This window comes from Spodoptera frugiperda, chromosome 18, assembly GCF_023101765.2.
Source record: "Spodoptera frugiperda isolate SF20-4 chromosome 18, AGI-APGP_CSIRO_Sfru_2.0, whole genome shotgun sequence".
Taxonomy (NCBI): domain Eukaryota; kingdom Metazoa; phylum Arthropoda; class Insecta; order Lepidoptera; family Noctuidae; genus Spodoptera; species Spodoptera frugiperda.
The window spans coordinates 8042730-8180096 of record NC_064229.1 but is presented as its reverse complement, the minus strand read 5'-3'; the positions used below and the strand labels follow the sequence as shown (position 1 = coordinate 8180096).

The 137367-nt window shown below is 36.9% G+C and overlaps 6 protein-coding genes, 1 long non-coding RNA gene and 3 other non-coding genes across 55 annotated transcripts in view; 6 read left to right on the top strand and 4 right to left on the bottom strand.

Moving 5' to 3' along the window:
* The first annotated feature begins 16189 nt into the window (after positions 1–16189).
* Trnaa-ugc (transfer RNA alanine (anticodon UGC)) lies at positions 16190–16261 on the top strand. The gene has a single exon. It is a non-coding gene; the product is annotated as a tRNA-Ala (tRNA).
* A 1521-nt stretch (positions 16262–17782) lies between these two features.
* Positions 17783–17854, top strand: Trnaa-ugc (transfer RNA alanine (anticodon UGC)). The gene has a single exon. It is a non-coding gene; the product is annotated as a tRNA-Ala (tRNA).
* Positions 17855–22956: 5102 nt separating this feature from the next.
* On the top strand, positions 22957–24199 carry LOC118277787 (uncharacterized oxidoreductase TM_0325). Its single transcript, XM_035596712.2, has one exon. The coding sequence runs from the start codon at positions 23074–23076 to the stop codon at positions 23833–23835; it is 762 nt and encodes a 253-aa protein (XP_035452605.1). The 5' UTR covers positions 22957–23073; the 3' UTR covers positions 23836–24199.
* A 1847-nt stretch (positions 24200–26046) lies between these two features.
* On the top strand, positions 26047–26118 carry Trnaa-ugc (transfer RNA alanine (anticodon UGC)). Its single transcript has one exon. It is a non-coding gene; the product is annotated as a tRNA-Ala (tRNA).
* A 269-nt stretch (positions 26119–26387) lies between these two features.
* LOC118277784 (tubulin monoglutamylase TTLL4) lies at positions 26388–57071 on the bottom strand. Of its 14 annotated transcripts, XM_035596705.2 has the most exons (18): positions 56168–57070; positions 55606–55959; positions 53053–53305; positions 43619–43812; positions 41494–41699; positions 39379–39456; positions 38537–38785; positions 37916–38205; positions 36869–37076; positions 36469–36595; positions 35826–36045; positions 35333–35482; positions 34711–34770; positions 34109–34207; positions 33352–33559; positions 32889–32956; positions 32001–32021; positions 30932–31633 (listed from the first exon to the last, which is right to left on the bottom strand). In XM_035596705.2, exons 1-18 carry the CDS (start codon positions 56551–56553, stop codon positions 31505–31507), a joined length of 3300 nt encoding a protein of 1099 aa, XP_035452598.1. In that variant the 5' UTR covers positions 56554–57070; the 3' UTR covers positions 30932–31504. The 14 variants fall into 14 exon arrangements, with proteins under 14 accessions (XP_035452590.1, XP_035452601.1, XP_035452597.1 ...); XM_035596697.2 differs by lacking the exons at positions 30932–31633; positions 32001–32021 and adding an exon at positions 26388–28240 and having other exon boundaries at positions 56168–57071; XM_035596708.2 differs by lacking the exons at positions 30932–31633; positions 32001–32021 and adding an exon at positions 26388–28240 and having other exon boundaries at positions 56750–57071.
* Positions 57072–58533: 1462 nt separating this feature from the next.
* Positions 58534–86561, bottom strand: LOC118277789 (zinc finger MYM-type protein 3). 8 transcript variants are annotated; one of them, XM_050700404.1, is made up of 20 exons: positions 86403–86561; positions 85433–85831; positions 83477–83910; positions 82954–83128; positions 82490–82642; positions 82186–82344; positions 80767–82038; positions 80388–80664; positions 80021–80129; positions 79424–79532; positions 78552–79190; positions 78021–78188; positions 77635–77864; positions 77346–77556; positions 77073–77198; positions 76560–76681; positions 75629–75767; positions 75115–75214; positions 74445–74635; positions 58534–59152 (listed from the first exon to the last, which is right to left on the bottom strand). In XM_050700404.1, exons 2-19 carry the CDS (start codon positions 85779–85781, stop codon positions 74446–74448), a joined length of 4962 nt encoding a protein of 1653 aa, XP_050556361.1. In that variant the 5' UTR covers positions 85782–85831; positions 86403–86561; the 3' UTR covers positions 58534–59152; position 74445. The 8 variants fall into 8 exon arrangements, with proteins under 8 accessions (XP_050556361.1, XP_035452613.2, XP_050556363.1 ...); XM_035596720.2 differs by lacking the exon at positions 74445–74635 and adding an exon at positions 59233–59408; XM_050700406.1 differs by lacking the exons at positions 74445–74635; positions 75115–75214; positions 75629–75767; positions 76560–76681; positions 77073–77198 and adding exons at positions 59233–59408; positions 59516–59621; positions 59762–59891; positions 60275–60396; positions 61001–61126.
* On the bottom strand, positions 67206–72501 carry LOC118264429 (uncharacterized). 3 transcript variants are annotated; one of them, XM_050700408.1, is made up of 7 exons: positions 72078–72501; positions 71755–71935; positions 71598–71635; positions 71518–71546; positions 69559–69614; positions 67830–69290; positions 67206–67535 (listed from the first exon to the last, which is right to left on the bottom strand). In XM_050700408.1, exons 1-7 carry the CDS (start codon positions 72303–72305, stop codon positions 67393–67395), a joined length of 2136 nt encoding a protein of 711 aa, XP_050556365.1. In that variant the 5' UTR covers positions 72306–72501; the 3' UTR covers positions 67206–67392. The 3 variants fall into 3 exon arrangements, with proteins under 3 accessions (XP_050556365.1, XP_050556364.1, XP_050556366.1); XM_050700407.1 differs by having other exon boundaries at positions 71518–71635; XM_050700409.1 differs by lacking the exons at positions 71518–71546; positions 71598–71635; positions 71755–71935; positions 72078–72501 and adding an exon at positions 70229–70787.
* A 1495-nt stretch (positions 86562–88056) lies between the features above and the next one.
* LOC118278060 (chromatin-remodeling ATPase INO80) lies at positions 88057–110201 on the top strand. 2 transcript variants are annotated; one of them, XM_050700401.1, is made up of 28 exons: positions 88057–88273; positions 88483–88728; positions 89292–89497; positions 90206–90409; positions 90705–90799; positions 90975–91170; positions 91275–91412; positions 91840–92036; positions 92482–92725; positions 96328–96507; positions 97023–97278; positions 97691–97837; positions 98192–98332; positions 98764–98885; positions 99424–99728; positions 99982–100232; positions 100554–100654; positions 103321–103476; positions 103970–104129; positions 104496–104623; positions 104898–104987; positions 105309–105545; positions 105858–105960; positions 106138–106214; positions 106579–106705; positions 107126–107272; positions 108041–108296; positions 108711–110201. In XM_050700401.1, exons 2-27 carry the CDS (start codon positions 88494–88496, stop codon positions 108238–108240), a joined length of 4443 nt encoding a protein of 1480 aa, XP_050556358.1. In that variant the 5' UTR covers positions 88057–88273; positions 88483–88493; the 3' UTR covers positions 108241–108296; positions 108711–110201. The 2 variants fall into 2 exon arrangements, with proteins under 2 accessions (XP_050556358.1, XP_050556357.1); XM_050700400.1 differs by having other exon boundaries at positions 88058–88273; positions 106576–106705.
* A 15325-nt stretch (positions 110202–125526) lies between these two features.
* On the top strand, positions 125527–126467 carry LOC126911703 (uncharacterized). 23 transcript variants are annotated; one of them, XR_007706225.1, is made up of 4 exons: positions 125527–126002; positions 126036–126101; positions 126162–126216; positions 126250–126467. It is a non-coding gene; the product is annotated as an uncharacterized LOC126911703 (long non-coding RNA). The 23 variants fall into 23 exon arrangements; XR_007706222.1 differs by having other exon boundaries at positions 126151–126216; XR_007706220.1 differs by having other exon boundaries at positions 126140–126216.
* Positions 126468–132658: 6191 nt separating this feature from the next.
* Positions 132659–137367, bottom strand: part of LOC118278230 (uncharacterized) — a 10685-nt gene continuing 5976 nt past the window's right edge. The window contains exons 4-5 of the mRNA XM_050700226.1: positions 137200–137355; positions 132659–134626 (exon numbers count right to left, since the gene is read on the bottom strand). Of these exons, the coding sequence (XP_050556183.1) occupies positions 134439–134626; positions 137200–137355 (344 nt within the window). The 3' untranslated portion in view covers positions 132659–134438. The remainder of the gene's footprint in view (positions 134627–137199; positions 137356–137367) is intronic.

Sequence of the window (137367 nt, the reverse complement as noted above, 5' to 3'; positions counted from 1 at the left end):
ATGTATGTAGAAGAAATCACGTATGGATAAACCGATAGTACTTTTTGTTTTTTTACAGACGAAATAGCGGTTTTCATAGAATTAGGTATTTCAGTGATACAAGGGTAAGTACTAGTGCAGATGACCACAGCACTCTGATAAAGACTATTATCAAATAGCTCTTCCCTAATAAAATAGAATTAATGAAAAAATATCTTTAAATATGTAAGTACCTGGATAATAAAGCAAAAATATTTCATAATAAAAATGTCCATATAAATTAAATTCGCGAAATTATTATAAACATCCAGACACTTTAATAGTAGCAACTGACGTATTTTACTCGGTGCGCCGGCGCACATTTTATAGGTAGCGATCGATCGATCGATGTATCGATCGTTAGTTTGGCATTCCACCGACAGGTGGCGTCATTGTCCGCCCGTAATTATAATGTAATTAATGTAGGGTTTAATTAAAGCCATCAGATAACTGCCCACATCTTATTAATGCGCCAATTAAAAACCAATGCACTGGGTCTCAGTAGCTAAGGCTGAATTGATAGACAACTTTGTAGTTAGGTTCAGTCTGTTTAAAAAGTATTTTCGGTCTTTAAGTCTTTTTTTCTACAGCCATTAAAAAACTGTTGAAGGCAAATCCTCCACTAACGTAGGTCACCGGGTACACCTACATGGCAGTTAACGTGTTAAGAACCCTACGTTACACGTCTAGGCAAACGTAACAATGCGTTTAATTCTTTGCGGTAATTTCAGCCTCGTCCAGCCTAAGCAGTAGAAGGACGCAAAAAGTTTTCAATACTCCTTCATAAGAAAAGAAGTGACTTATAAAATGTCCACAATTTCTTTCCGGTTGCAAATGTGTATTTAAAATTAATTATATTTTAATTCATTTAGTTTCTGCCTGCGGCTTCGCCCGCTATTCGAAAATAATCCAAATCTAGGAACTCAATTACAAAAATAAGTACATTATGATCACTGTTTATAGAAGTCGTGCTGGCCCGGAGATTTTAAGACGCCCGCTTGATACATACATGAGAGTGCGAGTTCGAAATCTGCCAACGGCAAGTACCAATGTGGCGTTTTCCGAGTTACACGTAAGTACGTTTCTAAGATTATTTAGACACCACTGACAAACGGTGAAGGGAAACATCGTGAGGAAACCTGGACTTATAATTTCTAATTATAAGTTTGAAATCGCCAACCCGCATTAAGCAAGCGTGGTGATTAACGCTCAAACCTCAATGCGAGAAGAGGCCTTTGGTCAGCAATGACCAATTAATACGCTGTTGATGTAATGTGATCACTGTTTCGAAAACAATAATAATTCAAACGCTTAAAAAATATATAACAAAAACTAGCAAAATGCTTAGAGGAACTCTAAAAACTAAGTACGAAGAGTCGGCTTCAACAGAACTAACCAACAAATAAAATCTACAGCAAGTACTCGACTCCCATTGCCTTTATCTCCACAATCTTAAAGATAAGAGTATTAAATCAAACCGCATTACTTTTTCATTGTAATTGTTATTCATTAATACTTCAAATAAAATGGAAAACTTTTTAGAATGAGGTTTGACATAAACCGCGTGGAGACAAAAACTGAATTCCTTAACAAGTTACAAGTCCGTACAGAGTGCTGAGTTCAAGTTATTTTTACGTTAACGTCATCAAAACGTTTATGACGTTCGACGCTCTGATTGGTTGGTTAAGTTGGAGCGGGCCAATCATAGCGCTGAACGTCATAAACAAGTCGATTGCGTTGACGTAAAACAAGCTTGCACTAGGCAGTCAGACATTGTATGGCTTTGTGGTACCGTGTTTAGAAAAGTGTAAAAAGATTTGAAGATACGTCTTGATCTAAGATCTTAGGAAGCTTTATGGTGTTAAAATATTGCAAGGCTAGTCGATTTAAGACGGGAAAGGATTGTTTTTTGTGATTAGGAGATTGTAAGTTGTGGTATAGATTAGAGCGGGTAGTGAATTTAAATCAATGAATGCTGTTTATAATGTAACAATTTTAAAACGGGAGCATAAAAATTAAAAATGTATATCTGTGGTAATGGTAAAAGAAAAATGAAGGAAATTATGAAAGCGATCTTAAAAGCAGATATGTATATTTGCAACTTAACACGTTTGTTTAGGTTTTGGACGAGTGTTAAAGAAAAATCCTCAGGAAACGTTGGTTGACAATAACTACATTGGCTCTTAGACAGTAAATGTATTAAGGAACATTAAACAAGATATGTACTCCTTAACCAGACATAATATATGTAGGTATAGACCATAAAATTGAATAAACTGTCAAGATGGCGTTTCATAAACAGCTGATGGTATCCACCACACGACATGTAAGTACAAAATTTGTTCCCAAAAGCTTACTAATTCGCCACTTTCGCCGAAGAATTACGAATTAAAAACAAGACGAAACAAAACCGAACGATGCTATCAGATCAAAATTATCACTTTACACGGGAATTCACACAGAAACTGTTTTTGTGAACACATCGAAATAACCATCGGTACCATGTTCACTGACATTTCATACATCGATACAAAATAATCGATTCACGATCGCAAAACAATCGGCGTTTATCAAAGCCGGGCTTGCAATGAACTTGAGAAAAAAAAACAAACGCAATTATTTCAGTCAAGGAGTAATTTGGCATCATTGTTCTTAAGAAATACCAATTATATACAATTACAATGTATATGACAATGTGTTTTCATTCCAATGGGCCGATGTGGGATCGATGCAGGATCTTTTGGATGCTCTAAAGTCCGATTAATCGGTGCCTTTGTGCGGATAAAAAGTGGAACAATGAAGAGAAATGTCGCTAGTGTAGTGTATGGCTGCCCGCGGCGATAGGTGTCAAAAATCTCGTGTTATTCCGATATTTGTGCACCGTTTCTGTTAAATATTTTGACACTAAAAAGTTTAATAGTGGTGTGAAATATTTTTGTGGTTTAGGAATTTTATCGTGCTGTGCTCGTAATTAGATTTAGAATGAGAATTATATTTAATGAGGTGTCTGAGAGATATACTAAGAAATAAGTGTATTTTAAATCTCACTTCACCATCAACTAAATAATGGAAATTCTAAGCAATAAAGAATAATATAGGATACAACTTCTATGACAAATTGCCAAAAAAAGGAGTAAGTAGTCAACTCGGACCACATGCCTACGGCCCATTTGGGACGAGTTGCAGAAAATAAAATAAAATAATATTTTTAGTAGTCAACTCGTCCCACGTCACTACCACAATGAGATAAGGTACAGTCAGTAGCAAAAGGGTTAGTGGAGAAATAATAAAGTTCTATTACTTTGTTAAAAACAAAAGATTTACTAGGAACTTCATTCTATCTATGTTATCATTTACTTCATAAGTGACCGCCATGACCATTGTTTAAGCCACCCATGTTTACTATTCTTAGTAATTTTGGTTAAAACATGAATTTGTGCGATTGCTAAAAAAAATGTAGGTAATAAATTATTTAACCGACACTAAAAAAAGAGGTTCTTACTTCGTCAGGATTTTTTAATATGAAATAATCTATGAACAAAACGAAAGTAAAGAAAAAAACTATAAAAATATATTTTTAATCTTGTGTTGCTAACTGTACCAAACATTGATAAAGTTTAAAGATCCATACAAAAAAAAAGTGGGACGAGTTGACCACTAAAAACTTAATTTATTTTTAATTTCCCCAACTCGTCCCAAATGGGCCGTAGGCATGTGGTCCGAGTTGACTACTTACTCAAAAAAAGTATAGTTTTTATCCCTAGCCCTCTGTTGTATAGCAATTAGCCATCATAGGAATAATATTGAGTAGCTGCTATACCCGTCATGTCTATTAAGTAATGCACGAATAAGTATTATCTACTTACGGCTATACACTTCAATCTATCAATGGTAGTTTTTCTTTATTTTTTTACTCAACAACTACCAAGTGGATTCAAAAATTAATTAAATATGTATTAGCTCTTTACACAAATCCAAATTATATCTTATAGTACCAAAACGAATATACAGATATAGGTTAAAACACTTTTTCATAATGACTTTTTTCACATTTTCTATGTTTATAAGATTTTGTTATAAAGTCAAAGTCAAAGCATTTATTTCAATTAATCCTAAATAAGGCACTTTTGAAACGTCAAATAAGCCTTACCATTTAATAAATAAATAAATAAATAAACAATAAATAGACAACAAGCAATTTATAATAGTGATTATTTTGTTAGCAAATCTTTTTTTATGTACGCTCTTTTTACCAGTCATTGTACAGACACGCAGCGTATGAAACCACTCCAATCTGTCCCTGTAACTTTAATAGATTTCCGACCTTATTATTTCGAGATAAACTTGAAAATCGTTTAAAGAATTTCGATATTTTAGGGTAACTTGTTGTGCGTCTGTACTTAAGCCTTATAAGACTGACTAACGACAAGGCGTAAGACAAAAAGTAACGTTTTCTCGCCCGATTTATTTCAATCACTTTGCAAATGGACTGGTAATAAAAGTTTATTGTATGTTCTTACTAATTAGATGTGAATTATGTATGAAATAATCGTAAACAGCGTATATTTTTACGTAGATGTAGTATTTTATATGGGGAATAGTATTTCTTTATTCAGTAACTATTCATCAGTGGATATAAAAATGAGGATGATTTTACTTGTTAGGGAAGACGATCTACAATTTTTTTTGGTTAATTTGTGTTATATTTATGCAGGGCTAGTATAGTTTCAGGACCCTTGTTTCCATTTCTTCCTAATTAAACATTTAACATAGGTACCAAAATTTCTAAATTTTCCAATTTATAACCGGTTTTTAGTTTTCAGTTTTGTGTAGCATAATGCTATTAATTACTCTACACATAATTATGCATTTTTCAAAAAACATATTCGAAAACTAATTACCATCATTTGACATTAACATAAAAATGTGTCGGAAAATACCCTTACCGTTCGTAACTCCCTACATTTGTACATACCATCAACATTATTTTTATAAACTGTCAATTACTTTTGTTTGAGCCGCCCGTCTGCTCATCACTGTACCATAAAAGGCGTTATACCGTGAAAATATACAAAAACAGAATGTTCAATTAAAATATTTATCATTTTCTCACTTACGCCGCTTTGCGTTCCCGCGTACGAGTTATGTGGCGGGAAATATTGTGAAACATACTGGCGTTCTTATTTTGAATTTAAATAAAATGTTGAATGTTCATAGAGAATTGAACATACTTTTTTCTTAAATACTTATTAGAAATTGCTGCAGTCGCAACGTTCCTGTTCACAAAATGTGTTATAATATTTGATAGTTAGGTTGAGCTGCGGACTACCTAGCGGGTATACCAGGGCTAAGTCTCAAAAAGCAGGAGTAGGAACGGGGTGGTTTTTAGCCAGTTTTTAGTTAACGGAAGAAATCATTGGATGATATTCCCTCCTTAAAAAAAAGGTTGAAAATATCATTATTTATTGAGTATTCAAATTAACTACAACTTACTCTCAGTACTAATAGCCACTTAATTTATTAAGACACACAAAATAAAATAAATCCCATAACTGTCGAAAAATTGGCGTACACTACGACCACCTCTGCCTACCCCTCTAGGAAACATTATAAGTCCTAGTGTTTAAGCGATGGCGTCATAAGGCTGAGTGTCCAATAGATCACAAGTTAGTGAAGTTATGTCCGACACATGATGGATCCACTCACACAACGCAATGACAGCGGTATTACCTGCAGGGCTGCCACTGCTAACTAAAATTATAATTAATGTGAAAGTTTGTGAGCATGTTTTTAAGTGTGGGAGAGCCATGCTTCGGTTTAAATAGGCTGGCCCGACCGGAGTGATACAACGGCCTCACAGGAAACCGAAGTGAAACAACGCTTGCGTTGTGTAAGGTTACCAGGGGCCCAATTACCCAGTTTCCCAATCCCCGATTTCCCAACAACCCTTAGACTACTAAGCCCCAAAAGGCTTATAACCTTCTGGTGGGTATCTATGGGCGGTGATTGCTTACCATTAGGTGATCCGTCTGCTAGTTTACCGGATTATTCCATAAAAAATGTACAAAAGTATGCTCAGTACTGTTTAGCTAAGATTGTAATGGCACGGATCTATATTTTGGTTGAACATATTAATAATAGCAGTTAGCAAAGAGTTAATAAGGGTCTTTCAGCACAGCAGTTGTACTAATGTTATAGTTATCATGTAATTCCAGACACAGTTTAAGCTATTAGGATTAGAATGAATCATAGCCACATAACAAAGTGGAGGAAGGAAAAAACCAATATACCCATTTGGAATAAATTCAGAAAAAAATCAATCAAGCTAGCTAGTATTTTATAACAAAAATCGCACTAAAAAGTCCTTTGCCAGCCCTACATCGCGACGTAAGTTTTTACCGCCGAACCGCGAATTCACCGCATACATTGGCTTAGTATGGACAAAATAAGTGAGTCGGAACTACACGTAAGAAGCCGTCTCTCCACTCGTCAGCCCTTTGATCTGCACCCTACCCAACGAAAATCAACCATAGCATTATTAAAACAGAATTCATTCTACCTTGCTTCATTTTGAAATTTTCAGTCCTAAGTGTTTAAGGGAAATTGGACTTTTGCGAAGTTAAGTTAGAGTTTGTTTTTGATTGGGGTAATGGTACGTCTAAGTTATAAAAAACCTTGTGATGATGAACAGGTAAGTAGAAACTTATTAAGCCCGTTTGACGAACATGCCAATTGTCGAACGATCTCATTGTAACCATTTTTATTTATAGCCGATTTTCGCGATTGGATTTCGTTCGGTTTAGGGAATTTGATCGCAGTTTTTGTCTCTGTGACATTTTTAAGGATTATCCGTTCTCGGAATAATGGCGGGACGCGATTTGTTTTTGTGTTACGTTTGATTTTTGTTTTATGCAGTATTATTAGACTAGGTAGGTGGCTTGTATCCAAGACCCCTATATTTGTATTAATAGTAATTGACGATAACTGTTTTTACGTCAAAGAATTTTGAAAATAATATTCGAAATTGATAAACCAGCCAACAAAATTTTTAGCAACAACCTCCTCAAACAAAAGAGGTTGAATCCTTCTTAACAATGTTAAACCTGTACGATTTTCAGTAAAATACAACTTAGTTCTGACTGTCAGTTATACACACTAGGTTAATTTTTTAAAAATCTCTAACCCCCAAAAGATCAGCAACGCACTTGTAATTATAACGCCTCTTGTGTATCCTGTGTCCATGGGCGACACCGATTGCTTACCATCAGGCGACCCGCCATCTCGTTTCCCAGGCTATTCCACTAAAAAAACCATCATACAAAACCTACTACCATTATGACACCCACAACAAGAGTAGGGGTGGTGCAAACAGTATTGTACTTTAACAAGACTAACGGTGGTGATATAATGTATTGTACGCTGTCGTCAGGGACCATAATGCCACTAATAGTCGTTATCCCCGACAATCGATGCGGTTATTCATCTCACATTGCAGATTAGCGATGATTTACGATGTGAGCTCCTTGTGTACGACTGTGCACTCACCTCCCTGCCGCCGGACATTACGTGGGGCGCGGAAACCAGCGATGTTTTGTAGGGAAGTATAAGTTTGCGAGATTAAGACATGATCATACACACACAACGTCATCCTATTTATGATCATACGAAGGGGTAGGCAGATGTGCACAGTTGTCGGTCACATAATGCCGCTGATACAACTGTACACCCACTTTTCACCAAATTTGGTATCCGGACTAGGTAAAACTCACGTCCTATCACGTCAGTGATAGAACTTTTCTTGATCATACTAAGGTAAAGCCGCTGGCAGCATTTGTTTCTTGGATGTTTGTCAAATTAAGCAGATTAAAAATTGAGAGATGAAATTCTTACAATGAAAAATGGGTTCTTAAAACCTACTTAGAATTTCGGGGAATAAAGTCAAGTCATTAAATACATTAAATTAAAAATTGTCAAACAAAAATTCCAGATTATGCTGCACCTATCCACAACTTCTGAAAATTTATAGATCGCAAAATATTGATTGAATGATTCAAACGACATTTTTGGACAGTAGCAGTACAGAAAGAAAACTGCTTGGCTGCACTTTTGAAGGTTAATAACAATAATCTTCTTTTTTTATTTTGTAACACCATTAACCAATCGTATAAATGATATTTATTTCTGTAAATAAATAATCTATAAATATATAATCGCTATCACTCCCAATCCCGACCCGCTGACTGCGTAGCCCCCACGCATTGTCCACACACATGTCACCTCAATCTTATAACACTTACTGAGTCGCCTTTTTAATATCAATCCCAAAAAACTGCCCACTTTTGGGCAAAAACAATTTGTGGGCAGGCCTTAGTTACGCTGTTTTTTATAACTTATATGTATTGTATGGTAAATGGTAAAATACGACGGAATTTCTACTTTTGTGGTAAGATTACTATCTTACTGTAGTCTTACATTGTGTTGTGAGACGCTGTTTCTGGAAAGAGGTAAGCAGAGGTGTACCTGTGTAGTGTTTAATATTGAGAAGTAGGTAGTGTTATTTGCCAATAGCTAATATGATAGGTACATTTTATAATAATTATACAGAGCGACTATGAAATGGTTGCCGGAATCTATTTCCTGATGGGTAAAACCTGGGTGTCTTCAAGGTCCGAGTGAATTGGTTTGCTCATGGGTAGACATACTCCATCGTAGGCCGATCATCACTTACCACTAGATAGCGGCCAAACGTCGACCCATCAAATATAAAAAAACGCCTTTTTCTTTTAATATTCAGTAAAATAAACACACAAGACATACAAAAAATATGTAAACTATTGACATTTAAGAACAAATATTTATATTTAATTTCATGTACTTATAGTTTAGATTAAGATTAAATAAAATCTTCAACATTTTAAACAGAATACTATCAGCACCTACTTTGTAGAGGGTGGTAATGAAATAAAAAGTAGACCCCAGGCACCCCCTGATCACCCCCGAGGTAGACCCCATCGCCCCACGGTACCTGGGCACGTGGCTCGCATAGTAACACCCATATTATGGGACTTCCAACCTCCTACCAACTAAAAGCCTTAGGTTTTTGAAATTACTTTTAAAATATTGAGCTTGTGTATATTTGGTAGGTATTTAATTAGAAATTGGTTTACAATATTGTATTGGAAATAGGTAAATAGTTATTGTATGTTAGTAAAGTTATATTATGCGTAGACACTTTTATTTTGAGGGGAGAAAATCATCCAATCACTTCTCCTGTCTAGGGTGATGCAAAATAGTGACAGACTCTTACAGACTAAAACCCATCCCGTACCTACTCCTGCTCTTCGAGCCGGAGTCCCGGTAACCTGCTGGGTAGCCCGCACCTGCGGGTTAATTCGTAGATTCTTAAACATGTATAATTATGTTTTAAAGGTTGATCGTCGTTGGTCTAGGTACTAATTATATTGCGGTCTAGTCTAGTGAAGACTGTGACTGCCGAGCAAGAGGTTCAGTTTCAATTTCCTTAATAATTAAACATAAGATAAGTAGCTAACATCACGCCTCCTTTCTTATGGTTGTAAGCATGAAGTGTAGATATTAAATGCAACACGCAGGTTCCACATAGACGTAATAAAGAAGGTTTTAATATCTCTGTGAGGTTCACTTAATGTTAAATACATTTTGATGTAAATACACCATACCTTGACAGGCTTTATGACTGACAGGCGTGGTTTCTGACCGACTAAGAGGTAAGCAGATATGTTCCAGTAATAGTACCCAAAGTTTCTCATTACGTAATCCTGACAACCACTACCCTTTTTTTTAACGTGTGGAAATCCTCATAGATACCTTTTGTCTTACAATGTGTGTCAGACAGCAGGTTATGTCGGACTCTTACCGTCTTAAACCACACACTCCTTCCCTGTAAACAAGTGGGTCTCTGAGTAATAACCACTGACCTACCAAAGAACAAAATTAACCATTTATCGGACATCAAACTTGCATTTAACACGACGAAAATATAGGTTTTACAAAGAAATGAAGTTGAGATGTTGGTGAAGCCGTTGCCGTCCGCGCCGGCCACGTCTCGGGTCCGTCACGTACCCGGATCGATGCCGGGACGTGACGCCGTCCGACGCCGGTTTACGTCCCTTTAAGTACCGCGTAAACCCCATAAAGTTGTTTAAGTGCATACTGTATACTTGTTTATACTAAATATAGTTAGTTCATGGTGAAATAATGTATTTCTCAATAGGCATGTTTCCTACTAGTCATATTCAATACTTTTTTCGAAACGTCAAAAACTATATTTTCTATGAACTTTGTATGATATACTCTATTATGACGTCATAAGTTTTTGACGTCAAACTGCAGACCTATTTCTACAAAAATTTGCTAAAAAAAATCGAAAATTAAGTAGATTATCAACTGATCCGGAGCTGCGGACTACCTAGCGGGTTTACCGGAGCTCCGGGTCGAAAAGCAGGAGAAGGAACGGGGTGGTTTTTAGTCAGTAAGAGACTGACACTCCCTCTCGCCTTGCCCAAGGCGGGAGAAGTCATTGGATGATTTTCCCCCTCAAAAAAGAAAAAAAAAAAGTAGATTATCAAATGTTATCGGCTTTCTCACGTAACTGTTTGACGAGGAACTCGACTAGTTTCAATCCATGCTGGAGGCTCATATTCATGAGCAGCATCCCGCGACACACGACGTGGTGATTGTGTGTATATGTACTCCTATTGGCTGTAGTGTGATATTTTATGACTGCTGATAGAAGCTAGTAATCTAGATATAGACTAATAAATAAAATTGGAGTGTATGTTTGTAATACTGATATAATCGCTTTTTACTACATGCAAACTATTAAATATACTTGTGATACATACAACATTTTTCACAATTTTTGTCTGTCTGTTTGTTTGTTCCGGCTAATCTCTGAAATGGCTGGATCGATTTTGACGGAAATTAATTGGCAGGTAGCTGATGTACTAAGGAGTAACATGGACTACTTTCATTATAGAAAACGAAGTCACAAATTCCGTAATTCACGCGAGCGAAGCTGCGGGCATCAGCTAGTCACATCGTAAATTAAATCAACATATCAACTCAAAATCAACATGTCCTACTTCTGGACAAAGGCCACTTTCGATATAGGATGCGCAGGAGAGAGTAATGGTCTGATTGGCCATTTCCGACTTATAATTCTTTGGATTCTTCACACTGCAATTTATGATAATGGAGTTTAAATAAAGTTAGCAAGGGTATAAAAAGAAATCAACAAATTGTGGCACATGGTACCTAGTATTTGGTATATTGGTACTGGTTAGGTTTTGAACTATCTCTAGATGCGGGCACCGCAAAGGTGTCACCCTACCAATTGCTAGATCGTCGATTGATGTCCTCGATCGACATCGGTCAAAGCTAATCGTTTAGTGTAGTAGCTCTAATTGAATAACTGACACCAATTGACCAACCAATCACTCAATAGCCAAACGATTGGTCTGCTAAATGACAGAATCTGTCGATCGATGTCGACTATTCCATTCTGTATCGTTCAACCAGAGGTCGATTGATGTGGTAATTGGTAACACCCTGACCTCTGAGCCACTGCGACACTTTATCTATTCATTAGACAATACCTAGGAATACCTACCACGTTATTACAGAAAATCTACCTATAGGTAGGTAGGAAGGTAAGCAGTTTTTTATGGTATAAGCCCGTAAATGAGCAGACGGATCACCTGATGTTAAGCAATCGCTGCCGCCCATGGACACTTGAAACACCAGAGGCGTTACAAATGCGTTGCCGGCCTTTTGAGGGTTAGGAATTTAAGGGTTGTTTGGGAATCGGGGATTGAAAAGATTGGGAAAGGGGGTAATTGGGCCTCCGGTAACCTCACTCACACAACGAAACACAACGCAATTGCGGGTATTATTTGACTAAAAAGTAGATATAAATTACCTAATCCTGAAGTACCTACACTAATTGCCATCCTATTACATGTGCATAACCCAACACTTAATACTCACAACCACTTTTATTCAATCCAGAAATCAAACTCAGGACCTTTTGTCCGCATAAGTGACCATAGTCCTTGACCGATGGTCACCCCTATTAAGAAATAAGGTCAATAAATCCGATAGCAGCTGCATAATTCGCATTGAATGGACATGTCGAGGTGGCCCGTTTGTTAATGGGATCGTGTCCTGTGACTCAGGATGCGAGTTCGTACCCAGCGAGTACCTATGTGACCTCTGACGTCATACGTACTCTTCGAGTTTACCAGGACTTGGACGCCTCTGACTGACGGTGAAGGAAAACATCGTGAGGAAACCTGGACCCTAGTGGTCTGCAATCGCCAACCCGCATTGAGCAAGCGTGGTGATTAATGCTCAGAAAATCTTCTCAGATTGAGGAGATGCCTCATATATTACCTTGGGGTTTGTTCTTTTGTTTTCTGTTTAATGAGTAGAAAAAAGTTAGTGAAATTGTTGGAAAAATGTATGTGAGGTATCAGTTTCGCCTTTATTGGGGTTTTGGTGGTCCTTGCAAGGTATACGGAGTCAGGAAAATGGTTGCAAGAAATGTTACAAATTACAAAAAGTAGGAGCCATACTGCGGCCATACTATGTATGTTTCACCGATGCAACATTTATGCATGCGAAAAAAAATTTCTTAACTTATGCCACATTAATATTATTGGTCGTTAGTACGATTGACGAGCAAAAGCAAGGGGTCTCGGGTTCGATTTCCGGGTCGGGCAAAATAATATTCGATTATTTTTTTCGTTTTTAATTTTGAAAAATATTTCAGTAATAGCATAAGGTCTGGTTTAATGTACGATGTATTACCGTGCATGGGATTCATGACCTGATCACCTGACATGATCACACAACTCTGGTGATGAAAACTGGGTGTTACATTGTAAACCATATTAGATCACCTCTGCCTACGACTTCGGGGATTAAAAGGTTTAACAATATATATTAGCAACATGGCGGAAAATATTAAAATTTGTTATAAAACAAGATATTAAAGCCAGATATTACGTTGCAAACAGGCGTCTGAAAGTTTTTCATTACTAATCACGGAGCGCACCGCGCCTACTGCGGCCATCATTCCAGTCACGTCGCAGCTACGTGGCGCCATCTATACATCCCTCGCGTCGAGTTTACACGAAAATAATACGTTTTTCCTGCCTATTTCCGAGTTTTTCGTGTTACGTTTTTTTTTTTTCAAGTTGAAATAGCTTCATTGTAAAGTTGTTTTAATACGATTTTGTGGGACAATGAGAAAGTACCTAACATTCTGGCGTGCGGGATTATCAGACCAAATAAAATCAAAGTCAAAATCAAAGCATTTATTTCAATCAATCATTAATAAGTCACTTTTGAAACGTCAAATTGAATTGTCCGTCAGTCTGTTCAACAGTGAAGCTAGGTGCTCGTTCCAAAGTGTAGCTTCGAATGGAGATGAACGAGCAAGAAACTCCAATAGTGCCTATCAGTGCCATGAGTACCGTTTAATATTGTCGCATCTTAAAAATACTAAAGATATTATGTGTACTTATAGCAATAATCATAATCATAACATCACTCTTGGAACACCTAACCTTGGTTTCCAAACTACAATGACCTTCAAGAAAACATCGTACGCCTCCTCACAAGATTGACGACGCACTTGTGTTATGTTGGTTCAGTAGGCGGCACTGCTTGCTTACCATCAAGTCAAACATCTCGTTTATTTCCTATTCCATAAAAAATAAACTATATTAATTATGCAAGAACTTTACCCCTGTGTTTTTCAAATCATCCTATGTATTTTCCCGCCTTGGGCGAGGCGAAAGGGAATGTCAGACGTAACGAGCTGGAGCCCCGGTAAGCCCGCTAGGTAGTCCGCAGCTCCTGATCAGGAATCAGCCCAACTTGGCCCCATCTGTGGTGGTCTGATATTTTATTTTGTATTATGAAAACAGTTGCAATTGTAGAAAAGTAACACATATCTGAACTACATAATGTTCGATTTAACGATTTACAGCAAATCAGTACAGTACATACATATTGCATAAAATTGTATGCAGAAGGTTACTGACTGGCTTATTTTGAGTAGAAAATTCAAGCCTAAATCTTATTTTTACCCAAAACACAACAAAATTATTCCTTCAGCTCGCAATATTAAGATCAGTTCCTACGAAAATTTCGCTCGCTTCCGTTCAATATGTGCGGGGTACAGTGATCAACGCAAGTTGCCTAGTATGCCGGTCACGCGCGCCTACGTGCGAGTCTCGCACTGAATTACCGACTGTACACATCCATATATTTGAGTATAGACGCCGCAAGATTTAGCCGAATCTTTGCTATTATTACGTAAATCGGGAAATATTTAGTTCGTAATGAATTTATGGAGTTATTCTTAGTTATGATGGTGATATTGTTTTCTGAGTTTATGACGTACGAGTATGACTTTTTGATTTTGTATCCTGAAAGCACTGAAAGAGTATGTCTAGCCAGCTGCTGTGCAATGTATAGCGATTTCAATTCCGCAGGTGTGGTGCGCATGTGACATTGTGTGTTTATAAACGCACCGAGAGCATAGGACGAAGTGTGGAGCAACACTGTGTCATTCAGTGCTTACCTAGTACACCAGCTTAAAACCTAGTTTCAATTTGTAGAATCCATATTACGCTGGTACACACGGGTGATGCTAATCGCTTACCATCAGGTGAACCGTCTACTCTTTTTCCCTGTTCCATAAAAAAATAAATGCAAAACCAACCCTGGTCTTTAACAAAAATAACACACCAACAATTTGATTAAACTATGTAATACAAATACATTGTCACATTTAATTGATTTCAAGACTATTAGTGTTACCCAATATTAAAATAATTAAAAGCAATAAACATAGCCTGAGGGCCACAACTCCAAACGTTCTTATTATTTCAATCATTTATTCCAAATAAATTATAAATAGGATCATATTTATAATTTGACTCTGACTTTGACAATGAGAAAGACTGATCAAGAAAAAAAAACCTCGAGTTTTCTAAAACAAACGAAACGCATATTGATTAGTTCTTTTTTTGAATTAATTACTTATTGATAATAAGTACCACAAGATGAATAAAATACTTAATCTACCAAGTTCCCTAGAAATCTACTAAGAATTTTCTTTACTAAGATTTTCCTTTAACATTTAGCAAAACTTTATCCAGGAGTCGAATCTCGGATTTTTTTTTGTTCTCCCACTCGACTACTTTATATAATAAGATTATCGACCAACCAAATATCAAAATTTGATATTAACAGCAATAATTATAAGCAAGAACGCCAGTAAATCATTACCACGCCGTCAGGGGGTTAACTCATGGCATTCTTGTGTCGCCATAAAAATATCTTCACGCTTCAATGAGGGATTTAACCCTGGATATAGCTTTATGGTAATTTCCTATATTAAATATGTTATCTGCGTATTAAATAGACGATTTCAGTCGGTCATTGAACTTTTATTTTAAGATGGTTGGCCATTTACAACTGAAATAAGCAACCGATCTTAATCCAAAATGTCCTGTAAATTAACATTGATTTTTGACAAAAACTGAGATCTAATTTCGGTAAAACTACTGATTTTATTAATAGGGGGAATCAGGGTAATTATATCTGCGGACTGCCTAGTGGGTTACCAGGCCCAAAATGTGGTGGTTTTAATCAGTAAAAGTCTGACACTTCCTCTCGCCTCGTCTAAGGTGGGAGAAGTCATTGGATGATTTTCCAACAACAATTTTCTAAAAGAAAACTACATAAAGATTTTTATTTTCAAAATAGAATACTTTGGCTGTTATACATGTATATTTTTCTTATTACATTACATTTAGGTACACATATTTTAATATTGACTTTGCTAATGAGTATCAGGTGTTTTAATTCGTTTTCTTGTCACAGTACAATGACTTCATTAAATTATTTAAACAATACGAAACTATACGGCTTTGTTTACACATTAGAATCTACGAGAAGAAATCGGTAGATAAGACAGAGGTTTCATTAATCGATTTTGAATTTTATTACAAAAGGATATAAGGTCAGAATTGTATTAAATTTTTTAATGACTTAGCGATCGTGTTTTGTTTTTATTACTGTGTAATTGTAGAACTATTTCAGTTTATAAGTATATGGGGATGTAGCTCAGTGGTAGAGCGTTCGCTTTGCATGTGAAAGGCCCCGGGTTCGATCCCCGGCATCTCCAAATTCATTTATGTCTTTGTATTAACGTTAATTAGCTTGGAATCCACTTGACACTTTTAGTCCAAAATATAGTCTGTTTTGTTGTATAATGACTTAACAAATTTTAAATGAATCCGATATTTCATGTAGCATTTTCAATAAGCTTCTTATAACAAAATCTCTCTCGTCTTTGGTCTTTCCTAGATAAACGTAAGAATGACTTAATTATTGTTTTGGTATACTTCATCTTGTTCTATTATTGTACTGAGCTCTGAGCACAATGAGGCTGCTTAATGCAATTCTCTCAACCCCCCCTCCCCTCTCATATCTCCCTTAAAGACTGACAACGCACCTGTAACTCATTTACTATTGCGGATGTCCTTGGGTGGCGTTGATCACTTACCATTAGGTCATCAGTCTACTTTTTGCCCTACAAAACACGAACTTTGAATCCATGCAAATCCGTCCAGCCGGTCTCGATGTATCGATATCTAAATGGTGTAATGAGTTTAATTTGAAACAGTGATATAGATCTGTAGGTACATACATACATAGATAATTAAAAAAAATAATACTTACATGGTCATAGTACATTCTTTATCTGTGTAAAACTGGTATTGGAAGGCCAAGGTTCTTAAAACAGCCACCACGAGGTTGTGCGGCTGATGGATCCATTCTTCATCTAGGTGGGAAGCCACTTGAAGAAGTTACGCATTTTAGATATCTTGGGAGCAACATTGGACATGACAATACCTTGGCTACAGAGATACCCTCTCGTATTGCAAATGCTGCTGCAAATTTTGGGCGGCTCAATGCCCGTGTCTGGAGATCTCATGACTTAAGGCTAGAGACAAAGATTAGTGTCTATAAGGCACTAATCTTACCTGTACTTTTATACGGCGCAGAAACTTGGTGTCTCTATAAATCAGACATAAAGAAACTTGACACGTTTCACTTAAGATGTCTTAGATCCATTCTTAACATCAAATGGATGGATCGAATCCCTAATACCGAGGTTCTGCGTCGTGCCGCAATACATGGCATGGAAGCTTTACTCATGCGGCGCCAGCTCGGGTGGTGTGGGCACATCCTTCGCATGAAAGAAAACCGTTTGCCCAAAAAGGTCTTTTACTCTGAGATGTTGGAGGGCAAACGAAAGCATGGCGGTCAACATCTCCATTATAAGGATGTGCTGAAGAGGCATCTCAACGCATGCGAAGGAATGGGAGAGGCTTGCTATTCACCGACAGTCTTGGCGCATTGCTGTCTGTGAAAATGTTAAAGCGTACGAAAATAGCGGCTAGATACGTTAGACGTAAAGCGTCAACTGCGTAAAGACCGACCTAAGCCCTCCTATATTTACACATACAACTCTGCCGGCCAGCTTTACTGCTCTAATTGTGATCGAATTTTTAAAACTAAGTTCGGTCTGGCCAGTCATATCAGGGCCCACGACAGGAAATAGCTTATATAAGGTCACCGTTACCGAAATCGGTAAGAAGGACTATATATTGGAAGGCCATATTTGCGCGACAGTGTTCATGGGGATGTAGCTCAGTGGTAGAGCGTTCGCTTTGCATGTGAAAGGCCCCGGGTTCGATCCCCGGCATCTCCAAACTTTTTGCTATTGCTACAATTATTTCTTATACGAAAAAGGGAAATTATTAAGTCCAATTTAATTTAGCAGTAAATATTTTTAGTGTTATTATTTTACTGCACTATTTTTATGTTGACTGATTATTTCGCGATAACATACTAAACGCAAGGAGAACGCGTTACGTTATTATGTAACATAATTATAAATGTGTTTTTTTTTTCAAAGTACTTACCTACCAACTAGGTAATCAGAAACCTCCAGAGCTTCCCTTTATCACAGATTTAAAAATAAAAATGTTTTTTGTTTTTGCGCGGCGTATTATATACTACTTGCAACATAATTATTATTCTGTTACTATCAGACCTTAGTATTGTCAGAACAAAACCTTTTTCTTGGACGTAGCACGTCCTGTGCCATAATCAACTTTAAAAACAAATCTTGTAAGCAAATAAAAAGCTAATCAAAAGCCATAAACAGTTTGACAGTAAAACAAAGATGGCCGCTTGATGGCTGTTCATTTGTGGATAGATTGACAATGTCGGTGCGTGGCCGTAAAGTGTAGAATTAGTGTTGGAGCAACCCGAATTAGCTGTAAAAACTTTTTTACAATCGACACCGGGGGTCTAGTTTAGTGATGTGGGGAAACATGTGTCGATGTTTTTATACCTGTGTAAGACAAAAACTAAAACTATAAACTGTACTTTTCTAAAAGGATTTTATAAGTTTAATCGTGAAAAAATATGATGATTAATTTATTATAATCTAATTTTAAAATTATGAAATTACTAAAATAAACACTACTAAATTCGACAAGGTATTTTTCTTTTTTGCCAGCACATTGTTGAGCATAGTAAAACACAATATTTTAAAATTCTTTATTTTATTCACCAATATTTTATTAAGTATTCCCTAAACTCGGTCACAAACGAATGAGAATTACTTGACATGTAGCAGCAAAAAAAACAGACTATCGACATAAAACGTTATCGAGCGGCCCCATCACTACAAAGCAATAACTCTTGGCCGCACCTAATTTGCATTTCTTTATTGGATCGCGGCGGAATTGAGAAAAATTCTCTCGCGCTCTGTTTTAATTACAAATTGTATATTATTTACATTTAATTTAAGGACCCTCGACAATTTCGAATTTAACAAATTCCTTTTACAATTTACGTGTTTACTTACTATTTAAATGTTGGCAATTAAACGAAGAAATACTAATTATCTGCAATATTAAAAAAATAGTAGAAAGGCGCTTTCTGGCGTTATTTAGAGCCGTTTTAAGTTTTAAAAAATATTGAACTCATTAAAGGTGTAACTAATTTTATATAAAATGTGACAAAATTACCAACATAAACACTAACTACTTACTTTAAAGCAACTAACCGCCGTACTCAGAGTCATTTAATGTTTACTTAACCCAGTCTTTAGCAACTGTTTTCGGGACAAAATCGTTACTAAGGAATAGTTGAACTAGTCATTAAATGTCTCCGAGTATGGCGGTAAATGGATTACCTAAATATTCCTTAATTTTTTCACTAGATTTTACAAAAGAAATCATCAAAATATTTTCCTTTTTTATGTCTAACAGAAGAGACAACAAATACTAGCAAACTCAAATCACTTATACAAGAACCATTTACCTGCCCTCTTAAATATTCTTAACAATTAACACCCAAAACATTTTCAATACCCCAATATCCGTACTTACATTGGCCGGCAATTTTCTGATTACGCGATATATCAGCGGGACCATGCTATACATCGCGCTAACTGCGCCATGCTTTGCGAAGCCACATTAAGCTGAATGTTTTATACTAACGCCGCGGCTTGAAATAAAGTCTGCCTGTAAAGATCTATCGCTGTCAATCCGCTGAGAGATTGAGCCCATTTGAAGAAAATAGGGTGATAGTATTTTTATTTAGGTAGGTAGGTACTTATGTTTGAAATTTTAAAACCTTTTTTGGGTTGAAAATTATTAGATCGTTTGATTTTGTATAACAATCATAATAGGGTAGATGAAAGTCCGTCTTGTAGATTATTTTAAAACATTAGACACGTATTTTTTATTTTCTTACGGAAACAAATACTTTCGAAGATATATCGATTTGAAATATCGCGTGACGTGACTTCTATGTGCATTTTATACGTAGAAATGATTTATCTAAGTATTGTTATCTTATAGTCATACCTATATTTTGTCATAACCTAAGTGACGGACGAAATAAATTTTTAATTTTTATTCCCCGTCATCATCCCTATTACCTACGTAGTTAACTCCTAAAAGGTATAACTGTAACTGTAATACTAGTTACAGAAAGAAAACAAAAAACATTTCTCACTCGGGAAACTAAAATCCCAACCAATGTAACATTTTTCAAAGCAACAATATTTATGGGCGTCCAATTGAATTTCACACTTGATTTGATTTTGGAGCCGCTTGAAAAATCCTTTACGGTTACCAACCGAACGAAACACATCTGTCAAATAATGGCGGGAAAACAGACCGCGGTATTGCCAACCTAAACGAAGGGTCGCCGTGTGTCAAATAGAAAATAGTTATTTATGGCCACCATTCACAAATTGCATTTCGAGGCCGAATTGATATATTGGAATGTTTTATATGTAAATGTTGTCCTAAGACGAATGGCTTGGCCCAGAAACGGATATCGCATGATTTAGTTTCTACATTTAATGCAGGTTTAAATTGTTTTTCCTAGGCTCCTAGCTTAATAAATATGTAAACATAGGCAGTATCTACGGACATACTATTTATTTAGTTAAGATACTATTTGGGCTGTCGAATTTAGGTAATAGGAGAATAAATAATAGCGTATACTTTTTAAATCAATAAACAGGAGTAGAAAAAAATCTGGGTTAATTTAACAAGGCAATGACATAACTAATTAAAATCTTATCAAAACGTTGTTTTGTGAATTAAAGCCACATCTAGTTATTTTAGAGATTGACGTGTAAAAGTGTTATCTTGTTACCAATTTGCAAAAATAAATATAATTTCTCATTTATAAGATTCACTACAAATTAGAAAAAAATAACACGCTCAATGTAAACACTGTATTATCTATAGCTTGTTCCAAACACAAATACCGGAACAACAATTTAAAATATAATAAAAAAAGAGAAATAAACAATAGAACAACATTTAATTTTGCATAGAGCCGCGGTCACGTTTGTGGCCGATAGTTTAGTTTCTGTAAATCATTATGTCAACTGAGGTCAGCCTGGGGGCACACGAGCCAATCCGTTATTCACGATAAATGACAACATGGATTTATGTATCAATAGGAACCTGGATTAGTTGGGGAAATGTCCTTCGTGGAGGTCCTGTGAGTACGGTAAGGGGAATTGTAAGCTATGAGCTATGAATTTGATAATAAAATATTAAATCATGTATTATCATCTTATATTAAAATACATACCTACCTAATTGTTATATTTCAAGATTTTAAAAGAACAAGAGTACCTTAATAGTTAAGTATATTAAATAATGAATTGTAAACCAAAGTATCTAATATGACTATTTTCTCTCAGCATCTCACTAATATTATAACAATGAAAGTTTTGTTGTTTAGAAGTTTGTCCGTCAATCACGCTGAAACTACTGAATGAATTTTAATATATGTACAGACAAAGTATGAGCTGGTTTGGGTGATAGGATACTTTTTATCCCACGGGAACGCGGGCGAAGACGTTGGCAGAATCTAATGCCTAATATAGGATGCGGCACAGGTTTAAGATGCGCGCACAACGCACATAAAATTAAACGCCTTTTGTAAAAATTATAAAATATTTACCGTTTAAGAGACTTGCTGCGTACATCTTCAAAAGCCTCTAAATATGTATTAAAATCTAATTAACTAGGCATACCTATTACAGCACATAATAGTTTTCAATATATTGTATTGTTATTCGTGTTTCGAAGTGCATTCTTGTGTATTTTTTTATTATGGTAAATGGACCGACCTACTTAAGAAGGGTCTCCTTATTAAATAAATAAATATTCCTTTCTGTCTATTTCTATATAGGCACAACCACATACATATTTTTACTTTTTAAATGGGTAGTTGCTTCTTAAAATTTAATTAATTAGATACCTACCTATAATTTTATTCAATTGTTATTAATTTTGTTGTGCATCGTATTTAGGTACCTATAGAGACTATAGACTATTTCTTCCGTTTTCTGCTAATTGTAGATAGTCTAGGCCAATAAATAAAATAACTAAAACTATAATTATAACTTTCGTAAGACATACTAAATTAATTAAATAATTTTATTATATTTTATTTAATTTTTTTCTTATTGTATCGACCAAAATATTAACGTCGTCATTCCATTTGAATAGATGTGCACAAACATGGAGAGGACAAAACCGCGATTTATTTACATCAGCAGTCAGCATCACGTGATCACGTGGTGTCGGCGGCGTTCAATCTGCGCCTGCGCGGTGGCTGTCAGTTTACTTCTGTGTTGCCCGCTTATGGATAATTCTACTATTTTGGTATTAGCACATCTATTATTTTATTAAGTAACAGGTCTAGTAGCATATTAAATGAATTTAAACCGATGTCGTGCACGAATATATTGTAGGTAATTCATGGCATTTATTTAACCTTTGTTCCCTTAAATGTAAACAGGGTGCACATTTTCTTGTTGACACATTGATAATTATATTCCTGGCCCCATAAAATAGAGGCACCGTCTTTTGTCAATATTTTTTTTTAATTGAAGAATTGTTAATTTATGTAAAAGAGTTTGATGTTATTCTTTTTGAACTAGGTAAGTAATGCTTAAATCCTAAATAAACCTATATACTGGGTAAGTTGTGCCTGTACCTATCTGCATGATGTGAAAATAAAATATCACACATTTTTATTATACCTAAACTAAATTAACAAAGATACTTACATATTTTGCGCTTGCGTATTTTAATATTTAAGTAGGCAACTTCACTTCACCATCTTATTTTCTTAAAATTTTTAGATACATCTTTTAAGAACGGCATTAACAATTTATTAATATATTGTTACTAACGACAACAAACATTATCTAAACTTGTGAATACTTTTATAAGTAGTAGGTATTTACAAAATACCTACTAGCAACATTCCATATCAGTTTGGTTTACGCAAGCGCGTCAACTCGACGCTTGTCCGCGCACTCAAACAGCTGTTCGGCCTTGAGTTAATAAACACAATCCAAACAAACGAAACAACATGGACTTTAGCGACAAAGTGTTCCTAATTACCGGGGCCAGCTCCGGCCTTGGGGCCGCAACAGCCATTTATTTATCAAAACTGTCAGCAAAACTCGCCCTGGTCGGCCGCAAAGAAACAAACCTCAGAAGAATAGCTCTATACTGCGAGAAAAGTAAAGGAATAAAACCTCTTACAATTACCGCCGACGTCACAGAAGACCTTGATGCTGAAAGAATAATAAATGAAACAATAGAACACTTTGGAAAACTAGACGTTTTAGTGAACAACGCCGGAGTTATCGGAATGGGAGGCATCAAGAATTCGTCAATGGAAACTTATGATAAAGTTATGAACACAAACATGAGATCTGTGTACCATTTGACGATGCTCGCGACACCGCATCTCATTCAGAGCAAGGGTTGTATTGTAAACACTTCCTGCATTTCAAGTTCAAAGCCCAGTACGATGGCCTTAGCCTACAACATATCGAAGGCCGCATTAGATCACTTCACTAAATGTGTTGCGTTAGAGTTAGCGCCAGATGGCGTTAGGGTCAACTCAGTGAACCCAGGATTTGTGAAAACTAACCTGCTGAAAGGTATTGGATTGAGCGAGGAACAACTGGCTTTGTTTGTCGCCAATGTGGTCGGCAACATGCCTCTGAAGAAAGCAGTGGAAGGCGATGAAGTTGCCGCCCTGATTGCGTTCTTGGCCAGTGATAAAGCAAAGAGTATTACTGGTTCATCTTACATTATAGATGGCGGTAGCTTATTACGCTAGAAATGTAATTTAATTGAATCAATTTATACTGAAAACTTGTAATGTATTAATTTACTAGATTATTGGTAAATGCCGCATTTAATCATGTCTCGTATTTAAACCTATTTCTATTGTAACTAGGTTTATTTTGTAACCTATCTCGATGTCATAAGTAACTCCCAATTCATTATTAAAATAATGAACTCCAATGTAATCTCTGAGATTATTGCTTATGTTATAATGCCTAGTCAAAATGCCTATCGTTATACAAATCTATTTTAAGTATATTTAACTTAACATTGTATAAAAATATATTCTTGTTATGATTTATTAATAAATAAAAAAGTATTTTAGAAATGTTTAATAAAGTTTTAATTTCAACCCACCCTTGTATTTTATTTACTTGCAAAGTGCAATGACAAGCAAACATATCGTACCTATATACATTAAAAATAAAGTACCATTGCGTTATCTTAATCTGCAATAAGAATCAAGTTTTTATGAAAACAAATGTAATAAATATTCAGTATGTCGTATACCAGTATGATCATTTTCCCGTCAATCTGAATTCTGATCAATAAGTAAAGCTTCAGTGAGTTGACTAAAATGGCACGTGCTATTACCTAGTAATGGATCCTGAGAGATTTTAGATAAAGACCCTCTAGCGAGACTGCAAAACATTACGTCAAAAACCACTACCACGAGTTTCTCATTTACAATAGGTACTAGGATTTTTTTTCTTCTCTAGTAATATTTTCTGATTTATTTCGTTGCGGGATCCTAGACATGTATCTGAGCCGCGCCAAACTTGTGTTCCGATGATCTACTGTAGATTCTGGCTTACAGGAGTTGCAGCGGTTTTGGGAGGACGTGGTGGGATTGTCCTATTCAAAAAAAAATAGTAGGACCATAATTATCTTGATGCTTGCATGGGTAAGCTAGATTAGATAGCCGGCCTCATCTAGTTATTTAAGAGATTGACGTGTAAAAGAGTTACATTGTAACCTATTTGCAAAAAAATAAATATCATTTATCATATCATCATCATATCATATCATTTATCATAGAGATCAGATTTGTTTAAAATATGAAAAAACTCACATTTGAGAAAAAATCACTGTAGACTACAATACAACTGCATTTAATCATGTAGATAACGCCAGAGCAAGCGATAAGTAAATAGGAATCAGATTTGGAAACGATTTCCATTGAATAAACTTCGTATTGAAATTGTCCTGTCAAAAAGAAACCTGTCATTATAAAAAAGTCTGAAAAGCAAATTTTCGCAAATTCACATCACCAAAAACTCACCCTGAAATCACACTACAACTCGAACAAATGAGAACCACTAGTAGACTACTCCTAGCCGACTACCCATCAGTTCCTGTATTATGAAAAGCCCAAACAAGGCTTATTGTTTTTCTTATTCAACAATCGCCTATCTTTATTGCTCTGGACTGCTAATTCCAACCGCATAAATATGTTTTGTAATTCAACGCAACGTAAGTAGACAACTCATGTCGGAATTTACGACACAAGTCATATGTTAGTAAATGGCTATGTTATTTGCAAGTCTGATTATAACTTTACCTTATAACATGACCACTTAAGATTCCAAAGGATAGTTGTACGTTTTTTTTTCAAAGTTTTACATACTTACCACATATTTCGTAATCGCACTCGCGGGTAAAAACTGTGGAAGTATATTTCAAGAAAGACTACATTGTTTTTGCTGTGTGTGGCCACATAAATATGTATTTTACGGTTGTCACTATCCAGGTTAGGTAGGTAGTAGATTTAATGCCTATCATTGGCAGAAAAAGCTTAGATCAATGACAACCACCTAAGGAGAATTCGTATGTATTCTTTATAGTTAATAATTTGTTTGATTTTGTACAACTTGACAATGGACATGACTCATAAGGGATTGAGCTTAAAAACGAATTGTAAAACTAATTAGGGTATAGGTAATAGCGGATTTGTATTTGTAAATTAAGACCTACTAATTTTCTGTGGACCTACCTTTACATGCAAATAAAGAATTTGAGTTTGATTTGAGTATCAACGCTAGGTAATCAGGTACCTCCTAAATAAAACTTAAATGGCTACCTTTTTCAAACGGATTATGTTGCAATTTATAAAAGTACACATATTATATTATGAATCGGCAAAAAAAGGATAATAAAGTGAATACAATACACAAGGTGCCGTATTTGGACCTAGGAACCACACGGGGATGTAGCTCAGTGGTAGAGCGTTCGCTTTGCATGTGAAAGGCCCCGGGTTCGATCCCCGGCATCTCCAAAACTACTTTTTGTCGTTTTTAGCTTTATTTGAGAAATATTGACAACCGTATGTGGTAAGTAAACCCAGTGCATAGTTAGTATTTATGACTGGAATAAGTTTTTTTTTTATCTCTGTTTAATATTGTATTCGTGTATGTATTGTCAAAAATCTACGGCCCTTTTAAATCTTTTTACGTATGGATAATAAGCGGAGAATATTTCTCGTTGACATCTATGCTGAAAAACTGTAATTAATTAAAATCATTAATTCGAAATAAGAAAACCAAATAAAAAAAACAATGTCACATTCTGTTGTATTTTGTTCGAGTAGAGTACAAATTAAAGTAAAAAAATTAAATACAGATTTAAAAAAGAACCGCCATTAATCGTATAAAATAATATAAAAGTCAACAGTCGACGCAGGGAATCGCAATCAAATAATCTGACGTGTCAACCGATTTATTGTTACACTGAAAATAATTTAATCATTACAATTAAAATCGTATCTCCAAGATAATAAACAACTAATTTAACATTTCCAAAAAATACACTGGAAAATGAATAATTCATAATCGAGATTATTGTTAACGTTTTTTCTTATAAAGGAATGGAAATATCATCGATACTAGTCAGAAATCGATTACATTTACTAAGATTATATACATCGATTTTTATCGATTCTTTACTTTGAACACGACTCGAAGACATGACGAGCTTATACGCGCTAATCTAGCAAACTCTAGGTATACAATGAACACATTGTAATTTGGGAATTACATTCATCATACTTTTAGAATCTCTTTTTTTTTCTTTTCACCAGCATAAGGGAAACGTTCCTATAAGGTCGCATATATACACGCAGGTCAAACTGTTGCAAAACATTCAAGCCGACCATAATTCATAATTTTACACTTCATTTAATTAATTCCAAAACAAATATTGATTTCAATTTTTATAGTTTACCTGGGTGTACACAGCGCAAAGACTGATAGAACGCACATATATAGAAAGGAATTAAAACAAAATTAAAAGTAATTAATTAATGCTAAAAATTCTATCAGTCTCGGAATACTGACTCAAATATAGTTTCTGAATGCTTTGGTTACAATGTAACCTTTTGTTTTATTACGTCCTTCAGTACGAATAAATGTTATTCGTTATTATATTTGTTGCAAAGTTAACATTGAACTAAGCATGCCAGAAATCTTATTTCAGTCATCCTAAAACAAATAGGTAGATAAGGCTACATTTTACTTAAATTTCTTCGCTTTCAAATGCCCTCTAATGTTGACATTCGCGTTGAGCTCGTTGAGCGCAGACTTCAACATTCCTTAAAACTACAATTACGTAAATAAAATAGCCAGTTATACGCGCCTACACTCAACGGGCTACAAATTTTGAACACTAATACAGTTATCACTCCTGTTCAAAGATTTACAAGTTTTGCTATATTTTTAAGATTTTAAAACTTACAACTTTTGTTACATTAGGTATATCTTAAGACGTGCAAAGGTCATGAGCAGGAATGTGATTAAAGTAATATCGAGTCAAGAAACGACGACAAAGACTGGAGAGCTAACACATATCAGTCGACAACTCTGAATGGACCGTCGGCTGCGCGGCCAGCTCCTACTGCCTAGCGGTGATCTATCACAAGTTCATCGAACGTAAATATTATCATCTTCACTATGACAAACGGTTGAGCACCAACACCATCTACACAAACGATAGCATCAAAGTTGTCGAAACACATCGGATACACGCTAAAACGGCAACTATTACGACGAGAATCCGTTAGGAAATAAGCTCGGAAAGCTTTCACTAGAGGTCCAGAACGATCAGCAAGGGGGCCCGTCCGACGCGGGCGCGCAGCAGTTCTCGTTGAGGTCGGTGGCGGGCTTGCGGCGGGGGCTAGGCGCGCGGCTCGAGCGCCGGCAGCGCGAGCGGCCCGAGCGGCCCGAGCCCCGCCAGCGGCCCGCACGCGCGCCCCACGCCCGCGCCTGCGCCGTCCGCCGCGCCGCCGCCGCCGCCTCCGTGCTCCAGCGACGTGAGGGACGGCACGGACGGCCGCTCCGACGGGGCCGGGGACGGCGCGTCCACATCATTCTGCAACCATCCAACGCGCTCAGCGGGGGCGCCGGCTACAACACGCGGGGGGGACGGGAGCGGGGAGGGGGGAGGGACGGGGGGCACCGTTACTCACTCGCATACCGTGACACCTCGCAGGTGACGGTCCACTGTCTTTGCCGGACCACCTCATCACCATACACCACGGAAAAGTAAGCAAACGAGAGCAAAATACTGTCTGTTTTAGATCTTACGAGTAATTTGTTCTTTCATGATACAACGACTAGTATATCAACTCTTATTTGCTTACTATCCCGTGGGCAACACGCGGAGACAGTCGACAGACATCTGAGAAGCATCACGCGGTCACTAAAATACTGTGCTGTTGATGTACTGATGAACTATAATAATGATACTATGGAAACAAGAAGTCGTGTCAACAAATATATTTTCAAATAAACTGCTTTACATTATCATCGAGATTTATTTACTTCTAATTCTTACAGTACTTCGATCGTTTTAGTTGCAAAAGCCTGTGATATGATTGTATTGTTATTTTTATACCAGACTTTCTGTATGGGTCAAGTTATGGACATAGAAGCAGCGTATTAAAGCCCTTAATGACGTTAGGTGATCGATTATATTCTAAATCCATGAAAAACACTCAACGAAATTATTTACTAATATTATTCTGCGATTTTCGGCAGATTTTCTTGTAACAATGGTATCTATAGACCATTTCTACAGAAAACAATGTAGAATGAAATATTTTTGTGGACATTTTCTTTGTAAAATAATCAACAGAGCAGGATGGATTTAAAATACGTGAGTAAATGGAAAGAGACAGCACATTTAGCGAGCGATTGGTGCGTACAAGTGAATCCCACCGTAAACAAAAATAAGCGTGCCAAAGAGGATTAAAGCAAGGAGGATTTTATCTAACAGCAGTTTTATAGAACGTGATGACTTTTTTATGGAAATGGTATTAAAAAATCATACGAACTATTTTGAAGTAAAACACGACTTATAGGAACAAAAATGACTAGAAAGGTTTAAAACTTAAAACTAGAATGCATTACCTTGTTAGCTCATTGTGTTAGTAAGTAAAGCGGTATGAGAGTATAATAAAAGATAGAAAAGTTAATCATGCGTTAAAAATGATGTTAAGAGCATAGCGTAAATAAATACATAAATCTATTATAAATAATACATAAATATATAACTAAATATACTTAGAACATATAACAATTACCTAGTCCTATATGAACATAGTCTAAAAACATTTCTATACCTAATGCGCTCTAAGAAGGTGCGGCTGACAGATTCAGTAACGTTTCGTATCACTCTTGAAAGTTGCTGCGATTTAAAAATTATGCCTTAATATTTTAGCTGTATCACATTCGTATTATGTTAAATCATTCGGATGCGTAGTTAATTAAATTAAAACCAACCGGAATGTTCTAGTATTCAATTAAAATCTAATGAAATGAAAAATAAAGTAAAGTGTTATGCGTATAACGTAAAGCCATAGTCGTGTTTAGTGATGGGATGTACGGCTACGATGGATGTCGATGTTTTTTTAGAATAAAAAACTAAAATCGTGCGTCGTTCAATTATCATTCTTAAAAAACCTTTAATTATGTGGGTAAATCCACTGTAGACGCGGCTCTCTCTGCCCAAACCACAGTGACATTATCTGAGCAGAAATATGTAGTAGGCATTTTTCTAGACATTTCCGGCGCCATTGATAATGCGTGGTGGTACTTAATCTAACATATACAAACTAATATATCCTTGTTTTCTTCATTCTGTAAAACTGTAACTCTGAAACACCTCAGGGCTCGGTAATCATATTCAAGAACAAAGTATTTAATAAAAAAATTCAAGATTAAATATGCTTTATCGATAGCGATAAAAAAAGATTTTCTAATGTATCCCTAAAGAGACGTCAACGTCATACTGTCAGCCGCACCTTGTATAGCGTACAGGGTATAGCAAATGTAACATAGACAAAATAACATGATTTATGGCAATACTAACAATTTCCTAGCAACATTTATGTGTTACCAACAGTAATAATTCAATAAAGATGAAAACTAATGACACATTATTGTAAACAATTATTTAATGAGAAGTCTAATCTAAACATACCTATTGTATCGACTTTAATTATATTCATGAACAAATGTATAAACTTCTGATATATTTTATTATTTATCTATCTATAGAACGTTTCGTCAATTTGTTTTAAACAAAAGACAGAATTGATTTGTTGATATTAAAGGTTTTTTCTAGTCGTACTGCTGCACCTAGAGACATTTAATAAACACTTAAACTATCCCTTAGTAACGGTTTTGTTTCGAAAACAATTGCTAAGGACTGGGTCAAGTAACCATTAAATTACTCTGAGTACCGCGAGACAAAACATTCTACAATAACTAAAATTGATTTTTAATGTTTTATGAATAATACCTTCACAAAATAATATCTACATTAAAATTTGTAATAATAACACATGATTGTATACAATGATTACCAGCTAGTAGCTCAATTAATTATTTTTATACTCTGAATAAAATGTCTCCTCTACACTGCTTGCGAAGTTGAGCGACGTTAGAAATTACGATAGTATAAAGTTCGTTACCTGTCCAACTGTGTTCGTGTGCAACTTCCATATTTCGTCGGTTTACCTCGTCCAACTTTACTTTGCTTCGGGCGACTTCCATATTTCGTCGATTTAGCGCGCGAATTTAACTTCGCCAGTAGTGTAAAGGAGGCATAACAATACTTCTACACAACAATAACTTTCTAAGTACTCACATATAAAAACGTAGGTACATATAATAAAACTTAGAAAATACCTTTGGCTTTGTGGACCACACCTAGAACTTGTAACACCATTATAATATTAAGCTATCATTATTCTTATACACATCCACCGTAAAATAAACTCTACCTACTTACAAATAACAACGTTTATTCATAAAATCGTGTAACAAAACATTAGCAATAGGTATATCAATATAAAAAATACTCTTTATAAAAAATCTAACATCGGTTTCATGCGATTTTGTTCGTATTTACATTACTTTTAGATTCATTTTAGTTTAACTACTCTATTGTAAATTGTTAGTTTAACAAGTACATAAATCTATTACCGTATTTTCGTCCCAGTACAAAAATCTAGCGCTATCACATTGCACATACCTACATACATTTACATTTAGCACATATAAAACCTTCTAGCACGTAAACTTTTTAAAAAACCGCTATTGTTTCATCTATATTGTCTATAGCATCCTGGAGTTTGGAACACTATGACCAACGAGGTTTGTACTCTATGTCGGGACAGTCGGTCGTAGCCACACTATTTGGTACATTTTCTGTCTCTTTTTCTCTACGCACTTACTGTGAGCGACGCTCTTACAACCCAAGTATGCTCTCCTGAGCGCACTTGTCACTTTGCCCTGACAATCAGTCACAATCCGAATGTTTAATAACAGACAACACCTACTTTGACACAAATAAATGCTTGCAAATTGCTTCCTTTTAACTATATTACACAAATATATCATCATCTTGCCAAATTATACAGAATTAACTCGAAAAATATGTATGTAGAAGCCACTCAAATTGAGAATACTATTGTAAAAAAATCAGTATCAATTAAAAGTAAATCAATCAGTAAGAAATATAGAGAAGCTCAAAAGATTATTACAAAAAATACTTTAAATGTGGGTAAAATTGTAAAATGAGTATCAATATTAGGTTGTAAATGATTATTCTTAGTGACTAGATAGAATAAAATACATGCTTAGCACAAAATGGTCTCACCACGCTAATCCCAGGCCTTGCCTGCAATAACAACACGTGTTGACTAACGACCTAATAAACCTATTCACATTATGGCAGTGGATATTCCAACTTATATTTAACTTACACCTAAATATATTACAATAGAATGTTTAAATAAAATATACATAAAACAATATATACATAAATATATAATGCGTAATGGTGTGATGTCCACTTGTTGGTTTACCTTCTAATTACTTACTGTTTTTGTATGCTAATCTAAACCCTGTTTAGCAGAGTATATAGAATAATTTCAGAGGGTTTAGTACAAGATTATTTTACGTTTAAAAAACGAGATCGAAACAAGAGCGCGTTTAGAGCTGTGATTGGTTCGTTCATTCGTACCGCCAATCAGAGCGTCGAACGCATTCTCTTATGTTTTCGTTCAATGTAAAATAAACTTGTACTAAACATTCCATAAGTGTAAGTGACTGAGTCGTCACTTAGGGTACAGTTCACGCTAGGGGCACATAATCATGAGCATTGGGCGACATTCGTCGCGTTATATGGGTAGTATGTATGTAGTAGGTACAATGAACAATAACATGAACAATAACATGATCATTACTTGAACAAGTGTATATAAAGGTTAGAACCCACAACAGGACATATAGCTCCCAACTAGAGCTATGGACAACATTGAATAATAGGAACGGGGTGATTTTTAGTCAGTTAAGAGTCTGACACTCCCTCTCGCCTTACCCGAGGCGGGAGAGAATTTGATGATTTTTCAGGACAAAAGGACAGTTATAACAACATGTGGACATCACAGAACAGAACAGAGGCAGCAGATCACCAGAAGGTGAAGAGAGTGAGTATGAGCGATGTGAAAGCGAGTATATAGTGGAGGATGCGCGCGAAAGTTACCTTCAGGGGCACCGGCGGTACTTCCAGGTGGTAGCCGATGTCACACAGGTTGCGGAGCAGTTCCAAGCCTGGAAATACACGACAAATCTATTATAGTAGTCATCATTATTATCAACAGTGCATTGCGGCCATAATCTGCATGCTTGGCCTTCTAAAATTTAGAAGTTTCAGATTTATCGAAGGACGCAGCTGCCTAGCATAAACCTCTTGTATGCCTGTATAAAAGACACAATAGAAAAGTCATTGTATTTAGCGTAGTTCTACGCTGCTAGCATTGACCTGTATTATAGAATGTCGATCAAATCTCTACTCAATCTCTTCAATTCGATAATATTTTCTCAGATAAAACAGATAACCGAATAACCCTTTCTAGTTGTGCTTAAGCAGATGCTCAGTCTACACTTACGAAACCATCAGTAAGTACCACGTCCTTACAAATACATATAGAAATGTCCGTACTCACCCGGTTCCCTGTTCCGGCCGTATCTAGTCTCCCAGGCGTCAAACAATCGGTTGTAGTACCGAGGCCCGGCCAGGAACCCTAAGTACTTGTGTGTCTCGGGCGTTGGGAATATCCTCTCCATGTCACCTGACTGAGTGAGCTCGTCCTCCGATTGGATGAGGTGACGCACGTCGTCCGGTGTCAGCGTTGATAGTATGTCGCGGAGATACTGGAATGGTATTATTAAAATTTTAATTTTAAACGATGTTAGAAAGAAAATTCTGCACATATCCTAAGTAAGAGCTTTTCTTGTGTAATGCAATATTAAGATTTCATTTTCCAAGCTACTGCACCCATACTAACAGTACTCAGCGATTCAAATCGCACATAAACCGGTAGAGGCAATCCGCGTATACTGCTAATGATTGTGTAAAGTTAATGCTAGTCGAGAACTCTCCTCGAATCATAAAAAGATTGAAAAATTAATACCACACAAAATTTTACTCATTCCAAACTCGAAATCGATACCTTAATTGGCAAACAGCTAATTCCTTATGAGCAAATTTTTTAGGAGACACTTAAAACTATTATCCCTTTTGCTCCAAACGAGATTAACAAAAAAACGTAATGTGGAGTTGGCTGGTGTGGCAATTAATGTATCGATATGCAATATTTATCACCAAGTACTGTGTTCATACCGTAATCTATACAAATTACTGTCTTTTCTAGCGATTTTAAAATATTAAAATGTACTTTCGCATAAATAGAAATATCTCACCATATCCCGATCCTCCATGTTAGTGTATATTATATGCTTATCTCTTTCTTCTTTCGACAGGTACACTGTATACAACCGGCTGTCGTATGGCAACCCCGACTGAAACGAACGAGACACACAAACATTACAATATCCTTTATACATGTACAAATATTCGTCGCTACATGTGTGGACATGCGATGTCACTTGATCTAAGCTGAGGAATTGAAATTTATGGCACATAAATTGGCAAAGACACCCAAACTTGTTGGTAACGTAGAAATGCGTAGATTAAATGTAGAATTTTGATCATCAAAACACGCATAATTTCTTCTAATAGCTAACTAAAGGATGAAACATAGAAGTTCGTCGTTCACACGTTCGGCGCTCGGATTGGTTGTTGGTTCATTCTCGCCGTCCAACCAGAGCGGGCTCTCGTTTCGTTTTCGTTCAACGTAAATCAAACTCGTACTAAAGATACAGTAATAAGTTACAGAACTTCACACAAATCAACGAATTATTAGATTGTTATTCTTTTTTTTCTGTTGCATGCATACTGCGTGACATCGCATGTCCATTTAATACATTACGCAGGCTATATAATAATATCACAGTAAAATCACCAGTTTTTTAGGATTCTGCTTGGGAACCGTGTCCATATTGGTGTGGCCTGGCACCTGGAACTGTGAGCTACGTTGAACGGCGTACCTAACGTGAATTCTAGCTACATTTTATACTTGATAGGTCAGCGTTCGGGCACGCCTACGTATCAGCAACCTATTCACTCGAGACATGACGACACTCTAGACACAAGAGTTGTGTCTCCTGAAGGGTGTGCTCTGGCAAGGAATTCCACTCTTTGAGCAACTTGCAGTTGCTACTATACTACATATAATATTAGTTTACTATACGTAAACTTACATGAGCTATTTATTTCATGTACATGATATCATAACATCCAGTTTCTAAATATTACTGTTTAAAAGGCAAAACTCTATAAAGAATTCGCGAAAATATTTCCTAGCATTTCACTGATTTCACACATAATTTTTCAGTTGCCAAAGAGTCAATTAGACATGCTGAATATATCATGCACTGTGACAAAACAACATTGACAATCTGCATTGTCTGTTTCAGAAAAACATTTAACTTATTGAACAGTGAGAAATTATCACAGATTAAAGTTATTTTGAAGGTGAAGAAGTCAGTTGTTCAGCCACAGCATAGGAGAGATGTAAAAATCACCAGTTTGTGTGGTTTATCCTTGGAGAGCATCTCCAGGTTCGTCTTGACTGGAACTTGGAACTGCGCGATGTTGAGGACGGTGGTGACCAGTGGACCCTTCACGTGGATGTCCAGGGGAGACGCGCTGTGCAGGCTCGGAGATATATTCACCTGGAAGGGTACGGCAAGAATTTTAACGAGGGAGAGCCATGCTTCTACACAAATGAGCTGGCTCAATCAGAGTGATATCACGACTTCAATAAAAAGTGGCATGAAACAACGGTTACGTTGTCTTTAGTCGTGTGATTATGTTTACAGAAAGCCCAATCTTTCAGATCATTCCCAACCCCCCAAATTCTCAACCAATCCTCGATTCATAATGCCCAAAAGGCCAGCAACACACTTGTAAGTCTGGTGTTGCGGATGTCCAAGAGCAGCACCGATTGCTTAACATCAGGCGAACCGTCTACTCGTTTATCGACTTATGGCATAAAATAACAATTAATAACTGTACCTCCAATAACCAAGGTTTGAGATCTTCGTCCAGCAACACGTCAATTCCAAAGAGCTCGTAGCAATTGTACCTCGACGTGATATTGGCTTTGGTCAGCGAACTGATGCTCGCTTCTCCAGATATTATTGTTTTTATTACAAGATCCTTCATGGCGTTCCATAAACTGTCAGTGTCCACACGTTTCTCAGATTTCAAGTATTGTAATAGGGTTTGTAGTGTCCTGTAAAATGTATAATAGAAATCTTAGACAACAATGTTTCGAAATTCTATGTCTAACATACGACGTTTCTTGTTGTTGTGGTACATAGATTAAATTAACCACTGACGAGATATATAAACCTATGATAACAGGCAACTCTATGTGTCAATGTAGAGTTGAAAATAGAGACTGTGATAACATAATTATACCAAGCAGATATTTTGAGAAATAACTCTTGTGTTTATTTTACCTTAGATGAAATTACGTGAGGTGAGATAAAGTGAGGGCGTAAACCCCAGTCCCACAAGTGCCGGCAATGCACTAAGTAACTCTAGTGTTGGATGTCCCTCCGTGTGTAGCGCTGATTGCTTACCATGAGGATAACAGGATGTTCGTATGCTCACTCTTAAACATGACGAATAATTTAAAGGTATTAATACTTACCATTTATGTCCCTCACAGGCCGCAAAGTCTTCATTCGGCGTGTAGTTCTTGGACAATCTATTGATAGAGTAGTTTGTCAGATGCATATACCTATCGTTCAACGATGATAGCTCGTCGTTGTACTTTACTGTAATTAAAGAAATCATGTTTATTTTTAGCGACGATTATTCTTAGAAGATCGAAGTGCATATTCAAAAAGTTAAGTTTAAAAGTAGATTTTACTTTAAAAGAGTAAGTTTATCAGAAAATGCTGCCCGGTCTCAAAATATGTAGTCTCTTAGTCGACAATACTCGAGAAAATAATGTAGGTGACTAAAGTATTGAATTCTGTCGTCAGCACATGGCTAGTCACAAATAATATAATAGATGGTCTTAAATAGAAAACTAAATGTAAACATACCTGAAGCAAATCTAGCCAGTCCATCCTTATACAGATATATCCGAAGTGGGTGTACCGACGTCACGAGTACATAGAGGCGGAGGTCGAACTTGTTGCCGTTTATAAGGTAAGGCTTCGACACGTATCGCTGAACCACTACGGGCCGCTTCTTGGGGATCTGCGTCCATTTTGATACTACTTTGATGCCAGTACCGCGGGCTGATGCTGGCTGGAATTCAGAATTGAATACGTTTTACATTATTTAAACAAAATAACATCTTATATCCTGAAGTAAAATGAAAATAATATTTTTAAATTTCATCAAAGTTAATTATCTTATTAATTAAGCAGAAAGTAATACATAGATTCTCCCATCTTACATCTTACACTTTAGAGAAAAAAGATTGAGCATTAGAATATATTAATTACGTAAATAAATTTATAAAATATCACAATACTCAAAAATATTGATCATGGATTATAACATCAGATGCACCGAGTGATAAACCGAATTGTCCTTGAAACTCAAGGAGTACTTCATTCAATTGAAATCAATGTATATTTATGCACCCCGTTTTTATTTCGTCTAGACGCGGGTAAATAAAAATGCGATGTTTACGTTATTGTCGTAAATATCGACTTGTCGTAAATATTATACTTGTAGATTAATCAATGTCAATGCCGACTACGTACACATACAATACAATACAGGACGCTACATTGTGATATCTTATTCCTTTAAAGTTAAGAAGAGCTTTGATTCATAAACAATACATTTAGAAGTTATGTTAAGAGCGAAAAAGCTTCAAATTATGAGTTCCGGTATGGCTCGAAAATAGACGGGCATCCTCGAACTTTAATTAATTCACGATGATTATTATTCACAAATGTCTTAGCAGTTTAAACTTTTAGTTGGGACGCGCATTACGTTTAATACATATATTATCACGTCACCCCTTTTATCCCCGAAGAGGTAGACAGAGGTGCACATTACGGCACGTAATGCCGGTATATTTGTCGTTAGAAGTCCCATGTAATAGGGGATAAGCCTTAAAGTTTAATACATACCGGTTTGATAATCCATTTTTCGTTGTTAGCTGCATATTTCTCCCAATCGTGCTTCAACAGTTTCATATCATGGGGCAGCACGTAAGTCTTCGGCATTATACCAAACTCACTGATCCCGTATTTACAGACCAGTTTCTGCAAGTTCCTCCACAGCCGATCCTTGCGGCCGATTTGGAAGGTGCCAGGGAAGTGGTTCATCTTCTGGCCATCTTTGATCGCTCTGAACATAATCGACTTCATGTGCTTGCCCCAAATACCGATCCATTCTATCGTCTCTGTAATAATATCATCTATTTTAGAAATTTAGACGTAACGTCCGCTCTGCTTATTTCGATTATATTGAATGAATAAATACTATAATACGCTAAAATGTTTAATACATTTACATTAAAATATGAAGCAAAATTGACAACATAGATTTTTGGTTTTTCAATTTCGATATTCTTAGTAATATCGTATGGAAGGTTTGTACAGACAGAATAGGGTTTATTACCCCCGTATTAGCTGGCGTTATGTATTATGGTAGAAGTAACTTTACTACAACGACTACTACTAGTAAGTAAATAGAATAAGTACACATCCTTTACGTCAAAACTCGTAATAATAAAAGCATAACGTTACCTTCTTGCGGACACTCAGCAGTATCACACTCGCTCTTTACCAACCGAAAACCAGAATTCGTTAACGTCTTCTTCACAACTATCGGCGTGATTGTGGTCAGCTTCCATTTCAGATGTTTCTGTATCGGTAGGGGAACCTTGAGGCAGGGGCTCTCTTCGTGACCAATGAACTTGAGGTAGGGAGGCACGCGAGGGAACAGGGAGGGCCGGAGACAATTCGCCACTGACTCCGGTAACAATGTTGGTGATTCTGAAAGTGAGAGTTGTTCAAAGTTTATAATGTGTTGGAATATCAATGTGTAGCTATTAAACATTACTTGTAATTATACTAATTTGTATGGAAACATTACAGGAACTTCTAAATATAATACTAATGTAATAGAAATGGATTTCAAATATGAATTATAAGAGAACATTGTACTAAATAAAACCTGAACAGTATGATTAATACACTTATTCTAATAGCGATAAGGTAAAAAATGCAAGAACAATGTAATGAAGGAAAGCATTCTACGTACTTATTAACGTGCTAAAACATTAAACAAAGATAAACTAGACAATAACAGATCTAAATACATTAGAAAAGAATTGAACAAGAGCCAAGGATAATGACAAAAAAATATCCGCATACAAATAAATCTACGCGACACGATAAACAAGAAAACGTGTCATTACGAACAACCGACATGACAGCCACAAAACGCAACATGGGCATTAAATAAAAAACTAAGTAAAACTCGAGTTAAAGTTACGTTACTTTAATTGAAGTTATTACTGGATAGCGTGTAATGGGGGGAGCTATTGAACTAGTGGTGCTATGTAAGTGAGGGGGGATTATCTTGCCTTTGCGTGCCGGCATTGATTTGAACGGATTTGTTGTGTGCAAAGCTGTCAGAAACATTTGCTCCTTTGATACTTTGTCTGCAAACAACGAAATGTATTGTAATGAATTGTAATGACCGAATTTGTACTACAAGTAGTAAAACGGTTTTACAAATTGATTGTTTTCAGTTGTTCCATTGTGAAGCTTGTTGAATTGATTTTGTAAATCGTAGACCGTAGCGTTGTAGTACGGTATGAATGGTAACTTTACGTTCGAAATATTTGTTTTCCTATGTTAATTTCGTATACATTTATTAGAACTGTGAATCAAAAGATGTTAAATGTCCCACTGTAATGCATTTAATCAGTATTAAACAGTTTATAACTATCGTGAGAAATACTAAATCAACTATTTACCGGCTTACTCACGCTAGTGGCTCATATTCATGAGCAACATTGCATAGCGTGGCTAGAAACTAGTCTAGTTCCTCATCCAACAGTTACGTGGAAGCCGATAACATAATAGTTAACTTGTAAACAGCTTTATGCATTTATCAAAAGAGTTTTTATTAAATGCAACTTCACGTGTTTCATCTTCGAAGGGGTAGGCAGAGGTGCACATTGAGGCACGTAATGCCACTGTACAATGTACGTCCACTTTACACCATTTGTTATAAGTCCCATGTAATAGAGGGTGAGCTTAATGCCATATACTGGACACAATTCGAGACTCCGCATTCTACTGAGAATTTTTGAAAAACCAAAATAAGCTCAGTAATACTTTGACCGACCGGGAATCGAGGCAATTCTTAATCACCAAAAATACTTAGAAAATTGATCATAACAGACCACAACCAGGAACACGATTCACAAACTCTATAAACCTAAATCCATGGCGATAGAACACCATAGTTCGCGTGCTGAAACTGAAATAGACACCGTACCGTGCGTAACGAGCCTACAATAAATTACCTCTCACATTTATTCACCGGTACTTATTCAACTTACATAATTTAACCGAGTCTAACTTACTTGTATTACTGTCATTAGTGTAATCTAGAACTTAATTGAATTTCATGGCTATTTAGACAGAGACCTAGATATAGGACATTGACAAAATGCTAATTGAACTGAATTATGCCGTTTTAACCACAATAGGGTAAGATAGCTATAAGCTCAATCAAGTTAGATGATTGATGTCTTGTAGATTAATTGAAAATATTACACGTATATTTTAATTTTATACGGAAACAAATCCTTTTGGAGATATATCGTTTTGAAATATCGCGTGATGTCACATACGCAGAAATGACGTATTTTCTCCCACTCCTAAACTTTTATTCGTTTTATCTCAGTTTTGATATACCTTATACAACAAATCTAAATAAAAAATACATGTCAAATTTTTTTTCATTACCTAACTGATGGACTAATTAGATTTTTATTTATATACCCCGTCATCATCCCTATTCTGTTGTGTAAATGAGTTATTCCTTGTATTATACTTGTTTAGATACGATTTTTAACTACTAGATACGTAGTTTCTCATAAGTACATATTATCCTCTTCTAAATAGAACTCGACTCCTTAACTTTGCGGAACTTCCTTGTTGAAACAACTTCTAACTCGCTTGGAAACTGTCAGATAACTTCGCATTAACTACAAATCTAACTTTAAAGTGTAGACTACAACTAATTGTATCTGTCTGCTCCGATCTAAGTGCTAAGTGCTAAGTAGAACCTAGTACGCTTTCTAAACGAAGCAAAGAGTGTGTTTTTCAATTTAGACCAACAGATGTTTGAATGGCGCGAATCCCAATACCTGCCGAACGATAATTATTAGAAATGCGTAGAGATTAGGAATATATTTGCAGTATATGATAACCAAGAATGTCTTTTTCAATCAGATAGCACCAGTCTTTATGTAGCCTAAGTGCAAAAAATACCCTGAAGTGCTTTCTTCTGTGCCACAACTACCAAAAAGTATTTTATACGGGATCGACTCTTTGAGCCCCTCCTACACCTTGTATTTTCGCACCCGTGCGTTAAATACGCGCTAACGACGTCTCTGGCAATAGATGCAGTTTTTAAAAGTACCTAGAAAAATTATTATTATTAATTATCTTATTTCTCTTACCTTTTGAATGTGCTTTCTTCGGGGTAACAACAGTTCCATTGAGCTTGCTAGACAGTTTGGTGACTAGCGTGAGATTCTCCTCTTCTTTCTTGGCTGTTGAGGGCAAAGCCGGTTCTTCCATGATCTCCAGCTCTGCTAAAGCCGCGTCAGTGTCCATTTGCCAGTGGTCCATCAACGGATCTGGTGATGGAGACCTGCTGAGCGCCCTGGAAACCAAAATATATTGCTATTGAAATAACATGAACACCGTGAACAATCTCTTAAGGAAATCTTCTGAAAAATGTTTTTTTTTTTACATTTAATGGGTCGACGTTTGGCCGCTACCTCACCTGATGGTAAGTGATGATGCGGCCTACGGTGGAGCACGTCTGCCCATGATACCTAAAGCCTGAAATCGTTCTGAACAAACCTAATAAAAATGCTCATTCCCTCCTCGAATGGGAAAAGGTCTTTGCCCAGCTTTACAAGCACCCGATTTTTAATAATTTCCAGCATTCTTTTCAAAACAAGACAGTACATTCATAAACTTTGACTTCATAGGAAAACGTCTGCAATTATTCAGGAATAGTTTAATAGCTTTCATAATACAAAAGTTTAAATTAGCATCATCATCAGAAATAGTAAACATGCAATAAACTTTCATAACAAAAAAAGGTTAAATTGGAATACTGTTGGGTAGAAAACGAAGTACATTTCCCAGGCTATTAACCCAAAGGATGTCGCAGACCGCATTGCGGGAACAAGGTTGCTAAAATACGTTGCAAAATAGCGGTATAGGATCACCTATATTTAGTACATAGAATATAATTTTATATGGGCGGTAAGTACACTGTAAACTGGGAAACCATTTATAGCTAAAACCTATGAAAAGTAATGATAAGATGCTTTATCTCTGCCCTTAATGATGACATATAATATAAGGTAGAACATTAAATAAAACGTTTAAAATTCAGTGTCAAAATATGGCTTTATATTGAAAATCAGACTGCCAAGTAACTCCTTGTATTTCATTCGAAACCTATCGAAAAGTAGGAGTTTTATTACGAATCTAGGATATAAAATGCATCTATTTGTTATTACAATTTGTATAACAGCTGTTGCGCGTACAGTTTTAAAGTATATGGGATTATCCAAACAGTGTGTGGACGGACGATTTATGTCATTTGACGAATAGTTTGTTTATTTGCTATATATCATTGGTTTCTTGGTGCAAAAACGATTCGAATAAAACGGTAGAAAACTTAGAATCATATAAGTTTAGGAGATGGCAGTTTGACATGTAAATTATTATCGAGATTTTGAAAATTATCAGAACAATTCTGTCCCTTCCGACTTTATAATGTTTTTCGTTATCCTATATCCCGTCTCTTTAGTAAGAAACTATAGTCACATATATGTTCTCAATTCACACAAGATTATTGAAGAAAAACTTCGCACACAAACGGAAACAGGACCATCCTTGACATATAAAAAAAAGAACTTATCAGTACCTACTTCTTTACATAACATTATCTGTAGAAACACGTGCTGTTTTTGCGCGTAATATATTTTAAATAGAACGTTTGAGTACGCCACGTGGTAGTTAGCTAACAGGCCCCCTATGGGAGATATTTGTATAGAATTGCTGGTATCAAAGTTGAAGGTTACTTATAGTATAGTTTTTTTTTTAAGACACGTGTGTAGATGGATTGACCTACATTATTCAACCCTAGTTTACCACGCTTGATTGTGAAAATGATAGTCGATTATGGTAGTAGTTTCATGTTAAACGTCTATTTATTTCTTCTACTTTCCTCTATCTTCAAAATTGAAGTTAGTTAAGTTCTTATCTTACATAGTTGAAATTAATTGATAACAATCCAATTTCTTTGGATAAGGTCTATTTTTGACATAGTTCTATAGAGTTTACGTCAAAATTTTTGATTAAACAAGAGATTATTGATAAAGATCGGTTAATTATTTCGGTCATTAGTCTACAGTTGTCTTTAGTATCCACTTCACAACATAAGTTTGTTATAAAAACTTCTCTGAAACCACATTACCAAAGTAGTTTCCAATTACATTGCAAAAGGTAAAATGAACCTTGCAACAGTGTACTTAGGACTGAAATTAGAAAGGAACTTACTCTTCAGTTTCCAAATCGAGACCGCAGCAGTCTGTGTTGCTGCCAGTCTTCATCTTGCTACCTTTGGTCTTGGCTGATTTCACTTTTTTCTTGATTTTGACGGCTTTCTTACCGACTGGTATCGTGGTCACTGAACTCACAGGTAGGGCTGGGCTCACCGCTGGGCACGTGGGCGTGGGCGTGTCTTGGCGTGGCTACACGGAAACAAGAGAACATAGTGATTAGTGTACTGTTGAAGAGTAAATGACTTGTTTGGGCTTTTGGTCTCGTTTTCACTGATTCATAAACCATTTTCAGTTCAATTCATTTTTCAATCAGTTCAGTAGGCTTAACCCGTGGTATGCCTAGAGCGCGGATCCACGCGAGACACAATGTATTTTCTATTGTGTCTTATACCGGCATACAAGAGGTTAAAGCGTAATACACATGTGCTTTTTAAAGAATTTGCGGTACAACACGTAAGTATTGCACAAAATTTCAAGTAGCTATTGTTAGACAAAATAACACTAGTATTTATTCAGATAATTGTATAGGAAATGAGCCAAACGAGCACGTGCTTTACATACCAAACATGCGCGACTTCCAACCATTCGAAATCTCTCTTAAATTCATCTAGCTACTAGCAACATATCACCCAGTACATTTCAATTTGAAACACGTTTAGTTGTTCGACTGTATTTGAAGAATCTTTACTAAAATTATAAATGCAAATGTGTGTTTATTTATCTTTCTATCACGTCAAAACAGTGCGGTTTTTATAGCATAATTTCAGTAGCTGGAAAAAGTCTTTACATCAGTAAACACTCATTTTCCCTTTCATCATGATATGGCCTTCAAAGTCAAAATCAAATATTTTTTCCAATTAAACCATAATTAGGTACTTTTGAAATGTCAACAAATAATAGTCTGTCAGTCTGTCCGTCAGTGAAGCTAGGTGTTCGTTCCAAAGTGTTTCGTAAGTTCGAATGGAGAAGAACAAGCAAGAAACTCCATTTGTATGCTCGTGATAAGATTTGACCCATGAGAAATCTTTTAATTTCCACAAACTACTTTCTATGTCAGTACATTATAAACGAAATTTTCCAATGCTGAATTTTTTTTTCTCTTCAAACCGATCCTGTAGTTTCAAATTCAGTTAATAGACAACAAGGAAATAAGAATGAATATTTCAGTGAGGTTATGTATGTATTTCAGTTACTACTGTATAGAAACGTGGCGTAGACAATACCTTTACACCGACAAAGCGGTACACTGGGTCAAGGATGCAAGAAATGTTTTAGACTTAGAACACATTGTGGCCTAGCGAATGACTAAGTGGATTTAAGAATAGCTAGGTTTTCTATTGTGCTATTGTATTTAGCCTTTGAACCTTGTGTTTTTTTCCTACAGTTTATTTTTCTTTAACATTGTCCCATACTACTAATAGTGTCGTCGTCACATAAATATAACACCTACCCCTCGAAAGAAAAATTTGTGGATCATATAAAAAATTGTTTCGAGTTAGAGTGACTAGGTACTCATGACACGTTGCACGGCAGCCGATTTCCCAGCCATTGCGCTTACCGTGCAGTCAACAGTTTGTACAGTAATATCTATGGGTGGACTTAATGACATGGGAATTTTGTACCTTAGGTTGAAGCAGAAATAAATTTAAATAGTAAAAAGTTCCTAACTATGTATAATAAAGATGAATATGCTTTTTCATCATGCGTTCAATGAACTTCGGTTTTAATATAGAGTTATATCGGTTTATATTAGATTCTGATGATGATAATTTTGTTTTTGGAACATTAAACTTTATGGGGAAATAAAAAGTCAAGTACAGACTGAAATAGACCATATTCTTATTATTACAAGGGTCGAGGACTCTGCCTATTGATATTCTAAAACACAATTCTATACTCCTTGCTAATGATGAATAGAACATGAAATACAGCTTGCTAAACACAGCTAGTTAAGTACATCTTCAACAAAATAGTAAAAAATAGGTCAACAAAAATAAGTTAAGAAATTCAAAGATTTACCAACAACATACTCCATTACTTTCGCAAATAATTTTGGCAAGCAACACCGGTATCTTGACAGATGAACACTTAACTGAACTTCTTTATTTCAATCAGCAGATCAAATATAACCACACAATACATGTCAAGGTTCGCGTAGCAAAGGTGAAAATTTCAACATTTTTAAAGACCCTAAAAGGGTGCATATACACAACAATTTTCTATCACACTTTATGTCACATTTCTCGACTAATTAACTAATGAATATGTGCGAATTGACAGGAGATGGAAACGGCACGGTAGTAACAGTGATAATGCATCGTATTGACATTTTGTACACTTTTGGCGGTTAGCCAGGTCGCGTGAACCGATGCCACAATAAAATCTAAAGTGTACAGAATTAAACAGGCGAGAAAAGACAATAAAACAAGACTGGCCGAGATGTAACCAGTAACAATAAAACGAACCACACGCCACACCTACACAACCACACACAAATTAACACACTTGATTAAACCAACAAAACTAACACTTATCACACGTGAAAACTAAAAAAATATCATTTTATTTTAATGAATCACAGAACAGACACTTTTATAACTGGAAAAGTATTAAAATATGATCAAACAATCAATTAATTACTAGTGACGCTACATAATATTACTGAAAGGAATTTACTTTTTTAATTTTAAAGTTCCTGTAATATCTCAAGTGTATACTTGTAATCAACATTTTTGTTCGAGCGCTCGCCAAGTTATGCTGAAAATCGCGCCAAAAGCTAGAGACAGGCGGGCGCCGCCGCCTCCGTGGGATCGATAACCAATTGAAAACTTTTTTCACAACATTTTTAATATTTTCCGTGTGAAAAAGTCTTTTGCATTCTTTTTACTTCGTTCAAGAATATTGAGTAAATTATTATAGTCATTATTTCAAAGGATTAATATTAGATATGATAAAAAATAATAAGCTTACATCCTATTATATGGGGCTCTTTATTGTAAAAATGGGTGCTTCAATTTTAATAGTTACCTACCACTGCCTACCTTACAGGAAATGAAAGGAATGATGTTATTTTTATACCGAGTAACAGATACAAAAGCCAAAGTCCTATAAAAATAAGTTTCAATTGGATAATTCATTGGCTTCACTTCACTTCAAAGTTTAATCGAACCACTTACATTCTGAGATAACTTCTTCAAAACTTTATTCAGGAAACCCATTCCTCCGAAAATACGCGTTACTACAACGAAACTACGTCACTGACTAGCCGATAGCCACTGCGATGCCGTCACATAAGTTTATTGCACGACACACGGCTTGGCTGCGTCTTGCATAACACGAGCCGCGAACACGTCACATTCATAAAAGAAAATTAACTTGGTCATATCATCGAAAATAGCCTACAAGAGAGAAAAATTCCACAACTTCCGCGAAAAACTGTGATAAAAAGACCAGTAATGTAAACAGACGGTTTTTTTTCGTAAATAAATTTTCTTTTGAGTGCGAGTCTTCGGTCGTAAAGTAATTTTATTGTCGTCAGATTATAATTAAGATATCCGATTTTTATTCATTGTTTTACATCAAAGTTATGGGTAAAGGATGACAGCGTTATGGTTTCTGTATGGTTTATTAGTGAGCGTGCTGCTAATGTTTGGTTTATTTTACGATGATGTTATAAATCGTGCTTGTGGGAGTCAAATTTAACGAATATTTTAGGAGTTTGTGTAACCGAAGTATCGTACTGGAATTTGAACCGTGTCCAAATATCGTTTGAAAATATCCTGTACTCCACCTGTTACGTTGTAATTTCCATGTAATTAGGGGCGAGAATTTTGACGAGACCGGCACAAATACACCACGGTATTAAGAATAAATAAGTTCTAAGAACACACCACTATACTCACACTGACATCTTTATAAAATCTCTCAGTAATTCACGATTAAATTCACAAATTATCACCTGGCCATCAGACAATAAAAACATTCTATTTCCGAAATGAACCGCGGAAAATTTGAGAACACGCCTTTGACACAATTCCAACAAGAATTTCAAAATTAATACGGGATTAAAAACACGTGCTACTGCTAAAACCAACTCTTCTACACTAACATTATTAAGTTGAAATGTATGTTTGTTTGGAACACGATAAACTATGAATAATATAGTTGTGTTCTTGGTAGACATCCCATCGTAACTTTCACCAAACAACCAACAAAATCAACCTTCAAAAAAATTACTCGTCGTTTCATAACTAGATAAAGCAGTTCTAAAATTATAAAAAAATATACACAAACCCGCGAAGCAAGTACTAGTACATTTATAACACGGAGGAATTTGAAACATGACTCATGAATGAGAAATAAACAATCTTGGAACTTGAATAATCACTTTAGACGAATATGAATAGATTTTGAATAGTGATGACGGATACATGAGCAAGGAAATAGTTTCTTTTATACGTATACCGATGACGTAGAATACAGCAAGCGACCAGACGCACGAAATTTTAAAAACACATACTCTACATACTTTTCTTATGATATAGGGCGGCAAACGAGCAGGCGTATCACCTAATAAGCGATCAGCGCCGCCCAAGGATACTCGCAACACTAGTTTTTGAGAGAGGAAAATCATCCAATGTAATTGGGCGAGGCGAGAGGGAGTGTCAGACTCTTACTGACTAAAAACCACCACGTTCCTACTTCTGCTTTTCGAGCCGAAGCCCCGGTAACCCGCTAGGCAGTCAGCAGCAACATTAGAGGAATTACAAGTGCATTGCCAGCCTGTTAAGAGTTTGGGAATTTGGAGATCTCGTGATTGGCGATAGGGATGAAGGGAGCATTAAGTACTCTATTTCGGGGTATGTAAAAATTAGGACGGAAGAATTATACCGCACTTGAGCGAATAAACAAAGTGGTTTATGGGATTTAATTTACCTTATGCTTTATGTTCATTTACACGATGTAAGTAGATGTGTGAACTACTAGTCATTTACGTTACAAGTCCCATGTAACAAGGGGCGAACCAAATACAGTGGAAACCAAAAAATATGAGTGAAATAAAAAGGAATTACTGAAAGTGTGTAAAATTTGCAATATTATCACTTATTTGTGAATCGCGGAGGGCAGTATTTTAATTACGCTCTAAGACCCTAAAAGTGCAGGCAGGTGTGTGCAACAGCTGCACTGCAATCCCATGTTTGTTATAATAGAGGGTGATTGAATACAACAATTGTAGACTGTATACATGGACAATTTTGGTTTAAAAACGTCCCAATAACATTGATGACGCAAAGAGCATGCGCATCTATAATTACTAGAGCAAAACAACGATTAGATTCTAATCCTGAATGCAATGAAAGTTACCGAACACCGACCTAATCATTGGAAAATGATTTGTTGCTTGACGTACGCAAATCTGAAAACTGCAGCCAATACCCGTTTCAGTAAATTCCAATTAACGATTTCAGCTATTTCATGTTTAATTTATTACATTTTCGCGTTGACGTCTAAAGTACTCCTACATGCGATAATTGCATGTTATTTGGAAGACATTACATCTTGTATTTGTATCTCAAAAGGAAAAAATATATATATCAAAAATAGTCAACACTTATTGCAAAGAAAACTGCGCATACGCAACCACGCCTACGATGCGCAGGCGTCATACTTTAAGACCTATAAGTAGACGCACTGCGCTAACAACGTCACATACATATCACATGACAACGCAATATTCTATTGCAATAAAAAGTCGAAAATGTATTTTACTTCTAGCATTCTGCCAGCAATCCTGTGGGATAAAATGTAGCCTGCCATCCAGATCCCTTCAGCACGTGATTGAGTTACACAACATACACACAAACTCATAAACTTTCGCATTTATAATATTAGTAAGATACAAAATTATGTTTTTCATTACTGGTAGATATTACCTAACTAAAATATATGTTGAAAAATCCCTTATTAAAAATAAAATGTTTACCACTTACCTACACAAAAATGTTTCCCTTCGTTAGCAACTAACCCCATTTATAAACCTGCTGTTCCCTACACACCTTGCCCTTGACCTAAGTTACTTGGGATTGGTGCAACATGACTTTCATTTCTTTTCTCTGCAATCAGGCATCATTCACACCTCTTTCTTATCATCTATTGCCATCGCTAAACTCCTTCACTGACTTGCCTATCTTAAGGCGCTGTGCATAGTCAAAATAGGATTGATTCAAAAGTTTTTTTGCCCAATGTTTACATGTTAGAGCAACAAAAAAATATGTTAATCTTGATCATTTTTATGAACGGACCACCTTCTTCAAAACACGATTTCTATTAATTTTCTCGATAGAAAAAAATCATAAACTAACCATTTAAATTGAAATTCTAGCCATTGTAACTATATTATTTATGAACATATCTTAATAAAATTAATAACAGTGACGTAATTTAAAATAATAAAGGGATCTGCCTTATTTATTTGTCGATTGAAATGAGATATTTGTAAGAATTAATATAATTCATGATAAATAACTCAGAACGAATCGAACAAAACGTCGTCCGATCATGACATCTATTCGTTTCTCTTTCATTCCTACGCGGACCGGCAGTGACCGCTGAGGCGCGCTGCTTGGTGGACCTATGTCAGTTTGTGTCAATCGCCGCTCAGAAAATAATCATTCACTAACATATCTTTTTGCTGTTTGTAATATTTTATTTTGTAATTAGCTTTTTCTAAGTTGGGTTGTCAGTATATTTTTTTGTACGAAATCGATTTGAATTATAAGTTGTGTAAATACAATTAATTTTTTCATATACTATTACCGCGTAGCATGGTGCAGATGACACATTCAGTAACGTTCCGTACCATTCTTGAAAGGAGAAGGGGACTTTTGGGCCCAGCAGTTAACTAGTTGAAATGTATATTAAAAAAACCGTAATTTTTTTCTAAGGGAAATCACAAAATATGGTACCTTGTTTCTATCTGGGAAGCGAGAAAACTTAAATTAAGTTATCAAACATTTATGATTATTTAATCATTTATGTATAACGTACTCTGTGATTTAAACTTCTTACAACACTCCTGGCTGATATCAGTCATATACCGATTGACAGATGACACTCGTTCATTGTGTTTCGTTCTGAGTGCGCACGTATTTTCCATGTTTTATTGTTTAACCCCACGACCTCGGCTTTATAAAGGACTTTTGACGGATCTTGCATTTCTAAATTACCTGACTCTCTATTTTGGACAACTGTTTAAGCCTATCAATTGGATATTGACGACATGGATCGCTGAGTAAATTGTACAATTGCGACTGGTCGCAGTAACTCTATTGGCAGAAGAGTCTTGGAATTATTAGTTATTCGTCAGTGGCGTGCATCTCAGCCTGTATAATATGGTATCTCAGTTGGGAAAGATACCAAGAAAATATACCCAATTCTTAGATGACATTCTCCTAATTATTGAAGATGAATAATACATATTTTATACTAATATTGGTGTTTTATTTATATATCCTCCTATCCCTTTTTTAGTTTTTAAAAGGTTAGTACTGCTTATAAGTGCAGAATATTGAATGTAAAAACTTATCTTTGACTGTAGCGACTGTTTAGGGTCCGGGAGAGCCAAACGTGTCAGATCTTCGACACGTAATGAGGTTTTACTAATAGAGGCGTCATACTTATTGTAAAGAAATAATATTCAGATTCAGATAATATATAATATGTATATATATATATATCCTCAGATTATATATAATATCATTGCGTCACACACGCTCCTTGCTTAAAACTATAACACAACCAAAACTATTCAAAAGTATTTCGTAAAAAACATAGAAATACTGCAATGTTATAATATAACCTCACTTTTACTACATTAGATACATATAACTCGATTCCTGGATAGATACATATAACTTGATTCCTGGATAGATTCTACAGCTTGATGGATTTTGACTTGAGAGGTGTCGTTAGATTCGTATTTACTGTGAGAGTGACACTGGGTATATCAAAATAATAAAAAAACAAAATGGCGGATTTTTGGCGCCAAATTCGAATATTTCTCACTCTCTAGCCTGGATGGATTTCCGCTTGATAGGGGTCGTTTGATTCGTATTTACTGTGAGAGTGACACTAGATATATCAAAATACAAAAATAATAAAACTAAAAAAAAATAAATAAAAAACGGTAATTTAAAAAACTAAAAAACCCGACTGCGTTTCTTTATAATATTAAAATGAAAAAAACCCTAAAACAAGAAAGTCATCGTAAAATTTAAGCAGTCGGGACCCATTCTAGAAAGCAAGCCGTATGTGCCCATATTTAGAATGGGTCCCGACTGGTTAAAAAGTTGCTAAGAAAAATTATTTACTTTTTATTCGTCCAAACTCATATTATTATCTGAGTCAGGATCATCTGAATCTGTATCTGTATATCTGACATTATATACACGCAGATACACTGCACAACTAAACAACACACTTTAATAACAAAATTAAAGAGAATTCAATGTATGCTGCGAGCATCGATAGCGATAAAAAAGATCTTTCTAATGTCCATCCCTAATTATGTGGTACTGAGAGACGTCAACGTCATACAGGCAACTGTCACTAGCGCAAAAACTATAGTAGTAGTAAGTTTGTGTAAATTATTGTTCGATTTCGGTTTTAGTCATAAAAAAACTAATAAAAAAATAAATAAAAATAAAATAAAAATGTATACAACATAATATTGAAAAAATAAGAAAACAAAAACTAATACGAGTAATGAGATTCGATCTTAAGGATCACGGAACGCGAATCTAGACAGCAACGCACTGGGCCACTCGTCCATGAAACTATAGTAGCGAAATTACGCTGCTAAATAAAATGGAATACGCGTATCAATGACATTTGCACGGTGCACCCCTCAGTACACGAGACCCACTTCACCTGCTTCACCCCCTCAAATACATAAAAGTTGTCTATTCACCGCGCCTTAAGTCACAAGTACAACCGAACAAGATCTTTAATATTTTTCCGAGTTAGAAAAGGTTTTAAATAGGTTCATTTCCTATTATGTCAGTGGCAATGCCACGTAATATGGTCTCACCCTCATCAACATGCCATCATCCTGCGATAATAATTTAATATGTTTTTTATCGATACGCCTTTTATCCCCTAAGGGGTAGGCAGAGGTGCACATTACGGCACGTAAAGCCACTGTACAATGTACACCCACTTTTCACCATTTGTGTCACCTATGGCACAATTCTAGACTCCGTGCTACTACTGAGAAAATTTACGAAAAGCCGAAAAATGCCTAGCAATACCTTGCCCGAACCGAAAATCGAACCGAATACCCCTTACCCGGCAGTCGCACTTGCGGCCTTCGAATAGATTAATAGTTAAGTTTAAGATTAAAAGTAAATACAAAGTTTTAATTTGACTTACCATATCCATCCTAGGTTCAACAAGAACATTAGTTTCATTGATAGCCGTGGTTCTCAATAAATGCATATCATGGTCACCCTTCACCACCATTTGGTCTTTACGTACACGGGTTTGTTTGGACCCACTAGAGGTCCTGGTTGGACTCTTGACTGTCGTTCCACTGCCGAGGCTAGCGATCGCTGATCCGTACGAATAACCGATACCCGAGTTGTCTTTGGCGCGTTTTGTGTTCGTTGAGAGATACGATAAACGGCTAGAAAAAAAAGACATAAATTTTATTAACATAACTTTAGAATAGGAGCAAAAATTCTTATAATAACTATCGGGAGGTATAATCACGGTTTACTCACGTAAATTAATGGAGAAAAGCTCTACTAGTTTCTAATGAGTGAGGCTGCGTGACGTCTTCGTTTCTGCGCACGCTCCTCAAGAGTTCGTCTGTGACTCGAAACTAGTAGAGCTTTTCTCAAATAATTTACGTGAGTAAACCGTGATTTTTAGCTAAAATTCTGTTATTTAATTAATTGCAATATGCAATATGGAATTTACTTAAACAAAGCATATTCGAGAATATAATTATTTTCCCTTGTTTCCAAAACCATTGTACTTTCAAGATAAAAATATAAAAAACAAATACTTCAGAAATAGGTACAATTCAGAATTAGAATATCACGTGCAGCACGTGTCATATCGGCGTATAATACAAACTTGTCTGCCCGTTTATCAAGATGTCAAGGTCATAGAAAAAATATCAGCCTCACTATCTGGGAGGTAAAATTTCTGGTGATACAGATTGCTATCTGTATACAAAACATCTATACATACTACGTATTATGATTGATTAACTCAGTTTGCACCTTTAAATAACTCTATGTGCTGATGAATTTGTTAAGAAAGTGGTATGATGAACCAAATTCCAACATAATTTCAACTATGTAAGATTTATTATAGATTTTATAACCAGGTTTGGAAACATGACCCTATGTCATCTCTTAGATTACATATAAGCATTTTGCATTTGAATAAAAGGGAGTATGTCATCTCTTGATCTATCATTTTGCCCTATTAGATACACAATTACACTAACTTGAATAAGAAAATTAAGAAGTAGATTTCTTAGTGTTATTCCATCAGTATAAGCATAAAACTACAGGTAACATTCCACAATATTTGAAGATTTTTATATCTACTCCTATTTCAATTTCCAGCCTACACATATTATACATGATAATATTACAACATATTTATGTCATAAATAAGGCAAATTTTTCAGTGTGTGCGTCACAATTCCATATAACGCGCGTCATTGCCAAACACTAGCCATACTATGGCAATAAATAACATATGTAGGTATTTCACAATTCTGAACAATTATGATTTTAGAATATTTAACTACTCAATGGAAAAATCATGTAAATAGATATATTTTTAATATTGTATTCAATGGAAACTCTGTAACAAGTTAACCACAGAATACCATTATTTAAATTAACATTTGTACTTTTTTTTAATTCATAAGTATAATATGCCTTTATTAAATAACATTTATGTAGAAGAGATATTACCTATAGCAAAGAAGGTAGTATTAAAATACTGTAAGTTATTAATATATAGCCTGCATACAGGTATACAACTCAATAATCCTTTTAACACACTGACCTAGTTACCCACCCGGGCTTGAGTGGGTGTAAATATCTAAAAATAAACCTCCCCTACTCGGAGTGAGAAGTAATGATCTTATCAATACAAGGTTATCCCCATAGTCTGCTGATATAGAAATAATTCATGTAGCTAATAAGGGGATAATGATTCCCATAAAGTGATAGGTTATTATTATTGATAACCTACAGAGAGGTCACTCACATAACTACCTACTATTTGCAAGAAATAATTGAGATAAGTAATTTTAAAATGTAAACTTCCTAGTAAGATAAAAACCAGAAAGATTTCAACAAATATTAGCCCAAAATGTCATATTAAGGCCTGGCGTGAAATTATAAAAAGTACATAAACTTTAATTATCATGCCAATTTCTTGTAATCACACTTACACAGTCACATATTTACCCTTATTTACATAAAACCCAACTACACCCCGATCACTTTGAGGAAAAGCTATAAAGTCTACTTAATTCATACTCTTTACATGTTATCACTACTCATTGTAATTGTAAGCTATTCTGTCATTGAATACATACACAAAAATAGAACCATGTGTATAACCTAAAAAAACAACACAATCTGCCAAAAATATACACAAACTTCGTCATTGCAAAATTCCAATAAATTTCCAATTATATTACTATAATATTACCGAATAATCCTAGTAATCTTACAACCAGTACTACGCTTAACACATTTATCACTATTAAATGGCATTTCAACATGCACAAAGGCAACTAATAATATTGTGTAATACAAATCTATTCACTAAATTGATCTTTCAAGTATTCCATTACATGCAAAATTAAGTTATTAAATTAATCAATTGCTATTTCCTAACTGATAACTTCAGTTCCCACAGTGCTGATAACAGATAAAAATAACAACTTACTTATCATAGCCCGGTATTGGAGACCCAATACTGTTAAAACTGCTGAACAAATTGTCTGATTCGCTGGCTGCTCTTTGTCTTCTGCGACCTTCTAAGGTACATTTAGAATCTGGCTGTGATCTGTTTTTGGGTTTCTTCAGTATACCATGTAGTGGTGAATTAGGTAAGGGGTTATTGAGTATTGATTTTAACGGCTGTTTTGTCGCCTGCACTTCCATCATGTCTTGATCGACTTTTTCTAATAATTCTTCAACTTTTGGTAAACGATCATCAACTTTAGTATTGGATAGTGTTGTTACTAATAATGGTCTGGTAGGACTTTTTCGATATAATTTTGATCTTCCTGGCTGGTAACTATAAAGAAAAACCTGGTGTTACTGATATACATTTCTTATTGGTAATATGAGCATATTCAAACTGAGAATGATATGATTTTGGAGGAAAACAACAAGGACATCATGCATAGCCCGTGGTTCAGAACACATCTGTGTTGACATAAGGTTAGATAACCGAGCAGTGTCATTGCACTACAAGTGTTTAGGTTATGTTTATATGAGCTCACCCATGGAACCTGTCCTGGTCGTGGGCCATGACGTAGTCACCGTTCTCGGCAGCTGGCAGTGAGCACTCGTGACGAAACCGTGCAGCCGCGTACTGTGGCTCGCTGTTATTCAGCGTGAAATGGCTCTTGTTGGGCAGGGCTCGATGATATCGACAGTTACCATCCGCGGAGCGGTTCGCCTCGCGACTTACATCCTCGTAAGGCGAACGGTCTATACCCTCACTGCGGCACCGACGCCGTAGTATGCGTGCTGGTTCCCGACCAGACCAATCTAGGACTGATCCTAAGGGATCGCACACGTCTAACCCGGCTTCGTAGCTTGGGCACGCTCGCCTATTATCCATATCCGACCCGCCTAATCGCGACGCATCGTCGAATGTCCACATGGATTGCGCACCAGGAATTTCACTATTGCACTGCTAATTTTACTGAGAACCACTGAAACATGAACTTATATCTGCGTCGATGAAGCCAGGAGGCGACAGGTGACAGATCGCCATTCGACAACCACGATACAACGTGCCAGGACTCCCGCCAAAATTGAAAGAAAATTATGTTCTTTTTACAAATAAATAAGCAAACCTTCAAGAATGGATACTCCTACACGAATTACGCATTGACACAGTCACACACTTTGCACCGTTAATTTAATAATGCCCATAGTAATGGCGATCGAGGTACACTCAAATCATCTACTTTTTTCGGCTGTTGTTTACCTATTTTGATAAACAAAAACTTGGTAATGCAGTTTAAGATAACTGTATTGATTTGCTGTAGTTTAAAATATAGCAAAACTGCGTTATATAAAATATCGATCTGTTAAAAGGTATATTGAAAAGAAATTTTAAAACACTTCATAATTTATTTCTTTCTCTACACACATAATAATAGCTTGACTAGTAAATAACGTCACTGGCTGATTTCTTGCTATCTCTTTTTAGTCATATGCTTTAGCCGTTTGCTAGAAAGAGAGGTCGTATTAGTTCGCCATACTGCCGCTATTATATTTAAATTGTTTGGTTGGCAAATACGAGGTTTCATTGAAGATTTTGGTGATTTGATGCTCATGGTTACAATATTTATTTGATAACAAACCTGTCAACGGGCATCAAATAATAAGGAGTGATTGTAGAAAAAGTTGAAATATTTAAAAACATATTTGACAATCAAAAGTAATCATAAATAGTAGATTTGGTTGAAAAAAGATTTCAATACTACTGTACAGACTTTGAAGTGAATGAGACAGCCAGCAGTTCGCAGTTTACATAATATAATAGATAAAAAAGAAATGAGGGAAAGATAATGGTAGAAAATTATTTACATTCAGCAACAATTTTATTATGTACCAAATTTCATTTCTGCTCGAAACCCAACTAGAATATTGACTTCTAGTTACCAGAGCACCGGCTCTAAGCAGGGGTAGGAAGACAGGGCAGTTTTAGTCAGTAAGACCAACACTCACGGTCTCACGCCTCACCCAAGGCGGTTGAAGTCATTCGATGATTTTCCCCCTCAAAAAATGGCTGATATTTTCTATACAAATTATACCCTATATTTATTATGTTGCCCAGGCCTATTAGTATTATACAGCTGTACAACAAAAATAGATTCATTTACTTCCGTCCGTTAGTTCCAGAGATTAGCGTGTGCAAATAGACACACAGACTTTTTTAAATATTATTTTAAAAAGTAGGTACTCAGTACGCTATTACTTACTGTTTCTCTGTCTCCCCATTAGGTATTGCCATTAAATTATGGTGTTGTTCAGTTAGACGCATTTTTTTCTGTTTTACTGATCATCTGGCTCCTATTAGTTTCCAGGCTTTTACATAAATTAATAGACCTATTTCGATTATGCGAAATAGCTACAGCAATGATAATTTTCAAATAATATAATATAGGGGGACATTATTGAGCATTGGTGAAAGAGGTTTGATTATGTATCAGTTAAAATGGATACTAGGGTTTGAGTAGAGACCTCCAGTTCAGCAGTAGGTATCATATAATAGGTAGAAATAATTAGCCATAGTTCCCCATAAATACCATGTATGCTAAAAAGTTAAAATTAGTCAGGCCAAGCACTCCGACACACCGCGGAGTCCGCATCACGCCTCTTCAGCTGGAACTTCTTTATGTTTATGGAGATAGGAAACTGGGAGAGGTATAGGCTACTTTTTTACTACACTACACGGGTAGCAATGTAGTAAGTAATATAAAAAATGTCCTTTGGAAAAAGAACAAAAGACAGGGACAGAACTCTGTCCCTGTCTTTTGTTCTAGATGTTTTCCCTGAAAAGTAAAACTGGGAAAACATAGCATCTTTTCAACACACAACTTCATGGGTTTTAAAAAAATAAAACAACAACTTCACTCAGTTTGAGAGACGAATCAGTATTCTTTTTTACACAGCGTAAAACCATAAACTTATAATATGCACAACATACACAGCCACGGTACGGATACAGGTAACGCGTAAAATATATTACATATCGCAACTATTTTTGGTAAGCTACAATAATGTATTGTATTTAATAATAAAAATCTACCTGAGACATTGAGTATCATATATTTGTACTTATTGTAATACAATATCATTATACTATGTTGTCAATTTATAAAATTGAATAGGCATTACTGTTGCACATGAGTGTATTTGCCACTAAAACTTAGATTTTTTTTATAACTTATTTCTATGTATAATAAATAAAATTTTACACATGACTAAAATAAAATTCTTATACACTGGCACTGAGGAACATAAAACCCAAGTCGCCAATAATGATTTTAATGAGAATATATCACACGATTCTTAAACAAAACCGAATGGTTTCATAAGCGATCGGTTGACGTCGGAGATACGTCGCAAGAGCCACCTGTAGCCCACGCGCGCGATACTCCGGCGAACGTAGTCTGTAGGAGTGTGCCAGTAACTTGTATCACATCGCTGCATTCGTTTCCAAGCCGTGTGCAGACTGGCGATGTAACCTGGAACAATATCGCAGCGCTTAGACAAAATACGGACACTCACTCGACAGTAGCGCAGCTTACACGCTACAACTGCTTACCTTAGCTGGTGAGTAACGCGATGTTTATCTCCTTCACCATCTTGACACGATGCAGCATCTTTGCTAGTGCCTCTCTGCTCAACGGTTGCGTAGAGTACCACACTGGGGAGTCTGGTACACAGGATCTTTCCGGTTGTAAGTAGAGTACGTCGTTGCGTGTGCGCACCGACTCGGGACTGATTAAAAAGGGAAAAGTTACCTTCATTCATAAAATTACGGTAAGAGTGATTTACTATACACATAATTTGAAAAACGTGATTGAAGAAAAAATAATATAACATACCATTTAGAAATATAGAATTCAAACAGTTTGAGTGGACACCTAAACGGATTTTCCTCATTAGGATATTGTTCATACACTTTTTTCTTTTTCTTTTTTGTATTTGGTTCTGCAACAGACAAATGTGATGAGAAATAAATATTTGTTTTCATTAAAAAAAAATGTATATATTTGCATTGTTCTATAGATAGTGACACAGTACAGATATGAGCAACGTTTTTTGTAGGACAAAATGTTAGTGGTACTGACCAAAATCGAATTGTGGAGGATAATATCTTAGTATGTCATTATTTGAGCCGGGTCCCTTGCCATCCTCCCTTTTCAGCTTCCTATGCCTCAATATGTAAGCGAGAGACAACTGCAAATGATCCTCTACTGTCTGTAAAAAAGAAATTGATGTTATCTTTCATTTTGTCATATGGCTCCGACGTAAACCTACTAGTTAGTACTTACAATAGTAATTTTATGCTTTTTAGTTTTAAATTTTTGTTTTAGTTTTTGGTTTTATAACGCAGTTTGTTGTTATTAAATAATCTTCAAGACGGACATTAAAATAAAAATTAGGCAACTTCTCTGTTATATAATCATTAAAATCACTACAACTGTTGCTGAGTAGATGAATCCGTGAATGAACGAGTGAGTGTCATGTATTTTTAAAAACGTTACGTGAGTAAGCCGATAACATAATAATTAATTTAGTATGTCTCACGAAAGTTACAATAAAATTGTATTATTAAAATCATGTACATATATGAAACATACCATCAAATGAAAATATTTAGTGTTGAAGAACATAAGCGTGGATAGCAGGACGTGTGGTGTGTGAACGCCCAGTTGTTTGCTCTCCCATAAATGCTCCTCTTCCACTCGGGTGACTATGTATTCTGGAAATATATTAAAGCTGTTAGCATGATAATAACAAGCAACTATTTTTTTTTCTTCTTTTTTAAAAACGTTGCCCCACACTAGGATTTTCTCCTGTGTCGTGGGTGCGTTTACAAACATACAAGTTCACATACACATGACACCCAGACCCGAAACAACAATTTGTGGATCACACAAAGAGTTGCTCCGTGCGGGAATCGAACCCGCTACCCGTTGCTCGGCAGCCAGTTGCCCAGCCACCGCACCAACCGTGCAGTCAGATTGTATATTATATGTGGTGAGAATGCCAATATGTTTCCTGCAACTCGTCTTGGAAGAGGACTTGTGCCCGCAGGGTGTTATGTTCCGGCGATTTCGAGGATTAATGGTGGCATTTGCGCATCCACATGCGCAAAGGATTTCAAGGTTTATATGTATGTCGCGAGAAAAAATCGAGATTTGAAAGCGATTACGAGTGTATTCGGTTTCTTGTTTCAAAGGCACAACACACAGCCGCGGTTTATACACAAAACTGTTTAGACAAAGTTATAGAATAGTTCGAGCCAGTTTGCGGTACCACGTATAGCTTGAAACTAGTCGAGTGTCCTTATCGATAATACTTACGTGTAACACCGTATAAGGTTGAGAACTGCTTCGCAATTTCATCCAAGCAATCGGTAAACTTCTCGTAATATGGATCCGTAAATATATTGTCTATTCTGCCGTTTTCGAACAGATACTGTTGTATACCTGGAAATGTAATATTTAATATTCCTTTATTGGTATCTGGGGGCACGGTAGTGCCCCCGCCAAGACGAGCCAAGCGAAGCGCAAGCGCAAGGGCACTACCTACCTTTTCTCGAAGCGCTTCGTCGTATTTTTGAACCTTCATAACTTGAGTTTGGGTTATACCAGATAAACAAAATTTTCAGGATATAATGTCAGTGTTAGACTTAATAAACCTCTAAAGTTTCAATTGCATAGCTCTTATACTTTAGATTTTATTGATATCTAAAATACCCCGATTTCGTCACTCACTCACTCACTCACTCACTCACTGATGATCAACAAAATTCTTAAGGTACTTCCTGAAGTCCTAGAAAACTGAAATTTGGTATGTAAGCTAGTATTAGTACCCAAACAACAAAAAATCCTAAAACTTGGAACTTTTACCCCCCAACCCCTTAAACTAGGGGGTGACCAACAAAATTCTTAAGGTACTTCCTGGAGTCCTAGAAAACTGAAATTTGGTATGTAAGCTAGTATTAGTACCCAAACAACAAAAAAATCCTAAAACTTGGAACTTTTACCCCCCAACCCCTTAAACTAGGGGGTGAAAGTTTGTTCGAGACTTCCGCAACTTTTGACGCTAGAGGTCTGAATGCGGCCGCGGAGGGGTAAAAATCTGAAATAGGGAAACTTAATTCCCTATTTCCTGCTTGAATCTGAAAATTATACACAAGTACATAGAACACAAACTTTTCATCAAATCAAAACATTATCCTACCCATAAGTACTTAGATATGAATAATATTACTACACTTCACTTCGGTAAGTGTTTATTAATCAACCTATACTTTTGAACATAAGCATCGTAAGTATAGTATGCGCCAACGCCCGCCGCCTGCCCCCTCGTCCCCGCGCAGTAGCTAAAAATAATCGGCCCGTCAGCGAGCGCGGCACCCGAACGCGGGCAGACGCGCGAGGGCAGACGTCGTTGACGGTTGTCTCGTTGAATGAAAAATTTTCGGAATATTTCGGTGATTTAAAAGTTTGCTATCGCGGAGAAAAAAACCATTTGCCTAATATTTAATTGTTAGTAGTTTAGTAGGTAAAGGTTTAGATACTAGTGTTTTAATTTTCATTGATAAAAAGTATTAGGATTACGTTTGCAATTTTCTTATAAATTTAGTAGTTTAGTAGGTGAAGGTTTAGTTAGGTACTAGTGTTTTAATTTTCATTGATAAAAAGTATTAGCATTACGTTTGCAATTTTCTCACAAATTTAATTAAGAAATTCAAAGATTGAATAAGTAGGTATTTGCAATTAAGTAGTATAGGTTAGTAGGTATAATATGTTTATAGTTGTTTATGTAGGTACGACTTAGTGAGAATAATTTGATACGTAGGTCATTGTTTAATTTTCATTGTTAATAGGTTTAACTTAAGTAGTTTAGGATTACGTACGGTTTGAATATTGTATAGTAGGTAGAAAATTACGATATTGATAGTTGTTAATCTAGTGTTAAAAATAATTTTGTGTAGGTATTTTAGAACTAGGTTTAATAGGCTTATCTACAGGTACCTATACCGCTCATTTCATTGACACTTGTCCAGTAGGTAGGTATAATTTACTTTAAGATTTAATTGAGAGGTTTAGTTTACAGTTTGGCATTACATAGCCTTGTCAACCTACAAAAAGAAATGAAATCCCACAAAAACATTTCATGTTAAATGTTGCCAAGACGAGACCATATAGCTCGCACTGTCAAAAAGTAATCAGATCCCGTGTAGAGCCAAGTTTCTAACCCTACATGCCCAGACCTAAATCGATAAGCCCTAATTTCACACTCAAGTTACGGGAAATTCTACAGCCATAGCTCGTACTGCGTAGTTCGTAGCGCGTAGCACCGCTACGGCGCGTAGGCCGCACGGACTTTTTGCTATTCGTCATATGGGCTTGAGCTTAAAAATCTATTCAATCTTCTAAACTCTTTCCGTGCGGCCAACTCGCCAGTTACGTCCAAGGTTTGCACGCCTACGAGATTATAGCGTAAAAACTCTGCTACGCGCTACGAACTACGCAGTACGAGCTATGGCTGTAGAATTTCCCCGTAACTTGAGTGTGAAATTAGGGCTTATCGATTTAGGTCTGGGCATGTAGGGTTAGAAACTTGGCTCTACACGGGATCTGATTACTTTTTGACAGTGCGAGCTATATGGTCTCGTCTTGGCAACATTTAACATGAAATGTTTTTGTGGGATATAAACACATCGTAAGAATTAAATAGGAACCTAAAAATAAAATAGGTACGTTTAAAAATTTGCAAGGCATGAAACCCAAAGGTATGAAATATGTATTAATACATAAATATGTATTATCTGTATGTTTAAATAAGTACTGGATTTTATTTATGTTTTTCGATCTTAAAATATGTAACTTACCCAAAACTAAATAATAAATAGTGTCGGGTGCGTATTCGCTGCCGTTCGGTTTCCGCACTTCCTTGACAAACAGACACAGCGAGTAGTTAAGTTCATCCGCCGTCAGCTGCAATATTTCAGACTTGAAAGGCTTCCGTCGTATCGAGCTCTTCTCTATCTCCGCGTTCTTCGTCATCACCCACTGCTTCCACGCGTTGACGCCGAACGTGTACTGCGAGCGAGAAGGGACAATTAGTCGCCGCGGGGACAAACACAACATATTATAATGCAACATTTTTTTTTCTTTTTTTTTAAAAACGTTGCCCCACACTAGGGTTTTCTCCTGTGTCGTGGGTGTGTTTACAAACATACAAGTTCACATACACATGACACCCAAACCCTAAACAACAATTTGTGGATCACACAAAGTGTTTCTCCGTGCGGGAATCGAACCCGCTACACGTTGCACGGCAGCCAGTAGCCCAGCCACCGCGCCAACCAGTCAAAGTCATATTTACACTGTACACTGTACATACCTTGAGACACATGTTATCGTCGGGTTTCTCGGCCGGCTCCCGCGGCGGGTCGGGCAGCGGCGCGGGCAGCGGAGCGGGCGGTGGATCTGCGCGGCGCTTCTTGGACGTATGAGCGGGGTGCGCGGCCCCCGGGAGCGCGGAGGCACGCTTGCGGGGCGCCCGCAATGCTGGTGTGATAGTATTCGTTACCATCGCAGATTCAAGGTCTAAGGGTTTTTCTTCGTACTCCGTCGCCATTTTAAACGCCATTTGCAGCAAGTCCTCGCCAAGAGCATTGTTTGTGTCAATACCCGTTACAGGGTTAAAGTTTTCCTCTGCAAATATAAATGTGTTCAATTAGTAATCTTACGAATGTACGACGATCACGATCCTACGGGCAATACAAAAGTTTGTTTGTTGCTTTAAATTTAGTGATGGTAAAACAAGTTTCTTTTGAAGACATGACTACAGTATGTATGAAGAAAATTATTTGGGTCCCTTGAAAGCCCGAAATTGTGAGTCTAAATAATCATTGAGCCGATAGTCGTATCTACCAATGGCTTCATAGCCGGCTACGGTTTTTTATATTTTTAGATTTTTTTTTTTATATTTAATTATTTAAAAATTTAATTAACAAGTATTAGAAATAAATAAAGAATAATGTGGTTACAACATACCATTCTCCACGTCCGAATCAGAGTCACTCTGTTCTTTTTTCGTGCCACTCGCCACCATCTCCGCCATCATTAGCAATTCTTCTTCGAATGGATTCGTCGGCTTATTATCGAGGATATTATCTATTTCCTTCATGATACCTTTAGCTGAATTTCTAGTTGTGGGAATAAAGACTGGCGTTGGGATAGGTAAAGGAATAGGGACCGGAACAGGGAAGGGAAGTGACCACATAGCACAAGGTACTGGGACGTAAATAGGGACGGGGACAGGAATAAGTACACGCCGTTCTAAACTAGGGTCCGTCTGACACTCCTTAGTGCACATTTCAGGTCCACATGACACGCCTTTTGACACCATTGTAGGCTTGGTTTTTGATGCGGGTATAAGTTTTACTAGTTGCATTTTGTGAGATCGAGGTTTTTGTACTGGTGTTTTGTTAAGGGTTTTTGTAGATGGAGGTGGCGGTATTGCGGTAAGGGTTTTTGTAGATGGAGGTGGCGGTATTGCGGTAAGGGTTTTTGTAGATGGGGGTGGTGATATTGCGGTAAGGGTTTTTGTAGATGGGGGTGGTGATATTGCGGTAAGGGTTTTTGTAGATGGGGGTGGTGATATTGCGGTAAGGGTTTTTGTAGATGGGGGTGGTGATATTGCGGTAAGGGTTTTTGTAGATGGGCGTGGTAGTTTTGCGGTAAAGGTCTTTGTAGATGGTCGTATTGCGGTAAGGGTTTTTGTAGATGGGGGTGATAATATTGCGGTAAGGGTTTTTGTAGATGGGGGTGATGATATTGTGGTAAGGGTTTTTGTAGATGGGCGTCGTGGTTTTGCGGTAAAGGTCTTTGTAGATGGTGGTATTGCGGTAAGGGTTTTTGTAGATGGGGGTGATGGTATTGCGGTAAAGGTTTTTGTAGATGGGGGTGATGGTATTGCGGTAAAGGTCTTTGTAGATGGTCGTATTGCGATAGGGGCACTTGTAGATGGGGGTGGTTGTTTTGCGGTAGGGGTTCTTGTAGATGGGGGTTGTTGTATTGCGGTAGGGGCTCTTGTGGATGGGACTGGTGGTATTGCGATAGGGATTTTTGTGGATGGAGGTGTTGGTGGTGGGGTAGGGGATTTTGCGGATGGGGGTGTTGGTGGTGGGGAAGGGGAAGGGGATTTTGGGGGTAGGGGTATTTCGGGTGATACGGGGGGCTCAGGCTCTGGTACGGGTTGTTGTGCTGCCAAGGATTGGACGTTTGAGATCACTGGCATGTCGCCTGCCATCCGTTGGCCTTGGAGCGCTAGGAACGAAGAGAGAAATGTTTTAAAAATGTTTGATACTGCTCCCAGGGTTAGCAACGCACGAGAAACGCCACTTGTATTGCATACGGTCACAAACTCTAGTAACTATTTTCTACTGGGCGGATTGTAAACTCGTTTGCCACTTTTGTAGTAACAAAAATTGTTTCGTAATTGAATCAACACGCAGCAGCCAGACGCCCCTGTGATTGAATCTCGTTGGAACTTCAATTATAAAATACAATTACAAATAATATAGTGAACCTTACATTTATTAGCAGCTGAGTACGTCCGTCTGGGCGTTCCCGAGGGCACTGCTTCCTCTTGGTCGATGGCCTCATCTAGAGGGTCCGGAGGCACAGGATTTGAGAAACGACCCTGTAACAATATGAAAACACATCATGATTAATCAGTGTCTAAGTAGGTATCATAATAATAATTTTAATGGTATGGGAATCAACCCTTGCTACACTTCAATAGGACTAACCTGAAATGTCTCGACGCACTTGTACGAACAGAAATTCCTTAATGAGGCATCAGACATCGTTAAGTGGTATTGGACTTGCGACGTTATCTTGCACATATCACATTGTGTTCTGAAAAGAGAAAAAAGAAGTTAAATCGACTTCAAAACCATGCTTTGTGTAAACATGGGAATAACGGTGTGGTATCCGGTGCTGCGGACTACCTTGCAAGTACCGGGGCGGAACGGGACAGGAACGGGGTGATTTGCAGTCTCACAAGAGTTCGACACACCTTCTCGCGTCACCCAATGCAAGCGAGAGCCATATTACGGTGTAATTATTTTTATTATTAATATTTTTTTATTTTTCCCAAGACATATAACTTTCCTTTTTTGAAGGCTTATGCGTATGTTATGACCGAGATATTTTGAGTGAGCAATTAATATCGACAGTCCCTCTGGCGTCACCCAAGTTAACGACTAGAAGCCCGTTTTCGAATAGTTGCAAGGATTTTTTTCTCCCAATAAAAAAGGGTGTATGTTATCATCGAGATAATCCTCATTCTATTAGCTTTTTATTGTTTAGGAAATAGTTACATTTTATACTTTAAACCACACATATACATAGACATATAACTTTCCTTTTTTGAAGGGGGAAAATCATCCAATGACTTCTCCCGCCTTGGGCGAGGCGAGAGGTAGTGTCAGACTTTTAATTCTTACCTCCTAGGACTGACAGCATTCATAGAAACCTAGGTGAAAGACCGGATAAACAAATATTTTATAAAATTTGCCTTTTTTCTAAAACGGCGCGGGTACACGTCTGTGTTGACCGGAGCGAGTGGTGGTCACCGCGGGGTGGGGCGGGACTTAATGACGTGCCACGCAATGTGATCAGCATTAAAAAATATAGCCAAATAAGTGAGATATTTGATTTGTACGTTCTTACCCCTCCGCCGATCTTACCCCAACGCACCTTACATTCATACATGACTTTGAGCAGAAACAGTGGGTGTTTGAACCTTCGTAGATTGTAAAACATTTACTCTGCTTCCGTTCAAAGTATTTTTTGCACCAACGACACTGGTCTGTGAACAAAAAGAAACATAGAATTAAACATAGAAGGGAAGCAGCCTCACAGGACCGCAAATCTGCCGCAATCATAGCGGTGGGTAAAAAAAGGGTAAACCGGATCACAGTTACAGAGTTACAGGCACTGGTGACAAATGTAAATACATTAAGCACTCAATATGCGGCGCTAAAATCACTAGTTGCTAGTTATAGAATTAGTGAAGACATGATTTTCTGTTCGACAAAATGAAACGGCGCAATGCGTGCCGAACAAAAATATTGCAGAATTTGATGTAAAATATGACACTCACCTGGAACGATATTGTTGACGAATTTGAATGCTGTAAAACAGGCATCTGAACACAACCTTTGTGACAATTCCTCACTCACTTCCACTTCAATCGAATTTGCTTTTTCTAAGGAACACACAGCACACTTCGCCCACACTGGTTGAGGTATCGGGTTTTTACTCATCAGGTCAAACTTCTCCACACAAGCTTGTGAACAAAAGTCTTTAAGCTGTCGTTTATCACCGACGGGAGCCAGAAAACTTTGATGTCCCACTGATATATCTTTTTGGCAGTAATGACACATTTTCAACCCTTTCTTAAACTCTTCCAAACACGCATTGTTACAAAACTGACGGATTTTGAAACCGAATCGTACGCAATATTTCCCTAAACTAGTATGTTGCACATTGTTCTTACAATTCGCGCATCGAGCTCCAATTTTATTCAGATACCGTCCTAAACACAATTCACCACAAAAGTCCATAGTTTCCCAAGTCAATAATTTTTCGCCAAGATTAAGAATAATTTGGCATTTGTGACACGTCCGAATAAAAGTACGTTCTCTCTCTTCCTTCGCGGCTTGCAAAATCCGTTCTCTCTTTTCCATCACGGCTTGCACCATTGCGGGAGTCTTCCGTCTATCTATCCGTCCTATCTTATACGCTTTGTCTAAATACTTATCTGTTGCATTACAAATAACTTTTAAATTAAGCAAAGGAGGATTCTGTGACTTGGTAGGTTGTTTTCGTGGAGTTATGCCCTTTTTAATCACATATCTAGCATTTTCCTCAGGAACAATTCGTGGCACAATAGTTTGTTTCCTTGTTGCTTTGCTTATAGTTATATATCTAACATTTTCTTCAGGAAGAATGCATGGCTCAACAATGTGTTTCGTTATCTTATTCCTTCTAATCATATATCTACCACTTTCTTTGGCATTTAAGGTTTTAATGCATGCTTTTTCACAGATTAGCAAAGCTTCCCCATACCTAGTCAGGGAGTATGAGCAGCTTTTGTGAACATTGCAAACACAGCACTCGCCTTCTTTGGGTACGACTTCTTTGACTACGACAATGATTTGTCTCATGAACATGTATTTGTCTGCTTCATCGGCCATCATACTGTTGAGGCAGGCCATGGAGCAGTAGTTGGTGTCCTCGCCGTCGTAATTGTAATAAAAGTAGCAAGTTTTTATTTCTTCACATTCTGTGCATGTTAAGACTTTTGGTACAATTTCTTTAATTAAATACTTTTTGTGTGTTCTGAAGTATTGCCCAGGACCTTTTCTCTGGAAGTTGTTGGCACATGCCTCAGAGCATAAGTAGGCGGTTTCATTATCCTTGGTGGTATATCGGTAGGTACAAGGCTGCTCAGTCTTACAATGTATACAGGTGCCGTCAAATGGGCTGATCTGGATAATGTGTGGGATTTCACTATCATCAATTTCTTCAGATTCACTGTCTTCACTCTCATTATCTGTTCCTGTAAAATTAATAAAAAAAAAACAATATTCACCAACTTAGATACCTATTTTTAAAATGTGTGATAAGTGTACAGGCAGGACAGTTGTTTTTTCTTGACCTAAGTAATTGTTTTTCGAATAATTTTTTTTTACGGTAATGGTCAACTAAAGATTTATACACTCAGGTGAAATACAGCTTTTATTGGTTACTAAATAAATAAGAAATAAAATAAGCATTTGATATTGAAACTCGTGCAGTTTCTCACATGAGTACAAAAAATACCCCACCTGAAATTCTTTTCTTCACTGGCTTCTCTGAGTTTCCACTCCAAACCTGCAAACGGCTGAAATAATAAGAAAGACATTTATGTTAACCAAATATTAGCAAATGTAACAACATCAGCAGCAGCAGCTGAAATACGTCCACTTCTGAACAAAGGCCTCCCCCTCAGTTGTCCATGTCAAACGACAATTGGGACCGGAGGCCCAATTCCCCCCTTCCCAATCTTCCCCATCCCCATTCCCGAACAACAACCCTTAAATTCGTAACTCCCAAAAAGCCGGTAACGCACTTGTAAAGCCCCTGGTGTTTCAAGTGACCATGGGCGTCGGCGATTGCTTACCATCAGGTAATACGTCTGCTCGATTACCGGCATGTCTCATAAAAAAAAAAACAATTCGCCTCTTGCATCTATTTGCTCCCCGCAATACTGAGCAGGTAAATCTTGGATCGCTTTCGATCCTACTGGTACAAGTATGTGGTGCGCTCTCTAAACCCTATTTATTTATTTGGTAGAACAAAATATGCATAATTTTACTTTATTGGCTAAAGTATTATACAGTAAAGGTATATTGATGTCATTCTATGTTAATCCCTCCTGCCGTGGTCGTGTTAACTTGGAAGCCGGCTACAGAATTAATTGTAATAAGCAAATTTAATATACATCTAGGTATTTACTTCATATCCTGTTTGTAGCGCTCTCGAAATGCACCTCGTACTCTTTTTAAATTCTTGTGCTGCCCTGAATAAGTATGTTTTTTGTACGAAGTTATACTAGTTGGTTTATACATTGTGGACGTTTAAATCAAAAATTAAATTGTAAATCACAACTATGTAAAAACTTAACACAGATTTATTAGTCAGAACTCCTCACTGTTATACATTAGGCCACTTTAATTGATTTATTATATAATAAATATTGTTTTTCTACAAAACTGAAACCGACAATCGATATAAACTTTTCTGTATTTATAATAATAAAGAGAAGATTGTTTTCTTTACTTTCGCGTCAGACCAAAAATGTTACCTGTCTGATGTCTGACAGTGACAGACTGTGAAACTGAAACTGACAGTCGTTGAAGGACAGTGTATATCTATGGTACACATGTAGTCCGTAGACAGAGAATCTTATGTAGCCGTTTGCAACCTGGATGGAATATTATAAAAAAAAAATAGATACTTCCGCGCGGTTTCACCCGCTCTGCTCGGCTCCTATTAGTCATAGCGTAATGTTTTATAGCCTTTCTCGATAAATAGACTATCCAACACAAAAGATTTTTTGTGTTCGAACCAGTAGTTCCGGAGATTAGCGTTTTCAAACAAACAAACTCTTCAGCTTTATAATATTAGTACAGATAGGCTTAGATGCCTACTTGGTTGACTGCCTCGTTGGTCGAGTGGTTGCAAGTGCGACTGCCGAACAAGGGGTCTCGGGTTCAATTCCCGGGTCGGGCAAAGTATCACAAGGCTTTTTTTCGGATTTTCGAAAATTTCTCAGTAGTAGCACGGAGTCTGGAATTGTGTCCAGTATATGGCAAAAGGCTCACCCCCTATTACATGGGACTTATAACAGAAATGATGAAAAGTGAGTGTACATTGTATAGCGGCATTACGTGCCGTAATGTGCACCTCTGCCTACTCCTTAAAAAAAGGCGTGACGTTATGTATGTATGTATAGGCTTAGGTGACGTGGGTGCGTTTACAACACAGTACAAGTTCACACGCACATTGACAACCAGACCCGAATAATCAATTTTGGATCACACAAAGAGTTGCTCCGTGCGGGAATCGAAATCCAGCTACCCGTTTTTCACGGCAGCCAGTTGCCCAGCCACCGCACCAACCGTGCAGTCAAGTTTCTGAAGCTAATAGGCAAATTGGCAAGAACTGACCCTCGTGATGGCTTTATAATAAACTTTTTAAATATTTCAGTCTTTTGGGGTATTTTTATTTCTGCGTGAACTTGCCTCGATCGTTTATAGGGATATATAGCCATTTGTACACTTTTATCATTGGATATTGGACATATTTCAATATTCTGTGAATCAGGTGTTTCGGTGTTTAATGAACACTCTGAAGATGGATCTGAAATATAAAAAAAAAAATTTTTTTCTTCATTAGAAAACAGTATTCTAATATTATAAATTTGAAAGTTTAAATATTGTTCTGTCTCCAGTACAAGAAGAATAAATCAAAAATTATACCTGGTGTATTTTCAATGCTATCAAGAATTTCACTTCTTTTCCTTTTCATTAATACTGATCTGGGTTTTGGTGGCATCATTCTATTCTGGCACTCAAAAATATGTGGTACCACGTCTTTTTTCAGGAAAAGTTTTCCTCCAAACATTTTAAACTTCATCCAATTTTCGACATCGTTCTCCAACTGTAAAATAAAAATTAAGTCAGACAAGATTGGTAATTTTATTATATTTACAATAAGTATAGTATTTAAGAATTACTATATTGCTTACAAGCATGAAACACATCTGTGTTTATAGGTAAGGTATAAATATTTGCCGACTTACATCAAAGTGGTCTTCACAGCATCGAATGATGGTCTTTGGAGAATACTTATCCGTTCTCCTCGCAGCTTGGAACCACTTTTTTCTCAGTTTGGGATCAGAAGGCCCAGTTAAAAACAATTTATTAGGAAATTTGGTTGAAGTTGATGGACACAATGGCACGAAACATGAGTCAATCCGGCTTTTTTTAGTGCTGTTGTTGTAATCACCAGATGTTGATGGGATGTCCATTATTAGTTTTATCAAAATGTATCTTGAAAATAGAGGAAATTTTGAAAAAAGCCAGCGACGATAACAAACAGTGAACAGTGACAGTGACAGACATTGACAAACAGGTATGACGTCATCGGAACTATAGGTCCGTTTCCGCGCGAAAATTTAAACTGTCAGTTTCAAAACGCATTTTTTGCAATAAATTAGGGTTTTTTTTAATATACTTGTGGTCTATTCTACATGTAATGCTTTACAATGAAAACATAAATAAAAATATTGCATCTTCCCTATTACTCTGTGCGTAAATCGAACCCGCTACACGTTGCACGACAATGTTGCCCAACTGTACGGTGGCTGGGCAAAACGGCATCTAAGACGTCGATTGTGTTACTGAAAGAATTTACGCAACGTTACGCCTTCCCCGAAAAGGTAAGCAGAGATGCACATTACGGCACGTAATACCGCCATACAATGTACACCTACTTTTCACCATTTGTGCTATAAATCCCAAGTAATAGGTGGTGCGTTTTGCCATGCCATTTACCTTCAATCACTAATATTCTAGTGATCGAAGTGTAGGTAATTATAGAAACTTCTTAGTGATTGGCCGTAAATGTCTATAAAAAAGTTTGAGTTTAAAATGACCATCGATAACTTGTACTTACCAAGAAAAGGCGGGAAATTAGTTAGAGATTTTTTTATTATTAAACACAAGTTGCGAGATTCATTCGGTCAACATAATCGAAGCTACATTGTGTTTATATTTTTGTATGAAGTAATATTAAATCTTCAAATTAATACTTTATCAGTTGGTAGTTTTATTCATTCGCGAGACTAGTCTACCCTGTTCCTGTAACGAAACGGACTTTGAATAAATGTAAGTTATTGTATTACTCTTGAAGCTTTTTTGATATGCGTATTGTTTCATATAGCTTTTGTCCACAGCTTCCCACGCGTTGATTATACCATATAAACTTTCTTAATTAAATCACAAACAAAATCCGCTACGTCGGTAAATCAATGGTAAATCCATTAGAATGTAGATTTCTATGTAGTTTTTTAAAGATCTAATGTTCAACTACTAGAACGCCACTCTATCCCCACGCACATAAGAGGCACGTCAGGTACATCAATAGGCCAACCATAGGGGCTCGTACTCTGCACTCTGCAGTCGTGCTTGTGGACACTGAACCGAGATCTTAAGGATTTCGCTATCTAGGGTATAAAATAAAACACTCAGTTTTAGAGAATCAGTATTCTTTTTTTACACAGCGTTAAACCTAAACCTTATATCTGACGCCATTATACTTAAAATATAATACGAATCTGACTCTTTTGCTAAGCTATAATTATTTTCAATAAAAATTTCTATCTGAGATATTATATAGCTTTCTCAATATATAAAATGAATAGGTACTACTATTACACATGAGTGTATTTGCCACTAAAACTTGGAATTTCATAACTTATTTCTATCTTATATTATAAATATTCAAATTTTACACATGGGCAAACATAAAATTCTTTTATCCTGGCACTGAGGAACATAAAACCCGAGTCGCCAATAATTATTTTAATGAGAATATATCACACAATTCCGAAACAAAACGAAATTATAGTTGTTTCGCTTGGTGTATTTACAAAATTTATAATGATTCGAAACAATCAAATGGGCCTTTTATAATAAAAGATAGACCAAGGAATTAGATAATAATGATAAATAATATGTGAATTGAACAGTACAATTAGTACCATTATCTGTACATACATAAACAGTCCCGCACAGAACTTACGACTAAAACATTGTAACATTATAAAAACGTAATCTTATATGAACTAATTAATGTTCGTCGTCCGTTACGCAGACTGATATACAAAGTAGAAAAAATATACATGTACATGTACACCACAACAACAGATTTCATAAGCGATCGGTTGACGTCGGAGATACGTCGCAAGAGCCACCTGTAGCCCACGCGCGCGATACTCCGGCGAACGTAGTCTGTAGGAGTGTGCCAGTAACTTGTATCACATCGCTGCATTCGTTTCCAAGCCGTGTGCAGACTGGCGATGTAACCTGGAACAATATCGCAGCGCTTAGACAAAATACGGACACTCACTCGACAGTAGCGCAGTTTACACGCTACAACTGCTTACCTTAGCTGGTGAGTAACGCGATGTTTATCTCCTTCACCATCTTGACACGATGCAGCATCTTTGCCAGTGCTTGTCTGCTTAACGCTTGCGTAGAGTACCACACTGGGGAGTCTGGTACACAGGATCTCTCCGGTTGTAAGTAGAACACGTCGTTCCGCGTGCGCACCGATTCGGGACTGTTGGAAAATATACTGCGATGTCATTGGCAGAGGAGTGGTGGTCGGAATTGGGCAAATAAACGTGAATCCGATTTAAAAATCAATGTGTTTGTCCTATTACGATTAAGTTTATCCGAAGTATGTGTTAACAGAAATCAAAATGTGAAGAACCAGAGCTATACTCTGTGGCTATACAACCTACATAGCTCCATCCCTCTTGCACTGCTCAATGATCGACCATTCTGACACAATTGTAATAGCAGACTAAGGCCTTAGTCTGCTATTACAAGATGTATTATTTAGGTATGTATTTTACAAATTATACTATGCTGCATATGTACATGTGTTAACATGATAATTATGTGATGAATACAAACAAGCTATACTATACTATATACAGTTTATACATATTTAGATTGTTATTTTTATGTAAAAGTGATCATGAATTTATAAATGATCATAAAATAATTAAAACTCTAGGAAAACGTGACTGAAGGAAAAATTTAACATACCATTTAGAAATATAGAACTCATAAAGTTTGACTGGACACCTCAAGGGATTCTCTTCATTTTCCTGTTGTTCATACACCTTTTTCTTTCTTGAATTTGCTTCTACAAACAGATAAAAGCCAATTTTATTCAAAATTGTTAATAATATCAGGATAAAAAGTAAATATTAATAGATTTTTGTACTGATCATTAAATTTAAACTTCATACTAGTGAAACTTTTTATTAAAAAAATTTTTCAAAGTTAAAGTCAAATAATTTATTCTAATTAAACCACTACTTTTAAAATGTCAACAAATAAAGAAATAAACAACAGTCTGTGAGTCTGTCTGTCAGCTAGGTGCTTCGAATGAAAGATCCAGAAAGAAACTCCATTTGTTACTCTTTTAAAAAATACATCTTGTAAATTTTAGCTTGGTTCTGTAGATAATTTATCTTAAATCTAGCTAGTGACACAACACAAACATGAGTCACGTGTTAAGCTATTATTGTAGTAACAAAATATTTATGGTACTGACCTAAGGCAGATTGTGGAGGGTAAAACCTTAGTAAGACATTCCTTGAACCAGGTATCTTGGCCTGCCCTGGCTGATTAGGATTCCTCTTCCAATGCTTCATTATGTGAGAGAAAGACAATTGCATATGTTCCTCTACGGTCTGTAACAGAAGAATAGATGTCTTACTTCATCTGCATTTTATTTTAAATGTTGCCCCATACTAAGATTTCCTCCTTTGTCGTGAGTGTGTTTACAAACATACAAGTTCACATACACATGACACCCAGACACGAAACAACAATTTGTGGATTACACAATAAGTTACTCGAAATCGTTCCACAGCCAGTTGCCCAGCCACCGCGTCTTGTATTTACATTGCAAAACTCCTGTATCCCAACTTCTTAATTAAAAAAGGTATAAAAATGACTTTAGCCATGTTTACGCCAAAAGAATCATTTAGACATCCCATTGTAGTATGTGTACATGTAATGCGATTAGATGTAAAGTAAGTAATACCATTATTAATTTATCAATTGAAAATTATATTAAATACTAGCGGACCCGACAGACGTTGTCCTGTCTACAAAATTTTAACCTTTTTTTAATAAGCTAAAACATTCTGGACCTTTTTGATGAAAATTGTCATTCAAATGTTATGACAATATCTAACGTCATTAATATTTGACACTGCGATGGTAGCGCCGTCTGTCGGATCCAATGTAAAACATTCCAAAATCAACAACTACTGATAAATTAAAAATTAATCAAAAAATCATTGTCCAGCGGACAAAATTGTGAATCTAAACCATTCTCAGATCCCCTTGAACACACACAAAAAATTTCATCAAAATCGGTCCAGTCGTTTAGAGAAGTTCAGTGACATACACACTTACAGAAGAATTATATATATATAAAGATTAGGAAAGAGAATGTTTATGTATAAGAAACATACCACTAAATTGAAATGTTTAGTGTTGAAGAACATAAGCGTGGATAGTAGGACGTGCGGGGAGTGTGCGCCCAGTTGTTTGCTCTCCCATAAATGCTCTTCTTCCACTCGGGTGACTATGTATTCTGGAAATATAATGATCAAAGTATTGGTATAAGGAGGTATAATCGACAAACTAGTGGATATTTTTACAATATAACTGTGAATGTTTTTATTTTACTTTTTTTGGCATTTCCAAAGAAATTAATATATACGACAGGATGAAAAATTAATAGCACTTAACCCGTCGTATGCTGAAGCACTGATCAGTGCGAGACACAATATGTATTCTATAGTTGTCTCATATACCCGCAGACGAAAGGTTAATCATTATAGAATAAGAACTTAACTTTGACAGACATAAAACCGGTTCCTGTTAATTATCGATATGTTATTTAATGCCAGTGAAAAAGCTGGCTTCTTATTTTTTGACGATTATAATAAAAGTAGAATACAAAATATATAAACAATACTTACGTGAGTCATTGTATAAAACTGAGAACTTTCTTGCGACTTCGTCTAAGCAATCGGTAAATTTCTCGTAATATGGATCCGTAAATATATTGTCTATTCTGCCGTTTTCGAACAGATATTGTTGTATACCTGAAAATGTAATATTAAAGATTCACTTATTTGTATATAAACACACATTATTTCACGTAGTACATGTAAATAAAATACAATTCTTATTGGCAATTCGTTTAAAGAATTATTATTGGATTTCATTTAAGAAACAGTAATAATGCTTACCTAAAACTAAATAATAAATAGTGTCGGGTGCGTATTCGCTGCCGTTCGGTTTCCGCACTTCCTTGACAAACAGACACAGCGAGTAATTAAGTTCATCCGCAGTTAGCTGCAATATTTCAGACTTGAAAGGCTTCCGTCGTATCGAGCTCTTCTCTATCTCCGCGTTCTTCGTCATCACCCACTGTTTCCACGCGTTGACGCCGAACGTGTACTGCGAGCGAGAAGGGACAAATGAGTCGCCGCGGGGACAAACAGTACGACATACAACACACATTCCCACTGTACACACCTTGAGACACATGTTAGCGTCAGGTTTTTCAGCCGGCTCCCGCGGTGGGTCGGGTAGCGGCGCGGGCGGTGGCTCCGCGCGGCGCCGCTTGGACGTGCGAGCGGGGCGCGCGGCCGCCGGGGGCGCGGGGGCACGCTTGCGGGGCGCGGCCGACGCACGCAACGCTGCCACCGCGCGTTGCTGCTCCAGTACCATCATATGGTGGTGGTGCATGCTTTCACCCTCCAGACCTTACGAAGTGTGCAAAATATACATTTAGAGGCACAATGAACACATTTACATATTTTATCGATTTGTTAATTTATACAAAATATGGTTTACCATTGTTATTTTAACAATAAACTACTTTCATCCTGTTTTTTGTGACTTTACAGTGCAAAACTCACCAGGCATACCAGGATGAGAGCTGGGTGTGATAGTATTTGCCGTCATCGCAGATTCAAGGTCTACAGGTTGATCTTCATACTCCGTCGCCATTTTCAGCGCCATCTGCAGCATGTCCTCGCCAAACGCATTGTTTCCGTCCATACCCGCCACAGGACTAAAGGTTTCCTCTGCAAATATAAATGTATTCATTAAGTGCTGCTACAATTTTCTTTTATCACTGAAGCTCATTTATTACAATCTTATAGTTTCTTTTGATATCACTCAATATTAATATTTAGCGTGTTCTGATATTTGAAGTACTTATGTATAATGTGGAACCAATGCCACTCCATAAAACAGTTTTAGCAGCAAAAATTGGCTATGTCAATCAACTAAAGCACTGATGAAGACATAGCAACAAATGATAAGTAGTGTTGTTCTTCATAAGCAAAGTCACACTAGTCGAAATCGGTCAGGATATATTATACTAGAAGAAGGTGGAGCAGGCGCTTAGTATTAAATCGAAATGAAATATTATCCCTACAACCTACCATTGTCCTCATCAGTATCAGAATCACTCTGATCTTTTTTCTTGTCACCAGCCACCATTTCTGCCATCATCAGCAATTCAGCTTCGAACGGATCCGTCGGCATCTTATCGTGGATCTTATTTATCTCCTTCATGATACCTTTAGCCGAATTTCTAGTTGTGGGAATAAAGACTGGCGTTGGGATAGGTAAAGGAATAGGGACCGGAACAGGGAAGGGAAGTGACCACATAGCACAAGGTACTGGGACGTAAATAGGGACGGGGACAGGAATAAGTACACGCCGTTCTAAACTAGGGTCCGTCTGACACTCCTTAGTGCACGGATGAGGTCTACATGACACGCCTTTTGACACCATCATAGGCTTTGTCATGGTTGCCTTATTGGCTATTTCTCGTGGGGGTAAAGTTTTAACTATTACATGGTTGTATATTTTGGGGGGTGGGGGTGGTGGTGGGGTAGGGGGCTTAGGAGGGGGAGGGGGTGTTTTGGGTGCTGCGGGGGGCTCGGGCTCTGGTACAGGTTGTTGTAACCGTTTGGATTTCTGTCGCGTCATGGATGGCATGAGCGGAGGGGGAGTTGCTAAGGACTGGACGTTTGAGATCACTGGCATAACGCCTGCCCGCTGCTGGCCTTTGACTGCTGTAAAGAGAAATACATAATTATGTCGTGAAAGACTTTTGCGTTTGTGGTAATACTGGTAATACGCCTCTTGTATTATAATGCCGACTACTACGATTGATACAAATGATAACCAGTAACCACTTGTCATGCAAGTAATAAGCTTATTTACTACCTATTTAATGTGCAGACGCCTATCACTTGGTGATTGAAATTAGAGAATATAAAACCACAAATAATATAGTAACTCTTACTTTTACTAGCAGCAGGGTATGTCCGCCTAGGCGCTCCCGTGGGTACCGCTTTCTGTTGGTCGATGGCCTCGCCTGGTATTAATGGAGGCGCATGCTTTGAGTATTGACCCTATAACAGTATGAAAATACATGTTAAACTGAGATGTCTAAACAAATTAGATATGGTTAGCTTAAAATTCCCTTCATATAAAAAATATATTGTCATTTAAATGATCGTAGGCACTAGGAAGGATGATAAAAGTGCATTAATCATAATAACATCTAAATATAGTGAACATTTATGTTAATTTGATTCAAGTGTAGCAGAGCCATGCTTCGGTAGGAATGGATCGGCTCGACCTGAGGGATACCACTCGCATTGTGTTTCGTTGAGTGAGTGAAGTCACGGAAGCACAATTACCCCCTTCCCAATCTTCCTTATCCCCGATTCCCCAACAACCCTTAAACTTCTAACCCCCAAAAGGCAACGCACTTGTAACACCTCTGGTGTTTCGGGTGTCCGTGGACGGCGACGATTGTTTAACATTATATAGGTGATCCGTCTGCTAGTATACCGGCTTATACCATAAAAAAAAAATCATTTCACATAGGACTAACCTGGAATGTCATGACACACTGGTATGAACAGAAATTTCTCACGGTGGCATCGGACATTGTTAAGTGGTATTGAGCTAACGATGTTCTTTTGCACATATCACATTTTGTTCTGTAAATAAGAAAATAAAATTAAAGTATCATGTCAACTCAATCATGTTACTAGAAGAATGTGTATATTGCTGATTGGACTGTTGATATTTTTAATACAGAAATTTAGTATTTGAATTAATATGACAAGATCCTCTCTTTTGAATCTGACATACAGTATGCACTATAATCAATGAGCACTATAATAAAACTACAGGAGGAAAAGAGGTACATTCTAGTTGACAGATATAGTTTAATAATATGTAGTAATAATTCTTACCTTCTGGAAGACACAGCATTAACAGAAACCTGGTAGAGATTCAAACAGTTGAGTGAGCACATCATAATGGCCTGACCATTTGTTTGGACCCGCCTTATCATGTCGAAATTGTATTTCTTCACCTTACACCAGTTACAAGGCACTATATGCCTAGAATTACTGATATATACATTCATACATGACTTTGAGCAGAAACAGTGAGTGTTTGAACTTTCGTAGATTGTAAAACATTTACTCTGCTTCCGTTCAAAGTATTTTTTGCACCAACGACACTGGTCTGTGAACAAAAAGACATAAAATTAGCAAGGTATGGGTTTCTGTCCATAAAAATAATGTTATGTCTGTCAAATAAAACTTTGATGTCAAGTATGATATTCACCTGGGAAGATATTGTTGACGAATTTGAATGCTGCAAAACAAGGATCTGAACACAACCTTTGTGACAATTCCTCACTCACTTCCACTTCAATCGAAGTCGCCTTTTCTAAGGAACACACAGCACACTTCGCCCACACTGGTTGAGGTATCGGGTTTTTACTCATCAGGTCAAACTTCTCCATACAAGCTTGTGAACAAAAGTCTTTAAATTGTCCTTTATCACCGACGGGAGCCAGAAAGCCTTGGTGTCCCACTGATATATCCCTTTGACAGTAACAACATATCTTCAACCCTTTCTTAAACTCTTCCAAACATGACCAGTTACAAAACTGTCGGATATCGAAACCAAATCGGACGCAATATTTCCCTAAACTAGTATGTTGCACATTGTTCTTACAATTCGCGCACCGAGCTCCAATTTTGTTTTGATACCGTCCTAAACACAATTCACCACAAAAGTCCATAGTTTCCCAAGTCAATAATTTTTCGTCAATGTTAAGAATAATTTGGCATTGGTTACACTTCCGAATGAAAGTCCGTTCTCTCTCTTCCCTCGCGGCTTGCACCATCGCGGGAGTCTTCGCTTGTATCTTATATGCTTCGTCTAAATATTTATCTGTTGCATTGCTAATAACTTTTAATTTAAGTAAAGGAGGATTTTGTGGCTGGGTAGGTTGTCTTCTTAGAATTCTCTTCTTTCTAATCATATATCTACCATCTTCTTTGCCGTTAAGGGTTTTTATGCACGCATTTTCACACACTAGAAGATGTTCACCATACCTATTGAGGGAGAATATGCAGCTTTTGTGAACTTTGCATACATAGCACTCTGCTTCTTTGGGTTCAATTTCTTCGGCAACTATCCTTCGTCTCTTGAACACGTATTTGTCTGCTTCATCGGCCATCATACTGTTGAGGCAGGCCATGGAGCAGTAGTTAGTGTCTTCACCGTCGTAATTGTAATAAAAGTAGCACATTTTTTTTTCTTCACATTCTGAGCATGTTAAGAGTTTAGATGCAATTTCTTGAATTAAGTACTTCTTGTGCGTGATGGAGTATTGCCCAGCATGTTCACTCTGGAAGTCTTTGACGCATGCCTCGGAGCATAAGTAGGCGGTTTCATTATCCTTGGTGGTATATCGGTAGGTACAAGCTTGCTCAGTCTTACACTGTGTACAAGTGCTGTCAAACGGACTGATCTCCTGGATAATGTGTGGGATTTCACTGTCGTCAATTTCTGCAGATTCATCGTGTTCATTTTCATTCTCTTTCTCTGTAAAATCAATAATAAGTAACATTAATTCACGAACTTAGATAGGTACTTAGTATTCATTTAAAATGTTTGTTCATGGGAAATATTTAAAAGTTTTTTTGGAACTTGGAAGTTATATTATTTTCATAGATTGTCACTGCAACTGACCTCCGCCATTTTCGTGGGAAGCCTCGTCGTTGGCAGCGTCTGCCTCAGCATGTTCTTCTACTGCCTCGCTGTTCAGATGGTCATCTCTGCTTCCTTCGGCATCCACAACAGTTTCTTCCTTGGGTACAGCCGCTATCGCTGCCGCCTCCGCTGCAGCTTCTGTAAACAAGATACTATTTTGGTTAAGAATTTTGGTGATCAGTATTATTTTATCTTCAATTATCAGTCTTTGTAATAGCTATCGTGTGCAATGTTCCTGTACTAATATATTATTGTAACAAATAAATAAAAATAACATTTTTACCCTCTGCCTGCTTTCTCTTTTCAGCTAAAGCCTTCTCTGCTTCAGCCTTGTCGGCATCAGAAATTTCCCGTTCAATGTCTGGCAGGAGACACACTTCCTCATCAGCGCCAGGCTCATCAGCCAGCTCCGACACTCCTCCTTCATCAGGGTGATCTGGAATGAAAAATATCAGATTCATTTAATATTTACATTTTTCAAGTGCTTGTTACTAAAATCTAAAACTAAGTCAAATGTAACATATTTTTATAACTATCGTGAGACATACTAAACAACAAGTACCTAACAATAATGGCCTACTAAGCCTATAAGTAGACTGCGCGACGTTGCTGCTCATAATGAAGAGTCCCTGTGATTCGAAACTAGTAGAGCTTTTCTCGTTACATTTACGTGAGGTGAGTAAATAGTTATTTTTTGTTACTAAATGTAACCATTAAATGAAATATAAAAAAAAAACTCCATATTACCTGTATGATGGTCCTCATCATCTTCATGAACGTCGCCGTGGTGATCATCAGCATTATGATCATCATCATCATCATCTATATTAACTGTGACAGCAATGTCTGACTTTTCCCTGGTTTCATTTGCTTGACTAGAGTCAGTTGTGTCTTTGAGCAATGCATCGAAGGGGTCCAGTGCCTGTAAAATTAGTAAAATTCTCTGTAAACTCATGTGGGACAGCTATAATTTCGTATAAATGGGCTGGCTCGACCGGAACGATAGCACAACCTTTTATTTTCTAAGGTCATCAACCTCAAAAAACCGGCGTGAACTAACACTTGCGATGAGTTTCGTCTTGTGCGTAAGATTACTAGAGATTCTATCCTCCCCACCATATGTATTTAGTAGATAAAAGCAAAAAAAATCTCAAAAGAAATTGTGATTTTACACCACCAACCAATGTAGTTGCTAGCCTTGCCAGCTAAAATCTAGCCTGTCAAGGAACTAGTTAAACCTAGCATTAACAAAATGGCATTATTTTTTTACCTGTGTGTGGTCCTCCTGTGATTCATCAAGAGTAACATTGGGTGCAGTCTCAAACTCAGGCTTGCCAACCTCATCATTGTCTTTCTTGTCATCATTATCTAATACATCTTCTTTTGTTTCCTCACATTTCTCTTCTTTTTCAACAGCCTCTGTTTCACAGCTTCCTTCAACAACTGAACTTTCATTTTTCTCAGCCTCTTCATCTTGTTTTATAGTTATATCTTCTGTAGCTGCCTCTATGCTTTCCTGACTTGTTTCAGTGGGTTCAGGATTTACTTGGCTATTTGTCTCACTATTGTCTTGACTGGTCGACTCTTGACTTGGCTCATCTTGTGATGTTGATTCTTGTGGTAATTCATCTTTTACTTTTTCATCTACATCTGCAGTCAATTCACTGTCTTGTGATTCTTCTATTACTTTGTCAGCTAAGTCTGCTGTAATAGAAATATTTTTATTATGAGATACTTTGTTTTCTACTCAATTTCAATTATTTCTGGCACATCTTGCAATAAATCATAAGAAAAGTATTGTTTTCATAAATATAACATTGCACCAAACATTTTTTTTTTTTCATTTTATTATCATTACTTAAGTAGCAAAAGTGAGTGTGATGTTAATTTATAACTCTTGACACAATAAATAATAGAAAGGGCACTTCCATGTTATGATTGTTATGGTTCTAGCAAATCTAACAGGTTGCTACAACAGGTGAGAGTCACACAGGTGAAACTGCAACTTGTTGTCATAATTTTATAAGTAAAATTCAATACTTTTATTGAAACACAATAACAACACTTTTCTTATGAATGACTAGGTCATTTAAATACATCATAACCAAATGGTAAATAAGTACAAAATAAAAAAAAATGGTGTAATAAGACATTGAATGAATATATAAATAATTATTTTTGAATTGGATAGTCCATTGGGGAAGGCTATTAAATTTCACTACAATCAGTAGGACCTGAGATGCCAGTGAAATCGCTACTCCTTAGTGAATCATATTTCTATGATAATCAAACTTTTAGAATAGTACTATAAAAAATGTATCCCCTTTGTGGAAGAATAATAAACAAAGGTGGATTTGCCAGTCACATGAGAGTGTATGCTAGACACCAGTAGTCAAGAAACAGTTGCCATAATCAAAACCAGTATGGAAGGATCCTTTTATTATAAAAAAAAAAACAACTTTAAGTGTGCACTCAACAATGACCAGTAGGTACTTTAGTTTCAATGCCAAAGAGTTTAACATACAGTCGGTGGTTCTAATTCTAACTGTATTATATAGTTTCATTAACAGACTAATGCACAATTCTATTCCTTGTTTCACAACTGCCAGTATGTTGAATAATTAAGATAAATACTTTAACTCTAATTCAAATGCATGATAATATGTTGATATGGTTTCAAATTGTATAAATTATGCTAACAGTATATTATTGGGTATTAAACTAATTTGTGTATTACCTAACGGACTGAAATTGTGTGTCTAATCATTCAGACATGGAATAATTTTTGCATATAATATACAAAGAAATTGTGGCATAATATAGTAATAGTAAAATAAATCTTATTTCCCATATTTTTCTGTACTTGTAAATAAAAAAATATTGTAACAAGCAGCATGTATTGATTTTTTTGGAGCAGCTGCATTGCTGCAGAGCTCTAAATTAAATTGCCGATTTAATATTAAAATATTCATAACATTTGTTCAACATATAAATTCTAATTTATTATTAAGACAAACTGCTGTATAAGTTACTGCTAAAAAAACTGTATTTTCAAATCTTATTATTAAGTATACTTAGGTATTTGTCTAACAAGAATGAAGAAAAAAGAAAAACATAATCTGAGATTAGGTAAGCATGTAAATTATGGATTAATATTATTCAGAATTTAAAAATACAGTTCATTATAAGGAAAATCTTTGATTAATCTACGAGTCAGAAATCATACCTTCATCCTTAGTATCCTGACTGTCAGCATCAGTAGTATCTGTTACTGTCTTACTGTCACCAATATCACTTTTAACACTACTGCTGTCCTCGGTGGCCGCGTCATTGTCAACATGATTTTGTAACTCACTTTCTCCATCACCATCATCTGTTGCACTTTTTGTTATATCACTGTCAGTTTTCACGTCAGTACTCGAGTCTGTGGCGTCGGCACTAGCTTCCGCACCAGCGTCACCACTTCCTGAAGCTGCATTATCTTCCACAGCAGCCTCTGTAGCTGCTGCAGTGTCCCCAGAGTCTTGAGTGACATCTTCGCTCGGTTTGTCAGGCAAACTCTCTTTTTCATCCATAATTCCAATCCAATTGGAAATATATCGTTAATTCAACAGGCAAAGGTCATCTGAAATCATCGTAATGAGATTTTAGAGTGCTAAACAAGAATTCTCTTTCATAATAGTCGCCGCACCCGGCGGAATAGTTTTTAGGTTATGATGCTATGGGGTAAGGTCGCTCCATTTGACACTAAATAAACATAGTCATTTATTTTAAGCTACTACTGCACATGAAGTGCACTGTATTAACAATAAACTGTGTTATGGAGAAATTGCTTAACATAGAAACTGTAATTCATGTTATAAGACGCCAATAACTTACAAAGCCACACGTCCCGCGCTTATTTCGATTTTGATTACAGAACATTGGAAAGTATATTACACTAGGTATTTGGGAATTAAATTAAGCAACTATATAAACATGAACTAATGTTACAGTATTGGAAACATAGAACGAGTATTTTTAGGGAGTTTTAGCCGATATTGCTACAACAAGGCTGTCAGTCCAGTTCCTTTGTAATGAAAATCGAAAGGTCATTCGAATCAGATTTTATGCAGATATTAATTGAACTAACGAAGAAAAAATATTTTATCTTTCAAAATAAAAAAATAGTAAAAGCAAATCTTTTTAAAACTTACTTATTATAAAAATTGTTCACAAATCACATAAAGCACAACAAACGGCCACCATTTTGGAATCAACTTGCCCCTGCCAAATTGTTGCGGATGTTCATTAACTGTCAAATTAACCTTCATAATTTTATCAAACCCAAAATTTTATCCTCTAAAACAAAATATCTTAAAAAATTTATAAATTTATTTTGATTCTCATGTGCATAAAATTAATTGTTAAAACAAAAAAATATAAATTAAAAGATAGGAAACGATTCATGTAATTAGTTGGTTATGTTGGTAGCAGGTGACGCTAACTTTAGTGATGGGAGAATGAGATAAGTTATGATATCGATATCTACGCTATTAAACATAATAATTATTTTTCTTATTTCATAATCCGTATTGTTGTTATTACGACTGATTAGCATTTGTGTCCATCTTAACTAAGCTAACGTCATTACTTCATCATCTTTACGTTTAGTTTAATTCCTACAGAGGTTTTGAACACAGATTATGTCTAGTAATAAAATAATGTCGGTTAATTACATTGCGTATAACTTGGTAATATTAATGAACTAACGCATGCGCGTAAATAAAAGACTAAAAGAACGTAACAAATGAATAAAATTTGTTTTAACCTCATTTGTATGAGTATGAAGTGTGCAGCTAGTTATCATTTGTTTATAATAAAAGACATGCAATAAATGCTTTAAAATGAAGTTCACAGAATATAAAAGGTGTAGAAAGAAATTCACAATAACCGGAATAAATAGTTATTCGGTATATTACTAAAATATTAGCTAGCATTTGATAAATAATGTGCGTAAACTGTATAGATCTTTGTCTTGACACTGTGCAGTTAAATCGTAGGTGTGTAGGCTGTTTGGACTTACAATTCAAATATACTGTTCTTAGTACAGTTAGAATTGCACAGTAAACCATCCATAGTTGTGATTGGGCCACTCAAATTTCTTTATTCAATAGATATTTTTATCTGGTTGCTTTACAATAATTCCTGTGGGTAAAAAAACGGTTGCATGTTCAATCTGAACTTAGGGCTCGTGCACACGATGCAGCCGCTATGTCCATGTTACTTGATTATTATCATGATATCATACCACCACTTCAACAGTGTGTAGTAGAATCAAGCGGCGTGACTGCAGCGGCGTGGTATAAAACCGTATTACACAGCATAGTGGTGCAGTATATCTGTGCTCGATGCGGCAGTTGTATCATGTACACAAGCTATACCAACCATTATAATTCTGTAGATCTATAATCTATATAAATACTCAAAAACATATTTCATTAGTGTTGTTTGATTGTTTGTTGTATAATGGTTTTGCTCAAGTTTTGGATTATTAGATTAGTCCATAATAATTATAAAAAAGGACTATTTATAGGTACTGCTTTAAATTAAAAATAATTTTACTCGTACTCACATCAGGCTGGATTTTGGAATTGATTTTCATAAGTAGATTATTAGTTTTTATTTCTTTTGACACCAAAATAAAGTAATAAAACTTTGTTTCCGAACGCAACTACATTTTGACAGACGTATTCAATAGGATTTTGTTTTCAGTTACAAATTTCAAATATCTCTAAAATATGAGTACGCTATTGGGTGCATGTAATGTTTGGTATTTTTGATTGGCTAATAGGTAAACGTGCAAATATTTAACCAATAGCATGTCAGGAAAGTAGTTCAGTAAGTTGTTCAACTTCCTCTATTATGGCGGGTTCGTGTTTTTTCAAGCTCAAATACGAAATGAGTAGTTATTTGCGCCGCTCGGGCGGCGACATTGACAGCGATTTGTCGAATATTCTCGTGCGCCATTTTGTGAATGCTATGGAATTTTGTGTTAAGTAATCAACGCAAGGAAATTTAAATTCGTGTAAGTACAACTTCGGGCCGAGTGCCCTTCAAGTATGAAATGTTATTCGATATATTCGCGATTCGTGTGTGATAGCCGCAGTGTGGTTGCTTTTATCGTTTATTCGTTGCTGTTTTGTTTCTTTTTGCCAGCGAAAAATGCGATATGTTTTATTTGTGCGCGCTTACTCATCACACAATTCGGTACATAGATTCGGGTTTTATTTTCAGGATTCGTAACAATGTCTGAGAAGTTGGTGGGGAAAACTGTGCTGAAACGACATGAGGTTGCCAGGCCTGTTCATATTCAGAGGCTGGAGGCCGCCTTGGATGTGCGCCCATTCGTGGGTCAAGTGGAGAGCATCCTCAACTCTGATGTGGCCTCTGACAGCGATGACGACTCTGATGCCAAATCCTTTGGAAATGAGATGTCAAAGGGCGACCGTATGATCCATGGGGTGGTCACAACAAAGCAGGGTGAGCCATCAATACCTGAGCACCTGATATCATAGCTATCTTTTGTTTATCTTGTGTTCAAAATGAATTAGCCAGCAAGCAAGTGCCAATTTTGTTTCACACACTCTTATCACACAAGTTTTGATTAGCATTTACACTTGCCTATGAGATGTACCACTCTAAAGATAAACTTCTTTGGCTTAAGGTTTTAGAATTCAGTATATACCCACTTGAAATGTTTACTATCATGATAATTTTTGTTTACATTTTTCCCCATCCATCATAACTATAGAAATGTACTCAACACATTGATATTCTAGTAACTAGTTAGATGCCACTTTCATCCTTGTGAATAAGGACTTAAACACTAAATTATATTATTATGTTTTTAAGCTTACTCACATAACTGTTTCTTCCCTTCTTATAAGTACCTGATAAACTTATATGACAGATATGTAGTTCATACAAATTACGTTTTTAATTCAAAGTTATCTGGGACATAGCGAATATCCAGAAAGTTATAATAATACAATACTTATATAAAGTATAAGTTATAATACAATAACTAAATTATATTATTTCAGAACGTCAAAGTGACCGACTCAGGCTATACAACTTCAGTTCAGTTGGAGAGGAGAGAGAATGGCTGAGAGATGTGTTACTCTCATCTGGTTCAGAGACTAGCAGTGATGACGACTCACCAAACAGTAAAGAGATGAGAATTCGGAGGTTATTGAAAGAGAGGAAGTATCATAATAGATATGCAAAAAAGTATTATAAGGATCAAGGGGTGAGTTTAAACTTATTATCATTATGTCTAGGTGTTTGTAGCATTTCAATCTTATACTTAAACCAGCTACTTCTGTGTGGTTTCATCCACTCTGAAGATCTGAGGCTGTTCAACAAACAAACAAATTCTACAGCTTTATATAATAGTTATAGGATTTAGGCTACAATCTAAGTACTGTTAGTAGATATGTGTATTTGTGGACTTTCAATCTTACACTTAAATGAATAGAAATAATGATGTAATGGGCTATAAAGAAAATAGTGAATAATATTACCTACACTATTGATGTCAAGATCTTTATATGTGGATTGGTCAATTATAATTATTTCAATTCATAGAAAAATAATCTCAGGTATCTATCAGGTTTGTGATACATTAAAAATAATGAAACTTATCACTTAAATTCTGTGTGTGTGAAACATCACAATATCCACATTGATTGATCAGAATTGGATTCCAGAGTAAGCCCTCTGTTATGGCTGCTACATTGAGGTAAAATAAGAAGTAGTATTTTTCCAGGCTACATGCAGCCCATTATCTAACCATTCTGAATTCTCTCAATCAGGGGATTGAATAGGAAACATTCATTAAAACTTATTATTATTTCATGGATTAAAGTTTGATTGTAACATTCTAACGTGTTATGGTAACTTACTGTATATCAGACCGGCGATATTTTAACATGTAAATCCCTATTATTATCCTCAGAATTCCCGCTACATGTACTATGGCGCCGGTCTTCTATCCACCGTGGATCGTTATCCGGAGCGTCGTATCAGTCGACCAGTACCGCCTCCCCCTTCCACGAGAGGGCGCAGGGGTAGGCCTGCGGAGCGAGGATCTTCAACTAGGGGACTACACAAAGCTAGACGAGGAAGGGTCAGAGATGCTCGGAATGAGGGTGGAGATATGGTATGTGGAAAAAGCATTTATATACAAATAGAACATTATAAATTCAATACTGTAAAACAGGGTGAATAGAAATCGAGGGTTGATTGAGATACAGGTATGGGGTGAATAGATGTTAGAACATTTTCCCAACATTTATTCACCCTTCTTCTGTATCTATTCACCCCTCTTTTGTATCTATTCACCCCTCGAATTCTATTCACCCCATTTTACCGTAATTGTATCTTTACTGTTCATCTTATACCTCTTAAGTTCTCTATGCAAATAAGATGCAATACAATTTTATCTTTTGTTTTAGCCTGACGGTGTTGATTGGGAAGAGCAACTGCGTAGTCTGAAGGAAGAACCTGACAATGATGAGTACCCCATGTCCACAGAAAAGCCTGGAGTCAGGTTAGTGACATTTATTTTGCATAAAGTGAAATAGATCACTTTTTTAAAAGAAATAGTGAAGCAGTTTATTTGTTCGAATGCATCATAGTATTGCTTGCGCAAACCTATTTGGTTGCGCTTGGTTAGCGCATTTAGCGCATCATCATCTACTTTACATTAAAATTTTAATTTACAGAGGTCGCAAAAAACTGTCAACTTTAAAGAGTCCAGAAGCCCTAACTGCCCGCAGACGACGCCACTGGCTGCTACTAGTCAAGAAGGAACTCGGAAAGGTTCAGAGAGCTCGCACAGCCACACACAGAGAAGTTATGTTGCAAAGAAAGCGACTTGCGACCTTATGTTGCAAGCATTGGCGACATATTGCCATGCAGGTAACGTGTTAAGTTAGTATGTGACTATACGTTCGAGAAAAGACTTAATAAACTGTGAAATAAGATCCATAATCACTTTTTGATAATATTATTTGGTTTTGCAGTCTCAAAAGAATATGAAGGAAACGGTTTGGCGATGCAAGCGATTGAGTAGGGAAATGCAAGCTTATTGGAGGCGGTATGATCGTGCTGAGAGGGAAACGAGACGGCGCATGGAGAGAGAGGCTGAGGAACAGAGAAAGGTAATCATTACATAATTATCAAATTCATTTGGTCCTCGTCTAGAATAGTACTAATATTTGTCAAACACTAACTTATGTGTATGTTTCTGGTTCAAGAGCCATATTTCATTAAATAAATAAGTATTAAAAGTACTATAATTGAATGAAAAATATTTTATTCTCATTATCTTGTATTTGCTTTGACTTAAGTTTAAATGCGTTTTATAAAAGATGTGGCAATGGGTTATATTATCTACTAATATAAGAAAGAGGATTGGTTTGACTACGAAACTATCGATCCTTCTTTCATTCGTAGAAAACTAGGTAATCAAATATTTTCCAGTGCGACGCCAGTACGACAGACATACTATTTATGTTTACGTTTGTGGGTGCATAACCTGTACCCACTGTATTAGTGTATGATTAATTAACTGAAGTTTCACCCCAGATGGACGTAGAACTGATGGAAGCGAAGCGGCAGCGGCGCAAGCTGAACTTTTTGATCACACAAACGGAGCTGTACGCGCATTTCATGCAGAAGAAAATGAACGCCGGTGATGATGGGGACTGTGGAGCTGACAGGATTCTACGGCAGCTTGATGAAGACAGAGATCCTAGATTGGCTGCTATAGATCATTATGATAGGTGAGACATAAAAATATAATGTTAAACAGTGTATGCGATAAACTCAACATAAATATTACTCTCCAAGAGTGGATCCCATCCAATCCCGTAATATTATTAAGTTTCCATTCGCTTTTTGTCAGTAACGAGGTTCAAGTAATGGAAGGTGTGCTTATGCTACACTGAGCTTAGTTTAGTACCCTTAGTACGAGTTTGCTTTACGTTTAAAGTAAAGGAAGGAGAGCGAATTCGGCGCTCTTGTTGCTTAGTTTATTCGAACCAGCCAATCAGATCGACGAACGCGCTTTGGTTTCGATTACGTACTACTAATAATGAATGTTTCGAAAATTAAAGACACCTGTGGACCTGTCCCTATTTACTTGGCAGTGGCGACCACTCCATCAATGAGTTAGAGAATGAAAGAGATTATTCTAGAATCTACTAATACATTGTAATATTTTTTCAGTGAAGCAATGAAAGCTCGAGCTTCACGGAACGCTCGCGAAGCTTTCCGTGCGGAGCGCGCGCGTACGCAACTGTTCGACTCTGCGGCCGGCGCCAGCGACGCGACCGACACCGACGGCGGCGCCGACGCTACTGACGCACAGGGACGACGTAGCGGAGACCATGACCAACCCTCTATATTCAGGGGCACGCTCAAGGGATACCAACTTAAGGGCATGAACTGGCTCGCTAATTTATATGATCAGGTATGTGTGTGCTGATGATATCTACATGAGTAGTGTCATTATAATGGTAACGCAATTGAATCCGTGAAAAACTCGCACTCTAGGCACTCTGAGGGTTTACTACGAGTTTGCTTTACGTTTAACTAGAACGAAACGAGACTGCGCTCGGTTCTTAGATTGGTTGATTCATTGGAGCCGGCCAATCAGAGCGTTGAACGCGGTCTCGTTTCTTTTCGTTAAACAAATTTGTACTAAGCTCTCTGTTCTATTCAATTATAAATGAGAATTTTGATCTGACCAAAAAGGAGAATGGCAGGGTTGTATGGGAGTTTCGTACAGCAAAAAATTTTCGTGTTCCCGAGTAGTAAACATGATTGGAAAGCTCTATAAAAATTCTCAGATTTTTAGAAGTTGGGAGATAAGAGATATAGCCAGTTTTATGTTTGAGGTTAGGTTTGTCTATGGTCAATGGGAATATTCTGTAAATATGGATATTTTACAAGATTTTCATATTATTTATAAGGTAGAATAGTAGAATATACATATAGTAGTAGTATGGGCTAGTAGCTTGTTGTTAATAATATCAAAAGCACAGGTCAATCGCCAAGGTTAAGCAACCCTTGCCGACTTTGGTGTGTGGATGGGTGACCATCATAGAAAGTCTCCTTCGTGTTTCGGAAGGAGAAAGAGTAGGAAGATAAGAAATGACTTATGGAACATTTATCTTATAATAAAGTAAGCTACTATCATCATTGTCAAGAGTTTGTTTCGCGTTGGCGTTGTATTTCGTTGAGTGAGTGAGGTTACCGGAGGCGCAATTACCCCTTCCCTAACAACCCTTAAATTCCGAACCCCCAAAAGGCCGGCAACGCACTTCTAACGCCTCAGGTGTACATGGGCGGCGGCGATTGCTTACCATCAGATGATCCGTCTGCTCGTTTACCAACTTATTGCATAAAAAAGGTACTTACCTAGTATAACTCCGAAACCCAACTTTTGAGCTTAATTGTAGTACTTTAGTAAGTTTATTCAGTTTGAGAATATTTATCTATAGAAGGGTGTCTCATTACTATTGAGATGTGGTCCCAACATTACCCTTTGTTCTTTATCACGTGTAAGCACTAAGCACATACACATTGTTTAAATGAAAAAGAATATAGGAAGTTGATAAATTGACATGAGAATTTACCCATTCACTAGGGTGCTTAAGGAGTGACCTATGTCCAGCAGCGGTCTACAATAGTTTGATAATGATTAAGTGCTGATGAAGTTTTCAGTGTAGGTAAATAAAACAACTTAGTTTTTGTAGGAATTTCATTTATTTTATTTTCTTATAATTACTTGATTGGTTCTTAATATTACTTCATCCAAGAAAGGGGCAGGTCGGGTCATACCTTCATGGCAAGCATAACTCAAATACCAAAGAATGCTCATAACATGTGAGCAGCATCCCACTGTTCTTAAACCTACAATACAATTACAGCAATCACTTTTGATTGTGTCCCGTCTATTCATATTTGTTTCTGCAATTATGAAAACAAAATAAGTTCTAGGAGAAGAGTGGCAGGACTTTATTTTAGCTTGAAGCAACATAGACCATCTGGAACATAGAAGCTCAAATTGCATACTTGGCCCCAGCAAACTTCACAAACTTCATTAATGGAAGGTGTCTGTAAATAAATAACATTCATGTAATTCAAAATTAAATATTTACATATGATAAATATAAATTGCGCAAAACATGACCAGGCTAGAGAATAAATCTCGACACACAATGATTGATTTTTACCGAAGACCTTTCCAAAAATACTAAATATATTTATTGTTCACTGGAGTAGAGAATGGAAAGACCAGTATCCTTTTGTTGTTGTTAGTAGAGCCAACATCATTAGTGTCTTACGTTTAGCAACATAAAATTGTAATTGCTCTTTGCATTGCGTTTTTAGAAGCTAATTACTATAAATATGTTATTTCATATTATTATATACCTGCTGGTGCTCCAACAAACAAGCAGTGTTATTGGGAGTAAGACTTTGACCACATGCAGCACACATCAGTTCAGAATTATCACTTTCCTGCTGATTAGGTTCAACGGATTGAATATCTTCATTTAGTGAAGTATCCTTAATTCTCACTCTTAACCAACACCGCACACAAGCTTTATCTTCAGGATGAAGCTAAAATAAATAATATAAATAAAGAAAAGCTTTCATTTAAACATATGTACATGCTATTAGTGGAAAATATTTACATTGTTTTATTTCTTAGTTTATTTCAAATAAATAAAATACCGAATTGATAAAAGTTATAATACATGTTCTTATTTATACCTGTTGTGGTTATATCTAAGTAGCAACTGTGTAAGCCGTTTTTTGTTCTTCTTCAATCAAAATTCTGCATTGCCTGATTCTTAGTATGGGTTGTCCACATACAACACAAACACTGATGGCCTATGTGTCTTCTCGGCATATTATCAGAAGAACATGAATGACTAGCTAGCTGCCAGCATTCATGGTAAACATGGTCATCTGGTGTAATCTAGAAATAATTAAATGATTTTGAGTATGGCTCACCATTAAACAAAATAATAGGTACTAATAAATTATAACAGTGTTATGCAAACCAAGTAAGGCAAGTAAATAATACATGTTACCGATTACTTATGTGTTTATTTAGTGTGATATCACACGTAAAAGTTATTGAAGTTCGTAACTATGGCCCGTTCGTACACGCAATGTTATGTGGAAACTACTTACATTTCTAAGATATGTCCACAGACGATTAGTGTTGACGATATCTTCACCGTCATTGGATAAAGCGTGTCTTCTTCTTCGGGACAAGCGAACATTGCAATTGATGCATTGCTAACTCGTCATTTTCAATAAAACACGTAACACACTACACAATTAATAAAGCGTCCTTTCGCGAAAGTAGTATCAACAGATAGAGAACGGAGAAGCAGTTGCTCAACTCAACGTAAAAATGGCCAGATAATTGCTAAATTGTTTAGATGAAGTTATAAACTACAATCCAAAACAAAACAACGGCAAAAAACTGGACAGACTTTGAAAGATAAGGGATTTTACGAACCTGTCAATAAATAATTGCCATTATAAAAAAAATATGGATGGCAAAAATAATTCCTATAAATATAAAGATTCTATGCATATATATGCATTAATTATATATTCTAAGGTATAACCTGTAATTGGTTAATTATATTTACTGTTATTTCTATTTCAAAATATTTATTTATCATTTCGAGCCTTCTGATATTTTATTAATGGCAACTAACTAAACATGTCTTCTACGTTTTGTTTCATTATATTACGTTTCGTTACTAAAATCTTTTAATTGATATATTTGCTAAACCCCAGCTTCTAAAAATATTATTTTTACAGAAAAATGAATGGTTTAGTTGCCCCAATAAGTGGTACAAATTTTATCAGGGAACACCAAAAAAAGTATGCTGTACGAATTCTGCCATTCTCCTTTCAATATGATAGTTTCAGTACAAAATCAATTGACTTGATAACTTCCTGTTTCTAGAATTGACTATCAACCCACAGTTTTAATCTTATGTTTAGTTAATTTATTTAATTGTAATACCACCTTATTTTTAGGGCATAAGTGGTATTCTAGCAGATGAAATGGGTCTCGGGAAGACAGTGCAGTGTATAGCATTCCTGTGCCACGTGGCTGAGAGGCTGGGAGTATGGGGACCGTTCCTCGTCGTGTCTCCAGCCTCGACCCTTCACAACTGGCAACAAGAGATGCAGAGATTCGTACCAGATTTCAAAGTGGTAAGTGTTTTGTTTTGTTTGTGTGAATTTGAACTCTGTGACCAGTGATTTGGGTATTGTTTTGTGTTTTGCACTTTGATCAAATATAGTAAGATGTTGTGATACTTGAACAAAGATATTCCTAGTAAATTTTATGTAATAATCTTGGATAGAGACATTAATGTGCAATCTACTAATGATAGCTGTTCAAAACGTTACAACGATTTGCGACCCAAATTCATAACCGACCTTAATCTAAAAATCTTTTTATAACAACACTCGCGTATCAGTACACTTTGCTTTGACGAGTTTGACATCTGACAGAATGAAGTTGCCAGCAGAAAATAGTATGTTAAGTTTTTGTTTATTAAAAATCGACATTTATCCAAAAGATTTGCGTTAATTTGGCAGCTTTTGGAGTTTTTAGTTTCAATACAAATAGTTTCATCTACGGTAGAAGATCACTAATAAATAAAGGAAAAATAATTCCCTCAACTTTCGAATAGAACACAAAACCACCCACAATAAATTTCCAGGTACCATACTGGGGCAGTCCAAGCGAGCGTAAGATCCTACGTCAGTTTTGGGAACGTAAAGATCTTCACACGCGTCAAGCGGCCTTCCACGTGGTGGTGACGTCATACCAGATCGTGGTCTCCGACCTGAAGTACCTGAACCGCGTCTCCTGGCAGTACATGATACTAGACGAGGCTCAGGCCATCAAGAGCTCGGCCAGTATGCGCTGGAAGCTGCTACTTGGATTTAGCTGTAGAAATCGGTTGCTGCTTTCTGGTAAGTGTTATTTTTCCGGTGTTTTTTTAGGTATATCTAAAGGTCCATCTAAGGTGCTGTCTGTTCATCTCTTATGTTGTGAATCGTGATAGCTCTAAAAAGGATAGATGATGTATTTCTATTGCCATTGTAAATATTATATGTACTAAAAACAAAATTAATATTTGATGGAATCTTACTTGAAGGGATTTAAACAATTATGGGATAAGCCGCCAAATCAGAATCCTCTTGTGATAAGTTTTATTTCGTTTTAGATAGGAATCTAAAAAAAATGTATAAAAATCTGTTGCGTAATTTTAAAGATCTAAGCATACAAACTGACACACAGACGATGGAAAGCTACTTTGTTTTGTTTCATGTTATATGTATTGATTTTATTCCGTTGTAAAGTTTGTGTTTTCGTTTTCTACAGGAACACCGATCCAGAATAGTATGGCGGAATTATGGGCTCTGTTGCACTTCATAATGCCGACACTGTTCGATTCGCATGAAGAATTCAATGAATGGTTCTCTAAAGATATTGAAAGTCATGCTGAGAACAAGAGCACGATTGACGAGAGTAAGTTTATTCATGATAATGTCTTTAGTATATTATAAAGTCAGTAACCTCTGCCTATACATTATCTAACGATTGTATATTATTGTAATTTATTTAAAGAACAATATTAGTGTTTGCGCAAGTTGAGCAAACGTTGCGCTACCACTTGTGCTAACTCTCCGATCTGTACTCTTAGTACGAGTTTGCTTTATGTTAAACGAAACGAGATCGCCTTCGGTACTCTGATTGGTTGACTCCAAATAATTAACCAATCACGGTGCTGAACGCGGTCTCGTTTCGATCTCGCCCGCTGTTCAAAGTTGTGTCTTAAATTGTACTGTTTTAAGGAAGCTATAACATTTTTTATCTTTTCAGAGCATTTGTCTCGACTACACATGATTCTAAAGCCGTTTATGTTGAGAAGAATAAAGAAAGATGTCGAAAATGAGCTGTCAGATAAAATAGAGATTATGGTGCATTGTCCGTTAACTATTAGACAAAAATTACTGTATATAGGTAAGTTTGTAATAAGTAAATACATGAACTACCGTACTCAAGTCATTTGATGGGTACTTCGCCCAAATCATTTAATGGGTACTTCGCCCAGTCCTTAGCAACTGTTTTCGGAATAAAATCGTTACTAAGGAATAATTTAAATAATTTTTAAATGTATCTGAGTATGGCGGTGCCCGCCTGTTTTGCCACCTTCATATAAGTACCTGATAAACTTATTTGACAGATAGCTCACACAAATTACGTGCTTAATTCAATATCTATCTGGGACATAACGGCTATCCAGGCTTTGTAAAATAGACCTTAACACATTGAATGCCGTGGTGGTCACCGGTGATCGACGTTAGCGGAAGATTTGCCTTCAACAGTTTTCTAATGGCAGTTAAAGACTTAATATAGTAACATTTTTAAACTTCTGTGTTATTTTGTTTCAGCTTTAAAAAAGAAAATAAAAATAGAAGAACTGCTCCACTATTCAGTAGGAGCGGAGTCAGGTCACAATGTAGATAAGAATTTTACGTCTAATCTAATGAATTTAGTTATGCAATTTAGGAAGGTAAGTTCAACAACAATGCATTATATTAATCCTGTAATCATTTTACTTTTACTTTACAAGCTTTTATTTAACTTGCAATGTATGTATGTAATGTATATGTATATACTAGCTACTCCCGCGCGGTTTCACCCGCTTTGCTCGGCTCCTATTGGTCGTAGCGTAATGTTTTATAGTCTATAGCCCTCCTCAGTAAATGCTCTGTCCAACATTAAAAAAAACTTCATCAAATCAAATCATACCAGTAGTTCCAGAGATTAGCGTGTTCAAACAAACAAACTCTTCAGCTTTATATATATAGTATAGATGTATTTATGTATGTGAAGTGAAATCTTGTAACTGAATTTTAAAGCAGATATCTTGTGTTATAAGTCCCATTTAGTAGGGGGTGAGCTTATTGAAATTGTATACCACTGAAATTTTATATACACATTTATCAAATGATTGACCTATTTGATACACATGTTTAGTTTGCATGACCATAAATGCTTAGCTGCATAAAATAAAGTTTTCAATTAAAATGTATTATACTCTTGCGCAGGTATGCAACCACCCAGAGCTATTTGAGCGCCGTGACGTCAGATCTCCTTTCTCTATGCAAGTCGACGACTATCACATACCGAAATTAGTAGCAGAGGATTGTATTTTAATTCGGTCTACTCCTTCCAACCGCCATCTTATATACAACAAGTTATCAATCCTCGTGCCGGAGTATATTCAAAGGAGTAATAATGGGGAGTTTGGGAGTAAAGAGGGGTATGATGACGGGTGCTTCGCGTTCATGAGGTTCATTGATCTCTCTCCTATGGAGTTGTTCAGGATCATGCTCTGCGGATGGCTGTTTGCGTGAGTATTTTAACGTAATTAAACTGAAGTAAATTAAAATTTGGATTTGTGTAGCTTTTAATATGGCTTGTGACATTTTTGATAATGTGTTATTAAAATGTTATTCAGCCTTTAGTCTGATTTTTAAGCTTTGTATGAGTTTGCTTTACTTTCAAAGTAATCGAAACGAGCACTCTGGTTGGTTAATTCGAGCCGGCCAATCAGATCGCTCAAACGCGATCTCGTTTCGATTGTCACTGTAATTTTATTCTAGGATGCAACACATCGAAAATTGTTTAGAGAAATTCGAGAAACTACGCCATCGTCACTCTTGGTGGAATTCTTCCGTTATGTCCGACTTGAAGCAGGAAGAGAGTGAGACAGACTTATGTGGTGACTACTGGGATGGCGTGAATAAGAAACATATGCTGCTTATATGTCCCGACGGCGACGTTTTGAGAAAAAGGAAGGAAGATAGTTTGTTGTGGAATGATCTGCTGTTTACTGATCCTTTGTGGATACAGGGTGAGTTTATTTTCTAACTTTGTTCCACAATTAGCTGGACAAATGTCAGCATTTTACATGGAATGAAATAAAGTTGAATCACATCCATTGCCATATTTTTGAGACTTCTGATTAGTCATAATTACATTGTAGATGTTCATAGGTCACCCTATACTCTTGACGTGTGATCTTTGATTCGTTAATAGTGCAGAGGCTATTATAAGAACCATTGATATAACTTCGACCCTGCTCATTTATGTCGAAGAATAGGTCAATGACTTTTAATATACTTAGGTTTTTTTAACTTAGTGTCCAGTTGATAATGATTGTTTTTGTTCCCAGGTGGTCCATTCTACACGCACACGGAACACGTGATACATTATATGCCGGAAACTATCGAGCACAAAGCAATGAGGATAAGGAATTTAAGAGACAGTCGACAGGTAAACGCTTTTTGTTATACATAGTTGTATTTTGTTATAAATATTTCATACTAAAATACTTGTAATAAATATTGCTTTTAAATTCGGTGCCATTTATAAAGAATGTTTTTAAAAATATTTTTGCGCAAACTTGCGCAAATGTTACAAACAAGCGCATGCTGTTCAGAAATAAGTCTCGATGTGACTTGAAACTAGTAGTAGTTTAAAAGAATTAATTGTTTATTTTCTGTGTTTTTTCTTTTCTCCTACATTTTAAAGAACCCCTTACCTAAGATAGGTGACATTTAACGAAATTTTGGGTTAACCAACCTGTAAATGGTGCCAAACAGTACGAGTATGAAGGTAGTTTAGGTCTTAGGTGCTACATCACGCTAAGTAACTTTTAAGTTTAAGGCGCTGTGCATAGTCAAAATAGGATTGATTTAACAGTGTTTTTGCCCAATGTTTACATGTTAGAGCAACAAAAAAAATATATGTTAATCTTGATCATTTTTATAAATGGACCATCTTCTTCAAAACACGTTTTCTATAAATTTTCTCGATAGAAAAAAATCATAAACTAACCATTTAAATTGAAATTCTAGCCATTGTAACTATATTATTTATGAACATATCTTAATAAAATTAATAACAGTGACGTAATTTAAAATAATAAAAGGATCTGCCGCATTTATTTATCGATTGAAATGAGATATTCGTAAGAATTAATATAATTCATGATAAATAACTCAGAACGAATCGAACAAAATGTCGTCCGATCATGACATCTATTCGTTTCTCTTTCATTCCTACGCGGACCGGCAGTGACCGCTGAGGCGCGCTGCTGGGTGGACCTATGTCAGTTTGTGTCAATCGCCGCTCAGAAAATAATCATTCACTAACATATCTTTTTGCTGTTTGTAATATTTTATTTTGTAATTAGCATTTTCTAAGTTGGGTTGTCAGTATATTTTTTTGTACGAAATCGATTTGAATTATAAGTTGTGTAAATACAATTAATTTTTTCTTATACTATTACCGCGTAGCATGGTGCAGATGACACATTCAGTAACGTTCCGTATCATTCTTAAAAGGAGAAGGGGACTTTTGGGCCCAGCAGTTAACTAGTTGAAATGTATATTAAAAAAACCGTCATATTTTTCTAAGGGAAATCACAAAATATGGTACCTTGTTTCTATCTAGGAAGCGAGAAAACTTAAATTAAGTTGTGTAATAATGTATGTAAAATAATGTATGTATAACGTACTCTATGATTTAAACTTCTTAAAACACTTCTGTCTGACTTCTGTCAGTCACCGATTGACAGATGACACTTTCCCTATACTTATTATACTCTTTGGATGACACTCGTTCGTTGTGTTTCGTTCTAAGTGCGCACGTATTTTCCATGTTTTATTGTTTAACCCCACGACCTCGGCTTTATAAAGGACTTTTGACGGATCTTGAATCTATAAATTACCTGAATCTCTATTTTGGACCCCTGCAACAAGCCTATCAATCGAATATTGACGACATAGATCGCTGTGTAAATTGTACGATTGCGACTGGTCGCTGTAACTCTATTGGCAGAAGAGTCTTGGAAGATGAGGCGACTTTATCAGTTATTCGTCAGTGGCGTGCATCTCAGCCTGTATAATATGGTATCTCAGTTGGGAAAGATACCAAGAAAATATACGTACCCCGAACCCCCTTCACAATTCTAAGATGACATTCTCCTAATTATTCAAGATGATTAATACATATTTTATACTAATATTGGTGTTTTATTTATATATCCTCCTGTCCCTTTTTTAATTTTTAAAAGGTTAGTGCCTACCTACTGCTTCTAAGGGCCTATGCACACCACGTTTTTTAAACGCGCCGGGGCCGCGCATTTGTATCGATACAAACGACAACAAACTGCTCTGTAGGAGAAAAACGCACCGTCGACGCGTGTTTGTAGCGATACAGTCGCGATGCAAACGCGCGTGTGTAGCGATACAGACACGCGTGTGTAGCAATGCAAACGAACCTGCGCTTGGTACAGGCTCAGCAGTTGTTTCTATCTATCTTTCTATCTATCATCACTGACAGGACTATTGTAGCCAATTCAGTGGTGATAGATCGGCAAGCGCGCCACACGATGATAATCGATATCACCATTCCTCATGACGAGAACCTCGTGAAAGCTGAAAAAGATAAACAAATAAAATATCTTGACTTGGCTCACGAGGTTGTCGACATGTGGAGTGTGGATTCGGCTATCATTGTGCCGATAGTCGTGTCGGCCAACGGATTAATACCCAACAGCCTCGACAATCACCTTAGGAGGCTGGGGTTGGGCGGATGGATCAAGCTGGGCCTGATGCAGAAGGCAGTACTTCTCGAAACGGCACGTATTGTGATTGAAACTAGTAGAGATTTTATCAAATTGTTTAAAAGATTTAACCATTATTTTAAATTTGAATACCCTCGTTGTAACCACTTCTAAATCTTAAAGAACCCCTAAGCTAAGATAGGTGACATTTAACAACATTTTGGCTTTCACCAACCTATAAATGACACCTAATAGTACAAGTATGAAGTTAGTTAAGGTCTTAGGTGCTACATCAGGCTAAGTGACTTGGTTGATAAAAAATCCTCACGATAGTTATTATAAATTAAAAACTGACGGACTTGTCTTACAGACGGACATGTTAAGTGAGATTAAGACTGAGGAGGGCGGCGTGATGGCGGTGCCCCAGCTGGAGGTGCCCGACGTCCCGTTCGTGGAGCGCCCGCCCGTGGCCTACGCGGACATGCCCACGCCGCTACCCGGCTTCCTGTACTTTGCTCAACAAAAGGTATGTTGGAGAGAAGTATTAGTTATCCATGAAACCTGCTAGAAGTTGGGATTTATTATGTGTAACTATGAAGCTCTTCCTGATGTTACGAATTGATTTGTTTATCTAGTTTTGGTGTATATCAAAACTGGCTAAATAATACCTATGTGTTGTATTTGAAAGCTGTTTGAATATGTAAATGCGTAGTTTCTAAAATTACGTAGTAACGTTGCTCAAAGGATTAGCAAGCTGAAATGGTAATGGGCCGGTCACATTTGTCGAAGTACCGATAACCGTTGAGGTAGACGTTTTCTACAGGGAAGACTGCGTTCAGGTAAACATAGTGTAGGACGCCCTCCAGCTAGGTGGAGGCACGATAAGGTAGCTGGTAGTGGTTGGATGTGTAGAGCTGAAGATCGAGCTCAGTGGCGAGACTTTAGAAAGTTCTAAGTCCAGTAGTGGACGAGTAGTGAAGCTTATGATGATGAATATTGTGCATTTTTTTATTGTCCAGGTTTGCACATGTACGCGGCAGCCGTTCGCAGTGTCGCGTAGTTTCGCGTACCACTGCACGCGCCACGCGCAGTGCGAGAGCGGCGCGGGCTGGGACACCGTCTGGACTCTACTGGCCCGCGCCCGCCCGCCGCATGGCTGGCCCGACCTACAGGTGCCGGGTATGTATCTATACTATATGTACTTGTAACATTAACTATCAATTTCAATAGCAAAAATATATTTTAAAGAAAATAGAGTAAAAGCTGAATATCTTTTTGTTTCTTTCGTTGAACTCGCTAATCTTAAGTACTACTGGATCATACTGAACAATTTGCTTTGTGTTCATATCATGCTACGATCAATACGAGCCAAACAGCGGGTGGAACTGTGTGAGAGCAGCAAGTTGTGAAGTTTTTATTAAATAAAATTTAGTTCTGAATTATTTTGTATGAGTTAATTAGTTAATTTACATTACAACACACTTTTGTGTAGGACCTCAGCATATATAGGTACATTATTTGCATTTGCATTTTATTTGTTCATAGATAAAAACCAGCTAGTGAGTGACGCGGGGAAACTGACAGCTTTGGACTCTTTGCTGAAGAGGCTGAAGGAGCGAGGACACAGAGTGCTCATCTACAGTCAGATGACCAAGATGATCGACTTGTTAGAGGTATGTACTACTTAAATTATATCGTGTTTCTTTGCGAGATCGAATCAGACATGAGGAGGTCCGCAATCGAAGTTGTATCATCGTCCAACATCTATTCACCATCGTCAGAGCCCTAAGGTGATAGGATACTATTACGGATATGTTTAACTTTAGTTAGGTTAACGCCAGTTTAATAGGCAACAAATTGTAAGGAAAATTACAAGTAGTCTTAGTAATTATATCAGTAGTAGTCGGTTAAAGTAGAAATAGTTGTTCATACTGTAATTTATTTCAGGAATACATGTGGCACAGAAAACACAAATACATGCGGTTAGACGGGTCTAGCAAGATTTCAGCTCGTCGAGACATGGTTGCAGATTTTCAGGTATGTGTACCAAAACTAATGTCTTAAAGTGGCTCAAAAATCTACCCTATAGACATTGAAATAAAGTTTAATTTCCATGACACAGGCTCGCACAGATATATTCGTGTTTCTCTTATCAACGCGCGCTGGTGGCTTGGGCATTGGCTCAAAAATCTACCCTATAGACATTGAAATTAAGTTCAAAATCTCTTTCCATGACACAGGCTCGCACAGACATATTCGTGTTTCTCCTATCAACGCGCGCTGGTGGCTTGGGCATTGGCTCAAAAATCTACCCTATAGACATTGAAATTAAGTTCAAAATCTCTTTCCATGACACAGGCTCGCACAGACATATTCGTGTTTCTCTTATCAACGCGCGCTGGTGGCTTGGGCATCAATCTGACGGCGGCAGACACTGTCATCTTCTACGACTCGGACTGGAACCCCACCGTGGACCAGCAGGCCATGGACCGAGCCCACAGGCTGGGGCAGACCAAGCAGGTCACGGTCTACCGGCTTATATGTAAGGGAACTATTGAAGAACGGATCATGCAACGGGCTAGGGAGAAGAGTGAGGTAAATATTTTTATTTATATCGTTATGTCTTTAGGCAGAAGTGCCAAATATACATGGAATCTACAACCACCTTTCACTATTAGTTATGTTTGAGTGCCATGCAGTAGGGGATGAGCCTATTGATGGCTATGTGTGGATACCGGGCACAATTTCAAATTCCGTGCTATGATTGAGAAATATTCACCCTGCACCTGGCATTACTTGTAAATTCAGTACGTTTCCAAATAGGTTTGGATCTTCTGTATCTGCATTACCGTTGCGCTCAGAAAAAAAGTATTTAAGACTTTGTTAATTGCTCATTATTTTTTATAGATCCAAAGGATGGTGATCAGCGGAGGAAACTTCAAACCAGATACGTTGAAACCTAAAGAAGTCGTGTCTCTGCTCTTAGACGATGAAGAAATTGAGCTCAAATGTAAGTGTAAACACCTAAACCAACATATTCATCCATCACTTACAAAACTATGGCATGCGCAAACTGTATAAAGTTTTGCGCAAGTAAGTTTTTTTGCGCAAGTAAAAGTTCTTTGAACTTATATTGTATGTCCAGTGCGATTTAATTTGTAATACCTACATAAAACGTTTTTGACAGATCGTCAAAAATCAGAAGAGAAGAAAATGATGGAGGAGAGAGAACGTAAACGGAAATTGGGATTATTGCCGCAAGTTGTAAGTATTCATAAATCAATAACCTTTATTCTTTGGTTTTTTATGGAATACGTAACCGAGCAAACGGATCACCGGATGGTAAGCAATTGGCGCCAAAGAAGTTGCCAGTGCGTTGCCGGCCTTTTGTTGATTGGGAATTTGGGGATTGTGGATTTAGGGAGAGTTTCGGGTTTTAGGAGTTGGGACTGGGGTTTTAAGGATAATAATGAATTAATTTAAGGATTTGGTCTGGGATGTTAAGGTTAGTGTCTGGGGTTTGGAGATTGGATTTACGGTTTAGAGATTAGGGAATTGGGATTTAGGAATTGGGAATGGAGGCAGATTAGGTCTCTGTAATAATAGATAATGATTGTTTTACTAGCAGCAACCACCGCCAGTGTCAGTAGAAGCGAAGCGCGCCCGCGACTCGGCCTCGGAGCCCGGCAGCCCGCTGCAAGTGGACGACGATGGAGACAAACTCATTGTCGACGTACCATCGCCTGCACCCATGCGTGAGTAGTAATCATTTACACATTTACAATATTTGTAAGTAATATTATTTTAATATATAGCTAGTTATTAAGTTTAATACTTATTATAGCTAGTTTTAAAAGAAATGAGTAAGGCAAATACATTTACCCAACAACATGAGGCAGTGAATAAAAATTAATAAGTCGAATTAATTTAGATGTCACTCTAATCTATTATCTTCCGGAGCTGCAGACAACGTAAAAGGTTACCGGGGCTCCGGCTCAAAACAGGAGAAGGAACGGGGTGGTTTTTAGTCAGTAAGAGTCTGACACTCCCTCCTGCCTCACCCAAGGCGGGAGAAGTCATTGGATGATTTTCCCCCTCAAAAACTTACCCTAATTAATTTCATCGTAGTCAGGAGGATATTTGTATAAAATATTGACGTGTAGTGTATGTTCCAGCGTCGTACGGCGGCGCGGGTCGCGCGGGTGCGTGGGGCGTGGGGCGCGGGGTGCGGGGCGCGCGCCGCGGCCGCCCGCGGGGCTCGCGACAGGCCCTGCCGCGCCGCCTCGAACCGCCCGCCGATACCGCCAGCGCCATCGCCGCCGGTATGTATATTGGTATAAGGGGCCTACTCTAATTCAACGAAAAACGAAGTTTCGCCTGAAACTTCGCAGATTGCTTACTACAATTCTATTTATTGCGAACTTTCGTGAACAAAAATGAACGAATGCAATGAAGATAAATAAATAGGTTTTTATTTGAAATTAAAAATAAAACGTTATTTTAAGTCATTTCATTAGTAAATCAATAAAACCTACGGCCGAAAATTAAACGAAACTTCGGGTTTGAGAACCGGAGTAGGCCCCCTGAGGAGTTACAAGTGCGATTTAAGGTTCTAATCTGGTTTGTGGATTGGGAATTGTGGACAAGGTTGTGGAAATCAAGTGCGTTTCCACAACCATGGCGAGAGTTGTGTAACTCTTTTTTTAATACATATATCAAATAAAATAAAACTGCAACGATTCTCATTGAGCATTACTTATATCTTCTCTTTGTAACTGAAAATTCAAAAATTTTGTTTTTTTTTTATTTATTTTGTTAAATTTTTTAGTTATTATATTATGTAAAACTGAAGAATTTGTTTATTTTTTGAACGCACTTTAAAAATAACATGGGATAATCATAATCTATTTATCAAAGAAGATAATATGATATAAAACATCACATTACAATCGATAAGAGCCGAGCAAAGCTAGTGAAACCGCGTGGGAATAGCTAGTTTAGATATATACAAAATCCAGTTTAAAAATATCATAAAACAATATCATTGTAGTTTTAACAAACGCAACAATATATAATAATTTTACTTTCAGGCGCAGCGCTTCTAGAGTCTGACGCGCCACTGGAGACTATAGAGTCGGTGGGTGCGGGCGAGGCGGGCGCGGCGGTGTCCCGGGGTCGGCGCGGTCCGGGCCGGCCGCGCCTGCGCGCCGCGGGCGCCCCGCGCGCCGCCAGCCGCCGCCCGCGCAGGCCCAGGGAACCACTGCTCGTGCCGCTCGCACCGCCGCCGTAGGCTATACACAGTCTGTCTGCCTGCCTGCAGTCTATATTGTCTCATTGTGTTACCAGGTTAGTCTATACGGAAGTTTTACTAAGGAAATTATATTAATCATTTTGTTAACGTAGCAAATAATACACAATATTCTGTATTATAAATTTTATAAAAACGATTAATGTGATAATGAACAGATGTATCAATTGATTGTTAAAAATCGGCACCAGCAGCCATGGTCACGCCACACCAGATATAACAAATGTGTTGGTTGCCTTTTGGAGAGGAGAAGGGAAAAGTGTATTAGGTCTCAGTTGACTACTTACATAACGGAACACAAAGTAAACATTATTTCACGCTGGTGAGGCTGTGGTATCACATCGATCAATTTGACCCATTCTTGCCAACACATAGCTGTCCCACAATTAATGTAACATACATAATAGTCTTGTGATGTAAATTAATTAATAATTTACCTGTCTTTGTTTCAGAAGCCATAGAAACCGCGTATCGACGCTCACAGCTCACAACAACCCACCTCTAGTGCAATTAATATAATGATCAAACGACTGGTACATCTTGAAACACTACTATTGTAGCCAAACGCACGTGTATTACAAAATAGCCTCTAAGCTGTACATAATAAGGCCACTTTTCCATCAAAATGTACAAGCCGGTTGATCATTGCCAAACTAATTAACAGTTAATGTACAAAGTAACGCTTTTTAGTTGAAGTATTATTGCAAAGTTTAACTTTGACCGCTGACGGTGAAACGGGGTGAATAGAATTCGAGGGGTGAATAGATACAGCAGAGGGGATAAATGTTCTAAGAATTGTCCCCCTGTGTCTATTCACCCTTTGAATTCTATTCACCCCGTTTTACGGTATGTTATTTAGTAAAAATGTAAATAGTCCATTTTAACGTAAATAATTATATTGAATATTATATGTTTAAAGCTGAGTTTATTTAGCGAGATGAATGTCCTTTGTTTAGGGCTTTTTACTTATATTCCTATCTCTGTCTTTCATTTGGTTAATCGATTAACTAGAGCAGGCCAATCAGAGCCCACAACGCGATGACCTTTTGATCTCGTTAAACGTAAAACAAACTCGTACTAAGCCCTCAGACGCCATTTGCAAGACAGAGATGGGGCTAACAATGTTCTTTTATCTCGACTCCTGCGCATATACTGAGACGTTACTCAATTTCAAATACTCCCGTCACTTTCACACATAAGAAATTGTTGAGAATCTTGAAGTTGAGTGGCGTTTCAATATTAGGTCAGGTCCGTTTCAATAGAAGTTTCTATTTCTCTAAAATAATTTTATTTTAACTTCTAAAAGTCTTGAGGACACCGTTCTTCTCTCTATTATGTATCTTATTACCGATGTATAAAGACTACTTTTGTATGAACAAGTTTGGTTATTGTAGCCGTTGTAGGAAGTGTGGTTTTTAAAATTAATATTAGAAATTGTTATCAGAAAACAGATCTCTGCATGTTATTTTTTCTTATAAGTAAACTTCTGTAATTACTATCGTGAGACATACTAAATTAACTAAAAATCACGGTTTACTGACGTACATTAATGGAGAAAAGCTCTACTAGTTTCGAGTCACAGAGGGACTCTTCATCATGAGTAGCATGAGTAAACCATGATTTTTAATAAATGTAACTTCTATTGAAACGGACTATTATTAGTATTTTAATCTGATGGTTGTTATAAATTCCGATAGTTTTACAAAATCGGGGAAAGTGTAATGTATTTAAAATGAAATAATTAAGTTAGTTATGTTGTTAATGATGTGCATTTCGGAACGTGGATCGTTGATATACCAAAATGTTTTGTGTGAAGTTTTAGTCGCCTATGAATTGGGTCCCTATGAACAAAATCTCGAGAGTTCAACGAAATAGATTGGCCTCTTAACAAAATGACTGTAACAAATTGACAAAGAGAAAACAGAATAAATGATTTAAAATTATTTTTTTGTGGTTTTATTTTGATACTTAAAGCTATTTTTTTGGCTAACTAGCTAGTTAATTTTTCATGAAATATTTTACCTTTTCCTTCAGTTCTGCAGACTACCTATATTTTATCAGTAAGATACGCCCGTTTAACGATAGTACTAAATACTACCCATGCTTGACCATTTGTGACGGAAATTTGTTTACGTTGATGTGAAATGCGTTTTTTATTGTTCTGTTTGGTAAGTAAAGGTACCGCACCTTTCGAGTCTACAAAGTAGGTGGTGTTTTTTTTTCTGAAGACACAAAGCCACAAAAGAAAAATATCTAGCTTTTTTTGAGGGAGCAAAATCATCCAATGACTTCTCGCGCCTTGGGAGAGGCGAGTGTCAGGTGTTTACTGACTAAAAACTACCCTGTTGTTATTCCGTGGTTATTCCTGCACTTTGAGCCGGAGCTATATCTAGCTGACATCGATGTCTTACTTCTAGTTTTTAACTAGGTACCTAAACATAGGTACTCTACAAATATTGATTAGACCAATTTATACAAAAATGCATGACAAAGGCACGGACCAAGAGTCCGTGGAGAGCTGGTAATAATTTAAACAAAACTAGGTGGTAAAAACTAACTATTTAACGACGATGTGAGAACGAATAAGTCCTCAATGTTTATGGAACTAGGCCGTTGATTGAAAAGTAACAAGGCTAGTCACATAGTCGCAATTTAGCCTGGATTCAGGTCATACGTGTGTTCTTTGGAAGTGTAAGAACATTACTTATTTACAAATTGAAGTTAACGGCTTGGAAATTGACGCGACATCGACACCTGAATCACGTCGCTTTGCTAAGATTATGGAGAAATCTAGTATCAATTTGGAATTGTAAGTATATTTTATTGACTAGACTAGCAGACTAGGTATAGAAAGAAAGAAAAAAACCATTTACCTATTTCACATGCAAAAAACAAATGACAAGTAGGAGATAGGAGGTAAAGGTTTAAAAAATAGGGACCTGTAGCATGTGCAAGACGCGGGGTGTACAAATGTTATTCACACTTGGTGATTTTAGACTATATTGGACTAGATTTACTGGCTTATCTGGGAGTCATTGGGTGGAGGCCTATGTTCATCAGTAGCAGCTAGCAGTGGACGTCTTACGGCTGATATGATAATGATGCTCTAGATTTTGGATTTTGGACTAAACTAGGGTACCTACGTAACTTCTTTTCAACTTTCTGTTTAGCGGGCTAGCTTGTTGTTAAGCACCTTTTTTCTTCTTTTTTTTTGTGAGGGGGGCAACTTTCAAAAGTCACACCTAGCTTTTTGGGAAGAAAGAGTAGAGAATGTGGGATTTTTATCTCACTAAAACTATTCCGATGGCCACCTTCAAAGGGGCACCAAGTCCTCTAATTAGACCTGCTCTGAAGCCCCTATGGTACAACGTCTGGTACGGCACATCATTAGAGAGCTTGCTTACCACCCCAACGCACTAGATAAATATTAGTTAAAAATACTAACCGACAGGTATTTTATTCTTCCTTCCAACTACGTTTCTTATTTTATATAGGTACTTTGAAAACATTAAAGCTCAAGATCCAAGATAGGTACAAATTACAATGTAGCCTTATAATACAAACCCTAACACAAGTCACACACATATGGGATCGTCCTCGACCTTTATATTTCCGTAACTGGTCCCATAAACCCTTATAATAGGACGATATAATGCAAAATGAGACAGTGTCGATTGCGTCCCGTGCTGCGCATATGAATGTGCCATCATGATGCGTACACGCAGACGGTCGGCCAATGTTTATTTTACGCCGTTTTTACGCATTTTTATGAGGTGTCGGTTAAAAATAGTTGAGTGGTTTTAAAATCGTAGGTTGTGGTGAGTGTTTATTTATTTAAAAGGAGGCTTATTAAAATTTATTAAGTTTAAATGATCCTTATACCTATAGGTATTAGGTATGTTAGATATACCTTTAGTTTAATTAAAATTTTTATAATGATGAACGTAGTAATTTCAATTGCATTAGAGGTCTATAAACACGAATGACCAGATGCATGGAGTACCCCGTGGGAGTACCTATATCTGTTTCTAACAATTTGGAAATTTCTTTACCATATTGAGAATCTCATCTTTCGAGGGTTGTACCTATTTCCCAGATTTAATAGCATACTTGCCTACTGAAATTTTACATAGCTGACTCAATTAACAAACTTTATTCCAATTCTTGAAAGGTATCTTGTTTGGGTACCTAAATTCACAGAACACCTAAATGCAAAAACCTCATAATTTAAATACAGTTTCAACGAAAATCTGTAAAACCAAGTAAATACGATGCGATACTGTCAATGTGGTGAATTATAAGTAACCTTTTTAAATTATAATATTCCAGTAAGTCTGACCGCAGCTCTTTACGGATTTATTGTCAGAACGTCCACATTATACTAATGTCTGACTTTGAATTGCACATTTGAATTGTCGAGATCTTAATTTTATGTGACAAAGATTTATTGTGGCTTTTCGGGTTATTATCAAATGAGTGCAATGTTTTGAATTGGTAAATTTTGGAGAAATACTTAATAAATACTTTAATATTGTACATGGGCGGCATCGATTGCTTACCATCGGGTGATCTTGCTTTTGGTTTTGTTAAATTTGGTTTTGTTTATGGAATAGGATAGGCAAACGAGCAGGTTCACTTGATTGTAAGTGATAAGCGTCGCCCATGGATATTCGAGGAGAAACAAGTGCTTTGCCGGCCTTTAAAACATGAATATGCTCTTTTCTTGGAGGTCGCATCGGTTTAGAAATACCGCCGACAACAGCTCATTCCATAGTTTTGCTGTGCGAGGCAGAAAGTTTCAAAAGGAATGCACAGTTGTGGCCTGCTAACCTGAAACTGATGGGTCTACTTTTGTCCGACTATCTTGCCTGATAGTAATGACCTGATATTATTTTCTTGCGGCACATAAGCAACCTATTCTCTCGGGTTTTAAAGACACCCAGGTTGTACCATTAGGAAACAGACTCTGGCAAAGAGTTCCACTCCTTAGCGATGGTGGAAATGGTCTGCTTGTTTGCCTTGAGATAGGGGTTCTCATATCAAGGTAGTCGAACATCGATGCAGTTAAACAAACATTTTAGTTTTTTAAGTTTAGTTTTTAAAAGGAACAGTACGCTATTAAGCTAGAATAATAAGTAACTATTAATCATTAGGAAAAATATTTAATCTTTCATACATCGAAAGAAAGATTACCTGTTATCGTTTCCTCATTTATAAAACATTAAGCACCTACTTAAACATTTATTTTAATAATAATGGGAAACCAAACGCTGAATAATTCATTAGTTTAACAAAAGTTCACACGCACGATTTGAATATGAATACATTTAACGCCTCCTCAGTAAAATGGGTAAGCAGAAGTATTTAATCGAGCCTTCATCTTTGTATAAGTTTGCTCACTCATTGCGCTTGCGCACCGGTAATAGTTACGTGCCTTACATGAAAGGTAGTTGCGTTACATATTTTCTCTTTTTCCCACGGTACGTATCATATTCCTTTTGTATGTTATTATAATTTGCAATACTACTTTCTACAAACTATAATATACCTACATACATAAAGGGGACGTCCATTAGTTACGTGCAGCTCAATTACGGGAGCGGGGGGGGGGGGTCGACAAAAAAATCATGAAACATCACGAAGGAGGGACGAGGTGCTCAATAAAATATCACGTATATTTTGTTTTTCATTAAAGCAAAACGGGTTCTATGGGTTTCCACTTTCAAACTCCATGTAATTAGCAAAATGATAAGCTTAAGATACATTAATTGGGTCAAACTCCAAAACTCCAAAATTCGTGTGATGACTCTGGCGCTTTTCAGATATTTGATTGTAATTATGTAAATTGAAAATAGTGATATTCAAATAGTAGGTATTTTTTTGGTATTTCAATAGGATACATAATCATTTCTCCCAATTGTTTCTGTGAAAACTATTTTCGTTAGTATTTACTAGATAGAGCATTTTTCTTTAGACATAAAGTCGAAAATCCAATGAAAAAAAATACAGATTGCAGTAGGATTGACCTGCTGGCCACTGTACCAAAATACTATACATACCTATAGGTATACGTGGCAGGGTGTAGCGGCCATTCTCTTCATGATCAAGTTAAAAAGGTAAGTTATGGGTGTAGTTTGGAATAAAAAGAGCTAGGCACGCGAACTGCAATTACTTAAGTAAGTTCAACGGAACATAGTAATCAAATCTTAAGTATTACACTAGGTTTTATGACTATTCAACGTATTGTGTTTTTGGTTGATAATTGAGTCAGATTTCGCCGTGTGAGTAAGGTTATCGAAGAGGCAGAGGCACTCCAAAAGCCGGCAACGCATTTGTAAATTGTAACTTCTCTTGGGATAACATGGTTTCTCCTGTGTTGTGGGTGCAAAGGAACAAGCTCGCATACCTATACTTTCTCCCTCGCACAGTAAAACTGTGGAATAAGCTGTCATCGGTAGTATTTGCGAATCAATACGACCTTCAAGAAAAGAGCGTATTCCTTCTTAAAAGTCCGGTAAAGCACCTGTGACTCCGCTGGTGTTGCGGGTGTCCATGGGCGGCGCTGATCACCATCAGGTGAACCATCAGCTCGTTTGCCCCCTATTCCATAAAAAAATCTACATCACAGAACTAGAATAACAATTTGTGGATCTGTTCGGGAATCGGACACGCAACACGTTGCGCAGCAGCCATTGCGTGCCATTGCGCAGTCTTTTGTTTTTTTTACATACACTTTATAAAATACGAATTTATCTTCTAAAATAGGCAGCATAAGGTTAAAAATAAAGTTAGCAGGAAATAACGGTATTTAAAAACGTACATATGACATAGTTGTCAGTCACATGACGCTAGCACGGAGGTCCGTTTCGGATGGTCGCTAAACTGTCTAATTAGTGAGGTTGCTCTCTGATGCGTACGCGCATCTTTGTCACTCAACTGTTAATATTGCATTGTATGGTCTTATGGACTTGTGAACGTTTTACTTGTGTTATTTGTATGATATGTATGTCGTGTCTAATTTATATTTGGTTTTCTAAGTGATTCTCATTCAGTTTTTGGCTTTTTAAAACTGATAAAGTTGTTTGCTGAGTTAAGGTTATGAAAGCAAAGTTAATCAATGTATGGTACTTAGTTTTCGAAATATTTTGGTTTCACTTCGATGCTAACCTTTAAATAAGTGGGTCATAAGGGTTCATGACAATTGTGACAGAGAATGCAAGTCTAAAACGTTTTTAACATGTTGTACTTTATTTTTGCCGGGCGAAAATCATCCAATTACGACTCTTACTGGCTAAAAACGACCCCGTTCCTTCTCCTGCTTAATTTAGTAGAAGAGTCGAGTAGAAGTAAATGGTCTCAGGTTCACAGGCAAAGACTTCTTGAGGTTTTATCGTGGTTTTCGTTTTATTTTACAGCTTTAGCATTTGGAATTGAACTTACTGTGTGGCTTCGATGTAGTACAATAATAGACTCACACCTTATTACACGGCAGCGGTATGAGCTCTGTTCTATCTACCACACTGGACCCATAAAATAACTGATAAAAAGTGGGTGTTACAAGGCGCCCCAATCACAGCGAGAAGAGTCTTTTAATGATTTAATTGAAAAAGAGGATTAGAAAAAACATGATATTTATAACAGTTCCCATTACATACCACGTTTCAACAACAGAGGAGCATGTTAAAGCTGGTGGAATGCGAGTATTTCCTTCCAAAGACAGTCATTGCGAACTGCCCAGCATATTAAGTAGCGCTCACAAAATCCAAGATCGTATCCTCTGCCGACCTCAATGACTCAGTTTACCTCAAAACGGATTTTTATGACAAAAATACGAATAACTGTCTTGTAAATACATAGTTTATTGAAACTTCACGTCTTTTGTTCGTCAAAAGGGTGTATTCAAATGTTTTTCAAGTTATTCATGGTGGAAAATCATGAGTCAGGAGAGTGTGTTAGACTCTTACTGACTAAAAACCACCCCGTTCCTACTCCCGATTTGAGCCGGAGCCCCGGTAAACCAGCTGGGTAGTCCGCAGCTCCGAGTCATATTAGGTAAGTCAAAGTAGAAGTGCACTTCGTCAGTTATATTATGTTATGAGTTTTATCATTGGATGTAAGAATAATAGATAAATCTAATCGCATAGTTATAGCACGTTATAGCCTGTGGGGCATAATATCAATTTTGTTATTTAATTTCAATTTTTACTTTTGTCCGAAACGGGAATGGAGCCGACGCCTTACTCAGACCAATGATTTAATTGCAATATCAATTGCAGCTACAGAGACCAAAACCCTTTGCTTGACCCGGCAATCGAATCAGCAACATAAACGAGGCTCTCTCAGTAACCACCATAATTACAGTTACAAGCAAAACTGATCATGATCAAGCATCGAAATGACACGAAATAAGTCGATCTATCACGACCATTACCGATTAGAAATTCACTCACACACACACTAACACAACGTCACACACACATACCTACAGTTCCCATCATACGTGAGTCATCGTGTGAATTGTAACTTTTCCTCCAATAGAATGTACGTGAAGAAATTTAGCAGTTCCTCACGACATGCAAACGTGGGAGAGACATGGGTCGGCACGGATGGGCTAGCTTCGCCAGAGTGATACCACGGCCTTATAGAGATCCGTCGTGAAACAACGCTTGCATAGTGTCTCTAAAAGAGGTTACCGTAGGCCTAAAGACCGACAATGCACTTGTAACTTCATCGGTGTTCTGAGTGACCATGGGCGGCGCAGCCAATCTTTACTAATAAGTATTACCACTATTACCTAAAGCTCAAGAGTTTGTTTGTTTAAAAACGCTAACTACCAGAACTACTGGTTCAAATTGAATAATACTTTTTTTATGGTGTTTGGTGGCAAAAGCGATCAGCGCCGCCCATGGACACCCGGAACACCAGAGAAGTAACAGGTGCTAAACTTTTTGGATAGTCCATTTAACAAGGAAGGCTTATAAGGCTACAAAACATCACTACGCTACGATCAATAGACTCCTATTGATCGTAGAGTAAAATCGCGTAATAAAAAAATAGCATCACTTAATCCTCTCTTTGGCCAAGTAAATGTACTTAGATTATTTTTTAAATCACTTAGATTTAAGCTTCTTTCTCAGACGTGTTCGAGAACTTATTTTAAAAAGAAAAAGTACCTAAGTACGATCTCATACAAGCTTCTCCATGAATTGCCCTTTAAACTATGCTAATTTTATCGCTAACATTCCATCACTTGTAGCGGGCTGCGCCGGCGCATAGTTACAATGCGATGCGTACGATGCTACCACGAAACTTAAGTAAACATCAGTTCTGTAGAAAAATGTGACTTTGATTCAGATAATATTGTTTACTAATTGCATAATTAATTAGACATTAACTAGTGTTGTGCCAGAACGCAGATCTACGCGAGATACTATGTATTTTCTATTGTGTCTTATATACCGACCTACAAGCGGTTAAGAACGTCTTACCCACGTAGTTATTAGAGGAGCTTGCTCGATTAGTTTCAAGCTACGACAAGGCTCATATTCGTGATCGTACAGTTTCGGTAGTTACCCATTATCTAATTGCTATCTCTGACGATAGAAAAAAGCAATAATTTTATATTCTTTGGAATTATAAGCCGTTTTCCTCACGATGTTTTCCTTCTTAGAAACTACATATAACTCGGAAAAAGTCACATTGGTACTTGCCGTTTGTAAGTTTTGACCCCGCACTCTCATGCACGAGAAGCGAGCGTCTTAAACCTCCGGGCCACCACGACATTGGTCACACGAACCTAACATATTTTTAATTTTTTCCATTCATTTACATTTTATAATCATCCATTTTTTATTTAATAACTAGCTACTTCCGCGCCTTTTCACCCGCTCTGCTCGGCTCTCATTGGTCATAGTGTGATGTTTTATAGCCTATAGCCTTCCTCGATAAGTGTACTATCCAACACAAAAATTCGGACCAGTAGTTCCAAAGATTAGCGCGTTCAAACAAACAAACTCTTTAGCTTTATAATATTAGTATAGATTTAAAGGAAAATTCCCATACGACCTAAAAATACAGATATAGAAATATAAGGCTTATTCTACACCATTAACTTCGGCTCTGATGTGACGAGTAATTTCAGTGAGCTGAGAGCACACGGGCGGGTGGACTAATCTGCTAACCCCGATATAGCACGCCGGTGACATGGATACCTGATTATATGTAATCGTATGATTATAGCTATATGATTGAGTATTTGTATGGTTCATCTACCTTACAGACTAAGAGCGTCTAGAATCGTTTAACGCCCAAATACTGAAATGCTACTCAATTTTAAGTTGTACTTAAATATCGTGCTATCTCTGTAATTTTATAAAGAATAGATAGGGACAGAACTATTGTTGAGCGCGACTTAAAATTGAGTGACGATTGAGTATTTGACCATATGTGTATGGTTCATCTACCTTATAGACTACGAGCGTCTAGAATCGTTTAAGTTGAATATTTCTGGATTATTATAAAGATATAGACATCAATAGTATGTGTGTCACGTGTTTCTTATACATATGAGGTTTTGCGACAATATCCACGAGAGGTTGAAGTCCACAGTTTCAAAGTTTCGGGCTAATTAGAGAGCACTATTGTTTGTTTTTATGGAATAACCAATTTACCGGCGTAAACGAGCATAGCAATCGCCTAAATTTATGTGGGCCTCCGGTAATCTGATTTCCTCTGACTTTTTTATAAAAAAGTGACTTTTGGATTATTGAAATTAGTTGCTCTTCAATTGTCTCGACGGCCATCGGTTGGCAACCACTATCCTCGAGCAAATCCTCGCTTATTCTACCAAATACATCTGCACTTTTAACCGTTAAATCTTATTTACCAGTAATTAGAAAACCAAATCTACGACACGTATTAAATCATATCCAGAAAGGGTGACTGCTGTCTACCCCATTTGTGTAAATCAAATGGCGTGATGTCTCACCTTCGTACCGCTAGCTATCTATCACAGTGATGACAGTTTCAAATGTGTGATGTAACTTTTTGTGATCATTCATCATCATAGACCGCCCTTACACGCCCGGGAATCGTACTTGGTATTTCCGGGAGTTTTTGCAATAGCTACGTAGCATTCCTCGGGCGTGTAAGCAATTAGTGTGCCGTTTGGTGAGTCGTGACAATGTGGAGTTTGAAGAAATGTTCCCTTTTTGATCAAGTTGTTTCACTGTTGGAATCATCAAGGAAGTTGTGAATCGATTACTTACGATCAATTTTTGACAGATACTCTATGAGTACAACTAATGTCAAAAGTCGATCCTTCTCCAATTTTCGATAGAGATTGGTAATTAATGTAATCGAAAGAACAGGAGTCGCTGAATGAAACAAACTGAAGTGGCAGTGGGCAGAGCACATAGTGCGGAGGACCGACGGCCATTGGGGCAGAAGGACCAGAGAGACACCCAGAGCCGGAACGACAATTTGTGTACCTATAAGAAAAAGAGTTGCTCCGTGCGGGAATCAAACCTACAACGCCGCACGCCGCCGTGCAGTCAAGTCGAGATTAGGTATATTTTATTTATATTTTTATTGTGTATCATGTACAGGATACAAACATACCTACATAATCTATTCACACCGCCACCATCAATTTAAAGCAGCCACCAAAAAATTAAAAAAGACACTTAACTTTTTACCCATTTTAAAAATCACATCGGTAAAAATATTTATCGGAAATGGCACATTACACCCCTATGATACCAGCCAATTTAAATTGATCTACAGATTGAAGGGGAGTCATGATCAAATGTATTGAGAATAGAGGTCTTGTGTTTTTGGTCGTTTATAAGTAGCGTTGTTGAAACATAGGGGTGGTAAATTGTCGGTCGGTGCGGAATGACGGATGTCTTTACAAGCTAGACGACTTGTCAGTAGGGAGTGAATGGCTGAGGATCTCAAACTTTCCAATAATATTAAGATTAGGGTAAATTTTACATAAGATATAGAAATATTGGTGTGGCTTCTAGGACCGAAAGACTAAAGACGACCCTCTGATTGGCCGGCTCGAATAAATTAACCAATCAGCACACTTAGTATGAGTTTGCTTTACGTTTAAAGTGATCGAAACGAGAGCGCGTTCGGCGCTCTGATTTGCCGGCTCGAATAAACCAACCAATCAGAGTGCTGATGAGCGAACGCAAAGCAAACTCGTACTAAGGGTCTAGCTTACTTGTTTTTAGAAGCCTTAAACAAAGCCGAATTTACATTTGTCCTAGTCAGGAATTGAATCATAGAAAATGATGTTTCTCATCAATACTACCTAAATGGATAGAGAAAACCAAATTAATTTACAAATAAAACCTTCATATCTTTCAAAAGGTCAACGTGCCCTTCTATTCACGCAAAACAACAAATAATGAAACCGTGAACTAAATTACTTTACTTCAAATAAACACATTTCACATAAAAAATGGCATTTTCCACATAAAATATGATTTCACCACGGTGTATTAATATAGCAGCCATGAAGTAGTAATTAGAACATGAATTATTATATTTTTATGTAAACTAAGTTTAGCAAAATGGTTGAAATTCTATCGCAATTCATGGTCAAGTAATAATTATGGAACTTTCTTTCATTTAAGTCATTGGAATCGTGTCGCCATACACATTTAGTGTGGACATCATACTCTTGAAATATAAGGAAGGAAGGAAGAAAAATATGTAGTAAATATTTTTAAAAACGTTGCTCCATACTAGACTTTTTATTACCCCCTTCTCAAACTTCTCAATTCCCGATTCTCCAACAACCTTTAAATTCTTAACCGCCAAAAGGCCGGCAACGCATTTGGAACGCCTCTAGTGTTTCAAGTGTCCATGGGCGGTGGCGATTGCTTACCATCAGGTGATCCGTATGATCGTTTACCGGCTTATACCATTATAACCCGCAAAAGGCCGGCAACGCACTTGTAACGCCTCTAGTATTTCAGGTGTCCATGTGCGGCGATTGCTTACCATCAGGTGATCCATCAGAGCGCTTGGGTTTACAAGATTGAGAACCACGTCCCCAAAAAACATATCGTACGCGCGAAAGAAAACTGTATCCTCATCCGATTTTTTACGATGAAATCAAATCGTTAGGGGTACCCCAAAAAGTGGTACGTCACAAAAAGTGCCACGACAAAAAATATAGTGTCAAATGTCAGTACCACGTGCCGTTTTACTAAAATAACGTGAAACGTGTGTTTAATTTACGTGATGATTTTGTTATGATGAACATTAGTGTTTATAAATGTTTTTGAAGAAGCATATTTGGGGTATCCAGTCAGTATTTTGTTTGGTTATGTATGTACCTATTTTTGTAACGAAGTAAATAATACATCTGTATTACGTTTAGCACCTATCACGGTTTATGTACAATCCGTTTACCTCAAAATTCAAAATCAAAACTATCCATCATTTTTTTTTTGAGGGGGGAAAATCATCCTATGACTTCTCCCGCCCTGGGCGAGGCAAAAGGGAGTGTCAGACTCTTACTGATTAAAAACCACCCCGTTCCTACTCCTGCTTGTCGAGCCGGAGCCCCGGTAAACCCGTTAGGTCTGCAGCTTCGGATAACTATCCATAAGTAGGCCTCGTTTTCGTCAAGGTAGTAAGTAATCTTACTCTTGAAAGGCTCTGTGTTTTCAGTGATGATTGTGACATAGATACAGACAAAAGCTGTCTGCGCTACGGACGCCGTTAAAAGAAAACTGGGTCAGCAGGACGACTTGCAAGACTTCTAAATGAAATTGCTGAAGCCATATCAATTGTATATATTGTCTTCTGTGTATTTGCGTTATAACTCTCGTGGAGACAACTTTAATTCACTATATGGTTTATTCTCGTAACTGTTTGACGAGATTCTTCGACTAGTTTCAAGCTACGGTGGGATATCATATTCATGACTTCGCCCGCCTTGGACGAGGTCATTGGATGAGGTTAGTGTTAGACTCTTACTGACTAAAAACCACCTACTCCTACTTTTCGATCTGAAGGCCCGATAACCCGCTAGGCAGTCCGCAGTTATTTGTTTTGGTAGCTACCATGGGTAATATTGATGAATTGTCAACGAAAATATTTTATTTTATTGAAATACACATGAACAGCTCGTTAAAATCCACTGCTAGACAATCTGTCTCCTTTACATGATTGCAAATTATACACAATATGTACATCGTTTAACAAAATCCCATGAAACACAGCCCACAGCTCTACTCCATTGTCCACTTCACCCGGGTAATAGCCGGATAAAGTGCCATAACTCACGGTCATTATCCGAACTGTCCGGTTATTAATTCGAATGCTTTCGTTAATTAAAGTGCGGAGCGCGCCAGACACCCGGCTACCTGAAATATTGTTTTCAATCGGTACAGTTACATGCAAAATGTTATTGCAAAGTCGATGGCAGTTAATAATGGCAGAAAAAGAATAGAATATGTCACTAAAAATTGGTGTCGTCGATATTATTTGAATCCTTTAAAGACTAAATTAAAATAAAATAATAACTAATATCCGCATGGACTGTAGAAAATTTAGGAACAACCGGTACTACGATCTAATTGTTTACAAAGTTAAACACATTTTTTGTCCAAAAATTACTCTATACTATACAAAGTGTAAACGGATCGCTCCCGAACGCCACAAACAGGATGGCAAAAACAGAGTTTATTTTCAAAAAAAGAAGCAATTCAATAATCAACTGCTTAAGGTTGATGTTGCATGAAAAACACGAAAATAAAAACGATTAAAATGATAAAAACAAAAGATTTTTGTAGCGTTTTTCGGGAACGTCCCGTTTTCAGCCTGTACCTACCTATAAATCGAAACTTACGGTCTCCTATTAATAGACATCACTACCAAAAAAAAAAAACAACATGGAAATGCGTTTTCGTCGTTAAAACGTAAAAGTTAGTGTTTATAAATAATTCAGATCGCCTGTAGGTAGTCTGGGCGTGATGTTACACTGTCCATTAGCGAGACCAGACCTGGGTATCGATCCTGCTATATTTATCCCTTCCATTGTGAATGAGCATTGCATTAAACTACGGGGATGTTATGGTGTTATGGGCTCCATAGTTTGTGATGATTTATGAGGCGTGATCATAAGTTTAGGACCTATTGGGTAAACCAAAATTGTGTTGTGTTATAAAATATTTGAGAAAAATCTCACTTTTATTAGTCTATTATATAAAAATTAGTCAAGTTTCCTTCCTGACGCTATAACTCCAGATCGCACGAACGCATTTCCACGGTTTTACATTTGTTAGAAAGGTCTTGGGTTCCGTGTTTTTTTTTTCCTGTATAAACATACAGGAAAAAAAAACATGGTGGCGAAACGGAGTTCGCCGGTGTATTATAGATATCAAATTGTTAAATTGAAAACGACTAGGAGTTATCACATAATATTTTAACGTAAATAGATACGTTAAATTTAACCTAATGATTATTGAAAAGCCTCACCATAAGGTGCCATATGGTATTTATATGGGGTAGTTAGTCTATCCCATAGTCCTACTTAATAGCCTAATATAGTATGGTATGGGGTAGACTATGGCCATAATTTGGCAGCCGACGGTAACCACTAATGTTATGATTATGATTTGAATCTGTAGTTACATTATGACTATCGCCCTTCGTCATAATTTTTGGGATATTGTGAATAGAATAAATAGAATAGAATATATTTATTTGTAAAACATAGGTATTGACAAAATAAAGATCTTAGGTATGTATAATTAGAACGCTATGTTTTGTCATTACGAACTACAAATAAATGTAGTAAAGAAAAAAATAACATTACATTGTGGTGAACAACATTTTTATTTTTGTTATAAAAGGCTGCATTAACAATTTTTGTGTACCAGATCTCAAGTTTGTTTAGCGTGTGGAATGAAGTCTGCAGTGTAGGTAATCTTGGGCTTTTGACTTTGAAATTTTAAAAAAGGACATGGTCTTTAATTTCTTCAGTAACTCTAGTAAAGATTCCTTTATTTACAGTATTTTAAGGAAAAAGTCCTTTAGTACAACTTATGCAATAATCGGTATTTTTGTTTTATTTTATTATTCCGATAACTAAGAACATGTCACTTTTATATGAACATAGTATAAAGATACATTCCCATCCTCACACTGTCGACATAAAAACACAAATTTCTAATTACTTCCTCGTTTTTTTGCCGTTTCCGTTAAAACAACGAAGAGACACGGTATCGTTAAATGTGTGAAATAATCCCATCGCTCGTCATACGACAATTTATCTTCTAAAAAATTTCGCACCCCATATGTGAAGGCTAAAAATATATTCGTCGGATATGTCTGTCGTGGTGTTCTGAATTAGATGGGTGCGATGGAGAATTTGAGTTAGAAAAAACGTAATATACGAATAGTAAATATTCTACGTATATTGTGTAATCGTATAATATTTATATGATGAATGACTGCCTCGTTGGTCGAGTGGTCGGGGGCTTCGGGTTCATTCCGGCGTCGGGCAATGTATCGCTGGGCTATTTTCGGATTTTCGAAAATTTCTCAGTACTAGCACGGACTCTGAAATTGTGTCCAGCATATGGCAATAGGCTCACCCCGGAGTGGTTTTTAGTCAGTATTACATGGGACTTAAAAAAAAAAAATTTTTTTGGCTGTAGGTTCACTTCCTATTACATGGGACTAACACAAATGATGAAAAGTAGGTTTACATTCCATAGCGGCATTACTTCTTCGGGGATAAAAGGCGTGACGTTGTAATAGCAGAGCAAAAAGCTATATCATAAAATCCTAAATCAATCAATTGCAAACGACAAAAATCTAGTTTGCATTCTGCATTAGCCCATCGATGCAATAACCTGCATAGAAAATATTGTGCCAAGGAGAATGTCATGAAGAGTTGAATTTATTTGCAAAAGCCATGCAGCGTCGAACGTTAAATTCAATGCTGAAAACTTCATGCCTGATACTGTCAACTTTGCTTAATAGTATTTGATTGATATGAGTTTAAATTTTTAAATACTTTTGTATTGTTTAATGTAATGCAGTGAATTGGGCATAAGTTATTACGTGTGATATGATGATAATCATGATGATTAGATATTTGATTATTAAAGAGGTTGACTAAATAATCGGAGTTAAGCCTACATTTCAAAATCAGTCAAAAGTTCTTTGAATTAATTGTTTAATTCATGTAATAGGTTTAGGTTATTTTTGGGGTTACATTTACGTTAGTTTTAGGGTTAGGTTTGGGTTAGGTTTGGGTTAGGTTTGGGTTAGGTTTGGGTTAGGTTTGGGTTAGGTTTGGGTTAGGTTTGGGTTAGGTTTGGGTTAGGTTTGGGTTAGGTTTGGGTTAGGTTTGGGTTAGGTTTGGGTTAGGTTTGGGTTAGGTTTGGGTTAGGTTTGGGTTAGGTTTGGGTTAGGTTTGGGTTAGGTTTGGGTTAGGTTTGGGTTAGGTTTGGGTTAGGTTTGGGTTAGGTTTGGGTTAGGTTTGGGTTAGGTTTGGGTTAGGTTTGGGTTAGGTTTGGGTTAGGTTTGGGTTAGGTTTGGGTTAGGTTTGGGTTAGGTTTGGGTTAGGTTTGGGTTAGGTTTGGGTTAGGTTTGGGTTAGGTTTGGGTTAGGTTTGGGTTAGGTTTGGGTTAGGTTTGGGTTAGGTTTGGGTTAGGTTTGGGTTAGGTTTGGGTTAGGTTTGGGTTAGGTTTGGGTTAGGTTTGGGTTAGGTTTGGGTTAGGATTGGGTTAGGTTTGGGTTAGGTTTGGGTTATGTTTGGGTTAGGTTTGGGTTAGGTTTGGGTTAGGTTTGGGTTAGGTTTGGGTTAGGTTTGGGTTGGGTTAGGTTTGGGTTAGGTTTGGGTTAGGTTTGGGTTAGGTTTGGGTTAGGTTTGGGTTAGGTTTGGGTTAGGTTTGGGTTAGGTTTGGGTTAGGTTTGGGTTAGGTTTGGTTTAGGTTTGGGTTAGGTTTGGGTTAGGTTTGGGTTAGGTTTGGGATAGGTTTGGGTTAGGTTTGGGTTAGGTTTGGTTTGGTTTAGGTTTGGGTTAGGTTTGGGTTAGGTTTTGGTTAGGTTTGGGTTAGGTTTGGGTTAGGTTTGGGTTAGGTTTTGGTTAGGTTTGGGTTAGGTTTGGGTTAGGTTTGGGTTAGGTTTGGGTTAGGTTTGGGTTAGGTTTGGGTTAGGTTTGGGTTAGTTTTGGGTTATTACGGCTGCTCTGCTATTACGTCACGCCTTTTATCCCCGAAGAAGCATTTATCACCATTTGTGTTATAAGTCCCATATAATAATAGGTGGTGAAACTATTGCAATATACGGGGCACAATTCCAGGCTCAATGCTACCACAAAATTTCGAAAACCCTAAAAAAAAAAAGCCCAGCAGTGCTTTGCCCGATCCGGAAATCGAACCCGAGACCACTAGTTCGGCAGTCGACCGACAAGGCAGTCATTCATTATATTACTATAGATATTATAGAATTCCGTACTGTATACATAGAATATATACTACTATTCGTATATTACGTTTTTTCAAACTCAAATCCTCCATCGCACCCATCTAATTCAGAACACCACGACAACCCAACCCTAACCTAACCCAAACCTAACCCAAACCTAACTCAAACCTAACCCAAACCTAACCCAAACCTAACCCAAACCTAACCCAAACCTAACCCAAACCTAACCCAAACCTAACCCAAACCTAACCCAAACCTAACCCAAACCTAACCCAAACCTAACCCAAACCTAACCCAAACCTAACCCAAACCTAACCCAAACCTAACCCAAACCTAACCCAAACCTAAACCAAACCTAACCCAAACCTAACCCAAACCTAACCCAAACCTAACCCAAACCTAACCCAAACCTAACCCAAACCTAACCCAAACCTAACCCAAACCTAACCCAAACCTAACCCAAACCTAACCCAAACCTAACCCAAACCTAACCCAAACCTAACCCAAACCTAACCCAAACCTAACCCAAACCTAACCCAAACCTAACCCAAACCTAACCCAAACCTAACCCAAACCTAACCCAAACCTAACCCAAACCTAACCCAAACCTAACCCAAACCTAACCCAAACCTAACCCAAACCTAACCCAAACCTAACCCAAACCTAACCCAAACCTAACCCAAACCTAACCCAAACCTAACCCAAACCTAACCCAAACCTAACCCAAACCTAACCCAAACCTAACCCAAACCTAACCCAAACCTAACCCAAACCTAACCCAAACCTAACCCAAACCTAACCCAAACCTAACCCAAACCTAACCCAAACCTAACCCAAACCTAACCCAAACCTAACCCAAACCTAACCCAAACCTAACCCAAACCTAACCCAAACCTAACCCAAACCTAACCCAAACCTAACCCAAACCTAACCCAAACCTAACCCAAACCTAACCCAAACCTAACCCAAACCTAACCCAAACCTAACCCAAACCTAACCCAAACCTAACCCAAACCTAACCCAAACCTAACCCAAACCTAACCCAAACCTAACCCAAACCTAACCCAAACCTAACCCAAACCTAACCCAAACCTAACCCAAACCTAACCCAAACCTAACCCAAACCTAACCCAAACCTAACCCTAACCTAACCCAAACCTAAACCTGCCGGGCTACCGGGATCGCACATCGTGGTCAGCGAGGCCCGTATTGCTGTCAAGTCTACCATGAAATACCTGGGATTGGTGGCGGAATGGCGGCAAAGGCTTCTGGGCTCTACCTCGGCCTCGCTACCGTAGAGGCGATCCGGCCAGTACTCGATGACTGGCTCGGGAGGAAGCACGGCTTCATGTCGTTCAGGGTGACGCAGGTGCTATCGGGGCACGGATGCTTCGGCAAGTACCTGTGCCGCATAGACAGGGAGCCGGACGCTCGGTGCCACCACTGCGTCCATTGCGGGGAGGACACGGCGCAACACACGCTCGCCGAGTGTGTAGCTTGGGAGGAGCAGCGCCGTGTCCTGGCTAACGAAGTAGGAGGGGATCTGTCTCCAAAGATTGGTCTGTCTTTTTATCTATAAACATTCAAAGATACAAATTTTATTGGCAGGTAGCTGATGTACTGAGGAGTAACTTAGGCTACTTTTGTTTTACAAAATAAATATTTTGTTTCAGACAAAAATATAGAATCCAAATTCTTTTAGAAGTCATTATTTTTAACCCCCGACGCAAAAAGAGGGGTGTTATAAGTTTGACGTGTCTGTCTGTCTGTCTGTCTGTCTGTCTGTCTGTGGCATCATAACTCCCGAACGGATGCAGTGATTTAAATTTAGTTTTTTTCGTATGAAAGGGGACTTATGTGCGAGTGTTCTTAGACATGTTTGATGAAAATCGGTTGAGCCGTTTTAAAGTTATGGGCGGTGAAAGTGGGGAGATTAACCGAAGGTCTGCAAATATACTGGGATGGGGTCTCAAATGAAACCGCACTGAAAGAAGATATTGAAAGATATTATTTTTCCGTATTAACAAAAATAAATTATTAAATAAAAAATTAAAAAATAAAATAAAACTTAAATTAAAAATGTAATAACAAAATTTTTAAATTTTTAATTTAACGCTTTATTATAAACAAAAAATCTTGCACCAATGTAATCTTTAGCCTACTTATAGAAACAAAAACTAGTAATTAATAAGTCAAAAAAATAAAATAAAAGCGAACGAGCTTGACCTTAGATGTAATCTTTACCTTAACAAGAATCGAAATTATAGTAGGTAAGTATAATATGTAATATACTAAGCCTAACTTAACCTAACCTACCTATAAAAAGTATAAAATAAAAAATTAAATTAAAAATTTAAAAAACCCCCGACATAAAAACTTAATTTCCCTTTAAAAAGTAAAAAATAATAAAAGAAACTTAATCTTAAAGTACCTAAGAATGTACGAAAAATACGTCTCGTTGGGGGACCGCATTCATACGTACTGTACACCGCCGCCCGCGCCGCTATATTTCTATTTTCTGCATTATAGTTAAGTACTTAAACATCAATTTACTTTAATGTTAACACCAAGCATGTGATACTTATGAACAAATCGTAGATAAGTAAGAAATAATTAGGAGCGGTCCCCCAACGCGACGTATTTTTCGTACATTCTTAGGTACTTTAAGATTAAGTTTCTTTTATTATTTTTTACTTTTTAAAGGGAAATTAAGTTTTTATGTCGGGGGTTTTTTAAATTTTTAATTTAATTTTACGCAGACGAAGTCGCGGGCGACAGTTAATTAATTACTATAAATTGCAACAAAACTTTTCTCGTCCGGAAAATTGAACCTGAGCCCTCGTGAATCTATGAGACTAGCAAGTTTATCATTCCCAAACAACCCATTACAATATCATTGATCGTTATGGCTATAACGTCGTGGTACAAGGTTCAATGCCCGATTTATGCTCACTCAGCAGTTTCGTGAATACGACTTATTGCAAGCAGCCTCCGTTCGTTGTGATTTATTACTTTTTTTATTTACGTTTTTTTTTTTCAAATTAACTGCCTTTGTTAAAGGGAGTAATGGATCGTTGGTTCTTGATTTTTTTTTCTTTTAACTTGAGGCCGTTGTGTTGTTTTAATATTGACTGTTTAAGGGCTAAAATTCAGATTAGGTATATCGAAAAACCAATATTAACTGCTTAAATATGACATTTGGAAAGTGGATGTTTTCATTGATGTTATTCATACCAGTTATATTATTACTCAATGGTACTACTACTTATTTATTACGATTAAAGATTGGGATTACAGGAAAATAGGGAAGGGGGAATTGCCTCCGGTAACCTCACTTGCACGGCGAAACACAACTCAAACGTTGTTTCGGGTCAGTCTTCTAAGAGGCCGTGATATCATTCCGGTGGAGCCGGACCATTCGTGCCGAAGCATGGTTATCCCATACTTTAAACACACAAACAGTATATGGAACTGCAATCCAAACTTGCAATTACTAATTTAAAACCTATTAAAGAAACTTTAAAGCCAATAAACTTTTACTACTTCGATTTGAACTTAATAAAACCCAAACAAATAGACAGTGAAGCTAGAAAACTAAAAATATTATTGAGACGCAAAAACTTTTGAAAAGTTTTCAGACAATATTTTCGAATGAATCGCGACTCGAGTTGCGTGACTTTATTTACTCCGCTTTCGTAAAGCATGGGCTACACTGGTAGCTATAGGAGCTGCGGACTGCCTAGCGGGGTTTCGACTCGAAAAGCAGGAGTAGGAACAGGGTATTTTTGTAGTGTCCGTAAGAGTTTGACAGGACGGGAACGACGTTGGATGGTATGAGAAAGACACTGGATGATATTCCCCACTCTAAAAAAAAAAAAAAAAAATACACTGGTATCTATAGCTATTGAGTCTCAAACTCAAACTCAAATCATTTATTGCATTCATGTGTACATTAAGATGATACATAATTAGGAACATTTGTCTCAACATGAAACCCGGTTAGGGACGGCAACATACATTTCGACACATTTAGTATCCATGTCATAATACACGAGGAATTACTACAAGGAAATATAGTTTTAAATATCTATTTATAGCACAAATAAAGTCAGGTCTATTTGCCATTAATGATGTAGATTGTCTAGTACCATAGTTCGCGTTGTTAAAAGGAAGTGTGGCATCGCTTTCATTCGCTTGCTAGCAGTGTGTTCCACACCTTAAACAGATGACAGAAACAAATTGCTTTGTTCAACGTTGCCTCAACAAATAAACTATTTTTGATGACATTTCAAATGGGAAATTAGATTTGTGCGGCGAATCAACTGCTTTATAGCAACTTTAGTAGTTTATCCATTTAAAAATTCTCTGTAATAGCTAGCTAGGGTTTGGAACTATGCCCGGAGTATGGCAATAGGCTCTCATATAACGACATAATGAGGGTTTTACTCTGGACTTCATCTCATGAACCATTTTGCCTACACATTATCGATCGGATTGTTGTTATTGAGAAGTTAATTATTGTAAATCATTATTACCTTTTTAGGAGGCCAAGAAACTAATATTGTGCCCTAATGACATTTAGTATTCCTGACCGTTTTGTTTTGAAGGAGTAAAATCGTCCAATATCTTCTTCCGCTTTAGGCCTTAGGCGAGGCAAGAGGGAGTTTCAGACTCTTACTGACTAAAAACCACCCGCTAGAGATGCTCTTTGAGCAAGAGCCCTGGTAAACCCGCTGGGTAGTAGGACTTTTGTCTATTTAAAGTTTGGTTACCTGTTGAAACTAAATATAACGTATTATCGGTGAAATAGAAGTAAACACACACCATTTATTAACAATACCTTTTCTACAAACAAACACACATTTCCAACGAAATCGAAACTCAAACTCCCATCAACTACAGATTACAAAACACAGAACCTATTTAGGCGATATGAAACGCCGTTTAGTTAGCTTATAATCCATAACAATTTCAAATAATTCACAATAGCTACAGGCAAATTGATCCCAATTGTGCGCGGGCGGTGCATTGCTTTCATAATGCGCAAGAGTCGATGCGCGGAGAAAGTGCGCATGCGCCGGTCGTGGGTGGACTATGATAGGAACAGGACTATGATGACGAGAGCTTGTAGTCAGCTGATTGTGGGAAACTGTAATTGGGTCAGTTTTGTTACTTCATTTATGTATGTAGGATGTTTAAGGATATTGCTTATTTGTAATTATTTATTTGTAGTTACTTTTACGTGGCTAATACAAATGCCGCTTTAGTTGGTCGTAGGTTTGTTCGTGGTCATTAATGTGAAAACCAAGTATAGGGTGATAATTATTATTGCCCTCTTTGGTTTTGGAATCTCTACTACCTAAGTTACCATATCGCTATTCTCAATCACCATCAACATCATCAGCCGCAAGACGTCCACTGTTGAAAAGCTTCCCCCATAGTCCTCCACGTAGAACGACAAGCCGCCACCTGCATCCATTGGCTCCCCGCGACTCTGACAAATAATAATATGACGATATCGTCGGTCCACCTAGTGGGACACTATTCTCAATACCTAGTCTTAATATCTACACATGTCTAACTTCGGATACGTTTCCTATTATAAATCTCCATTTTAGGGAGAATCAAATTAGGGTCAATAAGTTTTCTGCTTCGAGTATTTAAAAGTTTGTGGAATTTTATGCCTTCGTCAGTATTAAGTAAATTCAGTTTGTTAACATCGTGAGAATTAAGTATCTAAGTAAAAAATAAATAAATACTTGCACCTCATTGGGCAATTAATTTGTAATGCAAACGAACCTGAGTCATCTGTGCCTATCGTTGTATCGTTGGATACAATCTGCATAATCTGTGCTGTGACGTAACATCCCAGCCGGGGTGGATCACTTGCGCAAGAGTTTAGCTGCGCAAGCGCAATGAAAGTAGCTTCAAGATGTAGTTTAATACCAACATTTATTATGTTAAAATTTTTGAAGGATGATTGGCTTCTCATACTGGTTTGCAAACTGGAAAAGGATTTTCATTAACACAAATAAATACGTAAAATTAAAAAAAGTTTATTTTATTTCTATTATGTACATTTAGTATTGAGTAGATACATATATATGATATTTATTAATTGGCTTCTGCAATCATATAATTTTTATATACATAATAAGTATTGTAGTTCAAGTAGGTACATATTCATTTTCACTGGTTATAGTTATTTTTACTTTTAATTCCACAAGATACCTATATAGTTTTTAGTAAAAAAATCTTTAAATACATTAGTCTAAAGTTACTTATCAATTAAACAGTCCAAATACAAGTTATTGTTCATAGTATTTCTAAAGCGATGCCTTCGTTTAGGATCGACTGTTTTCTGAATTCTCTGTTATCATACAAACATTTACACAAGCTTCTGCCAGCGGCTTCGCTCGAGTGGGATAAAAAGTATCCTATCACTCAAGTCGGCTCATACCTTCTGTATACAAATTTCATCAAAATCAGTTCAGTAGTTGCTATGTGATTGACGGACAGAGGCATTACATGTGCCATCAAAAATATTTCTTTAAAGAAATGGCATGTTCATGAAAAAATTCGCCATCTCTGACCTATGTAGGTGGAAAAGCATGGCATGTCATGGCAGTCGCCCCATTGTAATTTTTTTAAATACTGTCATACATACAGTCTATACTTAGAGCTACCTCCGAAAGAGTCAGGAAAAACTAAGAAAAAGCCTTCCTACTTAGTTAACTTACATATAACTAATTTTAACATTAAACCTACATAATTAAAACTAAAACAATACTATCACAATACAATCATGTCCTGCCTTATTTATAATTTGAACATGTGTAAAAATTCATGATGAAAGAGAATCGTAAATAAAAAACAGCTGTAACTTATATTGCAAAAAGGACCAATTTCCTCTATATCTGTCTCCCTAAACAAATAGCATTAATCCAGATATCCAGACCTGGAACAACAATTTAGGAACCACACAAAGGGTTGTTCCATGCGGGCACTAAATCCGCGATACGTTATACGGTACCTAGTTGCCCAGCTACCGCGTTATCCGTGCAGTCAAATCAAATGTTAGAATCTAGCCTTCGGATGCTATTTGTCTAGGGTGTAGTAAAAATTCTTCTCATTTACAAATCGGTACGAATAAAGCGAAACAAACATTTGATTGGTAAAAAGACATTAAAATAAGACAACTATGAAAGAACGTATTAAAAACTGAGATACCTTTAAAGACCCTTTTAAGATCGGTTCATATCTGACGTAAAATACGTCGAACGTATCATCGGTCGTACTGACGTATCATCGGTTGAGTGTGAACGATCAATAGGCTACTTTCCTACTAGTCAAATTCAATACTTTTTTCGAAACGTCAAAAACGATATTTTCTATGAACTTTGTATGAAATAGTGCGTTATGACGTCATAAGTTTTTGACGTCAAATAGCAGACTTATTTATAGAAATTTAGCTAGAAAAAATCGAAAATTAAATTGTTCATCAAGAGTGTGATTATTTTTTAATATTTTATTGTATTGAAAAGTTGTAATAATTTATTTTTGACCGAGGATACTACCCAATTGTTTTTCTACACATTTGTCTGGGTGTTACGCGACGCATGTTCCGTCAAATATGAACCGACCCTTAGGCTAAAACAAAGACATTTTAAACTTCTTAAATTAAAGAACGATAAAGCTAAATCTTCTCTTCTCTCTCATTCCTGTTCCTTCTCGAAGAAGTCTTCTGTAAGAGGCACGTAAGATATTTGGTCATAAGTGTATGCGTCAAAGAATTTCTGTGTGACATTCATAGCATAATCAATGGCGTAGTCTAGGATGGGGCCACCGAAGTCTTTGGCTAACGTCTGCGAGTCAGCGTTTAGAACTTGAAGAACTTGGGCACCTGTTGGTCAAAGAAGACGATTAGTTAGAGCATTAGTATAACTGCCGTACTTAGAGACATTTAGGGTGCTTTTCCTCCAAAGATGTGCATTATAAATAGCTAAGCTGTGAAACTATGTGACCGTTTCTAATGTTACCTCCGTTGTTACTCGAAACTAGTAGAGCTTTTCTCAATTAAGTCTTTGACTGCCAATAGGAAACTGTTGAAGACAAATCCTCCGCTAACGTCGGTCACCGGTGACCAACACGGCGTTCAATGTGTTAATTAATATATGTAAGCCGTTAATTTTAATGTTCATATTTTTTTTATTTCATTGTTACTAGTAGCTTGTAGCTGTAATAATGCTTAATAGTAAGCGAAAAATACATTAAGTTTTTGCGCATGACCTTTTGGGAAAAATCTATACATGGCGAGACCTTGACTTAACAGAATGGGATTCCATTTCCGCGAAGTCACACCTAATCAGGTGTGCCTCGCGGAAATCTATGTCAAACTAATATTCTTGGTGGAATTAATACTAGATATTTTCCTGAAATACACACGACACAGTAAGCTATACATAACCAGTTTATCATGGACTCGCTTTGTATGATCTGTCCGCACATTCGACGGTCAATTATATATTGGATTGCTTAGCTTGCTGCATGGAGCTATATAAAACCACTTTATCATGGACTCGCTTTGTATGATCCATCCGCACATTCGGCGGTCAGTTTATACTGGTCGTGTATAGTTTGATGTGCGCAAGTACCATTATTACCTTGTCCCAATACACCTCCCTCCCCAGCCTAATTACCAGTCTCCTTGAGATTAGACACCTCTCTAGAGGCTCCGTGATCGACATGTGGATAGAATAAACTATTAAATTTCCTCAAACCTTTGACAAAAACACTTTTACAACATTTACTTTTAAGTTCTAACATTGACATTGTATGTTGAGCTACAGCATGTCAAGTTATCCGAATCTGTCAATTTTTTTTTCATAGGATTTTCGACTGTATCCTCAAGACTATAAAGTTGAAAATCGAATAAAGGAATTTGACGTAAGGAGTAGTGTGACCTGCTGTTTGTAACGTCAATATTTGTCTGTATGTTCGTAGAAAAACTCCAGGTCAAGGGTAGGTGTTGCTTCAAAGAAACTACTCCGACCTGACTAATGGAATTTCAACTCTATTGTATTGTCATTAAAGTCGATTGTTTAGGACAGTTTTGGTGTAGGTTGATGTGCCGGTGTCTTCGGTAAATGATGTGCAAGGACGCTTAGTAGGATAAATATAGGTTTTTTTTGCGTGTAAGATCCATAGTCACTGTTTTTATTGTTTGACTTTGATCTTTATTATGTAGGTACTCATTAAGTATTGATTTGCTTTAAACATTACATAACAGATCATGTTTATTTTGTTTTAGTACACATATTTTCTGGTACTAGAGTTACCTTTTTTGTATAAGCCGGTAAACGAGCTGACGGATCACCTGATGGTAAGCAAGCAAGCCCATGGACACCCGAAACACCAGAGGCATTGCAAATGTATTGCTGGCCTTTTAGAGGTTAGTAATTAGACCTCCGGTTACTTCATCCACACAATGCAAACATTGTTTCACGTAGGTTTACTGTGAGGCCGTGGTATCACTTCGGCAGAGACGGCCTATTCGTGCCAAAGCATGGCTCTCCCACACTTACCTCAAAAGTAACATAGCCTATGTAGTTATTGCTCATGTTTAAGAAAATAATTGATTGCTTTCTTGATATTCACAAATTATAAGCATTTTAAATTATTGGTTACATAGATACCTGTACAAATGAATCAAACAAACTGAACTACATATTGATTTCAAAATCATTATGGAAAAACAATACTAGATCAGTATTTATTTTTAATTTATGATTCGTTTCGATTTCGTTTCAACGTTTGAAAGTTAAAGTTTGAAGGAAACAACCATTAGGTATGTCTATTTATGGATCACGTGTATTTCGTAATTACATATATGCTGTTAATGTACAATTATCTAAGCTATTAAAATACCTATCATTAACATTGCAATAATACTTTATTTACTACTTTTATGACCATATCAACCTTCCTCTTGCATTACTCTATCTATTAGCAAAACCGCATCAAAATCTGTTGCGTAGTTTTAAAGATTTAAGCATACCAAATTAACTAAAAATCACGGTTTACTCATGTATATTCATAGAGAAAAGCTCTACTAGTTTCGAGTCACAGAGGGACTCTTCATCATGAGATATCTTCATATTTTGTTTGATACGTAATTTAATTAATTGAAAGTAACGATATACGTACGTGAAATGACATACTTAGAAACTGCTCAACTAGTTTCAAGTGACAATGGGACTCTTATTCTTCGAAGGAGGTTTATTGATGTAGTACGTCTCACAATAGTTATCACACTACCGCCCGAATACTGAAATGCTACTCAATTTTAAGTTGTACCTAAATATCGTGCTATCTCTGTCATTTTATAAAGAATTGATAGGGACAGAACTAGTTTTGAGGGCGTCTTAAAATTGAGTAGCGTTTGAGTATTCGGGCGTAAGAGGGTCAAATACTTACTGATCGCAGGGTTTCCTCTGATGAGGTTGGTGAGGTTCAGCTTCAGATCTGTTCCGTAGTCAGCCTTGTACTTGTATGAGTTGATCTTGTAGTGACCCTCGCCGTTCTTGTTCAGCACTACTCGTTCCACCACCTCTAAGCGAATGCGCTGGTTGTCTGGGAGAAAAG

Bases quoted from the DNA above. Each gene is read 5' to 3' on its own strand.
- LOC118277787 (XM_035596712.2), top strand. From the start codon at position 23,074: ATGGACTTTAGCGACAAAGTGTTCCTAATTACCGGGGCCAGCTCCGGC.
- LOC118277784 (XM_035596697.2), bottom strand. From the start codon at position 56,553: ATGTGGACATTCGACGATGCGTCGCGATTAGGCGGGTCGGATATGGAT. The intron at 34,208-34,710 runs GTGATTTTACTG...CGTTCGTTTCAG, and splicing joins AGCAGAATCCTAAAAAACTG to TCGGGGTTGCCATACGACAG. The intron at 33,560-34,108 runs GTGAGATATTTC...ATACCATTCCAG, and splicing joins ACATGGAGGATCGGGATATG to TATCTCCGCGACATACTATC.
- LOC118264429 (XM_050700407.1), bottom strand. From the start codon at position 72,305: ATGGACATCCCATCAACATCTGGTGATTACAACAACAGCACTAAAAAA. The intron at 69,615-71,517 runs GCAAGTTCACGC...TTATTATTTCAG, and splicing joins TATCCCTATAAACGATCGAG to CCGTTTGCAGGTTTGGAGTG. The intron at 69,291-69,558 runs GTGGGGTATTTT...TTAATTTTACAG, and splicing joins AGTGAAGAAAAGAATTTCAG to GAACAGATAATGAGAGTGAA.
- LOC118277789 (XM_050700402.1), bottom strand. From the start codon at position 85,781: ATGGATGAAAAAGAGAGTTTGCCTGACAAACCGAGCGAAGATGTCACT. The intron at 82,345-82,489 runs GTAAAAATGTTA...TCTTGTTTACAG, and splicing joins AAAGAGAAAGCAGGCAGAGG to AAGCTGCAGCGGAGGCGGCA. The intron at 64,370-64,711 runs GTATGTTGTAAC...TTATATTTGCAG, and splicing joins TGATTCGGACGTGGAGAATG to AGGAAAACTTTAACCCTGTA.
- LOC118278060 (XM_050700400.1), top strand. From the start codon at position 88,494: ATGTCTGAGAAGTTGGTGGGGAAAACTGTGCTGAAACGACATGAGGTT. The intron at 100,233-100,553 runs GTGAGTTTATTT...TTTTGTTCCCAG, and splicing joins TGATCCTTTGTGGATACAGG to GTGGTCCATTCTACACGCAC. The intron at 100,655-103,320 runs GTAAACGCTTTT...CTTGTCTTACAG, and splicing joins ATTTAAGAGACAGTCGACAG to ACGGACATGTTAAGTGAGAT.